This window comes from Melanostigma gelatinosum (genome assembly GCF_949748355.1).
Source record: "Melanostigma gelatinosum genome assembly, chromosome: 21".
In the NCBI taxonomy this organism is placed as follows: Eukaryota; Metazoa; Chordata; class Actinopteri; order Perciformes; family Zoarcidae; genus Melanostigma; species Melanostigma gelatinosum.
In genome coordinates, this window is record NC_136654.1 from 18790413 (window position 1) to 18934591 (window position 144179).

Sequence of the window (144179 nt, forward strand, 5' to 3'; positions counted from 1 at the left end):
TTGCATAACAACCATAAATCATTTCTCATACCACGTTTTAAAGATTTGTGCTTTGGGTCGAGACCTAATCTACGAAAGGGCTGAATCTTCAGCGCAGAAGCTTTGGAAAAAGCTTTTTTTATGTTCATAATCTTCTGTGAATTTGTCTCTTGAAGTCAGGTCAGAGGAATGTATTCGTCATTGCTTCGCTGTTGATCTCTTGTCAGAGCACTTTATGAGCGGGTGGCAGAGGTAGAGCAGGAACTGAGCTTTAAGAAAGATGACATCCTCTACGTTGAAGATACACTACCAAATGGCAATTTTGGCTACTGGATGGCCTGGCAACTCGACGAGAATGCACAGAGGTTGGAAAAGGGGCAGATTCCAAGTAAATACATGTAAGTCCAGTCTGAAGTTTCCTTTTACAAACTAGAGTTCATGTAATTACTGCTGTCAAGGATGTCCTTTTGACTTCTCGAGGCCTTTGCATTTGAATGATCACGTCCACATTCATCAAGGGTAGGTCACAGTTGACTGTGCTGATATGTCTCCATAAGGATGGACCAGGAGTTCTACAGAAGACACGGCACGGCCGATATGAAAGACGACAACGGCACCAGCAAGACTCTGTCGGCCGCTGCGCGGAGATCCTTCTTCCGCCGCCGGCTGAAGCACAAACGCAGCGGATCAAAGGACGGGAAGGATCTGCTGACTCTGGACGGCATAAGCATCGATTCTTTACCCATTACAGAAGGTGAGAAATCATCTGCTGAAGCAGCTTCATGAGAGAGGCACAAGTTTCCCAAATTTAAAGTACTCATTGTAGAGAAGCGACAAACTTGGTACATCTCCAGTTTATGGCGTTCAGAATAAGGTGAATAAGTTAGGACTGGAAACTATTTCTGCTACCGCAGATGCAGCTATTTTCATATTCGGTACACATTCCACCTGTGAAAGTTCTATGCCTCTGCTCCGGCGACCGACGTGGCCGCCTGTACATCGGTACGTCCGTCCCGAAAATCTCCAAAACTTGGCAACTCACACCAAAACAATCTAGATTGGTAAATAGCTCTAAATATGTATTTTTGATATATGCACGTTTTTCTAGAATCATGACCAGCTTGAAATATATGGATGGATAATTCAAATGTACTGTGTTATAGTGAGTTAATCTAAAATTATTGGTAGCTTCCAGGTGTTTACATTTGGACAAAACTCTCGCTGGTTCAACATAACCTTTCCCAGAGCACACAAGTTCATAACTGCCGTTATTGATTTTGTAATGAATAGTATTTCTGTATTGAACTGCTCAGACGGAGTCAGCCTGATGTACCAGAGGGTTCAGAGGGTGGAGTGCTCTTTCCCCAGGCCGGTGCTGATCTTGGGTCCATTGCTGGAGGCCAGTAAGGACATGTTGGTGAAGGAGGTTCCTGGCCAGTTCTGTCGCTGTCTGCCTGGTAAGTCTGTTATTGGAGTTTATTTATTCATGAAGAATTTAACATGTCTGTCATTGTCATACTGCAGAGAAAGGTGTGACTAATAGTTAGTTAAAAAATGTAAATAATACAACCAATTTAACAAGTAGAGGGAACTAAATCTGTTTGAATTATAACGTTTTTCAAAATTGATTTAACTTTCAGAGATAATGAAGGCGTCTCAGCAGGCAATAGAGCGCGGAGTGAAGGATTGTGTGTTCATCGACTACAAACGGAGGAGCGGCCATTTTGATGTGACGACTGTAGCTTCAATAAAAGAGATCACAGAGAAGGTAAACTCATCTCGCTGTGTATTAAACTTCACACGAGGACCATCACGGTGACATCCTTTAGTTTTATAGCCGCTAAGTTTGTGCACTACTGTCTTTATAACCTCGGGCTGCAAATATGAGATACGTCCATCTAAATGTATTTAACAACGTACGTGTGCATCACAGTATTCAAATGTAATATTTGTATATAATGCAATATGGCTACCATACTGCCAATAAATCTGAAACCTTTGCGAAGAGTAGTGTTTTTTTATTTTATTTATTTTTTGTTTTTGCAACATTGTGCTTTGAACCACACTCGCCACCTCCCATTTCTCACGCAGTCCTTTGCTGTCATTTTCTCTCGCAGGACTGTCACTGCTTACTTGACATTGCACCTCACGCCATCGAGCGTCTTCACAGCGTTCACATCTACCCGATCGTCATATTCATTCGCTACAAAAATGCCAAGCAGATAAAGTGAGTAATCCCGTGACTTGGAAGATGTTTGTTTCAGTTGCTTTCTTATCTGAAGACGTATCCAGTCTATGTCGAGCGTGCCGTTATGTTTTGGTGCCACTGCTGTTTACCCAGTTTCAAGTTCAGATCCTTCAGTGAGAGCCTGAGTCTTTCATCCAAGGCTTTTGTTTCTGGAGGCTGTTTATGCTGAGAAAATGTGATTTTACACAAATGCATCCCCAATATAATATGAACTATGAATGCACACAAGTCGTCAACAAACACTGTAGTTGCTGTAGCATCTGATTTAAGTAGATCAGATGATTGTGATATTTCATTGATTCATTTTTCATGGGGAGATTAATTCTGCTGAGGCGAACAGTTTGTGGTGACTTTGTAACAAACATCTTATCCGTCTTTCAAAGCAACACCAGTGACACTAATAATATTGCAACAAAAGGAACCAAATAGAATCATATTAACGCATTACCTTTCTGACGAACACTGGGCGTTATTGCTTTGCGCTATCTTGTTTCTCCACAGAAATCTATTTGTTTATAAAGTATAATCTGATGGGACAGTACCGTAAACCTTTAATCTACCTTAAAGTTAGCTTCTCTCATAGTTGTATTACAAATGTATCCCATCAACGCTAATGTGACGTACAGGAGGTAGCTTTACATATTGAACCTATTCTGATGTTTGAGAGGACTCCTTATCTTTGGAGTGAACAGGCGCACACGCATAACTACACAAATAAAGACACACTCGGGTCTGGTAGAAACGGGCTTTCTCGGCCACACACACACCCACAAAACTATGAAGTGGTGCAGCGGGCAAACATGGTGGAGAGACTGATTCCTGCTCAGCTTTTGCTGGCATCAGCTGAGTGCCAGCTGTCCAGGGAGAGCTCTCGGGGCCTGTGGCTCCGCTTTGTGGGGTGGGCGGCTAATACACTCGCTTCCCCCGTCCACAGCAGCACACACACACTCCTCCCACTGCCTGCCTGTGGCAGCGATTGATGGAAGCTCGAGCTTTTTCATGTGTGCTTTTTTTTTTTTTATCCTCTGGGAGGCGACAGCAGACCAATATGTTGACTGCATACTGAGTGCCACAGAGAGATGAGTGGGATTGTAAATTGGTTCAGGGGCTCCCAGTGGATGAAGACTGGGGACTGGGTAGTCACTGGAATTCGTATTAGGATATAAAGTGAACCAGTTGGTGAGACGAGTTTGCAGTAGAGAGATCTCATTTATATCATACTTGCCGTAGGTTAAGTATTTATTACTATTTAATGATCTAAAAGTGAATAACAAGACACATTTTCTTTAATTTATTCACTTACTAAAAATTATGATATACACTGGATCAGTATTTAGATGCATACACCTAAAATTGTATCCATATTACACACAACTAGCACCTCAGCATGCAGTCATGTCTTACAGATGCATTCTGCAGTTGTTGCAGTGCAAATTGTTTGTTTATATTCAACTTGCAAACACACGAGCACAATAAATGTCGATAAATGGAGATTGCATGAGTGATTAGAGCAAACCGCTTCAAAGCGATATATCAAGAACCTATTTAAAGAAATGTATTTCCTGCTTTTGACAAACTGCGACTCCTTCCACAGCTTGGTATTGCGGCGTGTTTCAAGAATGTTGACGGGTGCTGATGTTTGTCTCTTCAGAGAGCAGAAGGACCCTTTGTACCTGCGGGATAAACTCTCTCAGAAACATTCCAAGGAGCAGTATGAGGCGGCACAGAAAATAGAGCAGGAGTACAGCCGCTTCTTCACAGGTTGGTGGAAATCATATCTCTGATGTACTGCAGAGAGCATAGCTGCAGGAAATACAGTAATAACATCAACGTTTTGAGCTTGTAGAGACTAAACGAGGTACTAAATGTGTATATGATGAGTCATTTGATTGTAATTGCAGGGCTGAACACCAGTGTGTAGATGCAAGCTTATCTTTTTTTTAACCCGCATGTCACGGCAGACTGATCTTTAATTTTAATTTCAGCACTTTCAATAAAAATAGAATACATCTCCATCATATAGAAATTAAATCTCAGCAGCTGATCTCTCAAAACCAAACTACAAATAATAACCATATCTAAGAGCAGTTCAGGTAAGTGGTATTTGGGTGAACTGGCCCTTTAAGGCAGAGTCTGCTACATAGCAAGGGTGTATTTTACAGGCTAGCTCAGAATAAACAAATCCAGTTACAACAAGCTTTGGTAAAAAGTTTGATGTTTTAATACAGTTTAGTTTAACCAACCACTCTACAACAGCACTGGAGGTCATCTGAGCTTTTTGGAGCACAACATCTCTAGTCTTTTGCAGATCAGACACAAAGTTTTGGTATCTAGAGCAGCAGCCAGTCTGACACGCCCGACTGTCCAGCTGATTAATGACTCTATAAAAGAAGTAGATTTATGGGGAAGAGCTTTGGGAAGGAACACATCCCCTCTAACAAGGCGAGGTGGCTGGCCAACTTCTGCACACAAGAGAACTTGTAATTATCAGCAGTTATAAATCCAAACCGATAGATGCCATGAAGTGTTACTGATCACGTCCCTGTAGTCCAAAAGTCCTGAAATAATTTGGCTCTATAGTCCTGTTTGTCAAAGTACTGAAAAATATGTTTTTTCTTAAAATGTCCTTTTTTTTTTTTTTTTAAAGAAAATTTAAATGTGTATTTGAAAAACAGGTTTCATAAAGCTGGAGGGGGAGAGCTGAGCTTACAGCTTACCAGACCTTTGTAGCTGCTGGAGACTAGCAGCTCCAGGCTACATTATCTGCTTCAAGCATTACACATGCAAAAGAACTGTTGTGGGTTGAGTTGCATTGTGGGTAATGTAGGCACCAGGTTTCGCAAGGAAGAAGACTGCATGAAATATAAAAGTTGATATCCATTTTCTTTATATTAACTGTCCATGATGTGCTGTGCAATGCTAAATCTGTGGAGTACTTTTTAAATCCAGAAAAAAAAATTTGAAGACTGATGAATTGATAATGGAAAGAATCTCTAGTTTCAGCCAAATGCTTTAACACTTGTGTAAATATTTCTCCCCACCCTCACTGTGTTGCAGGCGTTGTCCAAGGAGGCAGCGTCGCCTTCATTTGCACTCAGATCATGACCATCGTGGAGCAGGAACAGAGTAAAGTCCTGTGGATTCCAGACGGAGCGCCGTAGAAATGTCACCTCACATGACTCCAGAAACATTAGAGAAGATGTGATTTTTATTATTACGGGATACACAGTGAATCGGTACAGCTAAAAGACATTATGGTGAACTCCAATGCTTTTTCACATGCAGCATTATCCGCACTGATGACGATGATGATCATGTAATATTCCCACTACAATAGTTTTGTACTGTACTACAGATAGATTTGTTTACACGAGTATTTAATACTTGAATATTTTATTTTCTCTTACATCTAGTAGCACTCCTTTTAGTCCCACTTTGTTCCATGAATATGTCGGACCACAGGAAGTCTGCATCGACGCAAACTGAAGACTTTATTCTTGAAGTGAAGATAAGAGTGGACCACTGTGTTCCCGTCTATATTTATACGTATTGTCCTGCAATGTAATTTATCTAATCAGATGTTGGTTATGAACCTTTTGTTCTACAGATGTAGTTAATAGGAAGGATGATATTTTCCAATTAATGTCCTACTTTCACACTATGCTGCAGTCGTCTGTTCTATTTTTCTCACTGTCTTTTCATTCATCATTTCAGCCCTAAAAATATTATTGTGCCAAGCTCAAAATATTTGCTCATCACCACCCATTGTTGGTTTTATTAACACTACAACGTCCAGTATAAATCACACAGCAGGTATTTTCTTTACACCGGTTTGTCCCAGTTTGTGTGTTCTACGGGTGTTGCCAATAGTGTTCATCTTTGTCAAGTGGATTTTTTAAGAAGGGATGTTTTATTTGTGGTTCATGGTTCGCTGTCAACTAAACACATTTACAAGCACGTCTTGGATTTTCAAGACATAAAGTTGTCAATATTTCATGTTCAAGTTGGATGAAACACTCTAGGTCCTCTCCTAATGAAGGTTAATGTTGCTATAAAAGATTAAAAACGGAGTTGTGGGACGCACGTTGTCTGTGGTTTCCATTGAAATACAGTTTGTTTACACCTCTGGTAATTTGAATCTTCAGCTTTAACAGATATTGTTACCCTTTTGTGCACGATGATTCACAAAGCAGTCAAGAAAAAAAATGCCACAAGTTGGACCTCAACAATCTTCACTTGTTGTCCACCACTTGCTGTAAACCACCACTGTAGGTGAGAGCTGGTAAGATGTCCTGTCATCACTTGTCATTCCCCACGTTATCATGGCCGTCTACTCTAGAGAAATACTCCAATTCACTGAGTTTAATAACTATTCGGTCGATATGGTTACACTGTTTTAAAAAGATTCTATGGTTTTTTTTTATTTTACTGTGAAATCAGAAATGTGTTGGAGATGCTGCTGTCATCAAGCAGCGTAATAAATGACTACTTTGAGGAAGATTCTTTTATTTCATAAAGCTACAGAGATGCGTAATGAAAGCTCAACATCCTCTACGACATTTTCCAATATAAATGTTAACCGTTTCCCACCAATGAAAATCCTATAATTTAGAATAAATAGACCAGTTAAGGTATTGACTGTTTAAAAAAAAAAAAGTAGTTTAAAAATGAGATATCGCCGTAACTACAAAGTTAGTCATCAAATTGATGTCGCGGTCACTATAAATGACCAGATAAGCATCAAAGTCTGCTGCTGATGGCTCCTCCTCCGCTACCTGTAAACCTGCGATGCCATCTCCCGACAAATGGATGTGACAGGCGATGACTATATCCTCTCTTTAGCGCAAGAAACACTCATATTTTATTTTATTCAAACGATATTTCCGTGAGGGGATATCCACATACTGCGACCTTTTAAACGCGCGGAGCGCATTCAGCGGTGCGCGGCTCAAGTAGCGGACCTGCTGAAAGCTGCGCTGTTAAAAAGGTGGAGTGAGTGAATCCATCGACTGACGGGTCTCTTCAACACACTGACACTTACAGTGTCAGCCATCGGGACTGTCGGGAACATCGTGAGTTGTTGAGCAGGTTGCACAAAAATGTGATTTAAAAGAAGAAAAAAAACCGGATGACGCGCAATTCCAGCCACGAACGCGCATCGTGAGGCGCACGATTGAGATCTTGATTTCAAAGGAAGTTTTTTTTTTTTTTTTTTTTTTTTTTTTTTTTTTTCTTCTTCCCCTTTTCCTCTCTCCTCTTCTTTCTTCCTATTACTGCGTGACTGCTGTTGACTCAACTTTTACGTCGTTGCTTAGTGAAGCCAGATGAGAAGGCAGAGGAGCGGAAGGTGGTTGACTGGTGGCGCTGGCCGGAGATCCCCGAAGCGGCTGAATCCCAGTTGAGTTGATTGTTTGAGGGGGCTGGCAGGTGACCAGAGCCCGAGAATGTCGAAGCGGGAGCAATTCAACCCGGATCCGTCCATCCACATATCCAAGATGAATGTCATCATCCCGTTTTCCCCAGATGTGCCCTGTGACAGCAACGGCCAGCGGATGTGGTGGGCCTTCCTCGCGTCCTCCATGGTCACTTTCTTTGGGGGTCTCTTCATAATCCTCCTGTGGAGAACTCTCAAATATCTGTGGACTGTGTGCTGCCACTGTAACGCCAAAAAGAAGGTACGCACGAGCATTTCACAAACCACCACACCCCGATGAAATGACCGATTTACTCCAAGGTTTTTGTGCAACAGCCAGCGCGCTACAGCAATGTGTCCGGTTTGATTTCTGAAACCGGCTCGTAATTAAATCCGTGTTGAATAAGACCTCGTCGACAGAGAGCATAGTGGGCTGTACGTGACTTTGAATCATTTAGTCTGCTGCGCTTGGCTGAATGGCGCATACAATAACAGACACCATGATGCTGAAATAATTCCATTCTCCTGGTGAACGACAGTGTGGCTGGCCAGGTTTGTAGTTGCAGCTGACACTTGTTGGTGGACAACCGTATATCTGTTCCATTAGTTTGATTGGAAAGTGTTCAAACACACAAGCAGGTAGTATATTATATATATAAGGATTTTAAACTACTTCTCTTGCTTGTTGCTATTTGAATATACCGTATTCGTAGTTTTTTGGTTGAATCTGAAAGTACCCTCTTTGCACAAAATGCACCATATCAGATTCAATTGATAGTCTGTTTTTTATGACGTTTGTATAATCCTTTCTATTTAAGATATCCTTGTATGGTGAGAACAATGGAATATTTAAAGGGTTGCCTCACCCAAACTGACAAAAATCACACTCCCCTAATGTCCTCTTTTAATTCGTCACTTCATTTGTGTTTTATTGTCCAGATTTTGAGATATGTCCCGCCACCCCAGAACAATGAATGTGAAATCAATTGAATTAGAAAACGAATTAAAAAAGATAATAGTGGCGACTTGTCTTTTCTAGAAACAATGTTCTTGCTATTCTGCATAATCCACAGACCTTCATGTGAACATTTTCACTGGAACTATTGAATAATTAGTCTGTGAAAGCAGTTGAGATGTTGCTGTTGACTCTATTAAATGTAATTGTCCAATACTGTGATAATCACAAACCACATTCCATTCACCCCCCTTTTATTGGGGTTGGAGACACAATTGAATCATTTGGAAGAACTCACAAGATTTTAAGGCATTGACAGAAGCACAAACTCTCAAAAACTTTAGGATTCTTGGGAAATGAGACTAATGTTAAATATATATATTTTTAAATGGTTGTACTCCATAGCCTAGTTTCCCACAATGCATTCTCTCATCAACATATTCTGAGGTCATTATTATTATTTGCAGCTCGAAACCCTCCAGTGAACCGTTTGTTTGACTCGTCTCCAAAAGTCAGGAATAGTTTTACCCGTTCAGGACACACCGAGCGCGTCAGCTGTCTCACATTGTTGGATGTCCAACAGACATTCTCTTTCCAATGGTGTGCATCTGTAGTGCCTCTGGAGGCCAACACTCCTGCCACAGTGTAATCCCCAGAAATCATTTTCATAACATTTAAGGCAGACTGCCACGAGATTTTCTGTTTCACAAGTGTTACGAAACCATCTGCCCGAGGCCGGCCGCAATCCTGCGTTCGGATAAAAAAAAAAAGAAGAAATCTTGCAGTTTCTGTGTTGTATGGCGTGTTCGTCTGGCTCTTAAAGTTTCTATCCTTTTGTATATTTGAGGACAACCATGTAATGGCTGATACAGGTGCCAGAGATCGAGCAGCTCATGTGTTTACCTCAAGCATTCCTCTCTCAGACGGGCAGGGTGGATGAGGAGAAATGGCAAATGCTGCATGAAGGGTGGTGCTGACCGTTTGAAGGGTGACGTCTGTTTCATTTCTATTCTCTGGTTGCAATTAGGACGGCAACTATCGCCCACTTTTATCAGTGATTACTCTGCTGATACGGTTTTGGTTATTTAGCTAATCCCTTACTCTTTAAATTGTCTGAAAATACATAAAAATGCCCGATTGCAAGTTCCCGGAGACCGAGGTGATGTCCTCGGATTGCCTTTTTAAAATCTGACAAACGATTCAAAACCCAAAGGTACACCAGATGTCCTGGTAAAAGGAAGCATTTCTTTGCTTGATAAATGACTTAAAGGAAAGCTCGATCTGCTCAGAGTTGCAGCTCCGGTTTAAAATATTCAACAGAATCCACCAGCTCGCATCACCAGTTTTATTTATACACAAACAGAAATGCATCTCAGGATGAGGGTGTTGCTTTCAGAGTCCACAGTCGAACACTGTTCATGTGTGAATAAAAGAGAGGAGTCAGATTGTGTGTTTTTGTTCAGATTGTGCCAAGAGAAGCTGGTGAGCTCCACCAACCTGTTGTGCTCCTCTGTGGGAGTCAGCCAGAGATGGGTCATCTCTTCACTTCCAATCCTTCCCTCTCTGCCTTTTGCTCTCCGACATTCATTTCGTCTTCTCCTCCTCGCCCTCTTTTTTTTCTTTCTCATCCAAGAATCAACCTTCCTCCGAAGTGTCAGAAATGCAGTGTCAGGCACATGCGGTGTGTGCCATATGAATCGGTGTTTTTGTTGCTAAGCAACTAGCAAGCAAAGGATTTCGTTATAAGAGTAAATCTCTCTCTCTCTCTCTGTTATGCAGTTGTCTCGGCTGTGAGATGCGGCAGGTTGTGTTGGAGGAACACCTCCCCACCCCCTTCCAGTCTGTGCATGTCATTAACAGCCCAAACATGGAGCTCTCAGTGCACATTGTTATCGTTCGTAGATGTGAGTTGATAATCAGTTTGTCCCCCCCCCCCCCCTGTGAGGCGTTCGCTATCCCCTGTCTCTGAGCCCGAACCTCCATCTCTGAGGCTCTGCCGTCCCAGTCGGATGGAAATCGATGAAACTCGTCGTCTGTGAGCTTCTGATGAATGACGGCTATTATCTGTCTGTGAGGAAGAAAGAAACGGTTCATTGCAAGTGGCACTGTATACTCATGATGGGAGGATGACACGCTTCTCACTCATTCTTCTATCAGGCTCACGGTGAGAGTTTCTCTGTGGTGACGTGTTTTAGTGTCCATTCAGTCTGTGCTGGAGGTTTGAGACACCATATATCAGTGGCGCAAGGTAGTTATGACGAGCCCCAGTACACACACACACACACACACACACACACACTCGGCACACCATGTGCTTAGCTTGACAGAATTTGCGCCTAAAGTAGCATATCGTCTCATCCCATAATCACATAGTTCATATTGGACACCATTATCATACATATTACCCAGCAATCATCATTGTATAGTTTGCTGCTGACAGTTTTACCCCCCAAAAACTCACGTCCAACACATTATAAGAGGGCCTGCTCTCGCTACGCTCTCTACTGAACGGACTATATTTACGCACCTGCCTTATAGCCAACAGTGGACAAAGGTAGACGTGGCATTGTTCGATGTGTTGTGTGTTCAAGTTATTGAAAGAGGCCCATCACCACCACATATTTGTAGAACACGAAGCTCGTGTTCTGGCAATGTCGGCCGGCCATGACATGCTGTACAAACATTCACGTTACCCTCAGGATGAATTTCAATAACTTCAGAGATCCCCTGACTTTTCCTTGAGCACCATAAGGACGTTGACATTTCTGGTTTTCAGTCAAAAATAAAATGTCCCGACATCTATTGGAGTGATTACAGTGACATCTGCTACAGATATTCAAGATCCCCTAACTTTTCACAAAAGGTCATCATCGGGTCAACGTTTTAATTTGTCCGTTACTTCGGTTTAGGACTAAATACCCGCAAAACCAATGACATTCCCATCACCCTCAGCTGTACTTCGTGTTTGGTGCTAATTAGCAAATGTTAGCAGGTTGAACTAATATGGTGAACATTGTAAACATCATAAGCATTCTGATGTTAGCATTCAGCTCAAAGCACCGCTGTGACTGTTGTATGGAGAGTCACTAGCGTGGCTGTAGAGTCTGGTATTTATCTTGTCATTTTTTAAAGCGTGTATTTTGTTGTACAGTTACACTGTTAATGTGGAAGATGAAATACTCTTTTTCAATAATTAAAATCTACTGCGTGATGTTTTTACGTTGTGTACATTTCTTAATAATGTTTGATTTGTATCTGAAAAGGCAGTGCCATGTGACTCAGTGTCCTTAGATGTGTCGGGTGCATGCGGCGGGTGGGTGGAGGTCGGTGGGTGGGGGGGTGATTTGAGGTTTCATATGGAGAGTCGCTCTCATGCTGCTTTAAAGTGCCTTCTGAAATATTGTAATTATGAGACGAGTGCTCATGATCGAACAGCTGTAATTAAGAGTCAGAAAGTTAGAATAGCTGAGTGGCACTTTGCTGTCAACAACGTTGACTATCAGCGATCACAGGTTATTTTTAAAACAAACAATTTTTGTTCATTTCTGAAACACAAACTTTATCAAAAATGCAAGAGCCTGATTTTGTTGGTGTGCATTTCATTTTATCTGTAGCTAGGAGAGCTTCAACATGTTGTACTTCAAGTATGAATGCTTGAAGGTAGCATCGTTTATCCTTCAACAAAACGCTCTGCAGTTTAGCCCTGTCAATTTTCAAAAGAAGAAATATTCCTTGTAATGGCTTTTTTGATTGGCTGTGTAATTAGTTGGGCATGTATTAGCTACTCACATTGCATAATATAAGCATCATGCTGCAGCTTGGCTGTCGTTGCACCATCTGGGATCCAACAGGTCTCAGAGTAACACAAACTTTAAACATCTGGATGGTGCCAGAGCCTGCTCTGCTGCTGCTTTCTGTCAGTAAGACGAGAGATGCATTGATTATGTTGCAAGACAAGTTTATTAGAAAATGTTTATGTATGTTTACATATTATGCGGGTGTGGCCTTTTATATATTTGTGATGAATATCACACTTAATTACTGTAGCAAAAGGAAAAGTCACTTTACTGGCTTGTGCAGTCAGTCCTTCATTTCTTTCACTGATTTTCGTGGCCACATTTCCCAGTTTAGCTGTTGCATACACTTTCAACTGTTTGAAATAGTTTGTGATGATGTTCATCAACAGTTGAGTCATTCAATAATAACAACACGTTTCTACTCTTGTCCAATTTTAGCTTCTGCTTCCACATAACGAGCTGAGTTAAGCTGCTGACCGGAGGCTGAGTTTCTCGGCTCGTTGCTATTTGTATCCATGTAGATCTTCACCAAATAATTGGGTGCATTCAGTCAGCGATGCATTGATTGGGAGAACGTTGGGGTCAAGTGCCATATGTAACGTCTTTCTTCACACGGCAGAGGGGCCGTAGATCAGTTATGAGACTCGGATTTCCTCCTCTGAGAATGTCTTCATTTATCAATAATTGATTCATATGAATGTATATTTAAATAATGAATTCACTTTCGCCGAAAATTGTGTCACGAGCCGCATGTTAGACTCTCTTTTAATGGGCTTGTCATTTGAGAACAGATCTTGGTGGATCCTGAGAATAGGCGAGCGATGATGATCAACGACCTCTGGCGTCATGGGGACTAGATTTAGGCGAGATAGTGAAACCTATATTTGGAGGCTCTGACTATTGATCAAAGTGACGCAGAGGAGATGAACTGCCTGAGTGGGTGTAATGACTACATCTTCTCTGGTGTCTGCAGCTCCATTAATAATGTATCCTTTCATTTTCATTTCATTCAAATAAAGTCCAGTGGAAGATTGTTCCCTCTCGACGTGCGCTGAAACTACAACTTTTACAAAAGTAAACATCACATCCACAACACGCTTTATGATCAAAACTAAATCAATGTTTGTCCTGCAGGAAGGAATTAGAGATTTCAATGTCAATCAACCCGCAGTTCTCTCAATCTTCACATTGAAGGTTCCTTCCTGCACGATGACCCTGACACTTTTTAAAGAATAATTGGACAGAAGCATGTCATGAATCATTCATCTTTGATCTCTTCCTTTACTGGCATTTAGAAATACCATAGCCAGTGTGTTTTCAGTGTACAATTTTAGATTTGGTCATTAAAGTGCTGGGGGATAACAGCGTGATGCCAATTAATCCGACTTACCTGGTTCCCTCAACACAGCCTGTGTCACTTTATTCATTGAAGCAGGGAAGTGCACCGTCGGATAAATACATCCGGTCAAGTTTTATGAGAAGACTTCACAGGAATTCTGACGTTATTGCAAAGGCTTTCAAAAGGAAAACAAAGAGTCCTGCACACAGATCATCACTTGTACGCACTTTGTTTACGACAACAATACACTTTTCAGACATAAAAACAACCATGATACTGAGGTCTTTCAATTGTTAATATATGTAGTTAATTTACCAATATTCTAAGGCGCTCTAGGGATTATAAATGACAACTTTTAAATGAATAAATTCCATAAAACACTGTTCGTTACTAGATTGACTAACACTAGCTAACATCTCTCTCTCTCTTCAGATGTCTCCTGTATTCTTACTTTTTTTAAGAAAGTATTTCTTAAAAAAAGACTCAAAGTTTGTGTGGGACTTGCAGAAATTACACAAATAAAAACAAAAGTCACAATTGAAGCAGCAGAGGCTGAGATAACGTTTTGATATTTTCTTTCTCTATTTGCCTTTATTTTATATTGATAGAAGAAAGAGGAAGAGAGGCGGAGATTACTTGACTTTCAGTCCTTTAATGTCTCAAGTGCCAAAAAACATCCTACACTTCCCATAATGCAACTGGATAGTGTCTTTCACTCGTGCCCCTCTGCTCTATATGCTGCAATTCATGGTGCAGATTTTCTGTCCAATATTTGATTTCTTTCCAGCTTAAATCACAACAACCCTGATGACATCTCGATGACATCATCAGGGTTATTTTATCTGACTTAAGAGAGCTCCTACAAAACCACAGAAGAAGAAAGTAACATTTCAGTCACAAAGGTCTTCTTTACAGGCTCAGTAGTAGCCTACTCTCCGTGACCAGTAAACTGAACTTTGTACATGTAAAATCTGTGGAATGTCCATTTTAAATAAAGACAATCCCTATATTAAATGTTGCCTGAGTACTCATCAACACTTCCTACAAGATAAACAAATACTTCCAGCTCTTGACATACATCTGAGGAGAAAGACTTGCTCCATCATCTGAGAATAACGAAATGTGTCCGCTAAGTTTTATTTATCAGTAAGTGGCTTATGTAACCAATCTGACTTACATGGGCATAATGCTCAATTTGTAGCCAGCTATATTTCATGAAAACAGCAGACGATGCAATATATTACTCAGCAGGACCGCATATTACTATTTACTGCAACATTAAAACCTCTTAAACACCTCTTCTCGAAAATAGCATACCCATACTAAGGAGACCACAGTTCTGTAACTACAAGGTCTATTTTAATAATGTTTGAGGCTATAATCAGATCACAACACTGGGGAAATTGTTCAGTGGGTAATATTGTGTATATGTTGCTGGTTAATATAGTAAATGAAGACATTACACAGCTCAAATTGAAAATATTCAGGTTCGCCTGGAGAAAAAAAAAATCACTTTTTGATATTGTGTTTTTGAAATAATGCAGCAGCTCCCTGAAAACTCTCCCAAATCATAGCACAACTGATCAGTAGTTGCTGAATAAAGGTTAAAGTGGGATAAAGTGAAGAACAAGAGGCTTTAGTACAGAGAGGTCACGCGATGTCATCATTTTCGAACCAGCTGTTGCAGCTCTTACATTGTACTTTTATATACTATATAGCTATATATTTCACTTTTTTTATCACTCATATTATGCAATACATCCAAATACAGCTGTTAGGAATCATTTTGACAGCAAGCATGTTTCTGGCTGTCATCCATAGGATTTTCTCAGTTCATGTGTGTCTATGGGGCTCCAGCTCCTCCTAGTCAGTCTCAGGAAGCCGGGTATAGAAGCGGGTGTTGATTGACAGAAGTTTTAGCGAGTAACGTTGCAAGAAGTGCCGAGTGTAAAATTCTATTGGCCGAAAGTCTGACCCCTGGTCCGAGGTGGGTTGACCCCCCTTCCACAGGAAACAGCTCGGAAGTAAACAGGAAGCACTTGGCGTCCATGACGGTACCGCTAAAACGGATAATTTTCGATGTTATTGGACTAATATTTCATAAAACGTCACAAAAAACAAAGGATTTTTTCGGCTGAAGACCAGCGCCATGGCACCCTTGTCCACTCACAGCTTTATACCGGTTCAACGGGGAGAAAAAAACGAAGGTAGTTTCTGTGTTGCATGCTAATGCTAATCGATGTACGGATTAGCCAGCTAGCTGCGAGCTAAGTGGTGCAAATATGGATTTAAAGCACACATAACGCAGGCATTCTGGCCAGGATTTCATCCTTTTATCACACATTTTCGAAATGCTTATATGAGTAGTATATAGTTGTGTTTGGAGTGTGTAAAAAGTGACTTCTATGATCGTGTTGCCCATACGTCCGGTAAATGAAATATACACATGTACAGTTCTGGCTATCAAAATGAGCAATTTCTGGACGCTACTTATGAGCCCCCCTCCCCCCGAGAGCCCCCAAATTCGGGGGCGTCGTGCTTACGAAATCCTTAGCACTAATACTTCATGATAGACCCTGTATAATATTCCCACTACATTAGACAACGTATATTTCGTGATTTTACGGTGAGCTTAACATGCTTGGGTATCAATATAATACTCCTAAATAATATTTCACCGTTATCAGTATTGTATTTTGTGACTTTATTCTACGTTTTATTCAATTTCATTGATTTAAAAATAGGTGCTGTGACATGCTCATCGTATGTGTCAGTATATTCTGGGGACTGTCGAGGGATTATAGCACTTTAACCGAACTGCTTGTTGGATGCCCGTAGCTTTATGTTCCTTAACAGTTTAACACTCATTCAACAGGCTGCTGACTGACAGGACACACAACATGTTCTTTTCCCTTTGAGTCTCTAACCCGGAGTCTGATCCACTCACCCTGATCTTCTTAAGGGATCTCCTCTCCTGGGAGAGGGATCCCTCCTCTATTGCTCTCCCACAGGTTTCTTCCTCTTTCCTCCCCGTTAAAGGGGTTTTTTGGGGAGTTTTTCCTGTTCTGATGTGAGGGTTCCGGGACAAGAGGATGTCAAATGTGTACATATTGTAAAGCCCTCTGAGGCAAATTTGTAATTTGTGATTTTGGGCTATACAAAAATGAATTGAATTGAAAACTGAGATTTAACTGAAATTCCCCCAGAGGCTCAGTTTCATGACTTGCCTAATGTGATTGTTTTTTTCTTTCTCAAAATAAATGATGTAGCTTTGGAAAGTCTTAGTGGTTTGGATCACCGTGTAAAATAACTACCGCAAAAGTGCCCGTTAACCCTTTTTATTAAAGCAAAATACGCTATACTCGAATGAAAACTATTCAGAGTTCAATTCTGAAATAGATAATGGAAACATTGCCTAGAAACAGCTGATACCTGTTGCCTCTCATTTCCAAATTGCAGTTTCACCGAGTTTTCCGTTCCTGTGTCTCATTGGCTGCATTAGCTACTAAGTGAGCTGGACATGTTATGATATTGTTATCAGGTTAGTGCTGCAGGGCTCTGGACAGGCAGTAGGAAGTGTAACATGGGCTGCTGGTGCTCCTGCTTGTCGCTGACTAATGGCTCTGAACATGATTGAATTACTTAGTGCAGCCAGCTATTTCGTAATAATGATGGAGCGGGTTAAAATGTGTGGCGTGTGGGTGGGCACCATTATGGAATACCCTGCTGAAACCAGTTTTTTTTTTAAATTAAAAAGTGTAAAATATCTATGTGATAATACTTCATTTTCTGAGATGTGGTCATTTTGTCTCCCACTGTAATACACTTTTCAAACAAAAAACGATCTCCGTCCAGACTAGCAAGCCTGAAAACTTCAGGCTTGAAAACTTGCTTTGTCATAGAAAATACGACTAAGAGTATTATAGTAGACTTTAATAATGAAAGGTAGTACTTGATTCTTAAGATCTTCCTCTAAAATCTTCCTCTATAAACTCAAACAGACACATTTTGTGGAAAGTTTTAGAGGCTTTATTCTTCAAACGTAGTTACAACGCTGCAGGTCTTGCTCTATCTCTCTCACGCACATGAAATTCACTTCAAAATGAACACTTGAGTTTTTACACTTATCCGTTTTCGGTGCTCTAAAACTCCGGCCTAGTGTGGACGCTCAGTGTGAAGGTAGCAAAAGATATGCATTTTAAAATGGAAACGTAGTAGTGTGGACATGGCCTAAAAATGGGGCTTAACAAGCTCTCAATTCATGTATTTGTAGCTTTGCACCTTTCTCTCAACAATGCTAATGTTCCTTACTTGCTGACAAGTTCTCAATTTTATTTTTGATAGGATTTTTAAACTTTATTGAAGTACAGTTTTAGATGAAGGAACTTCATTTTAAAGTTGAATCATCCCTTTCTTAATACTTTACCTTTTTAAAGGAGAAGTCTGCTGTTGTTTAGCAAACATTACTCAAAGTAAATTGTGTGTTTGTTGGGTATTATCGTACACCTTTGGTGCTTTTTAGAGTGTTGATAGCAGCAGGATGCTGTACGTGGGATTGACTCATCATAATGCAGCCGTGTGGCTCATTAATGTGTTTTTGGACGACAATGGAGGCTCTATGGCACAGAGGAATAAGTTATATCAGGTTTTAGCGTCATAGTCACCTGTCGTGCATTAAGTCAAACTCATGAGACAAATTTGCTAAAAACACATACAGGAGCCAAATCATTGCACTGTAGTTTATTTTAAGTGGAACCCGTGTCCTGCTAAAGATATAGAATAGTACCAGCCTTACTCTTAAACATAAGTAAAGGATTTTAGCCTTTTTCCCTCGCTTATTTCTAGACCATACTGCTGACAAGCAGATGCTCGTGTTGTCTCATCATAACCGTGGGTACCCCATTGTACCCCTTACGTTGCAGACCATAGTCATTCATTCATTGCCTTATTTCAGTGGTGCTGCGCCCCCTCCAACTTTACAAAGACTTACGGTGGCGTCGACACGCGACACATGTTGCACGCCAGGAGTTCTTTGTAGCTGGCTGTCCTATCCTGGAGAATGTGAGATATTAGACATTAACGGCACAACAAAAAAGACTGCTGCAATAGTATGCACACGCTACAATGGAAACCATATAAACTGTAACTTTTAACTGTGAACAGTTATTTTTCTTCCCCTTTAAGTAAAGTGCATCAACTAATCCCACATGACGAGCAGAGCTGCAGGAGGAAAAAGCCCAGAGGGATGTGTGACACCATTAAGGTAGAGGAGGAGTAGGACGTCACAGGGTAAAGAGTCTGAGTTGTGTTCGCCTTGAGGGTGTGGGGTGTTTCATCAGGGAGCATGGCTAACCTCTGCATCCTGTCTCGATTTCCTGCTCTGTGAATCATGCCAGTCCCGACAGACAGACAGACAGACAGACAGACAGACAGGTGGAGAGGCAGGCAGGCAGGCAGCCCACTCAGTGGAGCAGAAACACCAGGAGCTCAGTGGCTGCCATGGATACACTCCTGGAGTCTCTTTGCTGCTCTCACTCTGTATGTTTTCTGTATGCATGTGTGCATGCATGTGCGTGGGTTTATTTTGGAAACCTTGAGCCTGGTCACCCTAATTAGAATGGTTCATGAATGATTTTAAAGTGGTGTTTTCTAGAAGTTGAGCAGTCCATGTTGCGTTTTTGCATAGCTGTCAATCAAACAAAAAAAACGTAGGTGGTACTTTCTTTTAACAAAGTTTGGATTTCTGTAGGTGCCGATCTTATCAATGTCTTTTTAATACAATGAATGAAATGACGATTTTTAATGTTGAAGGTCATAATCACCCACAATCATCTTTCAGCTCCTTGTTTAGGTTTCATTAACCGCTTTTCTAGACTCGGACAGAAGATATTAACAAAAGGAGGCATTTTGGAGGTTAAAGCTGCACTAATCAGCACTCTTTTATAAGAAAATGATGATTATATTGCTAGAAATGATCAGAAGTACAAGTGTGAACAATTCTACAATAACTATTTTGTGTGCCAACATTGTGGCTATTTAAACTGTTAGGAAGCAGCTCTTATCTATATTTTTACGTTAAATGACTAATGTTAATATGAAAGTTATCACTTATAACGTCAAACTCGCAGGGAATTATTACCCAACTCTGCAGTCCCCCTCAGCTTTACGAGTGTTAAAGCTCCTTTGAGCTCGTAGTTTTGGTTTTGTGGCCCTGACCTTAACTTGAGCACTAATACCATCAAGTGGCTCTACCTATCCGCTCCCTCTGTCGTTCCCTCTCTCTGGCCTGGATGCTAGTTGGACAGCAGCTTGGTTTCCGCAAATATGTTGAGAATGAGTCGGAAAATATTTATCTTACAACAAAGTGATATTGCAGTGGATCACACATTTTCCTGTGCTAGAGGATTTTTCCTGGGATTGATCCACCATCACAGAAAAAGGGCTGTTGGGTAATACTGTAGGTTGATGCATAATGGCTAGGCTATCGTAGCAATCAGTGATCATTTCAAAACTGAAGAAAAAGTTATTGTGAAGTTTCCGATTTTTCATTGTTACCTTCTGCATCCTTTTCTTTGCAGGAGGTCCATCGGATCATCACAGTCGATGGCATCAAGCGCACCAGCAAGGACGACCCAGCGGCCAGTGAGGTGGGCTGGATGACCTCGGTCAAAGACTGGGCTGGAGTCATGATATCCGCTCAGACATTGACCGGAAGAGTCCTGGTGAGTTCACCGAATCTTTGATTGACATCTCGAGCTGCTTTAGCCTACGTGTAGCAGGCCGACGGTTAAGACGTCATGTGAGATGAAGCGTGACAGCCGATCATGATCGCCCCCCCCCCCCCCCCCCCCCAACTTCCTCATGACAGCTAGGCACTCGGGTTGAACTCCCTCATATTTTTGTCAATGAAAGGGCCTTGTGAAAAATATTTGTTCCAGAAACCTTGCTGAGGAGGAGCTGGCATCTAATAAGCCACAAATCGTGCACGCTTACATTTTCCTTTAGTTTATTTCTGCTCGTCTGACGCATAAATACAGCGTTTTGAAGTGCACGTCGTGGCAGCTTATCTCTCAGACCATCAAAACAAAGCCAGGGAAAAAAAGAGGGGCGATTTAAAGAGTGAATTAAGGTCATACACACATAATGCCCTCAGATAGCAGAGAGAAACAGATCCAGAGGGACAGAAGGAGGGAGGGACATGTACAGTTTACCAATTGCATTCGGTCAGCCGAAGTCGTTGCCATGGTGCCTAGCGTGTCTGTTGACAGTGTCATGTGGAGAACTCATGCCTCTTGGACAACATGTTATGAGATCCTTATCACGTCCTTTTTTTCCGCTGTAACCTATCCCACCCGGTGGGACGTCGTCTAGTCAAGGACACTTTCGGTATGATAGAGATTCTGCTGCATCTTTTCTTCTTCTTCTTTTTATTTGACGAGAGTGTTTGATGATTTGGATGTAAGTGCTTGGCAATGCAACAGTAGGATTGGGGAGTGATGAAATGGCATGAGTGGGAGCACCATGCCAAGGCTTGCCGCAGTGCTCGGGGCTGATCCCACTTTCACCCACCCCACTATATGTGCAGTTGGCTCGCTACATGCAGGTTGTTCATCATGAATGCTGGGTGGGCAGCCACACTCAAGCATAATGGTTTGATTTGGAATATTAACTACTTTGTTCATGTTTGTGGGACAAAAAGTGTGTGTGTGTGTGTGTCGGGGGTGGGCTGTAGTTGTAAACAAAAATGATTAATTTAAAAGGTCTCTCACTGTGACACTTAAAATGTGCATCGCGTTTGTTTGATAATGTTCCTGCTTTTGGTGCATGTTGTCATTTAAAACAGAGTGAAGTGCAACATATGTTGTTGTTTTGAGATGATGTGTGTAGCCGTGAGCTTCTGCAAGGAGGTGATTAATACCGAGAACGGAATAAAAGCCTTTTTCTTTGCTCTGTTTGGGCTAAAAACACATATTTCCTTCATCTTCCTCCAAATGTCACATGAAACTCTGATGACTCAGGCTGAACTCAGGTTGTCCCCACGGCATCGTCTCTTCGTCTGTCCTGAGCTCAGACGCTAGTGACGGTTAATGGTGATGGCAACATATTGCCAACAGAAGCGTGAACATTAGCTCGACTGCCATCCTGCGTTTCCTTGTTTTTCCACTTAGAACCACCAACGCCCCCCTCAATTTATGTGTGTGTGTGCGCGCGCAGCTCAAGTGCCCTGTCTCAATGATGGCGTGACACACAACTGTTCAGCGAGCTCTCGTCTGTAACCATAGCAACTGCAGCTTACCTAAACACGGCAGATGTGTGTTTTCTATGTCGGCCTGTTTAGGGGGCACATTAAAGCTTATTTCCAGGCCATCGGAGAGGGACCTTTACCAAGGAGTAAGAACATGGGCTGACCAAAGTGAAATGCAGAGTGTGTCTGTCTGTCTCTCTGTGTGTGTGTGTGTGTGTGTGTGTGTTTCTTATTTTATACATCTATCTGTGTAAATTGTTGAGCTGCTATTCCCACATCCTCACCCACGTTGTTGTTCTCTTTAAAAACATAGTTTTGGCAAACGGCCTGTTTTCTCTTGAAATGTCCCGAAACAGCTTTTTACTTCAGGGTTTTATTGTGCCTGTTTTAAACTTGCAGCCTTCGTTAGGAAAACACAGTAGAGGCTGAAGTGATCGCTTTTTTTATTCATACCCAGGTACTCGGGGAGTAGAAAACTCCAACGAATCGCAGTTCTTCTCCCTGATGTACTTGGTGCAGGTGAATCCAAGCGAAATGCATGTCCTTTAATTAATTTGACCAGTTAAACCTGCTTACATTCTTAAGAGTAGATGTGGATGCAGTCAAGGAGAGAAGAAATCTTAAGCCTTAAAACAATTCAGTCATGGATTATGCAAAAAAGGAAGCTCAACTCCAGGATGCCTGCAGTAATTTGCAATTTGGATGTAGGTTATGGATCAGTCAAGCAGACATTGGCTGATGTCTCTGCAGACTCGATTACTTATCTATCTCTTCTCAGTTCAGAATGGTATCTTAAGGCAGAAAAGGAAACGCTCATGAATGAGACAAACAAGCAACAAGAAAATTAGTTTTAAGATGCTTTTATATCAAAGGTGCGTTATCACCAGTTGAAAAAGAAAACTTGCATGTGATGACAAAACTCAAAGGAACAAACTCAAAATATAGTCATGAATCCTGAATTTCTGATTAATGTTTCTCTTCAATTAGCATCGACCCCAGGAAGAGAAGCTGTTACCCTGGTAACAACTAATGGGGATCCAAATAAACAACAAAGGTTGAGAAGCTGGTAAATGTTTAACGTGCCCGACACAGGCCTCAGATAGCTTCTTCGTAGGAGATTTATGTTTTTATCATATTACAGGAAATAAATGTATCTCTCTTCTTGTAATCTGAAATTTGAGGTGTTAGCTGCCCTCTGGCACTATTCAGTTTGCACTCTTTGCCCCCCCAACCCCAATCACAGTCACAGGTTGAACAGAGTCGGGGATGTTAACGTCAGACTGAGTTGTCACCGATTGTTTGGTATTGTTGGCTGACTTTAGTTTTTGCTTGGTTTAAACTCCCTTTATTTTAAGGATTCTGACGCAGTCTCTACATGTCTCAGTCAGGATGAGCAAACATGAAGTATACTGTTGACATTGAGTCAGCCAGTTAGCTGTAAGCTACACCTGAGTCATATGCCCCATGGACAGTTATGCTACATTAGCTACTAGCAGTTCCTGTTTGCATTGTAACCATGATTATGCAGAGAACTAAAACAAGCAAGATCCTTTTGATCCTGAAGGAAAAGGTCTAAACGTGATGTTTTATGAGGCTGAATCTGTTCGGCTATAAGAAAAGCACTTTACTAATATGATTTCCAAGCAGATTTGTGAGTGGTTATCCTCAACTGACAGAGGAGAAACTGCCATCACTTACAGTATAACGTCCACTGATAATGAGGACATTTGCATTTTGGGTTGACTGAGTTGCGACTTTGAGAAGAAGCAATTGGTGTGTGGTGTGAGTTCTTGGAGAAAGATTAGAGATGCAGCGAAAAACGAGGAGGAGGTTTTTTTTTGGGGGTTTTTTGCCCCATTTGAGGTGCCCCATTTGAGGTGTTAGCGTCAGCAAATGCAGCATGGCACGTTTCAACCACCATCCTCGCTCCACATTGAGCCGTTTACCTCTCACTGTGGATGTTGAGTGATAAACAGGTGCAGGCTGAAGGCCCAGAGGCCCGTTGTTCATTTGCCCGGCTGGCCTCGCATCTCAGCAGATTGTATAAGATCAAACCTCGCCTTCAGGGCTATTTGATTAGCGGGGAGGATACTTGCCGATGACCTTTACGTCTGTAAGGTTTATCTCCTGGACATCAGTGCTCCGCTCCTCCTGCACTCGCATAAAACAGGAAAAGCAACTCGTGTGCATCCTCTAATTTCAGATCAGCAGCATGCTGTACGTAGGGACATGGTTTTCCCCAGATTGGGGACACGCAGGGATCCCATCTGTCACTTTATGCATTATTGCATTTCCCCACCCCCAGCAGTTACTTTAGCATCATACAAGATCATCCGCCCTATTCATCAAGAACGTCATCATATCACTGTTTGCTCTCGTCAAAACAAAGAAAACTCTCTTTGGGGGCTGAACAGGTGGCTGCAGCTTGTGCCTATAAACTCAGCGGGTCTCCTGTAATGTCACGCATCTATTTCCTGTTCAGTCGCTCTTTTCCCTCGAGAATGTAATTGTCAATAAATGATAAGATGGGGAGTGTGTGATGGAGCGGGTCTGAGGTTGGAGTATTCTGGGCGAAAAGGTGATTTATCTTAAATGGTGGGATCCTGCTGAGTGACATTTAGCCCACGTGTGCTCGGTGCTGGAGGTCCACCGGGGGGCCTGGAATGTCGCAAAGCTATTATTCTGGCCAGAGAGAGGTTTTCTATTAATGGAAGCGCAGAGCTGCCCTCTGGCACTATTCAGTTTGCACTCTTTGCCCCCCCAACCCCAATCACAGTCACAGGTTGAACAGAGTCGGGGATGTTAACGTCAGACTGAGTTGTCACCGATTGTTTGGTATTGTTGGCTGACTTTAGTTTTTGCTTGGTTTAAACTCCCTTTATTTTAAGGATTCTGACGCAGTCTCTACATGTCTCAGTCAGGATGAGCAAACATGAAGTATACTGTTGACATTGAGTCAGCCAGTTAGCTGTAAGCTACACCTGAGTCATATGCCCCGTGGACAGTTATGCTACATTAGCTACTAGCAGTTCCTGTTTGCATTGTAACCATGATTATGCAGAGAACAAAAACAAGCAAGATCCTTTTGATCCTGAAGGAAAAGGTCTAAACGTGATGTTTTTTTATGAGGCTGAATCTGTTCGGCTATAAGAAAAGCACTTTACTAATATGATTTCCAAGCAGATTTGTGAGTGGTTATCCTCAACTGACAGAGGAGAAACTGCTATCACTTACAGTATAACGTCCACTGATAATGAGGACATTTGCATTTTGGGTTGACTGAGTTGCGACTTTGAGAAGAAGCAATTGGTGTGTGGTGTGAGTTCTTGGAGAAAGATTAGAGATGCAGCGAAAAACGAGGAGGAGGTTTTTTTTTTGGTTTTTTTTGCCCCATCCTGAGTCATTACAGGTTCAACAATGTTCAAAAGGTCTCATCGCGAAGTCACCTCTCGGTCATCATTACCAGCTGACAAACGAAAAGTGCGACAGATTCAGAGTCGTCTAGGATTACCGGGGTCAACATGTGGAGGAAGTCCTATTGTAACGACAGGGTGAAAGACTCAGCTTCTGTCTTGACCGCCGTCTGGGTTTGGTGTCATCCGGGAGCAGCATCAGGGGAGCAAGGAGCTCTGAACGTAATTATAGGTGGGCCAGAAGGGCACTTTTATCAGGCGGATAAACTCACCTCGTCCTCTGACTCTTCGAGCCGCGACAATTGTGCCACTACATGGAAAAGATTTTTGACTGATGAGATTGAAAAGAGAGAGAGAGGAAGATTAAACATGGGGACTTGCCATCTTCTCTGCGGCAGCATAAATGTCCAATGTGCCATTTGTAAGTGATGGAAGGACTAGTCCTTTACATGGCTAAGGATTCAGCTTAGTGCTGCTTTATTATCACATGTCACAGTGTTCAGCTCCGCACGAAAGGACTGAGCTGAACACAATAAGGAGCATTTACTCTGTGTGCGCCCTTTTCTTGACATTCCCAGTTGACACTTGGCTTCAGAGAGGAATGTCAGTGATGTTGTACGTAACAGATATTCAAATTCTACCGAAATGCCTGAAGACTTGTGACAAAGACAAAAGGCTGTTTGCCACCTGTGGACTCTGGTGCCAGCGGGATCGTGTGTTACTTTCACCGTGCCCAGTGCAACAGAGTGAACATGGGAGCGTCACTCGGCCCTCTGCCTGCCATCTAAGTATGTCGCTATTTTCGGGTGACAGCAGCTGCCAGGCCTGTTTTGTCAGGGCCTCGCACAAGGAAACGATGCCATGTGAGGCTAAAGTTATTTAGTTGCTTTTGTTGTCCCCGGTCAAAACAAAGAACATCTTATTAAGTCTTTTCTGTCCACAATTGAGTCTGATAAGCTTTTTTTTCTGAAACCAAGTGCAGTAAGAATATCTCAATGTCTGAAATGGCCAAATGACTTCAAGGATAACAACGTTGGGCACAGTCGTCCATGTCTCTCTCAGGATGAATCCTAAGGACTTTGGTGAGCCATTAACCGTTCATCTTGTCAAAATTAGATTTTCTTTTTAATACTTTGGACCATAGACCTGTAAAACTAGGGACATTGGTGCCAATTAGCAAATGCTAACACACCAAACTAAGATGGTGAGTATGGTTAACATTATAAAGCACCACTGTGCCTAAGTATAGCCTCCCAAAGCTGTCTTGTTTTTACTTTTTCAGACGGACCCTGGTGCCTAATCAGCAGCTCATTTGCATTTTCTTCCAATTTTTCAGGATCATTTTCTGAGCTGTAAATGTGCCAAGAGGTGCTTGTTAACTGTGGCGGTCAGTGTTTTCATGCTGGAGGAAACATGCCTTTTGCCTGCTGATAATTGGTTTAAACCAATCTGCCTTTTCCCAAGAAATCCTAACATTTGATGTTAGAAATCTTAAAGATCTGAATTCATACTGGTTGATTCTAATTAAGAACTTAGTGTTGGGGAGATGAGCCTTTACTAATTTGGTACTTCTCTGTGTGTGGTGGACATATTTTCAGCAGGATCTCATTTGGCACAAACAATAGTGAGCATAATTAGCTTTGTGGAGCAGCATCATATTCAGAGAGCAGGAAAAACTGCATCTTTCCCTGTCCCAAAAATCGAAATCATGAACAATATTATGTACTGTGCAGTCTTCAAACCTCGTCAAAAAAGTGCCTCTCCTGTCACAGGTAAAGGCAGACATGAAGGAGGCGTAACTCTTGATTTAGCAACCTGGCACTTTACATCTAACAGGCTTTTTTAGCAAGTTAAGTTTAATTAATTTACAAGACCACTTTGAGAAAATGTATATATGGAGGTTAATAGATGTTGCAAACTGGTCACATGGCAGTTTCTAACTTTAGAAGTTCACTTTAAGTTCAGCCCTCGTTCTGTGCGCCTAATTGAAACCATATTGTGTCTGATTGCAGAATACAAATCCAATCACATGCAATAACATCTCAGAGACATTCTCCACCTGCTGCTCAACTCACGCCTCATGCATTCCCTCCAGCCTTAAAAAGTACCTTCAGCTGCTACAGTTACAGTACCGGTATGTCCAGCTCCCCGCATGCAGAACATAATTTGCATTTTTTCCATTTTTGCCAGAGAGGTGAGTCATCGCTTGTGCTCTCATCAAACTCCTTCCCGCACACCGATAGACATCACAGACGTATTTGTTTTAGACAAAAACATCGACTTCTTTTTTACTTCAGTTTAACAGCGTCTTTCTCATGAACTCACACATGAATGAAGACATTATAAGAGGACTTGACTGCAGCGTCTGGCAGGTATCCTCAATCTCTGATGATGAGTGACTGTAAAACAAACTAAATAAAAACACAATGTTCTGAACTTCTGGAAAGTTCTATGACATCCAAGATGAACAAACTTATAAGAAGCTTTGGGTGTGCAACTGTGGGTTTGCATGTGCCTCACACAACATGCAGGTCTTTACAAAAAGCTAATTCAAGAATACCATACAGTTTAAATCAACAGACTATGTGATGAGCTGATCACGTTAGGTGAAGAAATTAAGCTAAGACAATGGACCACAATGGACAAATGTTCAGCACTAAAATTAGTTTGATCCGGTGTTAATGTTGCTCCTATGATAACGCGAGTTACCGTTTGCGTTACCTCAACTATTCATCGTCTTGAAGACACGTCGGTGATTTCTGGTCCGCTCTCCCTTTTGGTAATCGTCCCGTTTGCGGTCCTACAGTTGGTTCAATAAGAGCACAAGTAAACACTAGTTAGATTACTAACATTACATCTTACCACTGTAATTGGTGATTAACTTTATTGTTGGAATGCTGTTAAGCATTCCAACAATAAAGCTCCATAGAGACCAATGTTAAATTTTGCTTCAAAAACATCTTCCACAGAACACGGTACCCAATTTCTAGATCGCCAGTTAAGCCACATTTCTTACACTACAGACACAATTTTTACAGAATCTGTTCTTCAACTCATCCTTCCCCTCAATTATTAATATCGGAGCAATAGGAGCTACGGTTATGGGAGTTTTGATGATTTGTTTGAGAGGCGTTTCCCTGTTTTATCTCCATGAAATGGCTTCAGGCACACAGGTGTTTGCGATTGAGCCAATTAGTGATGTTGCTAAACACACAGACTCACAGACACATGCGCACATACACTCCTCTCCCTCTCTCTCTCTGTGTCTCTCATACAGTCATTCGGTCTTAGGGATCTTTAGAGGTCTTTCCCCCCTCCTCTACCCCCCCCCCCCCCCACACACACACACACATACACACACACGCCATTTTAAAATAAAAGCCCCACAGAATGAATCCTAACTGAAATGCTTGTGATGAGCCTGTCATTTAATAACCGGTTTGTGTTTATCTAACATTATGATTCTGTCTCCTCTCCCCTTCTCCCCCACACCCCACACCCCATTTCAAAATAAAAGCCCCAGAGAGTGAATTGTAACTGAACTGCTTGTGATGAAGCCTGCCATTTAATAACCTCTGTTTATGTGTCAAACATGATGATTATGTCTCCTCTCCCCCTCCCTCCCCCACCCAGTCCCACCCTTTCAAAATAAAAGCCTCATGGATTAACTGTATTTAAACGTTTCGCTCAAAATTAGGCTTTTTTGTTGAAATAATGAATGCTCTCACTAATAATGCGACAACTACTACTACTGCTAATATTTCTAGTATTACCACTACTACTACAACTTTTGCTGTTGCTACTATTACTACTACTGCTACTGCTATTACTGCTACCATAAATATTATTACTACCACTACCACGACTATTATTACTGATACAACTGCTAATACTGCTATTCCTGCTACTACCAGTACTAATAACCAGTACTAATACTACTACAGCTATTAGTACGACTGCTGATACTACTACTTCTATTACTTCTTCTAATTACAAATACTTCGACGACAACTTCTACTACTACTGCTGCTACAAATATCACTACTGCTACAACTAGTACTTATTCAAATGCTACTCATACTTATACTGCGAATAATACTTCTACTACTACTACAACAAATATCACTACTGCTGGAATTCTTTTAAGCTACAGAAACCGTGCGAATATCAAAATGTTCAGCTCTTTCAGGAGAGGGGTGACATAACTTCATATTTGTAATCTTTCAACTTTTTGAATTATTCAGCTTTTTGCAATTTTTTTTAAATTGGATATCTATTTTCAGCAATGTTTTTGAGATTCATTTCAGCTTTCAGCATTCCAACGCATTTTCAGCAGGAAATGCATTTTCTAGTTTATGTTAGCTAGCTAACAGCAAAGCAAGTTAACCTTTCTAAGGCTACTTGAGCTAGCTAACATCACAGAGCTAACGTTAGCTCCACCAATATTAGCAACCTAATGTAATGAAACAGACCAAGTGAAACATTATCTGAGATGTTAACAGTTCGCCTCATGGATTGAATTTGTGAATTTGTGCTTTGCGTGTAGGTCACGAGCTTTTATTAGGAAAGGTCTCTTACATGTCAGACAAGACATTTATTTCCAAATTTTGGTCGATTCTGCTGTCGATTCCACTTTAGAGGATGCAGCATTGGGAGTGAGAATGTTATTACTGAATGGCAGGTCTATCCCTTTGAAACTGCCGTAACGCTGGTAGTGATCCCTAATGACGAGGAAGCAGCTGCATGCTGCTCCACAGGAAGCCTGCTAGACAAAGAAATAATCTGCTTTTATTGACAAGATAAGAGAGAAATCCCTTAAACCCACCGGTTTTACTCTTTAGTGTGAAAGTCGCACGCAAAAAAGAAAAGCGTACTCATCCTGGGGAATATTCTGACTGATGCAGTACAAGCATCCAAGGGAGGGTTTCCATTCAGCAAAAAGAGGAATAGTGCAGTTGAGTTGACTGAAAGCAAGTTAAAGTTTTAAAATTTTTATTCATACTTTATGTTGTACTAATATCTCCTCATGTACAATGTACCCAGTGTACAATTCAGCAGATGCAGCTGTGACACAGCTCAGGGAGACTGATACGGTACTTAAAAAAAAAAAAAAAATTGCTCATTCTTGAAGTCGTAACTCTGTCAAACAGACGTGATATACATATTCTTAGAGTCAGTGCGACTTTCTGAGGGTATTATTATTTTCATCCTTTCATGCTTAATCGTGAATAGACATCCATCAATCCACTCAGAAAACCGAGAAAAAGACTCCAGAACTTGCCTGAGAATCAAGTTTTTTAAGTTTTCTTCAGAATCAGTCATCCAGTGATAACTATCTGTGCATACATGGGTACATTACAAACAGGAACTGTTGATGACGAATTCAGCTGTAAGCTACACCTGAGTCATATGCCCCATGGACAGTTATGCTACATTAGCTACTAGCAGTTCCTGTTTGCATTGTAACCATGATTATGCAGAGAACAAAAACAAGCAAGATCCTTTTGATCCTGAAGGAAAAGGTCTAAACGTGATGTTTTATGAGGCTGAATCTGTTCGGCTATAAGAAAAGCACTTTACTAATATGATTTCCAAGCAGATTTGTGAGTGGTTATCCTCAACTGACAGAGGAGAAACTGCTATCACTTACAGTATAACGTCCACTGATAATGAGGACATTTGCATTTTGGGTTGACTGAGTTGCGACTTTGATTAGCCTCATGGATTAACTGTATTTAAACGTTTCGCTCAAAATTAGGCTTTTTTGTTGAAATAATGAATGCTCTCACTAATAATGCGACAACTACTACTACTGCTAATATTTATAGTATTACCACTACTACTACAACTTTTGCTGTTGCTACTATTACTACTACTGCTATTACTGCTACCATAAATATTATTACTACCACTACCACGACTATTATTACTGATACCACAACTGCTAATACTGTTATTCCTGCTACTACCAGTACTAATAACCAGTACTAATACTACTACAGCTATTAGTACGACTGCTGATACTACTACTTCTACTACTTCTTCTAATTACAAATACTTCGACGACAACTTCTACTACTACTGCTACTACAAATATCACTACTGCTACAACTAGTACTTATTCAAATGCTACTCATACTTATACTGCAAATAATACTTCTACTACTACTACAACAAATATCACTACTGCTGGAATTCTTTTAAGCTACAGAAACCGTGCGAATATCAAAATGTTCAGCTCTTTCAGGAGAGGGGTGACATAACTTCATATTTGTAATCTTTCAACTTTTTGAATTATTCAGCTTTTTGCAATTTTTTATAAATTGGATATCTATTTTCAGCAATGTTTTTGAGATTCATTTCAGCTTTCAGCATTCCAACGCATTTTCAGCAGGAAATGCATTTTCTAGTTTATGTTAGCTAGCTAACAGCAAAGCAAGTTAACCTTTCTAAGGCTACTTGAGCTAGCTAACATCACAGAGCTAACGTTAGCTCCACCAATATTAGCAACCTAATGTAATGAAACAGACCAAGTGAAACATTATCTGAGATGTTAACAGTTCAATAATCATGAAGACAAAACAATAATGGAGACTTTGAATTTTCGGGTGATAAGCTTAGTAAATATACTCAGAAGGATGAACTGAAGCTGTTAATTTACGGCATTGGCTGTTAATTTACATGCGAGGGATGAACATTTAACTGTATGTTAGTTGTTATGAAATACAGTAAGATAACATTTTAAATCCAATGTAAATTTACAGCAATTCATTACAGTGTTCAGCTGAGACAGACAGCGAGAGGCTGGGAGACACGTCCATCCCCTCCCACCCTAAGCTCTTTACGCCTCACTGTAAAACTGGCTGGGCTGCTTCCAGGATGGCTTAAATCATGGCTTAGCCAGCATGGGATTTGAGGTTTTATCCTGCATGTTTTGATTGTGGGTATTTTAATAGCTGAGTAATTGTGCAAACTGTACATTTAAATCTATTCATAACAAAGGAGAAACATGCTGCTTTGGTATAATGAAAATAGATTTTTTTTTTTTTATCAATCCTGTCAAGTGTAAGATATTTAAAAAGGAAAACTGAATCCCAAACAGACTTTCAAATCGGGCATGAAAGAGAGAGAGCTGATCCTGCAGGCTTGACCCAAAAATGTTTCAAGGATAGCAGCGTTGTTGTCACAGCTCAGTGAGGATGTCGTCAGTGCTCATAGATCAGATCACTCACTATATACAGTAACCGATGTCAAACAAACAGAGTTTCAGATTTCAGGCCACGGATAGTTACAGTGCAACCTATACAACATGAAACACAAACTGAGTAATTCTGTATAGGAGCCAAGGGTTTAAAGGAGGATCCCCTTTCCAAGTCTTTTAACCTCCATTATTTTTTTTAAATATCTGTGCAATCTGGCTAATGGTTGGAAGCCAAATATAAAGCTACTGTCTTACAGCTTGTAACGTATATTCTGTGACATGTGATCGTTGTTTGACCTTTCATAAAAAAAATTATAATTTGATTTTGTATCAAATGCAGCGCCGCTGAATCATGCATGTTTGGTCTTATGTAGAATTTAAGTGTCCTGTTTGGAGGTGCAAAATATAGGAATAGGGGAATACATACTTATACCAAGACTGACCACTGCCAGGTGAGATTGTGTATGAGAAAAGCAGGGGTAAAACCTGCAGCACTGTTTTCTCACACTGAGGGAGAAAGCCTTGCCAGTTCCATGACAGTTAGCACTACAACATAAGACAACAGAAGAACAATTATTTTTCATACAGTTTTACATACAGTTTTTTTCCTTCACTTTGTGGTTATCAGTAGAAACCAGCAGAAGCCTGTTACTCCAGTTCACCGAGCAGCACTCATCAGAGATCGGTGTGTTGATGTTTGGTAAAGGAGTGACTTCAAGAAGTGTGAGTGGCTGTAGAGGCCCTGGAGGCGCTTCCATTCTCTGGAGTACACTGCTTATAGCTGACAACAACAGTCCTTTTCCTACGTGGCGTTCTGCACTAAAGGCTGACACTGTTTTTTCATATGTACAAAAAAGATATATATGATTTTATTTTCCTGGTTTCTCACCATGGTTGCCATGTTGGACACATGCAGAGAAAGTATTATTTATATTAAGTCATAAATCGATGTGCCGCATACTGTAATCTGGACAGCAGCTGTTGGGGAAAGTTCACCGGGTTATTTTTGACCCGCTGTTTTCACCACCAGAGAGTGTTTGCTATAAACGGTGTTAATAATTATGTCATCAACACACACTCTCTCTGACAATGTGTGTTAGAGAACATGAGAAGGCTCACAGCAACAAGTAACATATGATTATATATGAAAATAAACAACAAAATATTTCATCTTATCTTGTAGTTTTTACCTGGCTTAAATTCTGACTGGAGAGTTTTCAAGTGTTTACAAGGTCTCAATTTGACACCATTCACATAGTTTGGGATAATGTGCTTGGAAGAGAGAAAGAAATAGAAACGGATGTTGTGTCTCAAAGCCCTGGACATTTATACTTTCCATACTGGCTTTGTCCCTCGTGTGCAATGTTGGTCTCTCCTGCTGACGTCAGCGAAGGCGTCTTTTAGCTTCCTCGGTCCCTCTGCTGCTCAATGCAGTTGCGTTGCGATACTTCGCAGCAGCTCCAGGCAGGCTATGTGCCTCCCTGCAGGAATTAAGTCTTCTAATGAGCTATTAGAAACTGCTGTACCAGGGACCTTGTTCTAGTGCCTCATATGATTACCAAAAACCATGTGCACAGCGTCAAGTATTGTTTACCATTGTTTATCAACTGTATAAATCAGGGATTGTCTAATAGGTAAGGGCACATTCAAAATCTAATAAAAAAGCAAGGCTGAAGTTGTCTCGATTTTGTCTGAGCTGGGGCCCCCAGTGTCAACACAAACTTCCCAGCAACCATTTGTTGCACCATCATGGAGTCGAGTCAAATCCTCGCCTGAAATATGTCCGCATTGGCCGTTTGATAAATCACCTCGGTACAAAGCTTGTAGCATCCGTACAGGAGACAATCATATGCATCCAGTCTCCTACTGACTGTCAGCGTTAGTTGATGTTGACAATGAAAGTGAATTTGTGCTTTGCGTGTAGGTCACGAGCTTTTATTAGGAAAGGTCTCTTACATGTCAGACAAGACATTTATTTCCAAATTTTGGTCGATTCTGCTGTTGGTTCCACTTTAGAGGATGCAGCATTGGGAGTGAGAATGTTGTTACTGAATGGCAGGTCTATCCCTTTGAAACTGCCGTAACGCTGGTAGTGATCCCTAATGACGAGGAAGCAGCTGCATGCTGCTCCACAGGAAGCCTGCTAGACAAGGAAATAATCTGCTTTTATTGACAAGATAAGAGAGAAATCCCTTAAACCCACCGGTTTTACTCTTTAGTGTGAAATTTGCACGCACAAAATAAAAGCGTACTCATCCTGGGGAATAGTCTGACTGATGCAGTACAAGCATCCAAGGGAGGGTTTCCATTCAGCAAAAAGAGGAATAGTGCAGTTGAGTTGACTGAAATCAAGTTAAAGTTTAAAATTTTTTATTCATACTTTATGTTGTACTAATATCTCCTCATGTACAATGTACCCAGTGTACAATTCAGCTGATGCAGCTGTGACACAGCTCAGGGAGACTGATACGGTACTTAAAAAAAAAAGAAAATTGCTCATTCTTGAAGTCGTAACTCTGTCAAACAGACGTGATATACATATTCTTAGTCAGTGCGACTTTCTGAGGGTATTATTATTTTCATCCTTTCATGCTTAATCGTGAATAGACATCCATCAATCCACTCAGAAAACCGAGAAAAAGACTCCAGAACTCAGTCATCCAGTGATAACTATCTGTGCATACACGGGTACATTGCAAACAGGAACTGTTGATGACGAATTCAGCACACTTTTAATGGTACCAATTGGCCAAAATGTAAAGAAATACCCGCTAAACAAATTAAACAGGTACAAGATGTAGCCCACAGCTAGCTAACTGACCACATGGCAACAATCCTGGCTACATCCCCCAAAGCCTCACATTATGCAAACTGTAGTTTAGTTCCAAAGCTTATCACATGATTATCGTCCAAATTGAGGTGAGACAAAGAATACTGTTTGGAGGGACAAAATTTATCATTATGAACTTTTTTCATGTTGCACAATTAATATTTACTGAAGCTCAGAATGTTCCATCGAAATGGGCGTCACGATTTTATCTGTTTATCGGATAACAGAACACTGCCCAGAGGTTTATGATATTGTGAGGGAGAGTCTTAACAACTCGGGAAATTCATGACAGCGATAGTGATTTTATTATTTTACTCCTCCTAGCAGCAGTTGGCAGGTAAACAGTAGAAATACAGCCTTCACGCTACTTTAAGCCCACTGCTCCCTATATACAGGGATGGGTCAAATGCAGAGACAAATTTCCCCCTTAAAGGGATCAATATCGTACAATAAATAAAAAATTTAACTTCCAGAAATATGTTCTTGCATATAGTTGATGGCCAATACAATTAGATAACGTGTTCTCTTTTTCCTCTTCCTCTTTTCCCTTCTTATCCCTTTTAAATCTTTTCTTTGTCCTTTGACCCCACTCAGCATCTCTGATGGGTGTGGTCAGAGGTGACGTAGATCCTGGAGAACACTTCATTGCACATCAGGACAGAAATGTGAGAAGAAGCTTTTCAGAAGGTGTAAAAATAGTCTTTAAATAATGTTAGACTTGTTGTGTTTAATGCAACAGAGAATCATCCACTGGGGTTTGTAGTTTCTTTGTGTGTTGTTCCTTAAAGGAAAGCCGACCAACAGTACAATCTCCCGTGTCATTTGTTAATTTATATTTATTTTCCCCTGGCAGTATGTGGTTTTAATTGACATTAATGCCATACAGTAAAAGTGTTGTTGCTGAACATGGACTCCTTTTGATTTGTGGTTTGTGGACTCTGCCAAAAATAATAATTAGAAATGGCATAAAGCTTAGGACAAACAAAGACAGTTTTGGCACTAAAGATCTCTGGCAGGGTCACACACTTTGCCGACTGGCACATTGAAGTCGTCGAGCTCTGTGTCCTTCAGCTTCGCCTCAGTCGTGCATCACTAGATTGGTAAAACAGCTCGGGCATGATCAGAATGACACATGATGAGCCCCTTTCTTACCACACACGTCTGGGGATTATATAATATTTATCATCCTTCTGCTGCTGTCGTCAGTGACTGCGACCCATTATGAAATCTGATTGTTATCTTATCTGATGATGAGTAATGTGACACTTTCTGCCAAGAAGAGATTGAGTATTCCATTAAGCTCCGATGCATTTATTATATCTCAATGTATGAAGCTTCCTCCTCCTGATAAAGCCGATAAAGCCAGGCTTCGTTTTCCCCTCATTCGTTTCTCAAAGTTTAAATGTAATCCTCGGAAGTGGTATTAGCATGGATGAAAGTGGCATGTTACTCATGAAAAAGCAATAATCTTCGAAAGAAAAACATCATACATTTTCAGCACACAACACTTTATTGGCATTCGCACTGCAAACCTTAAACATGAGGAGCACGGTGACGCTTTACCCTCGAGTCTGATCCCAATAACTGTGAAAATGTTATGCTTAATATTGCAAGAGGTTCCTTTGCCATTGCTAGGAAACGGATGAAAGAAGATGAGAACAAATATCATACACTTTTATAAAATTCAGTTATTTTTAGTTAAAATCTGCGAGAAAAGAAAATGATGAGTCTTTTGTATGGGTGAATATTGCACAGCGCAGTGAACACGATGATGGTGACGATGACTAAAGTGATTGTCAAAATGAACTCCTGTCTGTTAACTATTGACGCTGTTTTTGAAATATTTGTGGTTTTGACCTTTAAACTGTGAATGTCTGTTTGTCTTTCCTGCCTGTGGCTTTGACACAGAGCAGCTGTGATTTGGACCATTTCATCATAATATCTTAATTTAATCATAATATCTTAATTTAATCATAATATCTTAATTTAATCATAATATCTTAATTTAATCATAATATCTTGTCCAGGAAGATGAGGCTGTAGCCTGTTACGAAACACATGCTGGGTAGGCTATGCTCAGATCATGCTTTAGGAGGGTGCCAGGCTTCAGGAGAACCATCCAAGACCCCATTAGTATGCATGTTGTGTTTTTGCCTGTCGCCACAAGCATGGGGCACATGCACACTCAGCCAGTGAGCGCATGTCTGAGCTGAACAGGGACGCAGCTGTCTCTTAAAGGCCCAATCCGTCATTTTGCTAACCATCTTATTTTCAGGTAGAGCTTATATTTTCATGTATAATTAAAACAGATTGATGGAAATGTTTGTTTATGTTGGCAGATAATAGATGAAATTGTCAGCATGTTTTGACTTCAAGAGCATCAGAAATTATTTTTAACTTTTAACACGACATATTAGCTTGTTAGACATTGACGAGCTTTAAGATTGTGCAGTTCAAAATAGCCACAAGTTTGATGCACAAAAAGTTCCTTTAGATAATTGTTTACCCTATCAGCAAAGACTAATAATTCTGATTCATCGACTGAAATCTCGCAATATCATCAGAACTATTATTTGAGCCACGATTGTTGAGCCATATTTCAGCCCTGGCTAACGCTCTGCGTGTACTTCAAGTGCTCTAAATAAACACTTGAGAACCTCAAAGCATCAAAAGGTCACACTGATATGAGTGGTCATCATCCATCATGGTGCTTTCAGCAGCAACTTGCAGAGCAGAAGTTGCATCATACGTCGCAGATTTCCCGTCGGCTGCAAAGGAGCAGGAGTTCAACAGCAAAGACAAACAGTAAATGTTTCAAGTGTTCATTCACAGTCCGTATTTATCGGGGTTGCAGTGGTCCAGTGAGGGTGACACCACCGTGGACTTTGAGCTTGCTCCCCACAGCAAAAGAGATTTTTTTTCTTTTCTGCTCAAGCAAAGTTCCCGTTTCTTTGGCAGGTTATTCACGCTGGTTGATGGTGAGTCACTCTCCAGGAAGAGTGGAGGAGCATGAGTGGGTTCTCTGATGTTTGTAGGTTGACTTCTGGATGCTTGAGACCTGCTGGTGCGCTCTGCAGGGCCGTGACATACTGTGCATCATAGACTGGGACCATTGCTGGCATTATAATCTGTTGGGAAAGTGGACTGAAAAGAATTTGTCACACACGCGTACAATTAATATGTTTTTGTTATGTTATAGCGAAACATTTCAAACAGTTCATAGTTGAATAAATAATGTATTCAATTTTGTTTCAAGTTTTTCAACCAGCCTAATTTTCCCAGATTTTGTGATTTTTGTGCCGATTGTGTTCTGTACTAGTTTTTCACTCCTAGACCTGAGACTTGTGTAAAAAAGATAAGAGGACTTGAACGCTGTAAAGGACTTACTTGACCCATTTTGAGACTTAAAAGCAAAAACACTCAAGTCAATTTCATTTCTGCACAGCGTCCAAAATCACAAGTTTGCCTCAAAGGATTTAACAATATGTAGTACATTCGACATCCGTGATGCTTCTACCCAGTCTAAATATTTTACCTCAAAAAATGTAATTTTCATATGGAAACTTGGCTTTTTCTTGTCCTAAAGGACTTAAGATTTGACTTGAGATTTCCAATTTTTTTTATTTTTTATTTATGGCTGTTAAATTTTTATTTTTCACTCCGTACTTTCTGAAAAGTGGTTTCCTTCATGACAGCGAATGATAATTATGATAATTTAAAAAAAAGTGTAATTTTCTTGTATCACTGTGATTTCCTTCTTCCATCTTGGTCTTGGTAACAACGTTAAATAAATAGTACAAAATGTTTGCTACAAAAATAAATTTAGATTGGACTGAGTATGTCTTGGCAGCTCTCTTGGTCATCATGCGGTGGTCGGTCCTCTCTGTGAGTCTGAGCTCTCTCAGCCTCCTTGTAGCTGGAACCATCTTTAGATTAACGATGTGATGCATCATTATCCGCTGAGATGAACGATGTGATGCATCATTATCCGCTGAGATGAATGATGAATGCTGGCACCGTCTGCGCTCACCTCATTGACAAACCCAGTCATGATTGCCCCCTCTTTGTTGCAGGCTGTGTGTGTCACTTTACTGCCATCACTGAATCTTCCTCAGCCGGTGGCATTAGCATTTCTGGGGTTGCACCAACATTGTTCCCAGTTTCTAAACTGGGATGGTCAGAGGCATAGAGAGATTTCCTGGCTTTCAAAGAGGAAAGGGTCAATTAAAAATGCATGCGGGTGCTTTTTGTCATTACGAAGCCATCACTGGTTGCAGGTTGACAATACAATTTTACATTATGGAAATTAATTAGTCTGAGCTCATTCATTATGGATGCCCATTGGTTTCTTGTTCAGGATGGCCATTGTGTCATTTCTAAATAGATGAAAGCCAGGTAGGGTCGCCGATAGCCTGCCAATGTATTTCAGGAACATTTGTTCTGCTGTCCTGCAGAAACCGTTCCGGTCATATTTGTGTCTCTCTGTGTCGAGCATTAGCACAGACTTTTACAAGATACAATTAGGATACCCATTTTGCAACAGTACTAATGAGCTGCTGTGCTTTTTGACTTCTAAAGTAGGGCTGGGAGATATGGCCAAAATCATCTATTCAGACATCAATATCATATCTTCATAACAATATATTGATTCTGAGTGACAATACTGAGGTAAGACGGTTGAGAACGCAGGTTGTTTTTCTACAGTTAACACCGATGGTCACCTTGAATATACTGATTCATTCTGTATTTATTTCCCATTTAACGATTTGTATTTACAGTTTAATCAGATTTCTTGTGGTATTCGCTTAAGTTTCACCTAAGCCTTATCAGTGTCAGAGCTGTTACCTGACAGCTCTTGCTTTGTTTGCCAACACCTCCGGATCTCATGTTTATTACCTTGCAACCTGCCTCCCAGTCCGCTCTGAACATCTATCCACTCACTCAGGCGTCCGTTTATTCAGCAGCCCCCCCCCCCCCCCCCTCCCCCTGCAGAAAGTCGGAGTGACAGAGTGAAAGCGATGCCCTGGTTGTTATTATCATGCTGCTCCACTGTGGCTACCGAAAGCTTGGGGCTCATCTGCATCCTCCCTTGTTTGTTTCTGTGAAAACTGAAGCCATTTCTGTCACCTCGCCCACTCTTCCACTGCCTGTTTACATGATAAGCTGAGCTCTTGTGTGTTTATGTACACTATCGGATATACAGTAACTGATGGGTCTTTTTGTGACACTGCTGTTCCACTTAGCACCTTGAAACACATTGAAACACCTTTCTGTAATTACAATGTGTGTAGCAAATGTCTAATTAATGCATTTGCTCCTCTTTAAGTTAACTTTAAGTTTGGTTGTCTAATAGTTTATGCTTAAAAATAAGTTGTAGAACAAAAGACCTAGAGCTTCTCTGCAGCTAACAATCATCCTCATCACGGATTCATCAGCTGGTTATTTTGTCAATTAATTGATGAATCATTTAGTCTCTAAAATGTAAAAACACAACACAAAATAGTGAAAAATGTCCATCATAATCTCCCAAAGCCTGACATGACGTGTTCACATGGTTTGTTTTGGTCGACCAATTTACAATGATATCATGAGAAACAACTACTCAAATAACAAGAAGTTGCAGATTCATTTTCTATTTTTCGACTAATTGTTGCAGCTCTTAAAAGATGAAATAATTATGTTTTTTATTTTTTATTTTATTGGTTTATTTGAACGGGACAGTGCACATTAATAAAAACATTTCTGCAAATGTGCCAGAGTTAGCCAAAAGGCTATTTTTCATCTGTAGTCTGTAGTTTTGACTTTTTTTCTTTTGCTTCTCTGTTATTCTTACTTTTAATTTAATTTGCTAATTTGTACCTAATTTCTCCCTGATCCATTTATTGTCGTGGTTTCATGAATTGTGCACTTTAACAGAAGTATTTTCATCGTCAAAAGTAAACCCCTCCACACATCAAACATATGTACATGTATTATATACCGTTTTAGTTCTGAACTGTTTTTTTTGTTAAAGTAAGTTTTGGATAATTACAACTTAAGTAAAATGCTCCTTTTGTCTTTTCCCCCAGGTGGTGCTTGTATTTGCCCTCAGCATTGGAGCCCTTGTTATATACTTCATAGATTCTTCTGAGTAAGTATTTTTCTTTTTAACGTACTTCACTATTAATGCTACTCTGGCTTATGGGTCCCTGCTTTACTTGTTCCACTGCACAATATTTGAGAGATTTAGAAACTGAAAAGTGGCCTTGAGTTTGTCTCAAGGTGTTCGGTCCTGATGTCCCTCAAAGCTTACCGTAGCTTTCTTGCAAAAAGTTACAAATCGTCAGTTTTGTCTCAGAGGAATGTAGAAATTCAGCAACTATGCTCTACGGTCTTTGGTTATGTGTTATGAAAAGATGTACTGGGTGTATTTCAGATATTTATGATTTTGATTACCCTCTAAAAAATTTCGTACTTGCTGCCTGTTATGATCCAATCCCCTTCCAGGTAAACTGCTATGAGCTTGCCGGCGATCTCTGCTGACAAACAGCCAGTGCTCACAGATGCTTAATTTCTATTGAAAGGATCAGACTCTCAAACAGGCAGGAAAGACCCAAGTTCCTGTTCAAAACCAATCACTGTCACTCATCAAACTGGAGGAAGTGGGAGAGCCTTTTTGCTCCATGTGCGACAGTGTACTGTTGCTGCATCCCGGTGGTGTTGGGACAGGATGTGCCATTAAGAAGTGGAGCAAAATAAACCAGGAGAAAAGCTTTTATCAAGCCCAGAGGGAGTCTCCACTGGGAGTAATGTTAAGGCACAGGAGAGAAAATGGGCTTTAGAACTTTGTAATCTGGCTCATGCTGCTGGAGGCAGGCGTTCAGGTTATTTGTTATTTCATAAGACTATACACAGCTGAGGCCTTGGCTGGCGGTTTGCGAGCATGATCTCATTTCATTAACTGGACAGGCTCAGGTAGAGTTACATCCTCACCAATGCCATCTGTGGCCTCCTGTTCTCAGAACTTACTTGTAGCGGCGCCTGATACCCTTTTCACCTGATGAAAGATGATTTTTATGATGCTTCAGCAACTGTTCAATTACTTATTTTCATATTCATACAAGGCTCTTTGTCCCAGTTTTCATTCAATCATGTCCAGGTCTTTCTATTATTCAGTATTTTTTCACTACCTGTCAAGCCAACAAGCCTGGTACTTAAAGAAAGAGCAGCCAGTCAACTACTCTCTTGCATGCTCAAGGGGCAGCCAACAGTAACAGATACAACCCTTCCTGTAATTAGTCCTGTGGGGCTGCTGAGGCTGTCCTATGAAGGGCAGGCTGACCTGGCTGGAAGCAACACAGAGAGAAACAGACGTCAACACAGCAAGACCCACTTAGAATCATAGAGAACAACTCCAGCTACGAGCTGCACAGAGAGGAAGAAGACGGTTAGGTCCCACCGGGAGTTTTACTTCATGAAGCTGTAGTCGTGTCTTACTTTGCACCCATATGCTTCCATGTCGTCCTGTGTTTCATCAATGCTAAAGTAGAGCCGGGTGTCAAACCTCAACACTGAGTACTGAACAAAGCTGGTGTTGAATACTTGGTCATACTCTTTTTATTACACTCTTATTCTTTTGCCACTGGGGAGCAGAAAGACTTCACAACAAGCCGACAAACCCGCAGCCATAATTGTCCTAAAGTTTTATCTTAGAGTTTACGTATTCAATTAATTTCAATTTTTTATTTTGTACAGCTCAAAATCACAAAGCACACATTTGCCTCAGAGGGCTTTAAAATCTGTACAACATACGACATCCTCTGTCGGAGAACCCTCGCACCGGAACAGGAACCCCCCCCCCCCCCCCCCCCAAAAAAAACTTTTAACAGGGAGAAAAAAAAAGGAAGATTTATGTCAGATTGAGCGTGTTTCAGTTTAGTTGATTATTAATCTGTGAAGTATCCCATTCATCCCATATTTTGTGGCACTTGGAGGCAGCGCAGCAACCTTTAAACATTGACATGTTATCCGCTGAAGCTGTGAAGTTGACAGCGAGGAACATCAGCATTCTTTTATTCATTTATTTTGCCGAATAAAAATGATAGTTTTGTAGAAATAACGTACTTATATTGCTCAAAGTAAGGTATAAAAAAAACATGTACAGTATTGAAGATTTTCAAACAATACCTGGTTGAAGTGATCTGTGACCTTTCACTCTCAGTGGATTAAGCCTTTCTGCAGTGCCATCACATAACATCAAGCTCTCCTACTCTTTGATCTGAGTCTGAATTGAATGAGGGAGAGAGAGACCAGAGCGACTTTGGGCAGGAAGGGTTTGTGATCCATAACGGGCTTAGTCCTCTTCCACACCAGGTCTACTGAAACTCAATTATTTAGCACCGCAGGTCTGCCTCCGCTGTATGGTCTGTCACCCTGCTATGATGGGGATTTGCCAGGAAATATCAGCTTTTCTTTATCTTCATTGTTACTTTTGAGAAATTGTCCAGATGCAAGACAATTGAATGTAACAGTGACGGTTGCGTGAGGCCGATGAAGATGGATTGAGTCTTCATCACCGACCTGATCATCAACCGAGTGTCACTACTGTGCATCAGATCGGGTCAAAATGAATCCCCGAGGTATTTTAATATTACCTAATTCCAACTCCACGAGGACAGCGTTTTATCAAACAGACGTTATTCAATTTTTTTAAAATTTCTTTTTACATAACAAAAGCAATTTGCTTTAATCCGACTGGTATTAAACAGCACAGGGGAGATTGTTGCTGTTGATTGTGAGTGTCGAAGACTAAAGAGACACAACAACAAACTAAATGTACGAGAGGGACCTGGTTGGCACTGACATGCTGCAGAGAAGAAAGACATGATTCACGATAGCCTGCGCTTTGGGGAAGTGTTTTAATCCATCAATCATTGATTGTATCATTTTTGAGGACTGATGAGGTCGAATGATCCCGTAATTTACATGAAAAAGCAAAGATTACAGAAAAGTGTATTCATGTATTCCTGACATTCTTTTCTCAAAATTATAATTTCAATTTTGATAAATGAAAATGTGTGTAGTCGAAATAGACTGTATATGTTTTGCTTTTATTATCCTGTTAATCATCTAATTTACCGACCCGAACAGTAGATTGTTCTATTTGATCAATCGATCATTTTTACAAGTTCCCAGAGTCCAAGTTGGTTTTTGTTTGACCAACAGTCCAAAACCAAATTATGTAAAACCCAGAAAAACAATCAATCCTCACATACTAGAAGACGGAACCAGCTAATTAATCAAACAACTAAATCGTTGGATATCAATGTTCTGGCAAACGACGAATTGATTTATGGACTAATTGTTTCAGCACTAACACGATTAATTAACCAGTCACTGTTTCTATCATGACAATCTTCCGTTTTTTATCAATGTCACTCAACTTCATTCAAATGGTATATTAATCAAACGGCATTGTTTGATTTTGAATGTACAGTCAACCTGTGTTTTCATTTTAGGTGTGAAAAATATTTTGAGAAGGATATCGTTCAACTGCCAGTTCATATTTTTTACGACACAACCCTACTAACCTATTACAGTCACATTCACCTGGTTAATTATTTCTCTTTATTTGAATTCTTAGTGCCAGATACAAGCTTTTTGAGGGTGAGACTTCACTGCATTGCTAGCATTTGCTATGGCTGCCTGATTTCATAAAAGAAGACTTGAGCTCTGCATGCATTTAACCCTTAAGCTACTGCCTTGGCTCTGCCTTTCCATCATGTTTGAATTAATTTGTCCCTGAAATGTTAATGAGATCGGAAATGTGGGCCTGAGAGGAAAACGGCTGCATTTTCTATCATGTGATATGGCACCTGGAATATGACAGATTGTTTTGCAGTTATTAAAGGGTTAATCAGGCATCTCGACAACTTATTTCTTGTGTGACAATGAATGCATGTCCTTTCTCAACAGAAAAAACATTGGAAAATACCAACTATTGCACTTTTTTTCAACACTTAAGTTCCCTCTTCTTTTGGAAATCTTAAAAGTGGAAAAAGGAAAAGAAGAATGCATCTTTCATGCTTTTTTTATACCATTGATATATATGCATTTTACCAACCCTTTCCTCACTTGACCACTAGTCTTTCAAAGACATTAACATACTTTGTCTCTCTCTGTCTAACAGTCCTATCGAGTCCTGTCAGAACTTCTACCAAGACTTCACGTTGCAGATCGACATGGCGTTCAACGTGTTCTTCTTGCTGTACTTCGGCCTCCGTGTAAGTAAAACGAGCAGATGTCCTTTATTTACACTCTTATCCGTGTACCTGAAAACTGTGAATCTCACCTTTAACCCTTAATTTCCATCAGTTCATTGCCGCCAATGACAAGCTGTGGTTCTGGTTGGAGGTGAACTCGGTGGTGGACTTCTTCACGGTTCCTCCGGTGTTTGTGTCTGTGTACCTGAATAGGAGCTGGCTCGGTAAGGATGCTCCCATCTCTCCCACAGGCTGATTAAACAGGCGCTGCATTGTAGAGTGGATTTTTGGGTTTTTATTTCCCAGAAGCTTGGGCTGCCACCCAGTGGATTTAACGGGTCTAACAGTCAATGAAAGCACCAGATAATCTCAGCACGTCCCTAGACTCTCATTACATGGGCACACCTTTAATATTTGCCACATATGTTTGATCATTTTGTCATGAAATTAACTCTGTGGGACGTTGCATGAAAAGCTTAAATGATTTTCGCCATTACTGTGGAAATGGTGCATCAAATTAAAAACTCTGCCAGAGCACAGCATGAAAACTGTGAATTATGGCGACTCCATGGCTCAGTAAACATTACTCGTCAAACTAATGCTTGTTTGCATGACAACACCATCAAATATTGTATGGCTGTCATCTGGTGTGCAATTTAAACTTGCATTTATGCAACCTGATTTTAAATGGAAATGTTATCGGCTCCATGTCTTTGGCCATGTGCTGTGGGCAGTGAGCATTGTGCTGCAGGTGTCATTCACACGCCGTTCACCTCTCCAGCACACCTGCAATAACACTCGAATGAAACCACGCTGTGATTGTGAAATACACGAATGGATTAACAAGACAGGTAATAGGCTTTGTTGGGGCCTTGATCGCTAGAATAGAAGTCAATCTGCTAAATGTGCGACGCTCATCACTTGGAGAGGTCTGTGAGGAATTACAGGATTAAGGGGGATCTCTGCGTTGCAGGCTTTATAGCTGCTTTTCAGCTGAGGAACAAACCGTCAATGTAGCCGACACCGGCATTGAACACCCTCGACTTTAGAGTCAGTATGACAGCTTGATAGGTTCAGTTGCATAACGTGCCTGTGTATTTTCCCTAGGCTGATGTACCGTCGTGAGTGACTTTCGGTGTGAAATCAACAAAACGTAGGACTAGCTAGTGCTGGTTGCCGGTGCCATCTAGTGGACATGAGAGAGTATGACAGTATTGCCATGATTTTGATGTTTTGATGAGTGTCCGTAGCATTATACTGATTTTTATTGGCCATTTTATTGGCATAGTTGTTGCAAACCGTGACTATATTCAAGCTTGTTTTCTTGTGGATATTTTATGCGCACCATTTCAAAGTGTGTACTTTTTTTGGTCGTGTTTTAAACTTTCTTTTATGGCATGCACATTGGCTTTTGCTCTACTTTTGTGCTATTCAGTGCTTGTATTTATTTTCTGATCATGCCGCCACTTTTTTTCTACATACGTAGATATAATGCTGTTTGAAAGAAGAAGGGAAAAAAAAATCACAAATGAATCCCTCAGACCCATCCATCCCTGCAGAGCATCTGTGAGGTCTGTGTGGATGGAATGATGTGTTACTAACAAGCCACACACTGAAAAATATACATCAGGATAGAATTGAGAATAGATTGACCAAGACACCAACATCACAACAATATACTTCAACTACATTTAGTTTGGTACGCCACTGTTGTTTTGGGTTTACAGACGGTAATGGCTGTGAGGAGAACGCAGCTGCTCAGTGTGATGCTGCCAGTCTTGTTTTTGTTTGCTGAAGTTGTCAGAGATGTGATGGAGGATGGACCTACCCTCCTCACCCAAAGATTTCCATGACATATTTTGCACATGCAATATTTTCTCTACATGATCGTTTTGGCTGCATTACCCAGAATTCCTGAGTCAGACAGTGTGACCATTACTGCGGTTCTGTTGTTGCCGTTACTCTCCTCTTCTGTTACCGTCTGTGTAGGTGTTGCTGTTTTTGTTATCTGCTCTGCCATGCGTGCGTGCTGTACAGCTCTTCTATTTTCTGTGTTTCACACAAACCGAAAATGCAGCACTTTATTCCAGATTCCCAACAACAAATATACAAAGCCTTCATGCACAGAGTTGACCCAATACAGATTTGAATAATTTAGTGTTGTATCTCAATCTGTATCCAGATGTAGTGATTCAAAAACATCTTTATTATTCAAATGAACATGAAGCGTAAAAAAGTATACTGATATTTCCTGTGGTGTTTAGAATGAGTTCCAGTGGAAGTACTTGTGTCGGGCGTAATCTTAGTCAATATGGTCAGTGAGCAGTTGGTCGTGGAGGATTAGTCACTGATGTACTGTTTGGTTAAACTGAGGTCAAACCGGTGCAGCGGTCATAACCAGCTCAGCAGCATCTGTTCGCAGCTGTCCAACTCCCTCTTCTGATCAAAAACTCAATCCTCCCGTCTGAACATTTTGACACAAATACACACACGGAATGTGCTAATATTCTCTCATACTAACGTTGATGCACGACAGGCTTGCAGATGTGGGCGCGTGACACACATTTTTAGATGTTGCGTCGAAAATACCTTCATGTAGAAACAATATTCAGCAGCTAATAAGCACAATGATATGTTTTTACTGCAAAGTCTGAACTCAGGAGCTCTGACCTGCTGCAGGTGTGAAATACTAGCAGCACTTTTATCTCCGACAGTGAAAATAGTCCAGTGCAACTCTTCCACATTTAATGAGGTGAATACGACACAACTCATCCAGATAAGATATTCTTGTCTTGGTGGCCACATGTTGCAGTTTGTTTTGTCTGGAGCTGATAGTAAAACACAGAGAGAGGCTTTTGCATTAAACTGTCCACTGGAACTAAATGTCCTCTAATGCAGTGGTTTGTAACTTTAGGGGCGCAAACCTCCTCTTAGAGGTTTTCTAAAGATTTTACTGGCAATTTGATGAAGGGAAAAAAAGTGAGACGCTGTTCTAGTTTGTTGTGCAATTCTCCATATTAGTTCATATTTAAACATAATATGTTTTCATTAGACAATAGACTTCTCTTGTTTTCTTGCGACCCTAAATGCCTACTGTGGGGCACCAGTTGTGACCAGTGCGACCACTTCTAAAGGGATTTAAAAAAATATTATTCCAATAATAAGTAGAGTCCTGAAGAAGCAAAATAATGCATTAAACAGGAAAAAGCTGAGATTAAAGTAAAGACGAGTAAAGAAGAGTAGCATAACCTTTTTGGAGCAGATCTGTTAATCAGATTAATGTTGTGACCCTTTTGGGGGTCCCGACATCCAGGTTGGGAACCTCGGTTTCAATGTTATCTATAATTTGTCCAAAATTACACATTTCCACAAACCTTTATACGAGTTAACATTTATAATTTAAGGCAAGGCAAGTTTATTTGTATAGCACATTTCAACAACAAGGTAATTCAAAGTGCTTCACATAAAACCATCAAAAGCATCAAAACATAAGGCAAAAGAAAAGGAGATTTAAAAACAATTAAGAACATTCATTAAAACATTAAATAATTTAGTTGATTTAGTTATTTTCTAGGACATTATAGGAAACTATAGAACCTAAGGCAAATAAGGCATTTTCCTTTTCTTTGCTTTTTTCTTTAGAAATATTACATATAAATCCATTGTTTGTACTGAAATAATTTAGGGCACATTTGGTATTTTGCTGAAGTGACACATATTTCAAATTGTTCAGATTAAGTGAACTTTGCGGCTTCGTTTTTTCATGCTGCGCATTTAGATTTAACGTCAACTACAATAGTTATTACATCAGCTGTGATTAATTTAGGCATTATTGCAGAATCACTAAATCCATAGAAAAACACAATGATTGCCAACGTTTGTCATTTTTTTTCCATACACAGCTTTACTGGTTGTTCACATGACTTGTTTCCTGCTATAAAGGCCAGACATGCTGTTGTTGTCCAAGATTAGGGAATGAAATTTGGTTTGTCCAGAGCAGTTGCTGGGTTATATGAGCTGACGGACAGACTCGCTGCCTGGCCTCTTGCTTTCCCTGGATGAATCCTAAAGGAGCTTACGCTCTAATATCCTGATGGGAAAAGGGTTTGCTTTAAGCTCGACGGGTGCGCCCGATCACAGGGAGAGGATGCTCTGAAGGTCTGAGGTGAAATCCGAAAAGGCTTCTTCAAAAGGAGTCCTTTTTTGACGCCAAACTGTTTGGTGGTAATATCATGAAAGCACCTGATTCTTTTTGTGTTTTTTTTCTCTTTTTGGAGAAGGATCATATTTTTTCTACACGATAGCTGGCACGGATGCAGAATAGTGAAGATGTGGATGTGAAGAAAATTTTGGACTTGACGTTTGCCTACCAAAAGTAACTTTCAGACATGATTCCCGCTAAGCTGTTAGTGTACAGGGGGCCCGATGGAGGCACACACTCTCAGACGGTTTCTAACACGAGAAGGCGCAAGAAATCAACCGGGGAGCTCTTCCAGAACGGCTACAGGGTCAGGATGAGCCACGGGCAGGTCAGCGAGAAAGAGGACCAGGACAGCGTCTGCTACAGCCTGGGTTCATGCTTCCATGTAATCGCCTACTGGGGTAAGACCTGCGGAACGAGGGGAATCTCCGCTAAAGCTGAAGGCTGGCGTGTCCAGAGGTCTTTGGACTCCAGCTGGAGCAGGTTCAGGATTTGCTCTGTATTATGTTCCCCATCTGGCAAACGCTCACTTGAAATGAGAAATTGGCTTTTGGCAAGCCACACCACGGTTCACGTCATTTTATAAAAAAACATATATTTTTCTGTCTGGCTGAATGATTGCCCGTAACGTCTTTGATTTGTGTCATTTGGCATTCACACAAATCTATTCCAGCAGAGAAGTTTAAAGCATGCATAAATGGATTTTACTTGAATGCTTACTTTTGGCTGAGGTGGCTTTTAATTGTTTATGCAGCATTGACACTGCGGTGGATTGTCCTTTTTTTTTTTTTTTAACTGAGTCGGAGCTGTGAATCATTTGGCTTTTAAACTCAGGTGGGGAGTTCCTTTTCAGCAGGTAGTTTACTGCAATGTACCTTAAAGATGAGACGCACACAATAAAATGTGTTATCTTGCTTTATCAGTCCTGTTGTTGATGGAGATTGTGATTTCTGTGTGGAGGCGGCAGTAAAATAGTTATGAGGTTTGGATTTAACGTATATGTAGCTTAAATGATGATGATGATGCAGTCGATCAGTAATCATGTAGAGGAGCTCAGGCCGGTGTTGTCACAGCTGATTGTGTTGTTGTTTTGCTGTCCTTGAACTCTCGGCAAAGCAATTTATTTTTTCTTCTTCCTTGAAATTTAGGATTTGGCGTCACGTCTGTTTAATCATTGAGGTTGATGCGACAGTGTCCACCTGTCTCTAATCCAGGTTTTCATAACGTCCACATTTAGAGTTTAACTCCGCAGGAATGAAACGTGTGTCAGGTAGACGCCGGTGATTAAAACAGACTGAGTTGGTGAAGAGAGAGTTTTCTCCACATATTCCACAAAGATTATTTTATGATACAGTGAGGCTCAGTGTCGCTTGATCAGTTGGAGTTCATCAATATGAATCCAATGAAGTTGATAAACATGGATGAAAGGTACAGTGTTCTTGCACAGTCGAAATGCTTCTGATGTTCTAATTGTTCTTCATCTCTGATAACTTCTTTATGGTCTTTTTCTCACAGGCTTGAGGTTTTTGAGGGCCTTGAGGTTGATACAGTTCTCAGAGATTTTACAGTTTTTGAATATACTAAAGACAAGGTAAGTGTGTTAATATCTTATTTGAATCTCTGCCAATGAATCAAACTGTTTGTAATGTTTTAACCAGTCAATGTGTGGGCGGTGCGATCTTTTCTTTGTAGCTGCAATGTCTTTAGCATTTAGCAAATCAGCGTGAGCGCTTGCTTTCATTTGATCTGGTAAACATTGACATTAAGTTCACTCCTCAGCCCTGCAGTCAGTAGCATGAACAGTATGATGGAGTCTTGAGTGAAACAACACTCTGTTTGTCTCCGCGACGCTTGGTGTTAAAGCTTTTTGCACAGATGTCAGGAAGAGCTTATAGCGCAACAAAGTCTTTCAGAATAATCTCCTCTCTCGTTCACTGAGATGAGGGTAAAGACAAAAACGCACACAGTAGCAGAGGATAGAGGGCACGCGAGGACTATTTCTACTTTTTCTCTCATTTAAAGAAAGTCACCCAAATAAATGTTCCATACACAGTGAGCAGAGCACCACGTTTACATTTGTCATATCGTTTCATGCCATGGTATAAAGTATCACTTTTTTTGTGGAAATATATTTGTAAATGTGTCATCTGCCAAATATAAAGGATACAATGTGATTCAATACATGTTAATTGAAAAAATAATAATTTAATTAAATGCAATAGCTGTAAAGATTTTTATGTTATATTATGTTTCTTGGACCACATGTTTTCTATTTTTAAGAATTAAATCTTATATTATACTTAAATCTGTTCATAATATTTAGCAGTTTCTCACTGTGGCTCCTCTCTTATGTTATTACTGGAATATGAACACTATATAATACATTTTAGAGCGTTTATCTTTCAATCTAGCCACTTGTTTTGACATCTTCGACTATTTTCACGATACCAATGTAATAACTAATCATTAACAACTGGTATGTTGCTGTTTGTATGTTGTTTTTTAGCAACTCAATAAAGCTGGTGAACCTGTGTTCGATCTTCATAAGCACATGGCTAACTGCGGCAGGATTCATTCATTTGGTGAGTTAGTGGGAGCCAGTCTGTGAAAGTCTGCTGGTAGTGCAAATAGGTGCACATTATTACATGCTTTGTTTTTATTGCATCGTCAACATTCTTTCCTTCTACGTGTTTACCCGGTTGATGAACAAATCTCAACCTCTGTTCCAGGTGGAAAACTCAGGGGATCCTTGGGAAAACTTCCAAAATTCCCAGGCACTTTCCTACTGGGAATGTGTCTACTTACTCATGGTTACAATGTCCACTGTTGGCTATGGAGACGTTTATGCAAAAACCACCCTGGGCCGCCTGTTCATGGTCTTCTTCATCCTTGGCGGTTTGGTAAAAATCTCTCGTTATTTACTGCTTAATTATCCTCCATGCAACCAATCGTCACAGCCCGCCAGGTGTTAACAAGCGTCGGCACGCTCTGAACTCAGGACGCCCTTCGCCTGTTGTTTACACTCAGCTGTTTTTGTGGCTCACCACAGTATGTTGCATGTCATGCATTGTATGAGTTGTCTATTGCAGCATTTATTCAGGTTTAATGCTAAAAGTGTTCTGTTATTTATGAATTCCTATATGACGTAGAACATTGGATATTGTTGTGCATCTGTTATTAACTGTAAAAGTCCTGCGGTTTCAGGTGTCTCCACCCTCCCCTCCCGCTTTCCAACAAACACAATGACACAGGCAGGATTTGTTATAGCCTAGCTTGATGGATGAAGTGACGTTATGTCAGTTTCTGCACAAATATTTAAAGACGTATAAAATGCATGGAGCTGAGATTTTACAGAGAAATTACAAGATGAAGAAATTCTTCAATCTTAAAGAAAACATCCTTTGTGGGATTTGCTACAGACCCGAGTGAAGTTACCTGATAAAGATTATGTAGAGGAAACCATTATCGACATAACGTATTATTCAGGAGTGGATTAAACAGCATGGTGACACACTGTAATATAGGTGGAGTTGAGTCTTAAAGGGATTTAAGTGACATTTTATATATGAAAGACTAAATTAAGTTTCAGTCAATACATTTCAAACTCAAAGTAATCTCATATTATCTTTCGGACAAGAACAGTTTGAACTCTTTGATTCTGACAGTCGGTTCAAAGTGATGATGTGAAGCCAGACATTGTTCAAACCCACAGAGTTATATTTAATACTCTAGTGGAGATCCAAGTTTCAAGAGATACCAGATGTGTCAGGCAGAATTTGAGAGAATTATGTTAAACATTATGCAAAATACATCAATATTCCCATCTGATGGAACAATGCAGTCATACAATATTTGGAGGTTTTTTCCAAACTTAAAGAAGCTCAAAGAGGAAATTAAAGGACGTTTTTGTCCGTGTCTCATATTTTATTTTCACGATCGGTATTGCAAATTAACTGAAAGAGGATATTCTTTACTCATAAACACAGGCAACAGAAAACCGAAAAACAGATATGTATCTATACTGTCACTCTTGACATTGCATTTAAATGTGTATATTATCTATAAAAACATGTTCATGTGAACTGTAATGAAAAATATGTATTCAAAGTTATTATTTTGCTCTCGTAAAATCTGTGAAATTGTACTTGTGCCTGTTTTTGCACTCATTTTTTAGTTTGTAAAATAATAATAACAGACACGTGTGAATTCTTCAGGCCGTAGTGCAGCAGTGTAGCGCCTCAGAGTTACGGTAATGTCTGCCATCCATTTGGCAGCGCTATCCAAATCAACCTGACGTGTGTTTGTTGGACGAAACATGGCACATAAGGCTTTTTCTTAATGATTTCTATTTTTCTATCACAGATTGACAAACCGCTCATCAGCTGTCATTTTTCTCCTTTACTCTTCCAATATCCGTAAATATTGGCCTTGTATTTTCATTTTCATAGTTTTGTTAATATTTGGAATGTACCTGTGATATAACTTCAGGCTACGTTCTTTTTAAAATTTTCTTTCTTATTTTAATGTCAACAAATATACACTAATACTTTATACACACACAGTAGAGTTCCTCTTTTCGTCGAGTTTCTTTCAAAATAAAAGTAGAGGACCTGCTCTTCTTTGCCTATCTTTTTTTTAGTCTCTTCTTGTGTCTCTTATCTTCTCCTTAGGCCATGTTTGCGAGCTACGTCCCTGAAATCATTGAGTTAATAGGAAACCGCAAGAAATATGGTGGTTCCTATAGTGCGGTTAATGGGAGAAAGTAAGTATCGTCCGCCGCAGTCGAACCTTCTCTGCATGCCCTTTTCTTTTTCTTTTTCATGCATGTAGGCCATGTTTGCTCGCTACGTGCCAGAAATTGCTGCTCTCATCCTTAATCGGAAGAAATATGGAGGGAGTTATAACTCGACCAGAGGCAGAAAGTAAGTCAATCAAATGAAAAAACAATATTATATATATAATATATTAATGGTAAGAATAATTTCAATTAATGCGAAAAATATATATATTTTAATGACAGAGCCAAATTAAATTAAAAAGTTGACAAACCCACGCTTACCGGAGTTCAGTATTTGTTTATCATTTATTTAAATGATCAAACTCATACATCCAATCCTGTATGCCATTGCTTGCTTGCTTCATGCTAACTTTTTGGAATTTTGTTTTCTTGTTCATGAAAAACTTGTGTTGCTGTGCTTGTCTATTCGTCACGCTTTGCTTCTGAATATTCCTGGCCTTTATCTGCAGTCTGACCTACACCTTCAGGACTAAAGATAATCTATATTGAGTTTACGGGAATAGTTAGAGCGTTAGATGATGAGAACGATACCACTCTCATGTCCTTTATGATAAATATTATCATAAAGGGGGCGATTAGCTTAGCTTGCATGTTAGCATGCAGCTCCCAATAATACGTGTCGTGTTTACATACATTTGTGTGCCTGGATTTAAAGAAAAGCATTCATTAGTTATCGTTAGAGGCAGTGGTTTGTGTTTTTCTGTCTTTGGATAGCACCAGGCTAGCTGTTTCAGCGAATCAACTCCATATTTAAAGCAAAGACATGAGAGTGGCATCAATCTTCTCGTCTGACTCTTGGCATACAAAAATAAATGCACTTCTGAAAATGTCAAACTATTCCTTTAACATATACACTTTTGTGTCCCAAGCTTTGCAGCTGTTTCTAAAGATAGTGAGATTCTGCTGCATGCCTCCAGACTAAATATGGCTTTTGATAGCATGCTTTACTCGTGCTCGTTCACTTAGTTTTAAAGAAGCCAGACTTGGTTTGGGAAACTCTCTTACCAAATCTTTACTTCTTTTGTTTTGAAGAAAACTCACAATTAGAGCTTTGTAAGTTCACTTTTGTGTATCTTGTACACTTTTTGTATTCATTATTTTGTCTAATTTGTTAATTATTGGTAAATTGAACATTTATAATCAAACTTGAGACGTACTAGGAGCTGAAGCAAACAATCAGCATGTTTGTGTTTTTGTATTTTGTTGTAATTACTCACACAAACATCTTTACAGTTTTAACAACTTACCGGTCGCTATATTTCACCAACAGAAAGTTAGAAAGATCAGGTCATGTAGTTTTTATACCCGTTTTTATTTTGACCTCTGACATTTAAATATGAATGCATTATTATTTTTCTATTTCCTTCTGTTTTCTTCTACTTGTTGTCATTAGCAACATCATTACTGTCAGATATAACATCCTCTTGACAACAATGATTTGAATACATTTGTTGAACATTAAAACCTCAAAGAGTCACTGCAGTACAGTGAGTGAACATCTGCAATTATTTTCGAAATAATTCATGAATAAAAATATAATACAGACATATAGGAATAAATCCAAACTTCCTTACATAAAGGATCTGTGGTGTGTGGGAATCAAGATAAACTGTGTGCTGATTTCATAATCTCCATCGAAGTAAACTCTGATCCTCTATAATCTGATTCTGAAATCCACAGTGCTCTCTGACCTGCATATTCACTTCTCACTCGTCACGACAGGGACATCAAACAGCGCTCCTGTAACACAGTTTCTTTTCACACTTCCTTTTCCAGGCACATCGTGGTCTGTGGTCATATAACCCTTGAGAGTGTGTCCAACTTTCTAAAGGACTTCCTACACAAGGACAGGGATGATGTCAATGTAGAAATTGTTTTTCTTCATAAGTAAGTACGAAATATCAAGTACAAAACTACAGAGCCCCGCAAGGGACATGGAGGTGGGGAAAAATAAAATGGTTATGAAAAATTTAAAAACCCCTTTTTCACATTGCTACAACCGCTGACTGAAGGTTCATCTCTGGGGCTGATTTTTTTTTATTGACCTTAATGAAAAACTTTTGCAATATCTAGCAAAATTAGATATTTTCTTTTCTCAACCTTTTGACATTTTTATTTTTCCCTCCATGTCCTGTTCTGAGTCTCTGCACAAAACAGCAAATATCTTACTCAAGAAAGAAACCAATCATCTCTTCAGGAGATTAGAAATGATGTTCCTCCTCACATGTAAGAGTTTCTCTTTTATTCTCTCAGTATTTCCCCTAATCTTGAGCTGGAAGCCTTGTTCAAGCGCCACTTCACTCAGGTGGAATTTTACCAAGGATCTGTTCTGAACCCACACGACCTGGCCAGAGTTAAGGTAACTGACAGATGATGCTTCATCCTCTGTGGCTGAGAGGGAAACTGTGATGTCCATGAAGTCTGTTCTTAAGGTTACTGACAAGTTGGATAACATTATCTGTTTGTTTCCAGATCGAATCAGCTGATGCTTGTTTGATCTTAGCCAACAAATACTGTGCTGACCCTGATGCTGAGGATGCTTCCAACATCATGAGGTAAACCAAAGCAGCTTCTCCAAGATTTACACTTTTTCTTTACCCTGTGACCAATCCATGTAGTTTTGGTGTGGAATAAGTAAAAATCTGTAAAAGTTCAAATTAGGATGAGAAAAATTTGTTTCAGGGATTGTCAAGTTACCACTTGAATACAAAGGAAATGATCACGAAGAAGAACAACTTTAGTTCCTGGAAAGGAAAGATGCACGTTATTTAGATACAACACAATAAGATAATAATAGAATAATAGAGAATTGCATTAAGGGTTGATATATTCTGCTCGTAGAAGTCAGAAATTCATAAAGATATCATATAGGTGCTTTATAAAGTTCATGTAGACTCCTTAGTTATTTGGAAATGCAGATACAATAGACTGGGATATATGAACTGTTACCAAATGGTCATACTTCTGAAAGTGAATGCCAGATGTGTTGCCACTTCTTCCTGTAGGTTAATTGTGAGTGTAAGTGAGCGTGTCAGTGCTGGCTCTCACTGCAAGCACACAGACTCTCTGCATGAACACACTTCTGGTGCTCACTTTCCCTTTTGGAAACTTATCAAGAACTCGGAGAGAAAACATGAATCTGTTACAAAAAGCACAATTTTCTTCCATAAGAAGAGATGACAAACTTTTTTTTGTCTTTAGCTTCACATCTCTGGGCATAAATAACTTCCGTCTATAAATTGTGTTGATATTTAGCTGAAAGGAATTTAAAAAAAAGTTTTATGAATGATACAAACCTAGACATTTACACGTTAACGTTTTATGCAAGTGGTCTGATTTAGTTTTGTTCATTCTGTCATGCTTCAGAGTCATTTCTATCAAGAACTACCATCCGAAGATCAGAATTATCACTCAAATGCTGCAGTACCACAATAAGGTTGGTGTAATCTTTCACTTTTACTTGAGTCATTAATTACTGAAGATTGTTTTTGTCACATTGTAGCATTTTGATACACATATTTATGTTTGGGTCACTACTTTGGTCTGCACTGATGTCATTTGGAAATATTTGTATTGTTTAATCCTTTGTCTGTCTCAGTTTTAAACAACTTGGAGACATGTTTGAAACAAATGTTTGACTACAGTTTGTGGTTCTGTAAAGCTACCATGTTAATTAGTTATTTCTGCCTTCAGGCCCACCTTTTAAACATCCCGAGCTGGAACTGGAAAGAGGGAGATGACGCTATTTGCCTTGCGGAGCTAAAGCTGGGCTTCATCGCTCAGAGCTGCCTGGCTCAGGGCCTCTCCACCATGCTGGCCAACCTTTTCTCCATGAGGTCCTTCATCAAGGTAGCCACAGCTAAGATTCACCCATCTGTACTCACTGGATTAAATTCAGAAGTAATGTTGGCAAGAAACATAGTCTGAATAGATCATAATGATTATCCCAGATGTGGCCCATGTGCAGCATCTGGTGAATGGGGATGAACTTGCAAAAACAATAAAGAATAATCTTGGTTAATGAACTTAGCTACTTTTGTAATGGAACAAGCTCTCCTGTATTGTGTGACACGTCTTTGCTGTAGATTGAGGAGGACACGTGGCAGAAGTATTACCTAGAAGGAGTAGCCAATGAGATGTACACCGAGTACCTATCCAGTGCCTTTGTGGGCATGTCCTTCCCTGTAATTTGCGAGTAAGTACACTGAAACAAAGGCTTTTTTTCAAACTATGTTATGCTTTGTGGCATCTTTTGTTTACTTCTTTGCTACTTTTTAATTAAAAAATGGGTGCTCAGCCTCATATAAAAATCAGACCTCGAGTTGAAAAAGGTGACACAAAGGTGGCTCAGAGGATTTTCAGAAAACTATAAATATAAGCATGCATGACATCTTATTATATTGTTGTTCTCTTCTGCAGACTCTGCTACGTGAAGCTAAAGCTGCTACTGATAGCTATAGAGTATAAGTCTGATCAAAGGGAATGCAGGTAAGTGGATGTGCTCTCAGTGGATTATTACAATTCATAGATGCAAAAACTTAAACACGCAGTTGTGTTTGCTGTCAGTATTTGCTTTCAGTGATCAAGCTGCTCTGAAGCAGCTTTTTCTGTTTGACTGCAAACACAAGCTGCTTTACAAAATGTCCTTAAGTGGTGTCTAAATTGGTTTGTTAGCAGGCACCAGAGGAGTTTCTGAAGTTATTTTCGTTAAAACACAGCTGAAGCTTTGTTTTAGTGGTTCCTCTAATGCACTGCTCAGTTCCCATTTAAAGTGTCACTGCTATCTGCTTTCATCAGTTTAATGTAATAAACAGGCCATCGTGCCAAAAGAGTTACGAAAAACAAATCCTGCCAGTGATTAGTGCAAAAACCTTTCACATTTTGTGATATAACTTTCCACTGTGACATCTTTGGTCTGTAAATCCTCTCAGCACCCTGATCAACCCTGGAAACCACGTGAAAATGCAGGAGGGGACATTGGGCTTCTTCATTGCAAGTGATGCCAAGGAAGTGAAGAGGTACGTCCATGAATGGGACATGAGGTTGTTTGATGTTCCCTCGTGCATCAAGTCATACAGTAACGTTGAACATATACATTATTTCAATTGATTTATGACATGTAAAAAGGGCAAATATCACTTTCCCAATCGCTATAAGCTAGTAGATCATTCTGAGCTGAGGAGGCTTTTGGTTAGGTTAGTGGGTAAGGCCACATGTTGCTAGTGCTTACAATATGTTAGGTAGCATGTCATATGTCATGTTTTACTTTTGACACATTTTGCCTCATGTAATGACAAATGCCTGACACGCTTGCCTGACCTGTTTTTATGCAAATCAGGGATTAAATGTGTTCAATCGACCTGATTCTTCCTGATGAAATGCATCTCTGTGCCTCCAATTTAACAGTTTATTTTCTAAGCATCAAATACCACTAAAGGTTTCTCCTCCAGAGTGATTACATGCAATCTGAAGCTCCTTGTTCCAGACATAGTGACGATGAAATGTCTGTAAACACTGAATTTCAGCATGTTGGACATTGACTTCGGTGGGATTGTTGTTTTTCTTCCATAGAGCGCTGTTTTACTGTAAAGCCTGCCACGACGACATTACTGATCCCAAAAGGATTAAGAAATGTGGCTGCAAGAAATGTAAGTGACTACATATATATAAACATTGTATAAGTTTATTTGTCTTCAGTAAAATGTCTTCACAGTTGAGTTGGCATCAATCGAGCAGTGTGCTGGTGGATTTACATGACCTACATAGCCATGTGTCCAAACAAATTAGTTCCTGCATTAATTATTCACTTTCTCGTAACTTGTGCATGAAGAAAGGTCATCGGGTTTCTTTCCGCAGCCAAAACAAACGGGTGCACTCCACATTTCCCTTGTAAACCTACACGTTTGGGGCTCTGTATAACATAAATACCGGCCCTCATGAATGAGTCAGTTCACCCAAGTCACAAAACGCAGCTTTCCACCGGTATTTATTCATGCAGAGAGTTTTGTTTTGTGTGATGAGGTTATTCTTATCGGCTGCTTTTTTCTTTTGTGATTTGGTTGAACTGATTCTTTAAGTATTCTTCATTTTCATTCCTTATTTTTGGGGTGCAGAGAGAATTATTTCTAACATATTCTCTTTTCCATGGAATTCCCACGTATTGTAAAATACACAGCAAAGTGAGAAATCTAACTAGTGAACTCCTCTCAAACCACCTATGAATACATCTAAATGTGCATTGTGTCTGTTTCCCTGTGTTGCTCTCTTCTCTTTTGTATAATAGCCGTCTGCGCTGTTCCAGTTCATTGATAACTTTGTGATGTTAACAGGCATTCAGAGAGACTGTTAACACCACAGGTACCTGGATGGATTCTTTGTTTCTAGACTTTAAAAACACATCATGTGCCACTTTGTTGCTCCGTCTCTTGGATTTAACCCAGTTTGTCTAGTCTTAACCACTACAGCTAACCCCTAATCTTAACATGTGTGATGTATTCTCTTCCTGCTGCTCGGGAACTTGACACACTTTCCTTAAAAATGCACTTTATAGTGATATATTGTGAGTAATGTGGATTTGTTTCTCCTCCGAAAAACACAGCCTGCTACCCCCCCGATTGAAGCAACTTGTTTGAATGTACTATAAATGTTGCATGTACAATGGTTTATGCTGCCTGGATCCGCCCGTTGTTATGTGCACGTCGCTTTCAAATAGAGAAAAAACAAAAAATAAAGCAAATTTTTTTTAAAGACCCAGAGAGACGAGGATAAACAGTTCAGCATGCAGCACCCAAGACTACAGGATGTTATTCTGACAATGATAAAAAAAAATAAACGCATACGAAAAACCAAGTTATTGCAGCATCCCCAAAGCATTATTAACAGCATCAACAATTCAGTCATGCCTGTTTGAGGTAGTAGTAATACTCCATATCACCACCAGATGTCCCCACAGTCCTTTTACAAACACAACATCCCAGCAGTAAGAGCAAGAAAGCCACCAGGATGAGAGATGAGCAACATCTCTCATTTGAACTGTTTTGATAAAAGGAATAAATCGTTTGACACGCAGCCCAAAAACAGTGTTGATTACTGAGGGGAGTGCACAGTTTCTCCCAGCACATCTGATATCGGGGATGTTTTGGGACAAACGGCAAAGTTCCCGGGGGGGGGGGGGGGGGGGGGTGGTATGTGTTAGTTTGACAATGTAAAATGAATTTATGGTCTTGTACAGTTTCTTGTACAAGTGTTGGAGCATTGTCACATTTACTTTGACCTTTTGTCGGAGAGATTTCTGTCCGTTTCAATTCTCAGCTAGAATTAGAAACCAGTATGATTATTTAAGAGTTGTAAACTCACAACACATGCTCCAGTCATGTCCCTTAGCGTAGGGGTCATGTTGAGGGGTCATGTTGAGGTAATGGGTGAAGTCAAGAGGGAACCTTTTGTCTCTTCTGCTGCTGAAACAAAAAAAGAATGACTTGCCCTTCTCTCCCCCTCAACTCATGTCACACTTATACCCAAAAACCACATGACTTAAGGACATCGTCATATGTCCCAGAAATGACCCAAACCGAATAAACCAAGAGTGGAACAAATTCCAAATTTCAAATGTGACATTTGCGAGCTGTCGAGACAAAGTTGATCTTGTGCATCCCAGCAGCAGCCATCCTCTGTCTGTGCCCTGTCTTGTCTTCTGTCCACTCTTCCTCCAGAACGACCCTCTACATTAACCTGCTCTTCCTCTCCTCTCGTCTGAACCCGTGACTGTAGCCAAGAAGCTCGCCTACAAGAAAATAAAACTGGCATGTTGTTTTGATTGCGGCCGCTCAGAGCGGGACTGCTCTTGCATGCCAGTTAATGTGCGTTGTAACATGGACTCCCCTCGACGCGACATCCCTCTCTCTGCTGTCTCTGTTAATGATTGCTCTGCCACTTTACGTGCCTGTAAGTTGTCGCCATGACATGTGATCTTCTGTGTTTGCAACATGCACTGTGTTAACCGTCTTTTAGCTTGTGTGCCGTCTACAGTAGCTCGAGCAGCTGTGTCGTCACGGTCATGGATATAGATGTGGCTTTAGTGTTTTATCTTTATGATTTTCAGTCCGCTCGTGTTCTTCTCCATGTGTTGCTATACTTTTGGAGGTGCCTTGTAGCTGTTGTGAAGCATGCCAGTGTACTGTTTTGCTCGTGTTTTGTCAAAATTCTAAATTGACCCGTAGTTTATATTAAACTAAACGGAGCTTGAACGTTAATTGTCCCCCGCAAAATAACATGCTTCCTCCACCAGTGACCTCGCCAACATATTTACAAGACATTAAAGCCAAAGCCTGGAAAAATGTACAGCTGTGCAGCCCCGCCACACATCCCTTGACGCACACTCAAACTGGGAAACCCCTGGTGGAGAATTTGCATGCATTTTGTAAAATGATGTGTGTTTGTAGGAAAGCACAAGTGCTATAATGATGTCACTGGAGAGGGTAATTTCATCTTTTTAAGAATAACCCAAATATTTCACTACTGTGCCCTCCAGAAATGGGTGAGTAGAATAGAGTTTGAGGGGATTCCCTGAGGGTAGCAGTACATATTGAGGTTAATGGATTAAGATCAAAAACTTGAACAACCACTGAGGGTAAAATCTCTCAAACATATTCAGTACACCAACCAGTGCCTTGCTGATCGCCAACGGAGAAGCTCTGGGTTGTATTTTCTAACTTTGAGAGAGTTTTTAGTCCGATCCCAATTTAATCACGCGATATTGAAAGAATTGTACAAAAGACTAGAGTAGAATTGAATATAACTGGATGGTACTTGATTGAAAGAGGAATAAAAGACAGCAGAATAGTGCTGGATTGTATTGTATTTCGGTGAATCAACCTAAACTGGATTGAGCTGCATCTAAATTCTTAACTCGTGTGTGATTCCCCTTTAAAGCCAGAAGGCATGTTAAATTACACTGATGTATCGCAGAAGGCATGAAGAATGTGTCTGTTTGCAGAGTGTTGATACAATTTTGCTGGAAAACATCGCAGACTGTCATACAGTCTTAGTGAATGTCTCGTGATCAAAGACCATTCTGTGTGTAGTTGAACGTCTCTGGGCGTTTCCACCCCTCAACATGTCTTCCAGGGTTGTGTGCTGTGAGCATCGCCTGGCTAGCTGAGCGCGAGCCGAGCTCCCGAGCTCCCGAGTCGCTGTCGACATTGTGCGCGGGACGCGCGGAGCGAGGCCATATGCGGCCTGACGTGGAAATTATGTTTGCATTTTCATTTTTGGAGTGCTACCGGTTGTCATGAAACTCAGCCTGACAGTTCCTAACCACCAGGCAGCTGAGTGCCCCCCCCTCTCCTCCTCTCTTGTTGTGGGACAGATGCTAGCCTGTTAGTCCTGTGACTCTGCTCGCGCCCTCCCGATTGCAGGCGACAGATGCCAGGACCAGCAAGGTCCCTGTTTGAACATTGCTGTCACTGTCCTGCCTTAAGCTCAATGCATGACCTTTATTGTAAGAAAGGGGTTGAAATAAGGTACTAATGAGCATGTGTGTGACCCATGGCTCCAAAAAAAGTGACTCACAGAAAGTTCCAATGCGTTTGTGCAGGTTGTGTCGGGCAGTGCAGAGGAATGGGAAACAGCTTTTAAACACAATACTACAGGGCTAAGAACACGCACGGTATTGTCACATATTTAAGTCTTATTCCATAAGTATCTCCTGACTAAATGTTAATGCAGGCCTGCATTAATTATTATTGATCAATTGAGAAAATAATCACCAGATTTAACCTCAACATCTACTGCAGACGTCTTTTGACTTGCAAATCACCAAACCAGTGCTTACTGTACTCCCGCAAAACACCACCGTTCATATTCAGCTGGTGACCGCCAACAAACACTGACAATGTTCTACTGTTCAAGCTCGCTGACCACATTCACTGGAAAGTCATATTCCTAATTGATCCGTGTTTAATTCCTCATTGCTCTCTCCATGTTGTCTTCAAGGCACCGCTCTGTCAATGTGCCTTAAAGAGAAATCTGTCCGCCTTAGTTGTCATTTATGATTTGCTTTCATTGCAACCTGTTCTTCCCTGTAACCTCTCATCGGTCTCTGCATTTTTCTCAGCTAAAAATAGCTATAATGGATATATCAAATCAAGTAAGTTTTGATTTCCATTCTCTCTCTTTGTTTCGAACCCTTCCACTTGTACATTTTCATCTGTCACCTCTTGAACTGTCTCTAACCGGCTGTATCTTACCGTTTGCTGCTCATCGCTCTGTCCAGTCCATCATCATCCATCATTATATTTTATCTGCAAAGCATTAGGAAATTGTCTGGTTGAGTTGTTTGTGTTGGGTATCAGCAACAGCTCGGCAGTAGATGGTGCTACTGCTTCACTGTGGGTGGAGATGAATTAATCTGGTGTGGAGCTGAAAATACGACAAAAAAATACATTTAAAGTCAATGTGTGCATGAATTTATCATGCAGATTCATTTTTAGAGAACAGACATGAATTTTAAAAAAACAGCTAAGAGTTAGTCTGATGTTTTCTCAGGTTTCATCCGGTCATTAAGGAGTGTGAACCATGTGGGTCGTCCACTTCAACAGGATCTGTGATAGGCAGCAAATGTGCCACAATGAGTTGTCGTGGAGAAGTGCTGTGCATGTTTGACATGGGGCAGATGAATAGTGGAAGTCTGGAGCTGAGAGGATAATCTGCTAGACAGCTGACTGTTGAAATAATCATCTCTATTCTCCAGTTTTAGCTCCTACCCATTTTTTTTGGAGTGAGGGGAACACTTTTCCTCTGCCTCCTTTTCTCCCCCCTTATTTTATCATATTATCTTTCCCAGTTATGGTTCTATTATTGCACCGGTAGAGATGTAAACTTCCACATTTCAAATAGCCGAGTGGATACTGAATTCATTCCTCCCTCATCGGGCGTAAACTGCAAACAAGCAGCTCGTGGTTGTTAACTCGCATTGTCACCTCCTTGTTCTTATGGCATAACAATCGCTGGAACACCTGAGAGAATATTTAGTAATTCATGTTTATTATAAATATCAAATCCAACATTTCATTGGTGGCTATGCCAAGTGGTTAAGTGGTGTTTAATAAAAATTAGCTTTTTTAATTATTCAGCTATTAGCGTTCTTGTGGCAGAAAGAATTACCCCCAAAAACCAGTGATTGTTCTTTAATTATGATAAGAGTCACAAGATGTTTTCTTACCATACACACTGCAGGTCTTACTGAAGTCAGTTTGAATTCAATCCCATCTTGTGGTTAATGCGAGGAATCCACGGGTTGCTTCACCCAAATCCCAAAGCAGGAATCTTATGACGTCCTCGTTGTGTAGTGATGCAGATTGTTTTGAAATCTCTGTCCCTGAGATGTTTGCTTCCACTAGCACAATGGAGGAGAATAGATTAGTGTTTGTGGTGCTCACAAACACAAACACAATGTTCTCTGGATGATTTACAGAATATACAGTTTCAGCAGTTTTCATTGTGACTATTTCTTCAGTAGAAAATAGTTCTAATGAAGACTGTTGACCGTGAGGCCCGAGGATAATTAAAATATATTGTTTTAATGGTTTGTGTACCACAAACAAAATCGTTTTCACCTCAGTTGCATTGGGATGAAATGTCTCAAAACCTCTGTTCATAAAATCAAAGCTATCGACATGGCTGGAAAAGTCTTTTGGGATTTGGGTGAAATGACCCTTTAAAATAAAAGCAAAGACTCCAGTAGCTTTGCATCGTACAGATCCTGATTGTGACTCCTCTTCATTTAGCAATAAACAACGGCCCCCTAATCCAGTCGGGAGCTTATCGACACAAGTCAGCTAAACTGAACCACAACTCGGCCAGCGAGGTCTGTAAGAGGCCCCGTAGCGGAGTGGCCGTTGTCTCCGTCCCGCTGGTAAACAACCGCAAGGGAAGCCTGCTGCCCCCCACCGAGCCCTCTGCTCCGAGACTGAGCTTCATGGGCTCCGGGGACCTGGTCCAGGTGGGCCGGCTACCAGGGCCGGCAGAAGAGGCCAGCCGTCTCCAGCGGGCACGTAGCCTTCCCGTGAGATACAGATACCACCCCGGCCACTCCAATAAGGCCACGCTCGGTCACAGACACTGTAAGGCCCCCCCCCTCTCTCCCCTCGGCGTGTTTGGCAGGCCTGTACGCCACAACAGCAGAAAACCAAGGCATGTGCTTGCCAGGCTGGAGTGGTCGCATGTGTAGCATTCCTTACTAATGACCCAGTGTGTGCAGCTGTCAGCTGTGAGACATTAAATATTGAACAGGCCAAGCAAGATGTGAAGGGCCAGTGTGTTGGAGCATCTCTCTCCACTGGAAGCCCCCCCCCCCCCCCCCCCTGCAATTCAACGTTTTACATTACAGTGTCACTCTTGCTAGCAGCGCTTGAAATCATGTGTTCATCTGCAGAGTAGCATGATCTTTAAGGCTTTATTCGTTTTGATGAAAGCTCCTCTAGTCTCTTTGACAGCTTGAGCTGTCCTTAAAAGATACTCGAGCGTATTTTCCGTGACGTGGAACGAACCATTCCCCCACTATTAACGGGTGCTTTTCAAAATGCGATCAGCAAATACACTTTTTCTGCTGCTGGTGTTTATTTTACCGGCGACAGAGTAGAGGCGTCTTCTTCAGCTGCGGTATTGGCTCGTGAGCCTGATTACTTTACTCAAGGGTAAAAGTTGTAATTCGTTCCCTATGAAGAGCTCAGTGCAGTTTCCTGTAGTGATGAAGACAATGTCCAAGGGGCATCTCAGCTGTACATAAATCACTCTGGCGCAAGGACTAACACAATAATATGAGCCAATGGCGTCACTCCCAAGATGAAGAAAGACCAGCAATCCAGACTGGATTCAGTATTGGCACTTAAACAGCCTTATTTAAAAATGCTGTCGCATGATGTTTACAGGTTATTACCTTAATTAGATGAGATGTGAATGATTAGTATGGCCAAAAGAGGAGCTGTCTAGGTCTGAGGAGATTTGTACTAACAAGGGATTGAAAAAGTATCTTAATACCCTTGAGGTATTGTGGTACTACATTATCTGGATTACAGCAATTCTCTGGATTAGTGTGTGTGGTGAATACGTGCTCACAGATTGGACTTCAGCAATTGGCATGATGGTTGATGATGATGGCACTATTGCATGTTTGCATCTTCATACACAATCACGCAAATCATGTGCTAATGTATGCACATCATGCAAACACTGGACTGTTTTCCGTTGCACACTCCATCTTGTTCACCCACCCTCTCCGTGTCTCTGTAACGTATTATCTCTTTGAATTCACTGACCTCAAATTGTGCCGTGTTGTCCTTTTGCTGTCACTGATTTCCGTGTGTCTCCTGAAACTTCCCTCCCTCACGCCGTTGCCTTTTGTTGCAGTTGAAGAGGACCAACAGTTGGTGTTGTCGCCCAAAAAAAAGCAACGCAACGAAGGCATGAGAAATTCTCCAAACTCCTCGCCCAAGATCACGAGGTAGGACAACAATGGTGACGTCTTTCTGCGTTCCCAAGTTTATTTTATAACAGGAAAATTTACCAAATTTACACAACACCGGTTCATATCACCTTATAAAGTTGTTGTTGTGAATGTGTTGCTTATGTACATTCACCACACGGAGCGACAGACATATGGAGTCGTGTTTAAGTTTCAACAAACGTCCAATTTTCTTTTTCCTTTTCGCTCAGTTTTTGATCTCCACCAAGTCCTAAGAATAGTCTCTGGCTCTTTAGCGCTCTGCTATGCTCACCAGCAAGTCGCTGATGTTGTCAGTCTGCCGCTTGTTTTTGTGCAGGTAGCGTACAGTCGGTTTATCAGACTATCTATTGCTGATAACAGCTGCCTGCTATGGCTGGAAACGAGGTTGAGAGTGGTGAGTGTGAACAAAAACAGGGAAGTTGCGGCGCGTGAAACCAAAACGATAAACTGAAAAACGCTAAAAAGCTGCGTCTATCTGAGAGAAGCTGCACAGTGAGGCGACAATAAGGCTTCATCATGACGAGCGACCCCTTAATACACAAATGGACTACTGTAGCTTTAAGGGTCCTGAGCAAAAAAATAGTTTTTGTTTTTTTAATGTCATTATACATTATGGAAAACATCGTAAATAAATAGTTTGTGTGCTCGTGTTTTCATGGCGAACATCAGACAGACTTGCAGAAGGGTTCTATGCCACGAGGTTTTTCCAGTGACACCAGACTCCAGCTCCTAAACAGACCTGGCACTAATGACAGTCAGAGAGGCTCTGAAGGATGGATAGCCCAAGGCCATTCATCTGTTGTTGGATCCCTCTGAGCTCTTTTCAGCACGTAAGGCCACAGATGATATGTATCGTCACAATGAAAGGAGAATTCAAATGCTACCTTGCTTTTATCTTGTCCCGTAAAATTAAATTGCCGCTTATTGATTTTGACTGGAGATAACGCGGTTATTCAACAAGAAGCCATTACACTGATGATAATAGTAATAGTCACTGTCATTAAGTGCCATGTTACAAGGAAGCAAGGCAGCAGGGAACTCCTGCAACCTGACGTATACAAAGTGGAATTGTACGGATGAAATTTAATTAAAACTGACGGATGACTTTATGTTCCCATTGCTTATATAGCTGCTATTCATTTGACATTCAGAAACGAAATGCACAAATGTTTGATTCTGTGAGGTACAATAGATGGATAGAAATATAGTACAGCAAATATGACTTGGTATGTATATCAAAGAAGTGTTTATGCATGTTTTTTCTTTCTACTTTTGATCTATGGCCTGTTTTTTCAGGTGGGCGTTTGAGTTGGTTCAAAGTTGTGTCAAAGTTGAATTGCTCCAGGTGATTTCAAGACAACACCAGGCTTTTCTAAGGCGTTAGCCCTCAGCTAAACAGTCTACTTGCCATGCTAATTCACCGCACGGTACAGGTGGATGTGTTTCTCCAGCCAGCGTGTGTGCTGCCTACACGCTGGAGAGGGATTCACCGCGGTAGCCTTAGGGATACTTCATTGCAACAAGCCGAGAAAAAAACACATCTGGGTGTATTCCATATCGAATGTGTTTTTACAGGACCTGCGGTCTCAAGGCCTTTGTAAATAAGTAATGACCAACAGATTGGCTGTGGGTTTTGAAGAGCAAGTCTTTGTCAGTTTGCATGATGGGGAGGATTTCAAAGTCTTTGCCTTTGCCCTCGCTACTTGTGCAGCGTTTCCAGTCAGCTAGTGCAGTGATGCTGAAATAGAACATTTACATAATATGCAGGTTTAGCTCCTACTTTGTGTCTCTCTCAGCTGTCATTACGCTCCTCTAGCAGACACCTGGCTTTATGTTTCGCGGTCGTGACGTGTGAAGTCTTGTCAAACGTGTCATCTTACCACTAAAGTAGTGAATTATGCCGCTGATCATTTTGAATGTTCAGAAGTGCGCTTACAGAAAGAGACGCTCGCAGACGCCTCGGCTCTGTGTACTGAAAAGAAGTGCACAAAAGGAGAGAGCGATCAGCTGTGGAAGCAGAACCGTCTCCCTGTTTCCAGATGTGTCGGCAAACTAACACGTCCTGTCTGGAACTTAGCAATGACGTCCTCGCTGAAATTAACACCATTTCCACAGGCCCCTCGATGGGTCATAAGACGCATCTAATTGTGGGATGTCACAACGCGTCGGGTCACATCGACTGTGTCTGCTACAGACTGATGTCTGCTACAGGACTGCTGAGGCAATTGTCAGTGCAGGATAGTGACAGGCCGTCATGGCTGACAGTGAGCGATAGCTATCCTGGCAGAGCTCTGCCTCACCAGTCGTCTTCCACAAGGGCAAACTGAAGTGACAGTGGCTCCACTGAGTGAGTGGTGAAACATTCGACTTCTGATGCAATATTTAGCCGGGGTGTAAAACCACCAAATGCTTTCACTCTTATTAGAATTTGCATTTCAGACTCGAGCAGAAGCCGATGATTTACGAGTTATGGAAGATGATCGTCTCGGATAAATAGAGCTGAATTTATTGATTTTGGTGATGTGCTGGAGATTTACTGACATCGGCATCATTCATCAAGCAGCTTTATTCAGTTTTTGAATTGAATATGTTTGTGGTTTGGACAGCAATTTGAAGACACCATCTGGAGCTCTGATGCATTTTAATGGATTCTTTTTTACAACTTTCTGACATTTTATAGACTGTTAAACATAAGAAACTGATTAGTTGTAAAAAAAAAAGAAGAAAAAAAAGAGTTTAATCTGCTCCCGCATTTACACTTTCAAATGTTGTACTTTTAAAATAATATTTGACATCGTTTCACCCACAGAATTTGATATTCACACGTTTTGTCCTTTCAAATTAGAATTGCTTTAACAGAAGTGAGTCTGAGAGGTTGAAAGTGGTAGAAAAGACATTTTCTTCTCCAGCTACTTCCATTCTTGAAAGGACATCCAGGTCTTGCCTCAGGGTATAGAAGCCCAAGGCAGGCTTTTTTTTTGACTTCAGTCTGTTGGAGCCTGAGGGATGATAGTTGGAGCTGACACTTTGATGCATACTTAACATGTTACTTAAAGTAGCATTCTTCTAAAGTACTCGCATGGATTAAAGAGACGGGGAGAAGGCTCTTTTATATTTAAAAGGCTTTAGACAGAGACAGAAGGCGTCTGTCTGAGTCTCAGAAGATAACATCTTCAACTCTGATCTGAATCTGACAAAGTCAATTTCGTGCAAAGTGTGTTGTGTTGTTGCACACGGCCTCCGTGGTTAGCGTTGTTAGCTGCTATGGCAGCTGATGGTGTTCAGCCACTTCGGCTGGTTCGCACTTTTCTTTATCACATTTCTATGTTCTCCTTCAGTCTGTGGGTTTTCTCCAACAGTCCAAAGACATGCAGGGTACAGTAAATGATTCAATAGGATCTTATATTTACTTTTGTACTTTGTATTGTTATAATTTTACAAAAGGATGTTGTCCAAATGAATCAGTTTGTTTTATGCATTGAATGTCACATCATTTTTTGTGTGTTTTTGATTTATATATGTATTTTATTTTTATTTGTTTTATATATATATATATAATGTCAAATATCAAAAGAAAGTACAGGAGTAAATATATTCTATATATTTGTATTTATATATTCTATTTAAATTAATAAAATCAAACTATTCTATTTGTCTGTGGGTTGGAGGATGGGGGGGGGCTTGAGAGGGAAGTGAGGTGAACATGGAAGTTTCTTACATTTTAATATATCTCTAGGAACTCTGTCAAAAGCTCACATCACTCTGAACAAGCGTGGTACTCGGGTACTCATGTTAGGAGGCCACTTTAGTGGTCAGTGTTAGGGTAGGATGAAGCTCACCACTGCGCTCAGTGAAACTCGTTTATGTGGTTCTGATGCTCTGTTTAAACATTAATACCCTTCACTTCCAACAGCAAATATGATTGGGCAAATTCCTGAAATATTTAAAGTCTGGTCTGTTCAAGCTTTTACCACACAGCAGAGTACGTCAAAAGCTGTATGCAGTAAGGGGGCGTAATTGCATCGCCGTGCTCATGCCAGTCAACGCAGTGTGTTGCTGCCATCTCCTTCCGCCTGGCTGCCGCCGCTGATGTCACTCTGCTTGATGACATGGCAGTTTTGTTGGCATTTCTGCAGATGGCCACTGACAGGAATGAGCAATGAAGGGAATACAAGGAAGAAAGCTACTTTTTGGATTTGTTTGAAGATTCCTAAATATTTTGGTGCATTGGTGAATGTTTTTGAAAATGAAACGTTCATTTTATTTTTTACTACAACCAAAATGTAATTGCTTTATCTCAATTTAGTGCATTTCATTTTTGCACTTTTACTCGTTCCTTATTGTTTGTCTGCCTGTGAATTATATTCCTCGTTTAGTTTAGTTTCATTAGCTCATTTCCATGAACTAGTAAATTGAATCCACATGTACAGTGTCTGACGGGATTCCTTCCTTCTCGCCCTCCCATCTCTTTGTTTGATTAGACATGACCCGCTCCTCATCCCGGGGAACGAGCAGATTGAGAGCATGGACGAGAACGTGAAGAAATACGACTCCACGGGGATGTTTCACTGGTGCCCGTCCAAAGACATCGAGAAGGTCATCTTGGTGGGTTCTGCTCTTTTACTCGACACACGTCATTTGTCCCTGACACTCTTCTACCCGGTGACAGATGTGTCGTGTCACAAAGCACCATCAGAGGTTGACAGGGCACTTAAACACTCTGTAATGAGGTGTTTGACATGTCATTTGCTATATGGAGTCCCTGTACATAGAACATTTCTTGTACTAATACATACGCCATCTTTCAAATTACGTTCATAGTCTATTGCAGTCTTGAACTGCGTGATATATTTTACTGGGTGAGTAGGCAACTGAAGGAAGAAAAGGGACTAACATCTACAAGAAAAGCCAGTTCATGTCACATTTTCATAAACATATATATTTTTTCATCCGTTCTTTCTTTCCCGCTCAGACCCGGAGCGAGGCAGCCATGACGGTTCTGAGCGGTCACGTGGTCGTGTGCATATTTGGAGACGTCAAATCTGCGTTGATCGGTCTCCGGAACTTTGTCATGCCTCTGAGAGCGAGCAACTTCCACTACCATGAGCTGAAGCACATCGTGTTTGTCGGCTCACTTGAGTATCTGAAACGGGAGTGGGAGACGCTTCACAATTTTCCAAAGGTCTCCATTTTACCTGTGAGTACAACATCATCACCCACTTCAAATATGATGGAGATATTGGACACGACTCTGCCAATGAATTAATCCAGGCAGCGATTAAGTTTCCTCCAAAACATATTTGGCAAAGTGATTTAGTCGTGTGTAAAAGTAGCAGGAGACAGGGTTGAGAAAAGGCTCAAGGATGAAAACTAAAATTTAAAAGTTGCTACATTTTCATTTACCTCTTGGTGTCATAGGTGAGATTACAAATTCTCTCCTTCACTTCCTCTCAAAGGGCACACCGTTGAGTCGGGCAGATCTGAGGGCCGTCAACATCAACCTCTGCGACATGTGTGTCATTCTGTCAGCCAATCAGAACAATATTGACGACGCATCACTGCAGGACAAAGAATGCATCTTGGCGTCACTCAACATCAAATCCATGCTGTTTGACGACAGCATCGGGGTCTTGCAGGCTAATTCCCAAGGTAAGGAGCGCCCTATCATAGTTCACTGCACCGCCTGGAAGGGACAGGGCCCTGGCACACAGAATATCCCTCACTGGGTGTGCTGCCTGGCTGACCTGGTGTCACTGCGTTTGACAGTAAACCCGACTGACTGTTCCTCAGGTTACTGTAACAGCTGGTTTCTTTACTAACCTAACTGGTGGCAACAAGCACAGTGTTGGCACAACAACCTCACCTGGCTTACTCAAAAAGACAAATGTGTTTAATTTGTGAATAGTGGGCGTTAGCTTTTAAAACAGCAACGGAAGCACTCGGTTAGCTTGAGATTGCCCTCAATAATGGTCATTCTCTGGCATTGAGAGAAATGCTTTTAGAAACCTTTTGACCTGAGGAGAGGTGGGGGGGGGGATCCAAGCCAATTTCATTATTTCTCTAATACATGTATGACCTTACATTTGCCTTAGTCAGCAGTAAGTGATGGATGTCAAAACACGGCCTATGTATAATACATACAGCATCACTGATTTAATGTGCTTACTTGTCAGTCTGAGGAAAGCAAGAAATGTCAAGTCAATTTGAATTCAATCTTGCGTCACTTATTTTCTATTTCATGGCTCCGTACTGTACATGTTTTTGTGTGTAAGAGGTTTCCGTCTCCACGCACACGCAGTCTAAAGGAAACAAAATGAGCAGTATGTGACAGCTATTATATATAGACTGATATTGGACCTTGTCAAGAATACGGCACTCAGCAACTGTATGCTTCAGCGGTGGCCGGGATTGGATGAAATAGCCGCGGCGATTATTTCTGCTGATATGCCCGTTTGTAGCCTCTGATGAAGTATTGAATATTGCATTAACGTATGTGCTTTATGTCACGTGCATGTCCATTCAGGCTTCACACCACCAGGAATGGATAGATCATCTCCTGAAAACAGCCCAGTCCACGGGTTAGCGAGGCAGACTTCTGTCACAACTGGAGCAAATATTCCCATCATAACGGAACTAGGTATGCTTTCTGTGTCCGCTGATTGATATGATACTCTACTGTTGCATGCTTTCTTTGTCAGTTATGTAGTTATAAACAGATCTGAAAACACAATGTCTTCAATGAGAGGCTGTCGACACTTGATAAACCGTACTTAAAGTGGAGGTTTTTTTTCCGTCCCTTGTTGACATGCTCCAGTAACTGTTTTTCCTCAACACTTGTCTAACAGCATTAGCAAAGCCAGGCAAAAAACTGCCTGTGATTTCATTCAGTCAGGATAAAAGCAGTGGGACCAGCATACAAATCATAACTGAGCTGGGTAAGAAGTGCCTCTGTCCTGTTCTGCAGTGTTGTAACTGCTGCTGCCTCCATATCAGCTTCCTTTTGATTTCTCTCGCTGCACAAGAGGCTCAGTCCATTCCCATGGCATCACTTTGAGCACATTTTACCCGTGGTTCTGGTTGAAATTGCCTGTCTTGTTTTGGCCCCTTATCTCAAAGCACAATTTTTTTCCCTTTTCTTTTTCAAAGAGTTACAAGGCCTTTGATCCCTCAGAGGTCCTTGTGGCTGTTTTCATAGCATCTTCTGTCGGATCACATTCTCTGGCCCGTGCCCTTCTTTCATCTCCATGTGACTGACATTTATTTCTGTCCTCACAGAAGTACCGGTAGTATTTCTCCAACTCGATCTTACATCATTACTCTTTTCCAGCTACTGCATGTGTTTTTGTGCTCAAAGACATCTTCAAAGAAGGTTCTGGGGCAATGAGATACTTTCATTTGTTTAGACATGCAAGTACAAGCAATTTGGACGTTCTGTCTTGGATTTACAAGACAAACAATGGCATATTGGTGTTTCTAATACTGACTTTTGAATCAGAGCCTGAAGCTTTGACAATACGCATGGTGTCATGTGTGTGTGTGCATGGCCTAGATATGGAATGTAAGGAATGAGGAAAGTTGGCCAAGAAGCCCAACACAAATTTCAGACACGGTTTCATTTCAGTCGCTTAAGAGAAACTACAATTGTGTCCAAATTTGGATTTCAAGAAATGTTTTCGAACCATTCACATATTTCTAATAGTCCATATCTGCAGCTTCTGTGTCCTCCTCACGTGAATGTATTCACATTTTATTCAAGTATTTGCTTGATGAACGCTTAAGCACATGCTTTTTCAAATCACAAATGATTCCATAAGTTCTGGTTTCTAATGCAGAAAGTGAACACGAAGAATTCAAAATAAGTAATGAAATTGACATGTTTTTCTCCGCAGTAAATGACTCCAATGTTCAGTTCCTGGACCAGGATGATGACGACGACCCTGACACGGAGTTATACCTCACTCAGCCTTTCGCCTGTGGAACAGCTTTTGCCGTCAGTGTGCTGGATTCCTTAATGAGTGCTGTAAGTCAGAATTCATTTCGTTTACAGAATATATAAGCTGGTGATAAAATAACAGTCAAATATGCAAAGAAATCTTGTGTTTTGATAGCAGCATAAAAAAAATGTAGGACCTCTATGTTCGCGTTACAACAATAGCTGACAAGACTGGAACTTGTACTAGATATGAAGGCTTCACTTGTCTGCCTTTCAGTTTGAGTGAGGTTAGAACAAAGCTGCCTTCAAGTGCGCTCCAGTGAAGACAAAGGTAATGCTACCTAATGGACAGCCCTCATCCATCATCCTAGTCAATAGTGCTGTCAGCAGCCAAGGGAGATGTCACTGTACTGTACAAGCAAAAGGAGACAAGGGGCCGCGGTGCAGACATTTGCCCTCGTTGAAATCAACAAAGCAGTTACTGGTTGCAATTTAAAAGAAGAGGAAGATAGCAACTTCAGGCTTAATAGCATGTAAAACTGACTTCTCCACATGTCTGCTATTTAGCTTTAGAAATGCCTGGACGGCAATAATGCGTACCAGGACTTCCTGTGTGTCTCTCTGATGGGAATGAGAGTAACCTGCAGTAATTGGATTCTCCTGTGTTTTCACTCAGTGTGCAGAGCTAGATAGCACCATTCGGCCGGGCTGGCACTTTGACAAGGTCCAGTTGTGACTTTGGTGGCGTTCGCTGATGGATTTACCCCCTCTCTACCTTCATTCCTTTAGACATACTTCAATGACAATATCCTCACCTTGATCCGGACGTTGGTAACAGGCGGGGCGACACCGGAGCTGGAGGGCCTGCTGGCAGAGGAGAATGCGTTACGCGGCGGCTACAGCACGCCACAGACACTGGCGAACAGGGACAGGTGTCGTGTGGCACAGCTGGCTTTGTACGACGGGCCCTTCGCCGACCTCGGGGTAAGTGACTCGTCTGTGTCACACAAGGGCTGAGCACATCTGTGTCTGCTTGTTGTGGGAGCCGACTTTAGTGAAAGGATTTCGACTAACGGGGACGGTTGTGATTCAGAGCTGAGATAAGTAACGGGGATTGTACGTCCAAAAATAGGTGAGTTCTGTGACAATGACAGTCTGTCCTCAAGTAAGTTTATTGGCACTTGGAGAAAGATATGCATTAAGTCCATGCAAATAATTATGATACATTTGCATGTAATATTTTTTATATTTATTTTTAGTGTTGCTTTTGTACTACAGTTTGTGTCACTGTCTTGCAGGATGGCGGTTGTTATGGGGACCTGTTCTGTAAAGCCCTGAAAACATACAACATGTTGTGCTTTGGCATCTATCGGTTACGAGACGCACATCTAAACTCCCAAAGCCAATGTACCAAACGGTGAGTACGGACCTAATGCGTCTTACGCTCAAAAGCTCAAAACTGCCACAAAAAGACTTTGTTTAGAACTGGCCTTCCACCTGTCACCTTTCCTCTCTAGGTATGTCATAACCAATCCACCGTATTTGTTCGAGCTGGTGCCCTCAGACCTGATATTCTGCCTGATGCAGTTTGACCACAACGCTGGCCAGTCTCGAACCAGTCTCTCCCACTCTTCCCATTCGTCCCATTCCTCCAGCAAAAAGAGCTCCTCCGTCCACTCCATCCCAACCACCAACCGCACCAACCGCGCAAGAAGCAGGGACTCAAAACAAAAGTACGTGCCCCTCTAAAGCTCTCCGTCTTATGCCCGTGAACAGTGCCAGTAACTGTCCCGTGTGTCCTCTTGCAAACAGACTGCAACCTGTCGATGTGTGTGCGTTTGTTTGAATGTGTATACGTTAGTTGTATGTCTTAGTTTGCAATACAGAACAGTGTGATAGGGCCATCATCCCGTGGCATGGGGCAAAGTAGGCAACCACAAAGCGCTGCTGGCTTTCCCTGGAGTTTCTTTCCATCATGGGTGATACAGGGCTCTGGGTTTCTCCATCTTATAACATTTCAAGTTTTGCTTAGTTGAAACTTTAGTTTGATTAACAGCAGATTTTCCTTGAACTGCACTTTAAATGATTTCTTAAAAGTTCATAGTATGTCACGTGTATGAAATACTGAACCTCGTGTCCTATTAATGCCTTTGATTTCCATTAACATTTAAATGCTATACGTAAATATAATTTTCCACCATGAAGCATCAATTATGTCAATATGAAAGTAGGAAATGTCAAAGTTAATAATAAAGTTACACCACCATTATAATTATGTCTTCAAACGTGAATGTCACATTACATTGAATTCAACAACATGGTTATTCTTACTTGGTGGATCACCAATCATTTGTACATTCTGCTACACCTGCCCGTGTCTTCTGATGGTCATTGTTCAAAGCAGCGAACAGAACCGCATCACAAGCAAAAAGGAAAAAGTATTGCCCTGAAGTCACTGTACCAGACAATCTCCACTCCTCGACTGCGCCTACAGATTCTTTCCATAAAAACTAAATCTATAGAGTGCCATGTCCTTGGCTGAGCCCGGTGCAGAACACGCTTCACTCATTGTAAAAAATACAGACGCAGCTGTTGCTCCAGTTCTGGACCGAATGCCTCATAATGAGCACATCCACAAGACACCAAGAGGGTGAAATTAAACCTTCTTGTAATTGTATTCTGCAAAACCTTCTGTTGTTTTATCGCCATTTTTCCCCGTTACTGATCTTCTGATTTTATCTCGAATTGTGAAGCAATTTGTAAAGTCAGTTTCATTGTAAGCGCTATAAATGAATTACCTGTCTGACATTTAGTTGTGATTGAAATATCACAGCAAAGATGGTTTACAGCATAGTTTCTGAAATGCATGCATTATAATTTAGTCATCTGTGGTCCAAAACATATCGTATAGTATGCCATTCCAAAATTCACCATATAGTTTTTCATAAAAAAGTCAAAGTAAATGGTTTAGTATGCAATTAAGAATGTCAAAAGTAATGTCACAGTATAGCATGCCCCAAAAAAATATCATTATTCCTTTAAAAAGTAATAACAAATTTTCTGTCACTGACACATTTAGAGGGTGTCGCTGAATGCGTTCTATTGTTTCTATGGGAAAATATTCATTCAAAAATGAGCACATTGCATTTTCACAGCTGCTGAATGAACACGACACGCTTTCCATGGTTAGTAATCTGTTCCCATTGGAAATAAAAAATAAATTTCAGCTGCACCAATTCATTGGCATTGCACAGAAATTAATTTCTACATGAAGTTCTTTTGTTTTGTGCTAATCAAAGTACGTCAGTGCAGTACTTTGTTCGCTGCATGTTGCTCATTGGGTTTCTTGAATCATGGACAAAATCATGCTTCTAATTGCTTTGGCAACAGGCATGGACACAATATGGCTGCTGGATGGATGATACAGTGGCTAAATGCATAGTGATGGCACTTGAGTTGTTGGTCGCCCCCTACTGATTAACCTACTCCACATCCGTACGTAATGAGAGCATCTGCTGTTTGTATACCTCTGATCATTATGCCGTGCAGTATCTGTTATTAAGTCACATTAGTATTTCTCATTTTGCTTACATTTAGTGTCCTACTTTCTTTTCCCAAAGTGCAACAAGGATGAATAGAGAGGGCCAAGGTATGGAAGTGAATGATTATGCATGATGTTAAATGCATTTAATATGGTCATGTCCTTGCTGACATTCTGCCCTCTGAATGAAAGCCAAGTAGTTAAGTCTTTCCAAATGACTGCATGGTTATGACCTGTGCAGTACATCTCACTGCAGGTTTGATGCTACTTCACTTTATTCTGTATCAAGTGATATTTCATGTTTTATCGTTGGCAACATGTATATGCAGCACCACCGCCTTAAGTCGTGCTGATGAAAATGCATGACCATGAGCATTGCCAAGTGGATGAATCACCAGCCATATATTATGCCAGACTATAAAGTTGCATCAATCTAAAAGCCTGAAGCCCCTCAAAAAGATAAAGCCCCTGGGAGTACCAACTGTGAAGTTAAACGTATTAACTTCTAATTACTATGAAAAACAGATTTTGTTTAACTGCTGACCCAACAAAGCAGCATGTTTCCATGGCACTATGGTCTATATAATGAACTTTAACCACAACATGAGTGACTGAGGATGAAAACTTGGACAATGAGTGAAACTTGCGTGCCATTAAATAAGAAATCATCTGGGAACATTTTGTTACGCCAGAATTTATTTTTACTGTGTCAATTAAAACCAGTATTACAATGTTCTCCTTATGTGTGTGTGTGCACTTGAAAACAAACACTGAAATGGTATTTGACGTCCTTTTTCTCAATATGATTCGTCTCTTTCTCAGAAAAGAAGTTTACAGATGAGCCAGAGAATACCCACCTGAGGACCATGCAGATCAAGCCTGTGAATACGCTCACCATCAACCAAGTCAGCCAGCATCAATCCACAAGCAGCTTGATTCCACCCATCAGAGAAGTAGAAGACGAGTGCTGAGCTCCGGACGCTCGGACCTCCACAGGCGACTCATCGCGTAGGTCTCGGACTGGGATCATCTGCAAACACGAATCATCGATTGACATTTGATGAGACGAACACATACTGTTTTCCTCATTCACCTTCTGCAAGCAAGCAGATTCAGAATCATACATGAAATATAGATGAAGACAATCATAATCAAATGTCGCTACCCCTCAACTTTTAGTTTGCACAGCTAATATTGTGGTGGCCGGACTCCATGACTTTTCTGTTCCATTTCGGGGAATGAGGGTCACTTGAAGGGGAACAGCAATGTAAAAAATAAAATGACTACTGCAACAAAAAGAGGTGATTATATAATAACTGGATCAAGTTTTGCAATTGTAAAAGTTGCCTTTTAAGCTGTTGATGAACAACTACTGCATTGACTTTACCCAGTGTTGCAGAGTTATTCTGTACAGTATGTTAAAATGTGTATTTTACATCCAGCTGCAATCCCACCACAATGGCATCGTTAGTGACTGAGGCCCAATCCCAAAGTCCCGACTCGCAAACTTGGAGACGCGTTCTTGCAAAGTCTGTAAGGGCTGCCCCGCTGTCAACATCGGTGAGCACTTGAGGGCTCGCTTACTGACATTTTAGCCCTTTATGCACATTTTGCCTGAGGGAATTACCCACAATCCATAGCGTTGTTACGTTAAACACTGGTGACCAGGAGAAAATAAAAAATAAGGTAAACAAAGAGGACGGCACATGGGTGTTCAGCCTGGCATATTATATATTTACACAGAAATATTAACATTAAAAATGTAAGATTGTACATTTGAAATCAGATTAATTCAAGCATATGCTATATTACACACCTAGTTGATTTAACATTTATTCAAATTTTGCTTCTTGAAGAGGTTTTGATAAAGGAGTAAATAGATTATCTGCCAATTACCTCATCTTATAAATCAAGAGCCTGGAAGATGTTCAAATCAGGCAGTAAAACACACAACTGTAGAGTCTCACGGTTATGCGATAGGTCAGCTCAAAGTGTATTTACACCACGTTGCAGCCTCTTACACGTTGGGATTGGGCCTGACTCAGTGAATCCTTTGCCATTTGGAGCTAATTCACAACATTTGTGACAGTTAAGACGGCCAGCGTCCATGTGTAAATGGCATTTGGCTCCAGCCTTATTATCTCTATCCATTTATTTTTGTCTTATCTTTGCCTTTTTGAGTCGTTTGTTATAACTGTTTTCATTTTTGCTGTTTGGTTGCAATGTCGAAAAACCCCAGAAATTATATTCAGTAAAGCTTTTAAGTATCTGCAAAGTTTCTCCAGGGTTAAAACGTTAGCAATATGCTTTATTCTTCTCTTCTTTTATGACAATAGCCAAATATGATAGCGCTGTTTTGTTGTTGACAAAAGAATATAACCAAAAATCTCACACAGTTTATGATACAGTGACGGAGATATTCATTTACTTAAGACACCATAGAGAGCAAAGCATCATGTGTGAAACGTGAAAGCCTCATATCGCATGAAGTGGGCATCTTTGAGTCCTCCTTTGGCTGTACGCACTGCCTGGCACAGGATTGTCTTGGAGGCCATTCGGCGCTCGTCTGTACTCCATGACCAATCTCAATGCCATAATCACACATGTTCATGCTTTTTGTAGATACATGAAAAACAGCTCGATCATAAAAAGTTATTTGGGCTATTTATATGTTCTAAAAGGGTATTCTATTGGTAAACCATTACGTATCGGATATATTCATAAAATGAACACGGATCATTTGATTCATTTTGCACATGCATGAGTAAAGAATGCAGAGCTGAGTGGTTATTAATCTTGTCTTTTATTTTGAATTATGAAACGTAGTTGTATTGGCACTGTTTTCACTTTACTTCAGAATAAATGAAGGTACCGTAAGCTTTATCCACATGAGGAGCAACACAGTCTAGGACTCATGTTGGATGTGGAAAAAAAAGAGGTTGTGAGATCTTTTTTTGTGGCACCGAGAGCATCCAAGCCGCCCAACCCTCAGTGCCAGTAATGTGCCAGGCAGTGCTAAAGTCAACGGAGGACTCCAGAAGACCCACTACTGCGAAAAGAGGCTTCTAGTTCAGCTGCATTTAAGCAAAATGTATTTTTGCTGTGATACTGAGACATGTACCTGCCTCTCTTAATAAGCGGCTGTAATTCCCTGGAGATAACTAGAACTGGAGTAAATAATTTAAAGTCTTAAAACTATTTTTTAAATGATCCATTGTCAATAGCAGCGCGTAATGCAAATAATTGTGTGTACTCTTCAAATCAATCTGTAAATGTTAATGTAAAATGTTTTTCTAGTATGTTCTTGATTAACAGTACCTGTGGGGTTGAGAGGCATTCAGCATTGCAGTCTAGTTTGTACTATTTAGTGAATTTCTTTTTAGCACATTGACTTGTAGATGCAATGACTGTGCTAAGCTGATATTTCTGACTGTCATAATACCCAATAATCAATACAGTTTATTGTCTTGTACATACAATTGTACATGATTTCATTTTGTATTTTCACAAATTAAAAGCTGATGTATTGTGTCCTACATTGTGTCGTGTGATATGTTTCTGGAGGTTTATAAAGTCATAGTATAATGTGTCAAAACAAATCATAGCACAGTATGTCAAACTCAGTATAATCACATAATCATACTATGACTTTCTTAGACATACTGTACTATGATTTTTTCAAAAAATTATTTCGACATTCTAAACTGATTTTTTTCGACAAACACTATACTATGACTGTTATGTTTGACATACTATACTGATTTTTTTAAAATAATTTCGACATTCTAAACTGACGTAGTTTTAAAAAAAATAAATCACAAAACATAACTTATAATAGATATAACAAAAGGCATAAGAAAGCAACAGTATAGTGTGGAAAAACGTAATAGTATAGTTTATAAGTCAGTCTGTCTAAAAATGTTTTAAAAAGTCATAGTATAGAAAGTTGAATAAAGTCAGAATAGTACACATCGTATAGAATGTCCAAAAAGTCACAGTATAGTATTTTGAAGAAAGTCATAAAAAGCCATAGTTGTACATATCAAAAAAGTAATTGTATATAGAATTTCAGAAAAACAATCACACCGCACCGATTCCTGGATATTGGAACACTTCACTCGACATTAAGACTTTACATTGAACACAAATTGCTCACAAGCTGTTATTCTTTGATTGTTCATTCTAAACGTAAATGAACACCTTCCTGTTTCACAGCCGTGGAATAAACTCTAAAACCAAGCTTTTCATTGTTTGTAGTCCATTTCCATTTAAAATCATGTTTAGCCACACAATTGTATTTGAATTTGCACATTTTATAGAAATACATTAATTTCTACAGGAAGTTGCTTGTTTAGTGCTGATCAAAGCTGCTCATTTGGGTTTCTGAATTACTTCATCCTTCCAATTAGCGACGAACATGGATACAATATGGCTGCTTGACACGTGCTACAGAGGCGAAATGCATTGTGATGGCAATAAAAGATTTTCTGGCATGATACATGGTCTGTTTTCCTTTATTTTTTGTTATTATTCAACCTACTTCACATTATTGTATGACAGCATCTGCTGTTTTTATACCTCCGATCAATACGCTGTGCAGTTTCTGTTATTAATGGTCATATTTCTTTCTCATTTTGCTGACATTTCGTGTAGCCTACTGCCCAACAAGGATGAACAGAGAGGGCCATGGTATGGAAGTGAATGATTATGCATTTTGTTAAATGCATTTAATATGGTCATGTCCTTTGCCCTCTGAATGAAAGCCAAGAAATGAAGTCTTTCCTCAGGACTGCATGGTTATGACCTGTGCAGTACATCTCACTGTAGGTTTGACTGCAGAATGTTTTATTGCAAACTGAATGGTTTTGCTGCTACTTCACTTTATTCTGTAACAAGTGATATTTCATGTTTTATCATTGGCAACATGTATTCATAATGTGTGTGAATGTACTGGACATTGGCATAACATATCGCTGGTGAGTCATCCATTTGGCAGACTATCCATTTCCTTCTGTAAGGAGTGGCTTGTATATAAAATTGTACATGATGTCATTTTGTATTTTCATAAATTAAAAGATGATGTATTGTGTTCTCCAGTATTTCATGTAATTTATTATTGGAAGTTACTTGCATTGCTAATGTTTTGACGCGAGACTCGGCACAGAAAGTATTACTAGGCCACATGTATCCATCACAGAGGGAGTACATACATAAAGCCCTCTCCTTTGATGACCACATACTTTCTAATTGCCAGACTGATCACGTGACACAGCACACCCCGGTGCACCCTCTGGATAATGGCTGATAAAAACACTCCACATTCTCACCTTGTACATGAAGAGGGCCCATCATGTTGCCCGTTAATGATTTTACACACCATGGCACTGTGGGAGACTGCCAGCATGCCAATAATATTTACTGTGCAACACCTCGCTGAGAGGCTGATGTCCCTGATCCTCCTGCCAGCGCCAGTGTCCCCTTCTAAGGAAACACACGCATGTAGCCATCACACCCGATTACTGTACAACGGTATTGATATACATATATACAAGTATTAATCTCATTGATTATAATAAAGTATCAACCAAGATCCCATAAAAGGAACTGAAAGAGAAGCCGAGGTTGTAGTCAAACTAATCCAATTTGGAAAAAATAAAAATAAAATTGTGATTAAATAAAAAACAAACATATCCATATATCTGTGTTTTAGAGGAAATGATCTCATTAATAGGATTAAAAAGTGGTGTGATAATCTTCAGTATAAACGTATGACACAAGCCTTAACCTTAAACACTGCACCAGAATGCTCCACGATTCCCTTTAATCGGGAATCCCCAAGAGTTAAAGGAAAAGAGTCAAATGCATAGTTAACCCAACTGTACATTAAGAGACCTCTGTTTTAACTACAGATACTACATGTAGACACCAGTCACACTGGGCTGTGCACGTATAGTACACACACACACACACACACCGCTCTGAACACAACTCTTGTCCAGCTGCACAGGCTTGGCTGGTGATAATAGTTTCCATGACAATGCAGCACTCCGAGTGCATCAATGCCAGCCTGGATAAACAGTGATCCTTTACCAAAACAAGGGGGTCATTACGACAGCTTGTCAAATCAATGTTGAGAGTGTCCTGGCTGATTAAGGCGTCCCCTCTCAGTCCTGACACAGTGTCAATACTAGCTGGCCTGTGGCGGCACACTCCCATGATTGGACCGAAATGCCTATCAGTCAGGCAGCTGAGCTGGACTAATGATTCCCTGTGCTGCCTATTAGAGTGACATGACAATTTAATCCTGTGGGCCAGGCAAGGAAAAAGTGACCTTGGTGCTTTATATTGAGGCTGAGGTAAATTGACAAGAGCAGATAAATCTTTACCTTGGGCTATTAACAGAATTAAAGAACAACAAAGGCAGGCGGTCCTCTCGCTCTCTCTCTCTTGTTTTGTTTGTCTCTACCTTGACAAACACTGTGCCACAGAAAACAGACCTTTAAATTTGAATATATAGCAAAAAACAACCATCATAAGATATCACTGCATCATTAAAACTTCGTTATTCTCATCATTTCCACTGTGCACTGGTCGATCCAACGCTTAGATCAACAAAGAGTCAAATATAAGCCATAGGTTGAATTCTTCCATGCTTTGCTGTGAAGCTGGAATATTGAAAGTGGATATTGCTTGAAGCTCAAGGTTTTTCAGATGTTCAAAGTCATTCGCGCATGGCCCATGGCAAGGTATATTGCCTTGGACATCTATCTTAAGGCTATGAGAACATTGACTACATGGTTGGAAAAAAGCCATGTGTTTACACAGATGTTTCAAGCTTTAAGCACACAGATCTTCCTGTACTGAGCCGCACCAGCATCTTTTGTGCCAAGGGCCATATACATTTTGCATTAGGTTACCCTTTGATACAGAAATGAAGGCGGGCAGGAGAGCTTGCAGACTTGCACGCGCCGTCGGAAACAAAGTGGAGATTCTCAGCGCTGCCACTTGAATTTTTCCTCTGAATCTGATTTAAATAGAGTAAAACTTTGCCGTTAACATTTCTTCCAGTTTGTATTCTATGTACATTTTTGGTGAGACTCATTGTGCCTCTCCACATTTCTACTGTTAAAACAGAAAACAAATGGCAAAAAAATAAAGATACGAATTTCATCCCGGTTGCAAGGACAAATTGCCGGCACTAGGAGGCAATTTGCCTGTAAGGCACAGTTGCCGCACTGACCCTTTATGTTCCCTGTAAAGGTCAACATTTCCTTTTCTTTTGTTTTACTCCATGCATGCATAAATCAAAGCTCTTGGCTATTTTCCTCTTTGAAGTGGGAAATACCACCCATCAAAAGCAAAATACAACCTGTACAATGATAGAATATTGCTACATTGAAACAACATCAAATATCAAATAATTTAGATGTAGTGTGTGTGGGTCGGTTTAGGAATTAAATGACTGCGGTAAATGTAATTTGGTTCAGCATCAGCAATCAGGGCTTTCCCATATTTGTTATGCCAAATTGTAATTTTGCACATTAAATACACCCTCTCTTCTGCTACTGTGCAAATAAATTAGCAGTAACAAACAGCAAACATATGGCACGATCCAATAATATCACTTCTCAGCACAAGTTGTAAACATGATTTACAATTTGCAAGATATTATTTATTGTGATTCATGTTTGTGTCAGCTCAACACCGGAGGTTAATAGAAATGCCAGCATGCTCGCTGATTTACTTAGTGAAATTTTCATCCCAAGGTTCAGGTTGAGAATATTGGAGTCGGAGAGAGTTACAGGATTCATGCATTATGCAGAAGAAGCTGACACGCCTTCAGCCATCACAGTCTTATCTATATATCACACTGGGCTTGACCCTCCCAAGGCCAGAGGGAGCATTTGATATATTTAACCACTACTGCCATTCAATTACTCACATTCTTTAAGAGCTGAAAACATGTTATACAGCCAGCAACATGGAAGCAATATCATTTTGATTAAAAGTGGTTTTACGCCTTGTGTTTGCCATTAAACACCGGCGATGCTCCAGCAATAAGGGAGACATTCACAAGTCAACAGCAAACTTAATCAACTAATAAATCTCCTGCATGGCCCTTCTGATTTTTATGCCTCACATTATGACTTCGCCATATGTCGGCCATATGTAGAAATAAAAAAAAAAAATGATTTGCTCCGGCTGTTTGATACAGATCACATCATAAAGTGATAGAAAATAAAGTGCTATTTTAGAGGGTAAGGTCCATTTAAATATAATTGGCTTGAGAATTATTTATGACATTAATTGCCACATTATCGACTGGCTGTCAGCTCCTTGGGCATGCAGTTCGTTTTTCTTCACAAAGAGCGCCAGCTCAGCCTAAAGTAGACTGACAAGCTAATTATACCATCTTCCCTCTCAATGATAAATGCCACTAATGTGAATCTGGCCCAGAAATAAGACTCCTTAGTCACCTCAACCGCAAAAGTCTCTCACTCCAGCCAGGATCTTTAGATAGGGAAGCTTCACTCTGCTTCATTTCCTCCTGACTCAAGTTATCTTAAAGAATTCATGCCCCAAATTGTGAAATTGCTCGTTAGGTCATGTGTATTATATATTAAGCATACAGACGTACTTGAGTCTACATCTGCTTCATCAGAACTGCTTAAAGGATGATTGGGAGGTCTGTAACTTTCAGAATCCAACAATCTGACATTCACACTCCCTTAACTGGGCGATTACCTGAGCAGAGGTGGGAAAGGAATCTCTTTTTCTTTGTCTCTTTTCTTGTGGGTGCAACTCTTTTTTATAGTTCTAAGAACATTGATCTAGCACCCCTCCTTTTTTATTGTGTCCGCACCGCAAGAACTAGGAACGATCAATGTTCAACAACTGCCATTTATAACAACCAGATATCGCAAAAGGTACTTTCATGACAGCTACTGTGCTTGTGTTTAGATGACTGTGGCATAGTTGTGTACTAGTTCTTACATTACTGAAGAAACAGCTAAGAGAGCATGTGGAATGTAGCGATCTCGCCGCTCTCCCAGCAGGAGATATGTGTGGGTGGCGCTGGCCTGCTGAGGGCACTTCAGGGTTCCTATTGGCGGTGCAAATGCAAACAGAGAAATAGCGCTTCAAGATCCTCTCAGGCAGTCCCCTGAACCGTTTGGTCCAAAAATGCTTAATGTGTGTCATTATTCTCAATAAAATAGTCTATAATCTAAATGGCGTGTATCAGGGTTATTTCAGCCACCTAAGTGTTCTGAGGAGAGTGAAGGCAAACATCAAGAACATCTTCCCATCACTCCACCCAAACATGTTTCATATGAATTCCCTTTTTAATGAGGCTGTTTACATATTCAGACTTCACTTAGGATGCATCCTGACAGCGATGAGAGCTGACACATACCAAACTTGGTATGTCCCAGAGCCATCGTCAATGGCTGGGCCGCTGTCAGCTCCACCCACATCAGTGGCAGTGTCTCAATGGTAGTGTGACACATGTCAGAAACTTTTAAACGTCTGCTCTCTTCCGCAGAGCGCTTCTGCAGCCCAAATGGCAAGTTATGTGTAATGTGCGTATGTACTGGTCATAGAGTAATAAGTATTTGCTTCTATATTGGCATTGTGTCAAGTATGACACTTGTACTTGATTACGATTCTAAGGCTCAGTTGAACCCTCTTGGATCGATAAACTCAAATATTCTTGACACATGAGCTTTTTAATCCTTTTCTTTCTTTCTTATATCTGATAAAATCCATCGAAGTGACTCTGCAGCTCAATCAGGCAGCTATCAGCAAAATAAAAACTCAGCCTTACGCACGGATGTTTGATGAAAAACCATCTCTGGTGATTGCACATGCCTGGCGCAGCCAGACACACATCTGAACTTTGACCTTCTTTGATCAGCAGTTTTGGCAAGGCAATCCATCATGGTGCTCTTACTGTCAGAGGAGGTGCCTGGCTGCAGCTGTGTGTCACTGGCTAAGAGGGGCTGCTTAAAGGCAATCATGTCAACCTCCACGCGACTGCTCAGACTCCCAGATTGAAGGAGGACTTGACAGGGCCAGAAGAGTCAGCTGAAGACACTGGAGGGCTGTGTCTGATTGCTCTGTGTGGCCATAAAGTGATGTCTGATTTCATCCTCTGTGAACCACCAAATGAATGAACTCAAAAACGGTGGAAATTGAATAAATGAATACCGGACCTTTTTGCTTAACCACCACTTTGTCTGTTGAAATAGATGCACATTGTGTGATGCAGAAGCAAGGATGGTGCTCTATCTCTACAAGATGTTTTTAATTGAACATCCCTTTTTACATAACTTCTATTAGAAGTCTGAAGGAAATCCATTACCAGTGATCTAAAGCTGCTCTGTTTAACATTACAAAAAGACAGGATATGAACATTTCTTTTTCAGTCTGACCTTCAAAATGTTTCTGCCTCGGGACAATGTCTAGACAGACAGATAACTCTTTAAAGGGATCGCTGGTTTAACAAACTATGTTGCTGAGCCATGACTTTAACATAGAGCTTACCATTAGAAGACATGTAAAATGTTTTTTTCTATTTTTAGGCTTCTTTCCAGCAAGGTTTCAGGGTGAGCTGACCTGACACAAACACACCAAAATCAACAAACCCAGGGGAATAAAATATATTTACATGCTCAGGACAAACTGGTGGATGGGTGCGTTTTTGCCCAGGGCGCATTGGTGTAAGAGTGCATTGATGTACACATTATAGATTTCGGGGGGGGGGGGGGGGCATAAAGAGACCTCCAGAGCAGCAGGTTAGGCCGTTGATTTAACACTCCGAGCACAAAATGCCACTTGTCAGATCCTGGAGAACAAGAGTGCATTAACGGCGAAAAAGGGGCCTGACTTTCAGACAAAGAAGCTGAGTGACGGCTTGCTGACTGCAGCTCCGAGTGTGCAATCACGTGATGTGAAAGGACATTGTGTCAGGAGCAGAGGAGACGAGCCAAGATTGTACATAGTGACATAAAACAGAGATGAGGACAGAGATACTGGTGCCATATTAGTGGCCAGCATATTCAAACACCATCCCCGAGTCTAAGCAAACTTGACATCACCTCCAATGACTTCAAAGTGTTCGCTCCCTTCCACCCCCTCCCCTCTTCTGTCTGCAGCCAGCTTTCCCCTCTGATGTGTCTCCAGACTCCACTCTCTCTCTCTCATGTAGAGAGTTACCAGCAGGCCTGTTCTGTCAGGACAGGAGGATAGGGGTGCCGCGGCCTGCGGATACCCTCAGTCAATCTACATTTGGTCACCGCGGTGGGAAGTGTGCTCATTTTTTCCAATATCTGAGCTACTTGAGGTGATCCAAACACTGAAGTGTGAGGAGCTGTCACCTTGCATAAAGCTCTGCACCAGCGGAAGATGTACGGCTCCTGATAGGGGGGAGGCGGTGGAGATCTCTCCATCCTGATAGGTTGAGAGGACACTGGGGACCCTATAAGAGAGAGAGGGGGGGATGCATTCCACTAGAGGTCGGCAGGGAGGGATGCAGCTCATCACAAGGCCCCCTGCAGTCTCAGGACAGATTTATGCAGGTACTGGGCCAAACATGGAGGGGGGGGGGGTATTTAATGCTGTATAAAATATCAACAAGAGGCCAGAGGCCAGCAAGAGGCCAGCAGAGAGAAGCACCACAAATCGATTCATCATTGTGGAAAGTTGGGACACAAAAAGAGCACTGCATGAAAAGATTCTTTGGTAAAACTGTGTTTGTTATAGTTTTATGTGGGTGTGCTTTAAGCCTGCCCAGTGGCAGTTTAAACTCTACAGGCCATGAACAGTTCACCCCACCATCTCCAGCAGGGCAGCATCTGGGAGCATGCAGCAGCGATGCAGGATCTCACCAGCACAAAAAAACATGGCCAGAGGCAGGGGGGCTGAAGAACGCCCCGAGTAAAGTTGGCAGCTGTGCAGCTGTGTGTGATAAAGTGCAGCTCACCGTAAATACACTCTGGGGCTCCCTGCACAGCTGGCGACCGTAGGTTACAGTTCTGAAAGATGGAGTGCAGGAAGGGGACGGTGGGAAGAAGAGATGGATGAGGGAGGAGGCAGATCTTGCATCTACACATCATCTGTCTGAGGTGGAGAAGAGGATCAGGCCCAAATTTATGAGGAAAAGGGAAGACGAGTAGGAGCGTGAGCGAATGTTATTGCGTCAGTAAGAGAACAAAGAGAGCACTTATCTGACATTCATAGGTGCCTGCAGACAATTAAATAGGCATTAGCATGAAAGCAATTTGGGCACTATATACATATACTATATATACTGAATGTTGGTACATGAGCATGAAAACAAACTCATCTTTTGTGCATGTTGTTATTTGAAATATGAGTTATGGACTATCTCACTACATGGAGGAAACAACAAAGATATTCATTATTGTGTCAAAGGGTGACACAGCCAAAGGATGGTTTTACTTCATGTTAGTGCACGTGAGCGTGCCCCAATGGCTAGCTCTTCACTGCTCTCATACGGCGGTTACAGCGGATAACACCGTCCCGACCGACATTGTCGCCCCCTCAGGTAAACACTGTGAGCTACGGGCCACCAACTCGCCATCGACACGTTCAGAGCAGTTGAGAGGCAATCAAAATGCTCCTAATCTCGGAGAGCTCACCGCACCATACAGTACCAAAGAATTATGAGTTAATTTAACTAAAATGATGATGTCGATTTTAGCTTTTTTTTTTACTTTGTTTAAACAATTTTTCTACTGTAAAATGCAACGCTAAAGTGACATTACTAGGGCATAACACTTGATGAAATGGTACTTTGGCCTGCTCAATATTTGTATACAGCATATAATATTTATATCCCAAAACTACCATTATGCATGCACTGAAGTATCGGTTTATACTATAAATCGTTCATTTCCACTGTTGCTGCTGATATTATCCTGCTCCCGAAGGAAACACCGAGACACAGCTGATAAAGTTATGCGGACATTTATTTTTCACTTCCAGTGATTTAGCGCGACTGTGCTTGTCACCGTGATTTAGAGGAGTCTGCACTCTGCGTTCTGTTTATTGGGACCAAACAAGTGTGGTGCCTGCATGCTTTCAACTTCAGTTATTGATTAAAGTTTTAAATGGTTGCCATATTACCAAGGGACTTCTGGGAGATTAATTTGCGTCGATGTTCATCTGTAATTCATTAGCCATTTAGACAGCTCAGCCACAAGGATTGTGTCTTGAGAGTAAAGGCCATATTTCACACAGTGGAAGTATTTAGGCAAACTGGATACTACAAACATTGATACACCCAATAGACTTCTTGTTGTAAACAGGATTCAGAGACTGAAGATAATTGTTTGAGGTTTGGAATTAAGGATTTGTAACAACGTTTGATGAGATAAATAATCTCCCACATGAAGAAAATCTGATCCAACTACAATTCCTACATTATAGTATATATATAAAATAATAAACATGCACAAATTGAAACCTCCACTAACGATATTTTGTATATTAATGAATCAAATGATAGTCAAATGACGATGTGTAATGTGAAAGGGGTCACTCGCAGAGACAGAACTACAAAGAATGATCATCTAACTCCAGCGCATGGTTTTAGTTTTATAGCACATTAAGTGCATGGAACAGACTCACCGCTCTCATTATCTTTGTTTCCAGCAAGCAGGCAGCTGCCTTCAGCAAACAAACTCTGATAAACCCACTGCTTCTTTTTGTTTGAATTGTTTTGCCCCAAATGGCCAAATAAATCAATTAATGCAACTTCAAACCAATCATGCAACTCGTGAATCGAATGTAGTAATTCATTCAAGCTATTCCCAACTCATGAATATCTTTTTTTTCCCACAGCAATAGAAGAAGCACAATGCAAAGTTACAGCCTCAGAGAGATGTTGCATGACTTGATTTCTTGAAAAATAATAAATTGCCATCTAGTTTTGATGCGAGACGAAATAAAAAATATGAGTCAACATGAAAACCGAGCTGGCTGTGTATGAAGGCAAGTTGTGTCCTGAGGCTTTGGGTCAGCAGTCAATTAAATTATCACACTAAACTGACTTTTAAAATCCCCTTACTGAATAATGGTTGTCAGACACTCAGTATCCTCCATGACGCTCTGTAAAAAAGGTTGCAGCAATGGGATTAGGGCTCGATCCTCAGCTACTGCTGTGCCCAGTCTAAAATGACTATCCTCTTATCTCAAGGCAACAGAGCGACATTATGTTATGTACCGACTTCATCAAGATAGAATGGATGTCACTGAAATTAATTTAATCTTCCTTAAATTAGCTTCTGACTACGAACTCTCGCAGTCAGAATTTATGCCCTCCAGGATTCAATTTCCTCTGCGGTGTGATATGCTTTTATCAGTTGGTAACTATTCGCTGGCCTCCAATAATGAGACTTGTCACAGAGACCAGAAGCGGATAGTGTTTGACGGCGACCGTCTTGTGACCACTGGAACTGTCGTCCAGATTCAGACTTAACACCGTAACTCTCGCTAAGGCAACAGTAATTTCAGAATCAGATGCGGATCAATCTGGAATCACTTTAATCCAACTACTAATCATTGGACCATTAAAGTGCATCAGTGTTTGATTCATGGATGCTGAAATGAAAGAAAGGCGATCCGATGTCGGAAATGTTTTGAAGCAAGATAACGGCCTGAAAAGATGCCTTTACACTCATTTCCTCACCATTTCTTGCATGTCATTATATATTAAATCAATTAACTGATAAAGCTCTTGTGGATGTTCATGTTAATTGGATGTTAAGCTCTTGAAGTAATAGAGACCATTATAAAGATTGTCATCAAAATGTGACTATAGTGGATTACGCTCACATGAAATTGATAACAGCTGTCAGTTTACGGAAATGCTGAAATAATTACTTTCATCCAAGTACACTAAATACTTTCCTTAATAAAAATGTGACAATTTTTCTGACAATTTGACAACACAGACAGTTATGTATTTCAAAGCCATATAAGCTCTGCCATGGGTCCCTTTCAAAAGAAAAATCCAAAATGTCACTTCTTACCTGGGATGTTAGGTGCCCACCCAGCTATCTGGTCCCCATTATTACTTTCATCGCGTCTCAGCTCCTGATGCTTAATAAGCTAGTACCTGAGGGTTCTACCTCCATCTCTAAACGCTGATTTGATGTGGCAAGGAGACAGAAAACAGGGAAGAGGGGGGACAGAAATAAAAGAACAAGGGATCAAAATAACTGTGCCTGGCTGGCTGAGTCGAGTGGGGCCCATCAACACCAATAACCGTTAGCTGCGAACACATGTGTCACAGCGAGACAAGTGTCATATTACTCAGCCCACTGCTTCATTTGACTGGAACACATCAATCACTCAGGGAAATCCACACAGACGTGCTGAGATAGGCCTCACCTCTGGCTCCCTCATTACATTGCGTCAGTGTTAGTGAGACCCCGGCCTGTCAGGAATTCACTGTCGTCTTTCTCGAAAAGAGCCTCTCTTGTCCAGTTGTTTCTATCAACCACGGGGTGAGAACAGCGCTGCAACAGTGCACGTGAATATTACAGCTATTACTTATATGTCAATGTGTTTGGTGTTTTAGCCGACCTCTGCTGCTACCCGAAACACAAAACATCTGCATGGCTGCACACGTCTGTGCCCATGAGCTGGAGGCAGAACCTCAGTGCAAATTACTCATGACAAAGATGTGCTCACCAGCATTAAAGCTTTATGGCTCAAACAAATGGTTGATGTCATTATTGAGTACTCTATCAACTATTTTTTGGATTCATTTTAGAAAATTGAAAATGACAAACAAAAATGCCCATCACATGTTAAAGGTGATGTCTTCAAATTGCTTGTTCTTCTTAACAGTCCAAACCCCAAATATATACAATTTAAATCGTATAAAATTCAGAGATGAGAAGCTGGAACCACAGCTTGGACCTTTTCTTTATAAATAATTGAAAATCTAAATCGTTACCCTAGAAAACAATGCCCACTAATGTTGTGTAAACATGATAAACAGTATAAAAAAAAGTTGTCACACACTGACATCCAAAATAACCACTGGGACTGGTGTGAATAATATCACATCTATGACACTGCAGCCCTTTCATAATACAACTTGTTATTTCAACTCAAAATCTCTATGTACAGAGTTGAAATGAGAAAGCCTCCCTCTGCGTTGGGCTTTAACAAAGGATTAAAGGCTTATTAACAAAGGCCTCCCTTGAAAGCCCGGCTCTCTCCCTAGCCACCGCCATACTGCGCCCAGCTGCGTATACAACTCCGACAGGTAGAATAATAACGGTTATACATCACTGCACCTGAGAGCACAATCATCTAAATCTTCCCCTGCCACCGCCTCCCAGACTCCATTACTTTATTGACACGCAATCTTAAGAAGGAGAGAAATATTGCACATGTAAGGTCACTTGGTTATGAAGACATATTATCATATTATCTGCATGAGGGTTGTAGGGCTCAGGCCTGACAAAGCTAATTATAATTGGACATGATACAGAGCTCAGAGCACATTACGTGCTTGGCTGCATGACAAAGTCGCAGCTGAGATATGAGGGGAGAGAGGAGTATAGAGCATGAGCTGAAACTCAATGCGAAGAGGGCGAAGCTGTGCAATAACGGCAGCGAGCTCTCTGATGATAATTTATGGATACATCCACTATGAGCACCAGGCAAAACCTGTTCCAGCTTGTTCAGGAGGCACGAGCAGAGAGCCAATTCTTCAAATACAAATTTCTTATGCACGCTGACTTCAAACTGCTCTAATGCCCAAATGTCACATTTCGTTAGTGGCAACAAAAGTGGCCCTGTGGCTTCTTATCTCCACTCACAAGGTTGTTTCAGTGTAGCCACACACAAACAACTGTTTCTGTTTTTCTTCTTTGATGACCTTAAACCCTTGTGCTGCCTCCTTCAAAGCAGCCATTTACCCCCCAACAGCGATGAGATTTTTAAAAGCTGGCTCACTCACACTTGAAAAATCTAATCAACCTCACAGAACAACGGGCAAAAAGAAAAGTATTTCAAGTGATAGTGTACATCTGCTGTCTTCTAGTTTCCGCGCTGCAGCTTTATAACCTCATCACAGGGGTTGTGATCAGTGCTACATCGAGTGGCTGCAATTCGTGAGAAGACCCAGAGGTCAGATGTTGACTTTAGTTGAATAGTGTCAGTCACAAAGATGGTTTTCCCTCCACTCACTTACAGAGATTCATCGCTTCAGAGGTCTATTAACATAATACACATTCACTTATTCCCATGAATATGACTATTTTTACAAGTTATCTCAACTCTATTACTGTAGTGCAGCACTATTTAACTTCCCGCTTCTTAAAGAGCTGTCATCTGCACTAATGGAAAAGTACTGAAATCGAAATCATTGCAGAGAGTTGACTTTAAAGGTTAATTTGAGGAGATAAATGTATAATGTAGCAGGCGGTGGGCTGAAACCCCAATGACTAAAAGGAGTGTCCTCTCAGTGACATGTCAAAGAACATAGAGAGAAATTCATACTTGTTTGGGTTAAAATTACTACTTTGTTAAGGTTAGGGGAGCGTAGTTGTCATGAGAGCAGAAGCCGAAGCAGCTGAGATCTCAAAACCTGGGAAAACAAAAGCTTAGCTCTCAGCGTGGCTAAAGACCCCGATAGTCTTAACCATTGTTTTTAAAAAATGTGTTTTGGTATTGTGGGTTAACTGATCCTTTAAAGCAACAAAGAAGCATTTTCATTTTGTCTCCGTTGTAAAGAAAGCAGCTCTATTATCTTAACAGAAAGCAAGGAGACTAAGTCCTTACTGTGGCAAGACACTGTGAAGCGTCAACTGAAGTTTTTGGATTATAGGTTAATTAGGACAAAGTATCTTGATAACATACTCAAATCCAATCCTGTGCATGTGTTTCTTCTTGAAATATGAAAATGTCGACAGCACTGTTGTGGTCTAACTTTTAAAACATACTTTCTCTCTTGCTGCAAAAGATATTCAAAACATCTGGAAGTCCATCTGCCAATAAATCTCCCTGATAAACGACGGTGCTTCAGAAATCCAAGGAAAATAATGAGTGGTGCAACATCTTGGCACAACTAAAAACATATTTGAAATACAAGACTACATCTCAGATGCTCAGCTCTGAGACCACAAATCACAAAGGCTCAGTGTATGAGGAACAAAGCACATCATGTCACACACACATTTGCAATTGTATATCTTTCCAGATACTGGCGAGTGATGCTGGGAGTCTGGTAATGCTCAAAGGTGGACGAGACTACACTGCAACATCGCATCTTGAATTTGCATGCCAGTATATTGTTATTAAATGGCACATGTGCAAGTTGTTTCTCCCTCATCGAGCACACTCGCAGTGAAAGAAATTAAGCCGTACGTAATTTTACCGACTGGAGATTGCTCAATGTGTCTGAAATGAATCAAGAATATGCAGGTAAGAGCAATCTGCCTTTAAATTACTGAACGTTTTAGCCGTGCTATTTCAGCACCACAATTTTGCTTTGAACACTTAAATTTAATTAACAACTATTAAGCCTCGTGTTTCTGTTAGGAAACTCCCCCGCCAGCCGTCCAGCTTTGTCATCTGGTTTCAGAAACTTGCCATGACAGGCCATTTTTCATGATTTCTCTTACTTTGGAAAAACACAAGTACTTTAATTAAGAGGCCTGCATGTCCAGATGCTTACCTATTTTTCTTTAAGTGATTACCGATGGGAAAGCCACAAGCAAAGCAGCCAAACATCGATGAAAGCAAGCAGGTTGCAAAGTGGGAATTCTCTTGTGTGAGGTGGAAATTGACGTTTAAGGCTCTTTGAAGCTCTAACTGCGCTGTTAGTGCCATTACGGGCTTTGTGCTTCTCCAACAGCCTACAGTTATCTCCATACTGGTAAAATACTTGAGTCCCTGTAAGATACGATTCTCTCTTTAGATGGTCGTGCATGAAATAAATCATGTGTTTTGAGCTACAGGTCAGAAAGCAGATGAGTACCTGTGTGAGTTTGAGCTGCTATGTGAGGACACTCCAACAGGTGGCATGAGACCCCCGCCCTGCTCCTTCATTTCCTTCTTCAACAGAAGAGGAGACACAGCTGCAGGGCACTGAAGCCACCTTTGTTGTGTTGTTATTTTTCCTAATTGGCTACATGAGACAGGAACGTGGCCTAATTTCCGCATGTTGGTGTTGATAATGTGAGAGGAGCCACATTATGTTTTCTAATCTAATACAATAAGTGACTCAGCGAGTGACTTCTTCAGTAAGTCCTTCAGTTAAAATATAACAGAAAATATTTTCCCTTCACAATGTTTTCTTGTTCTTTGTGCGTTCACATTAGCACAATAATTATTAACAATATTGGCCTCTCAAGAACGTCAACATTTTTCTGCCTACTTATTTCAATATCCTCTTTGCACAAGGCTTTCATTTCCTCAGGTACGCTGTTAAAAGGCAGCTCCAGCCTGCCCTGACTAATTTCCTCTCAGCCTCACAGATCACAGGCCTTTCCCACCCAGTGCTCCCTTTGCTCCCACAAAGACCCTCGTAATCCTGCTGCTTGTCCACAATTAATCTTCCCAGTTGCCGTATTATTAACACAACCACCCACGGGCAGAGGATGCAAATGTGAAGCCAGGAACAGGCCTCTCTGTGTGCATCCCCCCCCCACCCCACTCAGCCCACAGCGGAGTGGCAGAAGTGTCAATCACTCCGGGGGTTTAAACCGCTGCCCACTGTCAGCATCAAGGGCTTTTCAACCCCTCCCTGCCGTCTGCTGATCAAACAACGTGACCCCTCCCACCTCAAACCCCACAGTTGAGTACCCTCTCGACTTTCTTCTTCATCTACCTTACCCCGTCCGTCTTTTTAACTGTCTGTCTGTTTCTCTCTCTAATCATTCCTCCGTCCTCCTTCATCTTTATCACAACCTTAGTGGTTGAGACACTAAATCAAAATGAAATATCTTTGAGTTTTGGATGGTCATGTTCTGCTATTGTTGGACATTTTATAGACTATTATCTACTATCGACTATTTATTAATGGATCAATGGAAAAAAAAGTTAAACAGATAATGAATAATAATCAGTTGCAGCCTCACAGTTTATTTTTTATGTTTGGTGAATGATTTGGCTGTTTTAATCGCGGGTGTAAAATCAGAAACTGGTGGGAAACCAAACAACTACGCCTTAAAACTGGGCAGCAAGATTGAATAAATACCCTCCTGTAGCAGAAAGATGAGAAATCTACGACAGGGCGTTATATCAAAGTGATAAAGCCAACAGGCTTCAGCTGGTGTGTCAAAACAAACTGCTTTTCATAAGGCATGCTGTGATGTTGTGAAGGTGTCTTCGAATAAAAAGCCAGTGGCTGCTTTTTGGTCATGAAGGGGAATGTAAACACTGAAATATTCCACTCGCGTTTGTCTTGTTGTGTTAAAACACATGTGATTGCTGTAGCCGTCTAGTAGTGAGCTCCACCAGTCAAGTCCCAGCCGTTCGCATGTACTCTACAAATCATAATCTTGATCAAAGCCACTGCTGTGAGAATAGCTTGGCACCACTTTAAAAGAATATGAAATCATGTCCCAATCCAGCCAGTCTGAAAGACCAGGCGAGAGAAAGGCAAGAGCCGAGGCTTTTTGAGAAGTTAGTCACTCTATTCGCCTTCACTGTCACTTGACATGAAAGTAATGCCAGTTCTATGGAGATCCAAGCTGTTCCCCTGTGGTTGAAATGCTATTGTGTGTCAGACAAAGGGCATGGTTTCATAGCACCCCCATGTTTGCATGCATGACCAGCACTTTCAAATAAGGCCTTTAGATCTAAATCTCAAGCTCCACTCAGCACAGAAGGCAGCAGGCAGCTTTGTTAGTGGTGAGAAATTACTGGGGATGTCCAAACTGAGAACTGGGCGCTCACATCTCCACACAAGCGCTTTGATTATGCCGAGGTCTACAACGAAGCCCCGCTGTGAAGACAGCCCTGCTGAGCTGAGGCATGTTGTTTACCAAAGTATCCTACTGAATGATGCAAGATTGTCTTGTGCTGCTGTCGTCCCGTTGGAGAGTCAGCGGTGAATCATCACCGACTCAAGTTTTAGTTAAACAAACATTTCTCAGAGGCAGAGCAGCACTTTCTGTTGAGTTAACCCCGTTTCCTTTGGCACCTCAGTGGATCCAAAGGAAACAGTTTTTTAGAAAGAAGATATACGAACTGGCAAACCTGACAGAATGCAAATGAATCAAATACAAATGAATTACAAAAAAAGCTATTCAATAATAACAGGATATTTCAAGGTTGTTAGCCTCTCTAAAAAATCGGGTACATGCACAGATTTGCAGGCCATGTTTTGCTTACATATTCGCCATGTTTTAGAGAATCACTTCAGTGGTACGTTGTGTTTTTTCACAGGAAAACCTTGAAGCCTTGAAATAAGAATAAGAAACAATGAAAATGTCTCCAAATTCTTGTCAGTTGTGTGAGTTACCGACACCTCCAGCCGCTGAAACAGCACCTTCTCGTGTAACTGTTACTTCAATGTCATCCTATCTTGTCTTTATGCTACTTCTTCCATGTCATACTGAAATGTTGCATTTCTCCAAACTTCTCATTCACAGAGCACGTCCTCACATTTCACAGAAGTTCAGGAGGTCAGGCTCAACTCACTGTCAGCGATCAACGTTATTATCGGAGAAAACGAAGAAACCATTTTTCTGCTGAAAGAGAAATTCTCACAGTGATATATCAAGGCCTTGGATTTTTGGCCAAAAAAGATTGTCTGTCAGTAAAATATGTGATAGTGTTTCAAGCTTGAAGGGGCTCCTGGGAGCAGGAGAATACGATGTGAATGACAAACTTTGATTCTGAGGTCTACACAATGAAGACGAGTGAAACCCTATACGGAGGCTTTGTTTAAACATGTAACGCAGTAGATCATTTTTCAGTAGCCATCTGTATAGATGCTAAGATAAGATACAAACCTGTAAGAAGGGCCTTGCTAGAACAGCTCAATAACAACTCTGACTCAGTAAATATGTAGGTTCGGCATGTCCCGGGGCCCCTGTCCAGCTGTGAACACTGTGAATCATTCCCTCCAGTATTTCCAACAAAATAGCTCTGTACGCAACCAAACAACAAACAAACAAAGAAGAGAGTCGAGCAGCTGAAGATATATTTGTTAGAGGGTGGATCAAACCAGAGCTAAAAAGGAGAGTGAATTATTCACCAGGTGGACAGAAATGTGGCTCTATATGAAGGACAGGGTTGCTCTGTCAGCTGGATCCATAAATAAGCAATTTCTTGTTTGTAATAATAATAAGCTCGCTTTATGTTTCTGTTTTTCTGCCCCAAGTGGCCCAAGTGGATTAATAAGAAATTGTGCCACCAGGCCAAGAAGTCGCCAACACGACGACACCGGTTGAATTCTACGTAATCCCTTCAGGGAAACTCTTGGTGCCTTGCCACCCTTGGACATCTCTTCCACAGACATGTGGCTGAGGACAGAGTGGGCCCCATGCGAGAGCGATGAGAGCGCACGGCGGGTTAGTCAGAGCTCGACAGAGACGAGCAACACTGGAGATAAGCCAAGCAGACGTCAAGTGTTGCTTTACAAGAAGCGCTGATGCACGCCAAGGGCCTTTAGTAGAATTGAATTAGAGCACCTGTAAATAAATATGTCGGCTAGGAGGTAGCAAGTGAGTAATCTGAAACGGAGAACACAGGGACAATGGCAAACACAAAGCTGAGGTGAAGTGATGTGCACAGATATTAGTTACTTTGAGGACTTTGGGGATTTCAATGTCAGGTCTGTACAATGCTGAACCAGCAACATCTGAAAGGGAATTAAATATTTTCTTTTCAGTGGGAGAACTCTTCTTGCTCCCGAAGCAAAAAGAGATATACAAGAAAAATACGTAAACATTACATATATCTCAATTTCCATGGTCACCATAAACAATAGATATTAGGTTAGCATTCAAAGAGCCAGACATCAGTCTTCAAATGTCAGCTGGTAAAATCAAATGAAGCTGCTTTGTCAGACCTCCCCTTATGATCCGCCAACATATACGTCTCACATCACCTGAAAAATCATGAGCAACACAATTTAATTACAAAAAAAAAAAAAACTGTAAACATCACTCTTTCATCCCTTTATGTATGTGGACAAGAAGACAATGTGTTAAGTGGAAATAAATCTGCCTTGACAGCCACATCAAAGGGTGCAGTGAGGGGCTTACTGCTACTTAAGGCACAGGAATGCTGTTGCTAAGCATCAGTCGGAAAACCTATCAACCCTTTAAGGACTTTACTATTTTTGAGAAAGGGGGCTGAGCAGGTTACTAGAGGCCAGAAACTCCACTGTGTCCCTGAATTCATAAATCCTTAAAGACAACAAATTTATCGGACAGAAGATAGATTTTGACGGAACGTAGATTCAAACCAGTCCAATTTTTTGGGCTAGCTTGTTACCACCAAACAAGAGTTTTCGATCTCGGAATCTTTACTCATAAATAAGTTTAAACTTGCTGACTATGAACTCCTTCTGCCCTTTTAGGGAGGACATGCTTGTTGGTACATTAGGGCGTGCTCCACTGCATAAAGGCTATGAGTCAACGCCAGCCGCCACCTTCCTGTGAATAAATTCAATTCCTCATCTTGCCCGGGTGAGGTGCTAAATCACAAGCAAGTGGTGGTCACTGGCTGGCTGGGTAGCCAACCTGTTATAATTCCGTCCATCAGCCTAATTCATTGTTTCAGCAGGAGCAGATTTCGACTCTGAACTACAGAGAGTGACAAGTTTGAGTTCAGTTCAAAGGCGAACGCTTTCAAGTCAACTTTGGCATTTCATTTAGCATGTCGGCTACGCCATGTCATTCACCACTTTGACGAGTCGTACATTTCCGGGTCGGGGCAAGGGAACGAACTGAAGCGCCACAAGTCTCACTTGTAGGAAGTAGAAGCGATATGTGACCTCTCACTAACTTGTAATCCACAGAGCATAAGTCATAACAACAGTGGATAAATCCCTTTGAGAGAGTTGAGCCGTCTAAGCATGGCATGGGGCTGCCTGGCCAACAAATCTCCTTTTTTTTCAGCTCATCGTTGAGATGAAAGAGAAATGGTGCAGCGGATTACAGAGAACAATCACGCATTATCAGCAATAAAAAAAAGAAAATTCAGAATCGGCTTTGTGAGAGGCCATTCATTACCAATTACCCTCTATATCTGACAGCCTGAGACAGATTCCATCAGAGTTCACAAACAGCTACAACACTAACTGTTCTTGTTGGAAGCACCTCTTGTTCACAAAACGCAATACATTGAGAGAAAGTTGTCTTGTTGACTTTGATTCTACAACTTCTCAACAACATGGTTACTGACCTTCTTTTTTATGTTGAGTTCAGCTTTTTGGTGTGACTGCTACCCAATAGTAACAAGCAGGGAATTGATCATAAACCAAAGTATTGTACGAATTAAAATTGTAAATGGGTTGTGGCCATAGATAACAAGTCAGCGGATTGTAGTGACCACAATTCATCCTGGGGGGAACGTGAATGTCTGCAACAAATTCTGTGGCAATCCGTCCAATGGTTGTAGAGACATTTCACCCAAAACCACAGATGTAAAGCGCATGGTGGCGCTGGAGGAAAAGTCAGGGGAAATGTCTGTGCAAAAGGTAATACATCAAATAGATGTTTTTAGTCTGGACCAACGGACTGACAGGCTGACAGAGTGCAATGCGTGACTAAAAATAATAAACATTCTGATATTTGCTTCTCAAATGTGAGGATGTGATGGTGTTCTTAGTTTAAATCATTGTACGTAAGTTATGCGAAGACATCACTGTGTGCACTGGGAACTTCAACAGATAAAAGCATTTCAATTAAGAAGCCATTACATTTTCAGTACTTCTGTTCTTTGCTTATTTACTGACTCTCTCACATTGTGGCAGTCAGTGGGTGGAAGCTTCTCCCTTTATTGTAATCAGCTTTCATTCCAGCCCTTTTGATCCCTTGCTTTCTTTTGTGCAACACACATCATCACCTTTATTTTCTGCCATAATTACATGGGAAAGATCTCCCCTTTGATACTGTCTGCATGCCAAATCACGATCAGGGGAAAGGGTGTCGAAAAGTGCCATGTGCGCTGTCTGCCGGGAGAAAAAAAAAAGAGCTCCTACACCTGTGGAAGACAAACAGGGTTTTCAGAGATATGACATATCTATCATCCCGGCACAGGATATGAACTGTTCTGTCATCTTAACGGTGAAGGGGGCTTTGCATAGTGGAACAGTAGGGGCTGAGAGACATGTGTTGCACATGGTGAACTGTCTGGCAGCTGGCATTCCCAGGTCTCACCCCCCTCCCTCAACCCCTTCCAGGCTCCTGTCTCATCTCCTGGATCTAATCTGCAGACACAGTCCTCTCCTGCAGGCTCATCACTGGGCTGCTGAGTGGAACTGAACAGGATCCTCTGCTCCCCCTCAGGCCTCCTCCTCGTCGCCTTTACCACCACTACAACGTCAACACCCACCCTCCAACCCGTCACAAGTGTCAGGTGAGGTTGTCTGCCGTCTCCTGCCAACACAGCTGCAAACTATTTTACAGGGGAATTAGGAAGTCTGAGACTTCAATCAAGGAAATGCACGTACAAAAAAACGTTCACAACAGGGAGATAGATACATATGCAACGGAACTATGTACAACAAACACGCAGTATGTCATAGTGGGGGAAATTACGTTTTGTCATTTGTAGTTTTGGGCTCTAGAACACAAGTGTTATGACACTGATTGTTTGCTAATAGCGGGTAAAAATACAAGTAAATTAGGTTTTGAAAGCAGGTAATTTCAGTGTCCGTCAAAGAAATGACTGAATAATTGGTTTAGAACAGTAACCTGCAGAGTTTTTTTGCTTTGGGACATTTTATTTATGTGTTTTGCACACTTCATTTTGTGTCCATCTCACTTTGAAAACCGCTTTTTGACATTTTCTGTGTCAAACTTGTACTTGCTGAAATATGCGAAAAAGGCCTCAATTAATTCTACTTAGACTTGTTGCTTATCAAGTTATCAAGAAGACATTCTGTAAACATTGATCTTGCATTATGAACTGAACAAACTATCCAAAAAAAAAGAAAAAAGGCTGCACTGCATCTCCCCACACAGAAAAGCAGCCGCTGCCTAACAACACAGCAGCGAGATAAGCAGGGTGGATTCCACTGAGAGAATCTGTTATCGGGGATGGTGCTATGCACTGACATTAAGGATAATCATATCTATCAGCATGCTGCCAAACATTCCCAAGTGAGCCTGGCAGAGAACAAAGCCTGCATCGTCTCTGGAAGCTAAGGTTACAGGCGGATGATGATGTACTTGTCACTGGGGTGCAAATGATCCACTGCCCGGCCAGCTCCGAACGCAACGAATAGAATCCACATGAAGATATGGATTTCAACTGAACAGTTTAGATATCTGCTCACTCCTCTGCCTGATAGCTACAGCTGGCTTGCTTGTAACACTTCTGAACCAGAGAACTGGACGGACACTCCAGAAGCATACAATGAGCTGTCTTAGATAAAGTACAAAAAGAAGTGTTGGAGGGGAAAGAGGAAGCTGGATAATGCGGTCCATCGCCTCGCTCTCTTATTACATGAGTGATGTCTTTGTTATTCACACAAACCTCAGAGAGAGAGAGAGAGAGAGAGAGAGAGAGAGAGAGAGAGAGAGAGAGAGAGAGAGAGAGAGAGTCCATGGTGAAACTACACACAATGCTGTGGATTATCTGTTTTTTAGACCTATTATGCCAATAAAAGAATGAACCAGCTATTACAGTTGTACCCCGAGTATCCCATTACTGGCGAGGCACAGAACATAAAGCCAAACAAAAGCAGGATGAGTAGCGTGCTTTGGCAGCTGTGTCAATTGCTGCAAGTAAGTGCATATCCCACGTTCTGTTCAAGGCCATGAAAAAAACTAAACAAAAGAGTTGGCAGGACAATGTGAATGTGACGAAGTAGTTGTGGATGAGTTGGTGAATGAATCACTCTCAATAGCACAGACCAAAGCACAGCATTTGGAGAGAAATCCACCCTGAGCAGGGAAGTGCTCCATTGGCAGTGATAAATTGCCTTTCTCTGCAGGGTCTTCCACATGGTTCACATCAATATCCAATTCATTATGATGTATTGACTCCCATCACAGGTATCGTAATGTATATTTTACGACATTTCTAGCTGATTTAAGTAGTTTCCAACACATAATATCCAAAGGATGTACAGCATAAACATTCTGTAAACATTTGTGTCTTCATCTTACTTTGTGCTTGGAAATATAGATTTTAACTGGAAAAATGAACTGGACAATCTGGTTTTTCAGGTTTTGAATGATATTAAAGCTGCATTGATGATTAGTGTTAACAAACAGAAACACAACCCTGAGATACTATCGGCTTATAAAAGTATAGCTAGAGCTAACAAACTGGGAATGGTTAGCTTAGCATAACAACTGGAGGCATGGAAAAAAAATATGGGTTAAACAAGCGATATATACAGTATATATATATAATGTAAAAAAGTGAGCTTTTAAAGTAGTTTGTGGTATTTTTTTTACTTTTTAACTTGTTTCTTCTGCTTCTTTTGGACTAATAGAGTGACCCTCACCAGTCTCTATAATAAGACAGGTGGCGACATCCGGCAGTGAAAAATGAAGCCAATGCAGAAGACCCTTTAACTTTAATTTCCAATGCCGATAAAGCAGTGTGATGCTTTAAGGCGTGACTACCTTGTGATTGGCAGGTCTCTACCATCGTGTGGTCAGTTCTGAGAGTTGTCCGTGTTTTTGTCTTACAGCTTTAAACCTTTCACACTGTGTTTTCAGTTCAGGAATGTTAATTGTAACCTTTTTGGTAAAAATACCTTATTCAACATTCGGTTGTAGACTACTTACCTCCACCGTCTTGTGTCCCTTCTGGTTGCAAAAAAACAAGATGGCGACCGCCAAAAGTCCTAACTCGAGGCTTCAGAACGGCAGTCCACAACCACGTGTTTGAGGTCACGGTGACTACGTCCACTTCTTATATACGGGATCTTCCTACCTAAGCTGCGTACAGGAGCTGGTTGTTAATTCTCAGTGGGTTTAGTATTGAGTCATTTGAATAAATGTCTGTCAAAGGTTTTGCTTCGTGGACATCTGATTTAATGCTATCTTTCAAAATAAACAACTGATATGACCGTGTATAAACAAACCTGTGTTTCATGTCTTTGTCACCTCACCTGCCACCTAGAGCCAGACACACAACCAGAACAACCTCAAACAGCCTCTAAGGGTCACCACACACACACACACACACACACACACACACACACACACACCTACACACACACAGTCTGGTGTGGGCCGACAGAATGGATGTTGAGCGCGCAGAGCCAGACGACGCAGCTCGTCTTGCTTGCAGAGAGAAACAACTATCAGTAGGATCACTTCACATGCTGGAGTCTAAACAAGTCTCTGCTTTCATTTCCATGAAGCCGCGCTCTGTCTTTTGTTCTGACGGAGATAAGATGTATAAATTATGAGCAGCTGACAAAGTATACTGCGACGCCTCGGGCAGCTCATCAGTCATGCTCGGCCTGTCAGCAGGTAACTGATGGGGGCCCTACAGGCACAAAGCCCGCTTTTAAGCCAAGGAGGGGGAGGCAGAGGAATTAAAGCTGTTGTTGGAGTCCCGAGGACAACAGCTGACTCATATTTAACAGTCTCTTTAAAGGAGTGAGGCAGACGCCAAAAGCGTCAAGCTTCAGAGTATATTTTGTGCTCCCTCCTCAGGAGTGTGTGTCTTGCTGTTGTGCTCTGTTCGCATTGTACAATAGCCGTCAAGCGGGAGGTAGGACTAGGCACACAGTTGCCTTGAGAGACCACCCAAGAGGAGCCGGAGAGGGGTCTCTAAGAAAGCTGTATGACTGTGATAATCTTCAGCTTAATCACAACTACCAAACACTGTACTTATAATCCTCTCTGTGCATCTGTGGAGAATTCAACTGAACTCCTTGAGCTCCGTTTCCACAATGGATCATTCAGTTTCATTACAGTACTGAAGCCCAGCCTGTAAAAGAAGAGGATCTGATTTATTGGAGCTTTTATGCATGTGTGTATTTGAGAGATACTCGTAATGAGACAGTGTACTGGGGCAAATATATGACAGGTAAGAATTGATCGCTTTCTGTTTTGTGGACTGTAATCTAACTAAGTGAATGTGCCGAACTCAGCATGAGAGAGTAAGTCAACTCTCCATCCAGCACTGCCTGGTAGTGTACCAATAAAGGTGCTGGTCTCTAACCAGTGAGAGAACTGGTACCAGCTGCTGCTGCACCATTTCTTCCATTTTTTTGTAATCATGTTCCAAAAGAATGAATCGTAAAAAGGGTAGCGTGGCCATAACATTTTAGTTCGTTCGAGAATAAATAATAGTACCATATAAAAGTTGATTTATGTTCCACAAAAGTTCTTATGCAAAAAAAGAGGTTTATATCTCTTCTTCATATTTCTGCATGTTAATCTCCACAGCTGTCTGGCGTCTGGAAGGACATGAAGTGGCATACCTTCATTTGGGTCAGAGAGGGACTTTACTGTATCAAATGATTGGGAGTATGAAATTCTCTGAATAGTCTTGATACCAGTAAAGGAAAGACACCCCTGCGGCGCAAGAAATGTAACATAATCCAACTTATCTCTGATGCCCAGGAGGAAGAGATGTGTCCACCGTTGCCAAATGATGGCATATTACCATGCGAGTCATTCAGTGTGTGTTAAAGCTTGAAAACATCTTTGGTTCAGCTCAGAGCTAATATAGAAACAACCAAATATTTATGAGAAGTCAATGTTTCAATGAAAAAGCAATCCAGGTATACGATTTCACCAATCTCCTCAGTTGACATATAAAATGAATCCAATTTGGAATCAATGTTACATGCCAAAGTAAATAAATAAAAAACCAAGCCTTGATCTTATAGACTGTATAAAATAAGGAGGTAGTCTCCATGACGTCACCCATAGGTTTCTGAAGAGCCGTTGTGAAACTCGAGGTGGGTGACTCGGGCCGCTGCTATCTTGGCGACGCAGCCTAACTCTAAAAATGGATTTTCGGTGGAGCTGAGGTGGACCAGAGTGCTACAATAATCAATATAATCAGTAAGAACCAATATCTAAGCTTTATGTGTGATTTTTAAATGCACACAGCTGCTACAGTGTAACTACAGTAACCCGACCTCTCCACCCCACTGACCACAATATGACCCCGGGAAGAGTGTCATCTAGAGGCCACACCGTATCTGTGTTTATCCTTTGAGAGTTTGTGTGTACACATCTATATGATCAAGGTAGACAGGCCAGATAAGGGATACAAGTGAGAGACAGATGGTGGACGGGAAGCCTCCAATAACAAAGAACTTCAATACCAAACGCTCAATACATCAATCTGGAGGGGCTAATTATAACTCAAGGGCTGATTGTGATTGATCGCTCCAGAGAACAATTACCAACCTGTCCACATTAAACTGATGTACGAGTGTTTTAGGTATTACAGCTCCTGCAAGTTTAATACATTTCTCATTAAAACAGTGTTAGCACTGTATGGTGACTGTCCTTTGCAGGGCTGATGTAGAGGTGACACTGAGAGGCAGAAAAACACTTGAAAGTGGAAGTGGTCTGGGACAAGAACAGGCCCACTTCAGTATGTGGCCTTGCTTTGAAGGCTGCGGAGAAAGACTGGAGGTCACTTGTGTCATTTCACTACAAAGGTTGAAAAACATTCAACACGTCATCCTCAGAACAACCTTGTTGAAGGATATGAAATCTTCAGTTGCTTTACTATAATTAATCAATCCTGTAGACAGCTCATGACATACGGACACATGCTTTTGTGTTAATATACTGTTCAAGTTCTGGTTTCTTATCTGGGTTTTCTTATATATGCATTAAGTAAAATGGGATTGAGAAGAATATTGGTAAAAACAAAACATACCGGTCCCTTCTGAAACCAATGATTGGGTACATTGAAGTCTAGGGTTGGACTATAAGCGACAATACACAAAAAGGTATCTTGCATTCTGGCGAAGAATGCCACAATGCAAAGTCAAACGCAAGTACATTTGTTTGTAGATTACATGGCCACTGACCAAATAAAAACAAGGTAACCAGCAGTAAAATACAGCGTGTGCACTCATGCTCAAAGCTGCAGGAATGAATCCTCAACCCAGAAATGAGTTAGCATTGTTGCCCATCCATTTCCCTCGTCTCGAAGTCAAAGGTTTTTTTTTATCGTTTTTTTTAAGCCTTAAATAAGGTCCGTGAATGACACAAGTTTAAGAGATTTTAGCATTTCGTTGTATGATATAACCTAAAATACATCAGTAGATACCCCTCTCGTGAATTTTGAAGCTTTTTCATGTCTTAAAAGCAGTTGCTAACATAATGAATCATTTTTGTAAAGGTGTAACTGTTTTCAAGGGCTCTGAAAAACCAAATGTCCTGCAGTTTGAGGTGTCAGATGAGAAAACATATTTTTTTTAAATTCAGTTACATACACGTTTGTCAGTTAGTTTGGTGAACTTGTTGTCCCTTCAGACTATTTATAAAATGTTTCTCAGTTGATCTTTCCCAAAAATCGTATTGCTATCACGATGTGAAAGTACCTATAGGGGCGATAGATTTTATGTACATTGCCTGTATCTCTGAAGTGTTTTTATAAAGGAAGAGGGAGTGAGAAAAAACCTGCTATGGAAACAAAAAGGGAAAGCCAACGAGTGGGTGCTTGTGCAAGTCTACCAAAGCACCCACTCTATTCAGAGCCAGCCCAAAAGAGTTGTCTCAGTAACAACAATAGTGAGCAACATGATCTTTCATTACACATTGTGTAAACAGTGTAACCTATCAGTGCTGCCAATCAAGATGATTGATTGTGGCCTGTCACAGGAGAAGAGTGACACGTCAGGAGAAAAAAAAAAGGTTTGTTTTTTTCAAACAAAGCGCAGTGCATTCAGGCTGCCACAGAAAGTGGTGATTAATGTGTTCTCACTGGGTAATCCCACACCCCTGGCTAATGAAGGAGGAATCTATCATCCGCACTGCGGTGGCAGATGGACAGCAATCCAAGTGCCTGGGAACAATTTACTTTCTTTTCTCTAATTGTTCCTGAAAAGTGTGACAGGTTTGGAGAAAAGCACTTGAGTCGACAGCTCCTTGGGGCAGACACAACAGCGTACAACGACCGCCACTTGATACATACAAACAGGCCATTCTACCCCCTAAAAGTATCACTTACCGCGTACTGGAAACACTCAGAGATAAGAGAAGCCATCAGACCATTTTCTACAGCTACAGTATGCATTATTATTCTTGCTCCATGCTGCCTGAAACGCTCCGAAAGGCTGTACAAGAAGAAAGCTACTAAAATAAACAGGGCGTGTGTTTCATTGTATAAACTAACCTTGTGATCCTCCATGCTGTACACGAGAAAGTGCACAGAGTTCATAAACAACTCATCTGTGCTTCATTAAGCTGGCTACACATTAGAATCACAAGCAAAGCAAGAAATTAAACAGCAATTAGAGAAAAAGGGTTGAAGCTAAGGGATCATCGTTCATGTCCCTAAAGACTATCATGTCTGACAAAACAGCCAGTGGTGCAACATCAGGCAGAGGAAAAACAGCTCTGGATTTACTGTTGTTTGTGAAGCTGCTGTTTGCATTGGTTATTGTACTTTCATGATTTATTCCAAGCAACTGAGAAAAGTCTCAAAAAGCTCCAACCGACATGTTTTCGCACATTCATTAAAAAGAGTGTTGGGTAAACCAGGACGTCTTTCATATTTGGAAACATAAGCTGCTATTGGCACAAAAGGGGGAAAGCAGGAAAGTCCAAATGTGTCACAGCTGTCCATCCTCACATCATTTCATTTAATCTGGTTGTATGCCTGTTTGCATTACAGGCCTGATAAAACAGCAACACTTTCAAACATCTGCTTGCTCGGGGAGCCTGTTGATTATTCATTCAGCTGGAGGTCAGATGGCACTCGGCTCACACAGCCTCACACCCGCGCTAATAAATCAATTTTGTGGGGCAATTATGAGTAATCGCATGTGCTTTAAAGTTTAACAGGCTGCTTTATGAGGTGTAGTTTTGTGTGAGTTATGCGAACATGCTGAGTCATTGCACTAATTGCGCTTGTTTTTGTGAATGATGACCTACTTGTGACCGCCACACATACAGTGCACCCCTCCCTCTGGCACTTTATGTGGAGCTGGAGAGATTGAAGGCCCAAGCTGCAGTGTGGACCTAAACCTAACACATCCACTGAAGAGGAAACACTCCATCAGATTTCTGCTGACTTGATTAAAAAGATTTAATGACGTTCAGTACATGCGTACTGTAGGGGTGTAACGGTTCACAAAATTCACGGTTTGGTTCGGTACGATACAGTGGAGCCACGGTTCGGTACAGTAGAAAACTATAAATGCCAGAGAAATGTACTTGATTTTAAAATATATTTATTCATTACAACTAACATCATAAAGTTATTCTTTGACTTTGAACAATGATGGAACTATACCTGAGTGACCCATCTTCTGGGGTGTCTTCTTAGCAACACATAAGCATAGAAAAACAAAAACTGCTCCTTAATGTTATGTAGTATTGTTACTTACATCTTGCAAAAGAGATTTTTTATCTCAATGGGACTACCTGGTTAAATAAAGGTTTTTAAATTTTTATTTTTTATTTTTTTATTCAAACATATTTGGTTCGTCATGCGTACCGAACCGTGAGCTTCGTACCGAACGGTTCAATACGAATACGCGTATCGTTACACCCCTAGCGTACTGGGTGTTATCCTGACTAACAAAGGAGCTCAGTGGGGGACGATCAGTATGGTCAGTGTATATATATATACACTGACCATACTGATATATGTTGTGTATATATATATATTGTGTAATGGCCTGAAATTCTGTCAAGGCCTACAAACACTTTTATTACCTGTTTTTTCAAGTCTATCTATTCAATGCACTATAGCTTAATGGCAGCTTCCTCATTTTGGAGTCTACTTTGTGACTGTGGATATTTTTGAGAGAGTTTGCTTGTAGTCAGTGGCACAAGTTTGTGTGTGAAAGTTCAGCAATTTTATTTTAATACCCACTTATCCTGTCCCAGCATGCCTTGGGTGAGACGCAGGCAGGACAGGTCGCCAACAGACGCAGACAAGCACATTCACATCTACTGTACAGGCAAAGTGGAGTTAACAACCTGACCACCACGTCTTTGGACTGTGGGGGATAAAATGAACGGACGGTAGATAGGTACATCCAATTTAATAACGATACAAGAACTTGAATTAAAACTGCCTTCAAAGAGTTAAGATATTAAGCAATTGGTTGAACCCAAGTACTGTTTCTCCATCTACTGACAGCAACACCAATGTGTGCCACGAGCAACTGTATCATCTGATAGTAATGGCTCTAAAAGATGACTGCCTTACACAGAGGGACAGTGAGTGACAGCTGCCTGCACCTTGTTTGCTAGTTCTGCTCAGTCTCCTGTTGATATCCAACCAACGGTTTACGATTGATTTCAATAGTTTTAATACGCTTTTATATCATTTTATAGATTTCCCTGTCTAAAGGATAGAAAACAACAATGGCTGCAGAGAAAACTCTTTTTAAACTTTTGTAAAAGTTAGTTTGCGAGCACAGTTTTACGGAAATTAAAGGAAAAATAGCAGTTAAACTGCAGCGAGGGAGTGACAGAGGAAGGGAAATCTTTCAGTCCCATTAACGACGAAGATAAACCGTACAGTTAGAGTCAGATACACTATGTGCTGCTGAGACAGTAAAGAGAGAATAAAGATGTTGATGTAGTGAGCTTTTGGCTGTGGACATGGCTAACACCCAGCTGTTATCATAACCAAAACAACTGACCATGCTGTCCTGATGATCTCATCTAGGTCCAGTCAGATAAACACCGGTGCTTAGATAAAGCATCAAAGACCTGCCACAAAGACTGAGTACCTGGCAGAGGTGCTGAACTGTGGGCTAGTTGTTTGAACAAGGAGAGCAAAGTGAGGTCAACAACTAACTTCAAAGAGCTGAAAAATGTGCCAGAGCTGGCAGGTGGTGCTCACAGCATCATCGGTCAGATTGAGCCCGAAATGCAGCCAATCCAAAACGTGTTCTGATGCGACTCTCTATGTCTAAACTAGACTAGATCTAAACTTTGTCTCACATTGAAGATATTTACAAATAGTAATCCGACTGATGATCTCTCACTACATCTGGTCACAGAACAGTGTATTACTGCTTTTGGTCAGTGTTAATCTTGTCCAACCTCTTAGTACATAGAACAAAAAAGTAAACAGTACAATGCACTGCGCCGAGTGTTTCTAGATACGTAGCCAAAAGAGTTATGAGTTATGAGTTATGGTAGTATGTTGCAGTTTTGATCCATTTTCTAGTTGCCTGTATTTATTCAGCACCATTATCAGGTCAAAATTGAAATGGTCCCATTCTTCGCTTTTTGACAAAACACCTGCAAAACCATGACATTCCCATCAGCCTCAGCTACACTCAGTGTACTGCTTATTAGAAATTGTCAGCATGCTAACACGCTAAACTACGATGTTGAAGATTATGCCCTCTAAATATGAGCATGTTGGCATGCTGTTTATTGGCATTAGGCTCAAAGCACCACGGCGCCTCAGTACAACCTCACAGATTTCATAACTTGTTGTTGGCAACAATAAGAGCAGTCATTTCTCTTTGCAGTGCAGATTTCAAAAAAGCTCTTTAGATTGACAAACCAATGAACGAACAAAGACAGATCTCACTTCTGTCAGAGGTGCCCTTTAGAGTCGAATAATGCCCGATGAAGGAGAAAATGGTAATGTAAATCAATCAAATCACACGTTTCTTTGAGGGGAGCGGTGGTCCTCCTCATACAAGGTCGACCCAAGGTAAAAATGCCTGACCTGAAACTAATTAAGCAATTACAAGCTCTGTGTATGTGCTTTGTCGTTCCAATGTGAAAGACTGTCAAGTGCAAGTACGCTACGCAGACTGGGCGGATGCTGTCTACTTTGATGTAGGCTTATGCATATGAAATGAGGTCAGATCCTGGTCATTAAAAATAACTCCTTTACACGGGATATCACGCTACGAAGGGCAATTTCTTCAAACAGCTTTTACTTGGGAGATTTGTGAGGAATTATGACAGGAAGGCATGTATAAACAAAGCAATGTGAGAAGAAAAGGAAAATGGGTCAGATAATGCCCTCTGTCACAGTTGTTACACATCTCAATTACTCAGGCCGAGGAGAACGCTAGAAGTTACAGGGATCATTTGCCTGAGCAAGAACGCAAAACCAGTCCCACAGCCCGTTTGCTCTCGTGTCATTTTGCATTTCATCGAAGACGTTTGAGCTGAGTTGACACGGTTTCACTTTGCCTGTGAGGATCAACACACTGTGGCCATATAAAGTGCATGCAAGGCAGGGAAAATACAGTGAGGGAAACCAGTTGGAAAAAGCAAGTGAGATTATGCAAATTAGCTGTCCTGACCGCTGAAAACTACACTGTTAATACCGACTAAGACCACAATAATCAAGAATATGTGTTCAGCCAGCTCCACTGTGTCAATACTTTTGTTTGGCTCAGTGGAGGATCTGCACAAGTACTGTACTTATATACAGTTATTAATGGACTTGTGCGTGCGAGTACTTCCATTTTATGCTACTTGAAAGAGCAATATATGACAGTCAGAGCAATAATATAGCAGCAAACAACTATTTGCTATGTAAAGATACAGTGAACTAATGTCTACCTGAACAGAGGATGAAGTAAATCTCCTTCCTGTGTGTTGTTATTCGAGCTTTGTTTCCATATCCAGGACGGCCACGAATGCTATCCGTATTTCTCTATGAATCCATCATAATAATAGTAATTTAAAACGTCAGAGAACAGTAAAAAAATGACCATCACAAGTTAAGGTGAGGTCTCTGCATGTATTGTGTTGTTATCTTGTATTTCTTTTCAAATGCATAACCACACCTTATTGCAAGCATTGTGCAGGGACTATGGGTTTATATTTGCTTTCCCTGACCTGCTTCTCCTCAACCATTGTCAGCCCCTTGTCCCTAACACAGAAACAATGGCTCATTTTTGGCCTAATGCGGCTATGTGATATATAATAGAATATGTCAGTCAGGAGATAATGCCTTTCGTCAGCATCAAACCAACCACAAACGTCTCCAAAGCAAATGATTCCTTTAAGGTATTCCTGTATGGTAAATGATTCATAGTGCCTGCATTGTTAAAAACAGCACTTAAGGGGGGGACTGGTTAAAGTAAATATAAGTCATGGTGAAAAAGCTTGTAGCATTATCCAGCGCTGTCTGAAAGCATATTAATGCCCAGGGTTGTTAATGGATACAAAGGGCTCAGGAGTGTTTTAGTTTGAATAGATCCGTCTTGGCACCCTTCAAAAACTTTGAACAGTCAATTAACATGACACAGTAAGTCATTCTATATATCTTTGTAATGTAATTATTCTTTTTTAAGCATTTGCTTTCAAAAACAAATTCAGCATCGCAGCCAAGTGTTGATACAGTCTAGTAATTGCTTGAAGGGTGTGACACGCATTTTAGTTTGAAATACAATCAATACTTAAATGTAACAGTTAATTCAACTTTCACATCACTATTTCAGACAGGAAATCAATACTCTTTGAAGAAACAGGAAGGACATTTCAGAAGCACAATATGCCTTAACTGCTGATTATGCAGTTTCATGAAGTCAATAGCATTCAACTTCCATTAATGTTGTAAGTGTATCAAACTATATGACATAATGCCGATTTAATATAACTGTCATGTTGCATGTAGTCATCTGTCACTGGAACAAAAAAGGTAAATATTCATCTGAACAACAGCCTTTGCTGTGGTGTTAGTTATTGCAACAGTGACTTGAATAACACGGTGAACTCCAGACACACATTGTTCAGGCCATAACACATTTCCTGCCATTCAAAATTCACAAATCCTCTCAAAATGTTGGTCACGGACAAAAGGAGGGCGGTACAAGATAAGTTGAAAATTTGGCATGTTGTGAAAGCAGCCAACTGCTTTGTCTGTGTTACTTTCCTCTCTGTGCCGAGGTTGTATAGGTCCAAAACATTAGGGTGTTGACAAAATGATGGATGAAGCATGGTAAAGTGGTTAGCGATTGTAAAGGCTCTGAAAACTTCTTCCAAAGCACAAACAAATGACCGCTTCACATTGTATCCATCACTGATACATTGTCCTAATTGGAAAACGAGACCCTTGGTATCAAAACACAAAACCACAGACACAATGTGCTGGAATACAAATTTTCCTCAGCTAGATTGGTACGAACACAATAAACCCATTTGCCGTGAAGCCCGGAAGTGTTCAACATTAAAGAGATAAATAAGATGAAAAAACTAATCGCGTGAAGAAATGGTTTAATGAATCAATACATTGTGAAACATTTAAAAAAAATTATCAAAATGTATTATCATTGTAAAATGTTATTTCATCAGTCTTAATATTGTAATACCTTGACAGTCACTTCTCTTACACTCGCAAGTTCAACAACTGGTACCAAATGTAGCCATTTAGCTCCTGTTAGCTACAGCAACAACAATACCAAGTAATTCTGAATCAACGAACTAAAAGCAACTACTGTAAATGAATGCAGTAACGTTACACAGATACACAGTTAGCTAGCTTGACTAAAAATCCAGGCTCACAACCCAGCTTCCCTATTCATCCAGATAGGGCGGTAGCATACGATGCCTTGTTAAGCTAATTACAAGAGTCTGTGTGCTGCTGTCATTAGCTCATTGTGCGTTTCAATAATTTCTTAAATTATTTCACAATAGAATACAATGGTTAAGTTGTATTGTATGGTTGGTACATATTTATTTCATAATGTATTTTTTATTGATTTATTTAACATTAGCTCCTGATTTAGCACGTGCACGTTAACCCCAAACGTCAGTCATTGGCAAGTGTGCTCAACAAAATGAAAGTTATTGTGAAAACACCAGCAATAATGCACTCACAATTAAGCTGCAATTAATTTGCTAATTAATTAGTAATTATGTTGACAGTTCAAAACATTTAAAAACAGACTGAGAAGAGACACATTTACTGTCTATCATTGAGCCAATTCATCATACTTCACAATATAATGAAACAAAACATCAACTCTATGCCCTTATAGAAAATGATTACTTACTACGACACTGTTTCGCTGTGTATTGCGCACAACAGGGATTTTACAACATACAGTATATTAAATCATTTAAATACATTGTTGTTTTCAGTTTAGTTGCTACAAATATGTAATTAATGTTAGCTTAAGGATTGGTTGCTCACAAACAAACTGAGGTCACTATACAAGATGTACAAGAGCACAACAGATTCCTTGTCAACCTTCATATTGCTTCTTCAATCTCCACTAGAGGTCTCCGTCGCTCACTATAGTACATCTCCATACAGACATGTAAACACAGACCTCTATCTAAGTAAACACTGCTGAGGATGACGCCGGATAATATTTAACTTGATTAAAAAGGAGAAAAAAATACATATTAATAGCCTATACACGGTGTAACTTCAAAGAAGAGCACATCAGACCAAGAAGCTTAACAGAAAGAAACTTTGTCATTTAAAGTGTTTCTGAAGCTCTGTAACTTTGAGGAATCAAATTAACCCAGTGACCCAGAATCTAACAGTTCTCGAATACCCCAAACAAACATGGTTCAGATTCAGGCCTCACAGAAGAATAAACTACAAGCATCAGCAGAGGTAGGATGCCCGGCATAGCAGGGCATTCTTCACACATTGGCAGCATGAGCGATGTGGGTCACTTAGCGAGTGGCAAGGATTCAAAACAAAGAAAAGGCCCAAGCAATGGGGTCCACTGGATAAATTTGTCAATGTCTTGTGCCTTAAGGCACCCAGCCTCGCCTGACCCCAACCTCCATTCTCAAGATAAATACCTCTGTCACCATTCACCTTCAGTCCCTGGACACAAATTAAACTTGTCATCCATCATCCTTGTGCAGACGTATAATTTACCCCCTCCCAGTAATGAGTTTAAGACCTCTGAACAGGCTAGGGATGGGACCTCGCTGAACATGACAAAGCATTTTGGAATCCTGATTTTTGTGGTTATTATTTGTATGAAATGACTTGATCTCACACTCCCCACCGGTAAGCTTGCCAACAGGATAAATGATTGACTGTGACATTCATTGCAACTGTGGGTCCATACAAAGTTCAAGCCGTGGAAGGTGTAAAGCTCTGGGTATTTGTTTCCCTCAAATGGCCGTGGCTGACAACCTTGTATGATAATGTGCCCACTGTACATCAACTTAATTGACACTTAAATCTGTCAGTAGCCTTACAAATGCCGACCTTCTTTGGGGAACAAATCCTTTTTAATGTGCTTTCTTTGTGAGTGATTGTGCATGTGTGTGCATGTGCGTGAGGAGGGATGGTTTTTCAGGGGGGAGGGATTGAAGGAGTGAGAATACAAATGAGATATAGAGAGAAAGCTGTCAAGATAAACAGTACAAACAGTAAAATTAACTCTTATCGCCACTATATATAGAGCAAGTAGCCTCTTTAGCGCAAGTTATAACACAATATCAAGCTAAATATATAAATATTCTTCGTAATATAGCAGCTGGTTTAACACACTGAGGAAGAAAATTGCAGCCAAATCCCTTTTCACCTGTCTGATTAGGATATTTTTGCAATGTAATGTTCTTAGCAGCCTGGTTAAAATGGAGCTGCTGTGCACTGGGGGTTGGCTTATTAATTGTTGTTTTCGTGTCACCGCTGCTGTGTGCACCCAGTGATTTAATCAGCTAAATTCACTGCCATGGGAGCTGCGGCCCGAGCCAGGTTTAACGCTATAGGTGTAATAATAATATATTGGCAATGAACCTGTCATTCCAATTCATTTCTGAGAATGATTTACATATTTGTGCACTGAATAACACTGATTAGCCAAATGGGATGAAGTTATTATCTGGCTCCTTCATTGTATTAATGCTGCAGTTTCATTAATTCAATTTCCCCTTACTCCTTGCAGCCCATGAATGTCCGCTCATCATGAAAGATTGCTTTGACTTGCTGACAGTTTCGGGCAAAATAGTAACCCTATTATCCCCTGGACATTGATAAGCTCTGAGATGTGTGTGTGCCTTCTGCTTCCTGCTCTAAGGGCGATAATGACCTGGGGGCAGCAGCTTCTATCTTCCTCACAGGTACAATCTTGTTTACCTCAATCCTCCGTAGACTCGCACCTTTCTCTCCCTAGAGACCTGATCTGGCTTCTTCATCCTCACCTCAGTCACCTACTTGGTCCCTTTCTCTAATCAGAGAGCATCTCGCTGCTCTAGAGCCCTGCGTTATCTGGAGGGGCAAGGCCTCCAGTACTCGCACAATTAACCTGGGGCCTTGTTACCAAAACAGTCAGTGCAGCGAGTCAGTCTCCATGGGCGAATAGTGCAAATGAGGCCCGGCTGATGATGTGAACAGTGATGACAAAGACTCGAGAAAACACAAATACACCTAACAGCACGTTTCCTACAAGGTGCTAAAAACATAAATCTGACTTTCTGTGTCCAAAAAAACAGCAAGGTCGGGTGAGATGTCAACATGCCACGAAATGACGGCGCCATTATTCTAAATCCCTTTTCCCAACGTGGAAGCATTGCAAATTGAGGCTCCTGCAGCTATCTCTGATCACAACCAATCCACTGAATGACAACAGACAGCTATAGTGATGCAGAGACGGGCGGACAGAGATGGATGGATCGATAGACCACTGCATATGCAGACGTGCCTATTGATAAACTCCTGCTGACAACGGGGGAACACTTTAGGCTCATCGGTGGAAATGTCAGTCATGCTGGCCATTAGTTTGCATGCATTTCAGGTCGGATGTCCTCAACCTGTGACCGTGGGGTACTAAGGCCAGCCTACAAGGCCCGTAACATGCCAAAACACTTTTCTATCACTTGTCACAATCGATTCCACTTGGTGTCAGTCCAGGCTTCTCCACTACTGCATGTGACAAGGAATAAGGCAGCCTTGATTTCTGACGGTGATGAGCAGATGATATACATGAGCAGCTGAAATGAGTCTGATGTTGCCATCTCTTTCATGAATTGTGGTACTTCAAAATAGAGCAGCAACAGTTATTTTCATTCCTGATTTTTGGTATTTCTATTCGTCAGATAATTGCTCTGAAAAAAAGTGAGAAATTACCACAATTTCCAAGAGCTTAGTGTCTTTAAATGATTTGTTTTGTCCAAGAAAATAGTCTAAAATCCAATGACAATTTTTACATTTGAGTAGTAAGCTAGTACATGGTTGGTATATTTGATTAATGTCTAAAATAATCTAATATATAATCTTTATTCTTTATAATATCACATGGATTAAATGACATGAATGTAAAAGGGGTTTGTCATACTAATGAATCCACAGAATTGTCACCAGACTCTACAGTTCTCAGCTCTACAGACCTTTTTAGTGTCTTTCAGTTCATTGTTTTGGTTTCCCAGCCCGCAACTTTACTTTACGCAGCGAGGACAGAAACACGACTACAAATGAACACTAATGTTACAATGTGTCTGCTAGATGTGAAAATAACCAGTTCACTATATTAACTTTGATGATCAGTGTTGGCTCCGCAGCTCGTTTCCACTATTGTGGCCAAAGAATCTGCAGGTTTAAACAATTAATGAAATGTCAAAATTGTACTATTTTGAATTGCACAACCCCTTGTGTATATTGGCTACACATATTGTACTTTCATTCATTTTCAATGTGTAATAAAATAGCTGTCTTGTCTTTCGATGCCTCCAGTAATGCTGGATGCAATTCTACTCAACGCTGTGTTCGACTCGACAAATCAGTGTAAAATCGAGGTTGTGCTCTAACCGCTGACAGGTAATGGCTCGTCACTGTAAGAGCTCCCAACTAGCTCCAGACTGGAGGAGTCATGTTTGTATTCCTACAACGCCGATCTGGGTTGGGAATGGCAGTCAAATCTAAATTCTGCTCAGGGAGCAGAGAGAAAAATGCCTGATGAATTTGTCAATACTGCAGGAGTGATGGGCCTCATATGTGTGTAATGGACTGGATGCTTCTCAGTACAGATTGCCTGTCGAGATAGGAAACTATAATGAATGGCATGGAGGAGCATGGTCGTAAATATAAAGGCATTTTACCTTCATTTAAAAGACATGAAATTGTTGGCTAAAGTTCCAATACTTTTACCATATGAATGTGAGCCAAATTCAGACACATAATGCAACATTTGTGTTCTAATGCTGGAGAATCATGATTTGTGCGTTGTGTCCCGAATTTTGGTTTTGGGGCAACCCTTTTGTTTAAGTGCAAAACTACTACAGCAGGTTATACGCTACATGTAGCATGAAATTAGCATCAGAATTCAGATGTATGATTAAAGAGTTTGTCCTTATGATGGAAAATTGCAATTCTCTGTTTGTCTACTGATCAATGTTTCACTGTGTTTGCAACATTAATGATGCAAACAAGCATCTAATAACATAAGAAAACACGGATTTAGTCCACGTCCATTAGAGGCTCCATCGTATTATTGTCTTGGGGCGACATTTACAGATTGTTAGACATCATTGTATATGTATGCCACAATTATTATGTGTTGAGAGTGCTAGCATTGAGGACTGACTACATTTATTTATTAAATTATAACATTAAAATGTAATATCCTATAATTGTTATGAAGAGAGGAAAAGCTAGTTTCAGAATTGAGCACTGGATGCCTACGTGGTTACAGTTTTTGTCGGAGGGTGCAACAGAGAGGCAGTCTTGTGAAAAAAGGGGTTTGAGTAAAACCTTGGATGAATAATAGACTGCTTCCCAAGCAGCAGCACTCTTGGTGGTAGGAGGTTAATATTCTCACATGTCATTAGGTCTGCTGGCTCGACTGATGGCTCATTGAATCAGGCAGCAAATGATTTCCTCATGCTGCAGAGGACAGAGCACTTCAAAGGGAAGGGGCTGAGGTCAGGACAGCACTCCGCTTTGATTAATGACCGGGGCTCAGCAGAGGTTGCCTGTAGGTAAGAATGTGACGGTGAATTGGATGTGAAGGGGACCGACTTTTAAGCTAGATTTTACCCACCTCCAGAGAAACTTGCAGATACCATCACACGGGTTGGGTTGATGGGTTGTGACTGAAAAGCTTGCTGACCCTCTGGCTTATACAATCATAAAAATGAAACTTGCTGGCTGACAGGCTTACCTGACATCATGGTAGTATTTAATCATTTTATACTTGAATAATGCATCCAAAACATGGCCACCATCACCTCTAAATGTACATCTTAATGTGAATTTTATTTCCCGACTTGATGATTTGTATTTTCCCCACATGAGTTCAATTTGACTAAAGATATTCCATTCAAGTAAAAGTTGGTTCTTAAAGAAAATAGCTGAAAATTGAACCATCCGATGGTTTAACAGGAGTTAGGCTTGAGTTGGGATTAAAAACACCACCACCTGGGTAGTCACTCTCTTGGGCCCCATTATCACCCTCCTTATTAGTTTTTGACTCAGCAGAACAAAACGTGACCGCCTCAATCTTTGATCTCTCATGCGCTGACACAAATCCTTTCAAGCCTCCCGACGTTCCTCTGCTAAGGTAATTAGCACTAATTAAAAGGTTTCCAGCTGCCTCGTGTGCATTTTTTTGTTCCCCCACAACACATTGTCCTCACAGGTGCATTTCCTATGTTTACTGCGGGCACGTCACTCACATTCCTCCCCACTTCTTCACAGAGCATGATCAAGGAGATTAGGACCATTGTTTGGGGATGAAAAAGAAGTGAAATGCCCAACTTGTTGCCAATAGGAAGCCATTATAGGAGGTCAACGCATCTGGAAAAAAGGTTGGGTCGTTCTATGACTCGGCCAAAATCAAAGTAGGCAAGACAGAAAAGAACTTAACTTCTTAACTTTATCATTTACAGATTTTTCCATCATTACCTATTTAAAGAAACGCTATAGATGCTCTTGTTTAGATTGCAAATGTTTTCATTTTTCCAGACCCTGGGAGCATGTTGGGTAATTTTCTAGCATGTTAGTATTTTGTGTTTGCCCGACTACTTTCTTTCAATGATAACTGTAGCACTGATTATGGCTTTGTGGTTTCAGAAGAAAATCTATTTCCTGAGATGTTTCCTTTTGCCTCACCTCGCTATTACTTAAAAGGAAAAAGGCAGCTAGTAGCCACATGGCGGCCAATCTTGCAAATTCACTTGCAAGTCAAGGAGCCCATAAACATCATTAACCATCATTTCCCAGCCCACTTCGGTTACATGTGAAGCGTTCCTCATTGTGTAATGAGCCAAGAATCTCAAAAGATTGCCACTTCAAAGACTCTCTTGAAAGCTGTCGCCCATGCAGCCTGCCGACATGTCAAGCTGGGATTAAACGTCCCCCCCATAATCATTTCTTTGTTTTCAAATGAGCCCATTGTTTATCTGCACCTTGGGTGACAGCCATCAAGGACGCACAGTGCTGCGGAGGCTCGAGAAGTGGCGATACAGATACTTCATGTTCGCTTCAGCGCATGTTCAAAGTTAGCAGTTTTTGTTTAGGGATGTTTGTACATCCTAGCACTTGGAAATTCTGATTTGTACAGTTCCTTTTACAAAGATCTCCTGCCAAAGAAAAGGCCATTTAGAAGATTTAGGAGAAGAACATGTTGATTTGCTTATTATTTGGGACTGTGGATGTGGCACGTGTTCTGAACAACCCCCTCAATTTATCCTTCTTTTACATGGACTCAAAGACAGAGAGGGGAAAAAAGCTCACGTTTTTGTCTCTCTTTTCTTTTACGAACCATTTAGGCTTGATTTAGAGCACACAAGAGTGACTGGAAGTCTCATTCAAGTCTTGCCCCAATTGTCATGCAGGGAGATGCTCCCTCCATCTTGTCTTAGAAAAAACAGGCCTTTGTCCAAGACCAGCAGTGTGTCATCAGCTCTGGGCCCCCAGCGAGGCATGGACATTGAGCCTCGGCAGCAGGAGGACACGTCTCAGGGGCTTTAAGAACTACAGTAAATCTTCAAACAATTTAACCAAACAATGGCCGCTGTGTAAGGAGGGAGAAGAGACACAGGAAACAGATGAATAAGCAACATCAATTACCAGGCCCTGACCTTGAGAGCCCTGGACCACGGTGCACATTTCTAACAAAATGACTGCAGATTGGGGCCGACAAGCACGGAGCGGAGAGGCGAGCCCTCACAAGGTTACCCATCATGCATTTCTTGGGGACGAGGGCAAGTAGGGGAAGAGAGGGAGGATGATACAGAGGGAGGTGGGGGTGAGAGGTAAAAGAGCTCTGGATGAGAGCTCAACATAATAGATGTTGGTTTATTTTAGAGTTAGACAAAACTGTGCTCAATTTGAACACTTAGGCGGACAAAATGGCCACTCGTGAGCCACAATAGACACATGGAAGTGGACAACGAAATAAGTCTCCTGTAGGGATCTGTGAAGACAAATGTCCAAAAGGCAAAACCACTGGTTCCATTCAGATTTGGAGGAGCATGTGTCTTTAAGAACAGCTACCTTTATTCCTCATATCACAAAGACTGTAAATACAAACAGCCAAGTGAAAAATACATGTGCTGAAGCCACCTAGTTGTAATTATGAGAAGAACACATGGAGAATGTCCTAAGTCTACAATGTCTCCCATTTGGGAAGTGCAGATGTGTAAACAAACAAGAGCCAAAATGGCTGCCAAGCTATCATCATGGGTAGCTCAATGAAATAGAACTACCATAAATACATTACTGTTGCTATTTACAAAGGAGCGATACAGCCTTACAGTTTATCTCAGAACAAACATGTAGCACGGACGAAAAAAACTAATTCAGGCTTTGTGTTCTTGCTAGCAGTGGGGGTAACGTTCTAATAACGAGTAAACCCTTCCATGTCTCCTGACACACCATCTCCTGAATGAATGGTCAGCATAAAGAATGCACTAAGAGGCATTTAATAAAAGTGTTTTCCCCCAAATCAGTAACATATCTATTCCACTTTTAGATCAATGACACATGATCATCAGACTCTTGGAAAAAGGCCAGCGTCAAGCTGTGTTGAACTCCTGAAAGGTGATGACCTCCTGACCTCATGACGCCCTCCGTGAACACTGTACTAATGAATTGCCTAACAACACACCCCACATGATGACATCCAGTAGACAATAGATTCATGCTTTTTGAACACCAAACGCAGCGCACAGCATTAATTCAATCCGAGTCGCCTCCAATTAGCCAGACACGCAAGAGGTGCAAAGCCCAGTCTGACGACTGCTGAGAGTAAAACAAAGTGACAGAATAAGTCTCAATCATAAATGAGAGCTTTGCAATGTCAATATTACCACTAACTGACTACTTGCACTGAAATAATTAGTCGATTAAGTAATTTATCAAGCAAGAATGCCAAACATTCACTCGATTTCTCAAACGTGAAGAATTGCAGCTTCTCCAATTAATATTGTACAATGAATAAACAAAAACAAAACAAACAATCGACACCGCCTTGGACGGTCATTTTTCACATTTTGCAACACTTTATATACTAATAGATTCAATGAAAGAATAGTGAAGGATTAATCGATAAAGTAAATAATTGTTACCTCCAGCTCTTCTGACTACTTAGCAGCCTTATGAGCATTTTAATGAAGTAAAACAAAGATTAATGAATAGATTAACGCTCCGTCTTGTGGTATGCATCGCTGACCAGTCTCTGTATTGATTGTTTTTTGCGCCATAAGGCTCAATGAACATGTGAACTGCTAATAAAGCACCTGAGCACTGCAGCTAAACTTAGAGCTATTCAAGTATTTTCTCCCCAGGAGTGTTACCTGAAGCCCTGACTGAATTAGTGCACCCTTTAATTACGACCCCCTTAAATCAGAAGCCTGAATCTGACTGTTTTGTGCTCTGCATGCCCTCGCTCAACACTTTGTGGAGAAAAAAACGAGTTGACAACCTGCCTGTTTCTGCATTTATTGTCACAACATTAGCCGAGTCCCCAGATTTTCTACTGCTGGAGGGGACCGAATTGTAAGGCATTACTCACCATAATGCATATGCTATAATCACAGAGAACTTACTTAAAATTCAATCCACTTTGGCATCATTATCATGAATCAACATAATGAATGACTCCTTCAGAGTATGGTAATTATAATTTGATAAATCATCAGCAGAAAATTAACTAGATGTCAAAACATTCATTGGGAAGGGTGATGAATCGAGGATGATTGTGGTGATGAATTGTGTTAATCTGCGCGGTATGTATCCAGTGAAATGGCTAAACAGCTCAAGATGGATGGGGCACGGAAGCTGCAAGGTCAGACCACAAAGCTGCAGGATGGGGGAGAATAAAGTTTAAAAAAAAAGCAGCTTCTGAAAAAGCTGCGCATGTTTTACTCCGGCCATTTCCTTAAGTCGGTTTGCTTCATAAATACTCATCTGTTGACAGCACTGCTGAAACAATTAGTCGATTCATCCATTTGTTGATCAACAGAAAATGAAGACAAATATATATATATATATATATATATATATATATATATATATGTGTATATATATACACACACACACTGTATATAAAAACATTTCCTCGTTCTAACTAAAACATGGCGATTTGCTGCTTTTTTTAATCTAATACGTTTGGATTGAAGTTCTTTGGTTGGGAAAAAATAAGCAATTTGAAAACGCCACCTGGGGCTCTTGGAACTTGCAACGGCCATTTTTAGCAATTTTGGGATATTTTATAGACGAACAGATTAATTCATTAATCAGTTAACAATATTATGGCTGTAGAGGAGAGGACACCGCATTGTGTTGCGCTCATGTATTTGCTGCTCTAGTACCTCAAGATATTGAAAAAAATATATACAGGCCCTGCACCCTCCCTTCCACACACACCCAGCATCGTGATTCCCTCTTGGATGTTTCCGATGTGAAAGATGTGTCTGCTAAGTGAGAGAGGTCAAACATGAGTCCAGATATTTATTCCATGTGCTGAAACCAGATGGAGGCAACACATTCATCACAGCACCGTGTCACTGAGGTAACACCCGTTCCCCATAAAAAGTGGCCCCCTCTTCCCAGCACGGGCTCTGGCCTCGGCCGGTGTTTACAGCGACCAACCCTGGGTTGGGTCCGGCAGCCAGTCGCCTTAATCATCCCCACCTCGCTCCACCGACCGTGGTTATTTTCAAAACTTTTGCTTTTATCAATACTCTTTGCGCTGTCGCTGGGGGAGATATTAAAGCCACAGCAGGGCAAAGAAGGGCGTTTCTGACACTTGCTCCCTCATTCATCAGTACCCTTCATCGGCCCCGTCAGTGACAATGAAAAGATTTCACAATACCGCTTGGCAGAAACTCATTCCACCAGTCATCCATCATGTTCAGCCCAGCGGCCGTTCCACTGACCTAATCGGTAATGCCTGGCTGCATGCTGGAGTCTTCTTAAAGCCCCCACCGTCATTAGGCCTAGTTAGAATGAGGGTGTCAGAGGGCTAAAACCCTGTTAATGGGTGGGACCTACATGTCATGCAACCCCTTCCCATTTGGACCCCATCAACCAAATCATTATTTTAAAAGCCCAGAAGAGAATGAAGTATTTCCATCCAGGCATCAAGACAATCTTGGACAGGCAATAATAATTTCATATTGGGTATGGTTAAAAGATGTATCCTTTGATGTATCCTTGGGGAAAAAAAGAAAGAAAAAAGACTACAACAAACGGGCGGAAAATACACACCATTAACTATCCAATACACAAATGGCACATAAAACCTCACCAACTGAAAAAACAGCAGTAAATATTTTACGGTGTTCCCAACAGAGATAATTTGTGTTTCATTTCAAAGTTATATTTTTCTGGGTGGGAGAGAGGGGGGGGGTAGATCTGCCGAAATCAGTCTCTCGCTGGCTCAGAGGACTTCTTCAGCAGTTTCCCCCCTCCCACTGAGGGGCGGTAGGTAGAGGTTGAGCCAGGTCGCAGAGCTGCTGAGAGTTTGGATCCCACTCTGTGGCTCTGCCAGCCCCAAGTTCAGGCAGCACTCTGGTGAGCGTTAGTTAACACACAGGAAGCCAGCGGGAGGGGGGTTCGGGAGTGCTCTCTGACCCAACACTGGAGAGAGATTATTCCCGAACCCCCACAGCTGAGTTTTCTGGCACATTTCCCTCATCTGCACCACTTCTGCTGCTCCATCTATCACGGCTGTCTGCTGTGACCTGTCTCTTTCGTAAGTCACTCAAGGAACACTGTGTGTTCATCTTGCCAACATTTGGGTCAAATTAAGTTTCAACAAAGATCGTCATTGTCTTATATTTAAAGAGAATGTAAAACAGACAACGCTATTCCTCCCAATGTGGCACCAACACCAAGAAAGTGAAATCATGACGCACTTGGGGCAACAGAACAACTTCACATGAACTTTGGCTTTTTTTATTCAAACTAATTGGGCTGAATGGTTTTTAAAGACGTCCAAATTAGCCTTAAGACAGACCATTAAGAGAGCCTCGATGAACTCTCAGGCCAGCTGCAAACTAAGAATGTGAGGATTTTGGAAATGCTGTCAATAAGAAACTAAGAACAGCCAAAAGTCCCAAAAAGAAAACAGCTTGCATTGTATCAACTGACTGCTGCACTTTGGAGGTTACAGTTGGTACAAGTAGACGATCAAGCAAGAAATAATGAGAGAAAAATAACCTTTAACTGAACAGGGGGGGGGGGGGGGGGGACTGCAATTCCTGGAGCGTTTAAAATGGTTCTGTATTGTGCCTTGCCTTGTTTGTAGCCACAGGCAGAGCTGTTGTTTGTGGATGCTGCTCTGCAGAGGTGTTAAGGCTGTGTGAGACCTGCTGATTGGCCAAAGGGTTCTTGCCTGACCCTGTGGATATTCAACATGACACACAGGCAGATAGAAGAAGGCGTGGCATTGTCAATGCATGACATACACGTTTTTACTTTTCCATACTGCATGTATGGACAACATTGCGATTTACCTAGGGGGGATTATTTTGAATGAATTCTGTTAACGTTTCAGTAATCGAATGAACAAATCTTGCATGTCGATCTTCTAAATACTTAGTTGACGTGTTGGTTGTTTCAGGCTGATTGGGTTAAATGATCTCTGTGTAAACAAAGTCAACACTGAAATGATGTGAGAAAATGTGTTCTGAAGTGTGAGTAACAAACATCCCCTAAACCCTGTGCGGCTAGTAATGCTCATATCCTATTATTCTGCTAACTATCAGCAATTATCTCCCTGTCAAAGCTCCAGGTGACAAATTCTCCCCATAACCCGCCTGGCAGCATCATCAACCGGACATGAGCTTCATGTGATGGAAACTAAATCACTGGCTCTGCTCACAGTCCTGACAGACAAATGGGGTGCCTTGGAACAGCTAGGCCCATCACTCTGGGCTGGGGAAGAAAGAAAAAAGTCTCTCCCTCCCAGCTGACCTTTTTTTTTTGTTTTTATTCGCTGAGAGGGGAGATTAAATACCACAGATTCTGTATGTATGGTCTGTTTCCAAAATATGAGAATTATTAATGGCTTTTGCAGAGGGCCCATTTAATCTTCTGCCAAGTTGCAGTCATCGTTTTTACCTTGGGCTGGTCTTTTCTTACAGATGGTCCCAGAATAACAGGAACTGTGCTTTATCCTTACAGCAAAGGCAAAGGAAGTGTGTCGGCCGCGGCTGGGCGGTAATAATATGACAGAATAATCATCCCTCTTGAGGCGACGGATAGCATTATGATGCTAACAGTATTGAGAATATTCACAACTCTGTGTGAATGGATGTGAACATTCTACAGACCCGCTACAGACGGCAAACGCATCTCAACAAATGAGCTGCTGTGGACGCGTAATTGTTTCACACCTCCACCGGGGCTTTTCTCTTCGCTGCATGACCATTTTCACCAGCTGAGGATTAATATCTCGTGTTGTTATTAGCAGTGTGCTAGTTTGGACCAGAGATGCGAGAAAGCACACCTCTCCTGAAGTGTGCATACCTACAGCCACATGCCACTTTTCACACAGAGGCCACAAATCAAGTCCCAAAGCCAGAATGACGACTCAATCACAGGAGCATGACACAACGAGTAAATTATTCCCCCGTCTTTTTGACCCCGTGGCCCATTGAACCTTGGCTGAACAAGAGACCTGCTCGGTCGATTTAAAAAAGATACAAGAAAAGTGCATTTGCAGTTGCATTACTGTATTTGCATCTCACTGAAATGAGCTCTGTTGGCTGCGTGGTTACTCCTCTTTCATTCTACTTTAACAGCAGACCACCGAGGACATTAGCATCATGCAACTTGCTAAGCCTGAATGAAAAGAAAGCTAATGATGCAACTGTGAATAGCCTCAACTATGAAACCAGTATTTTACTTCATTAAAGATAATAACTATACAATGCAGTCAGCAGGTTCACCTTGTGTATAATCCAAAGAACCTAACACGTTTTTTGCCAGGAATTTCATAAATTCAGAGATGACTCGATGCCGGTTAGAGGATGCGTCATTCATTGAGGCTGACTCAGACACCTGTGACTCACTGTGTGTTAGTGTACATAGCTAGTCAAACAACTGACTGACTCAAACTGCCCGCTAATGCATCATAGCTTGTGTTTTATCCTCCAATAGTATCAGATTAATCAGAAAATACTTATTCTCTAAATTCATTTCAATAAAACATGAGTTTGCATTTAAGACAGTGGCCGTGTTTGAGGAGCAAAGTCGTGAAAACATGTTAAATGCCGTCTGAACTTTGAACGTCTGAGATTTGGGGGCTTTGGAGTCCTTCTCTGTGGCTAACATCACTTGGTTGTTTGTTAACTTCTCAGTGACGAGGCAGCTGTGGTGGATGAATTTAAATATCTTCACTAAAAGAGTGCACCACCAATTTAGCATGGCACTTCTGTAGCACTGTCGCTCACAGTTTTTAAGAAATTATCTAAATTTAGATATCGTCTTTTCTATTCCACTTCTTCTTCCTCGTCAAAATCTGGTGGCCACATTACCCACAATGCAACGTGACTGCTAACAGTTCAGTCAGAGATGTGGGTGTGTTATACTAGAGGCAGCGTATCTAGCCTTGAGCTGCTAGCCTCGAGCAGAAATGAGGAGTGGGCTACAGAGGTCTGGAGAGCCCACTTCTGTAACTACACAACCCCAATTATTTTTTTATTTTCAAACTTTCAAACCGACCACACTTGAGGCAATTCATCGGATTTCACACAGCTCCCTCTGGAGCCACTGGAGGCTTTATACAACTTTGTTTTCACATATGCAGTAGAACTCCTCAAGAACAGTAAACAGACTTTGACGTTTGAAAGTGACAGAGCTCCCCTTTAACAAGGGTCAGTGTGAGCACTGGCACAGCCGTGGTGTGGAGAGTGTAGGGATTGGTGACACAATGATATCTGCACTGACCTGCAGCTGACCTGTGCACTGGAGTGGTTTGCACGAGTGTAACAGGGTCAGGATGAAGACCAACAAATCATGGGCTGAAGCCACAGTTGTCCCCTGAAAAAAGGAAAGAAAGGAGTTATTTCTGGTGTATTTGTCACAAAGAATATAGAGAAAGCAACTTTCTAGGGACATTTGTGGCAATAACCCAGACTTTGTTTAAGACAGGGGTGGCGACACAAGAACCGAGCTATAAATCAAAGCTCCATCAATTAATTGACCAAAAACAGCCACTAGCTTTGAGCGACTGAAAGACTGAGACACTAGTTTCACTTCACGAGATAAATGGAGGAGTTCAATGAGGACAATCTCTGCATCAAGCCATTGCTCGTTCATGATTAGAGGCGGTAGATGAGGACGACTGGGTGCTTAGTGAGGACACCTGATGTATGCTGAAAGTGCTCCATCTCCCAGCTGGTCTTAAGAGGGCTTGATGGTTCTGTGCTCCTAGCTGGAGAAAGATGTAATCATCCGATACTTTGCTCGCCGCCACGACCCCGACCAGGACAGGCGACTGAAGATTGTTTGGATGAATGAATAGGTAAATCCCACGTCAGCAGTGACCTGTCGTGAAACGCAATGCTACGAATGCCTCAGCCTTCTTCAGGTTTCCTTTGAAAGGGGATCGAGTTATTGATACAGCAAATCCATCCGCCAGCTCCCCTGTGAGGGATCAGAGCCACCAGAAACTGCCTGTTACATCATGGTCTCTTTGCCCTTGGCATTCAGTGGGCTCCGGCAAGGAATCTATACTGCGGGACATTCGTGTCCCTGTGGGATCCAAAATTTAATTAATAACTTCTCCTTCTCCCTCTATCTTGACCAATATATCACCTGGCAGCGTCCGCGCACAGAGAGAACTTCAGTAGCCTTTTCTCTCTGACCTTGGCATTTCTTCTCAGACGCCGATTATTGATAATCTTCTGGCTGTGGTGCTTCTCCTCATTTGTCATGATTATTGCTGAATTTTTAAGCTGTCATCCGCGAGCATGGATCAATGGTTGTCGACTTCCCCTTTGTCATATTGGCAGCACAAACAGCCCTTCCTCTCTAAATGAGGCTCCTCTTGCTTCTCTATCTATTAGCTGTCTGTCTTACTGGGCACTTGATCCTTTGTTAGGTCAGTCTATACATCATTCCTCCAATCAAAGCGCGACACCTTTATATCATGCATCGGCAATGACCGAGCAGAGGAATGAGCTGTGTATAGGATGTGGTTTTTTTCTGTATTTTCACTAATACTGAATATATTTAAGCATACAGCGGTAACACTCGCCTCCCGAGGTCAGAGCAGGACTCTTTAAAGATAATAGGCTTCTCTCAAATACAACAAGAGAGCCAGAATTCACTTTGAATTGCATTTATAATAGGACGCAGTTGACAATCCAATTGCTCAAGTGTCAAATATTCCATGTAATAAGGCCAGATGTGTCAAACTGATTAATGAATTGTCACAGCAAAAGGAACCAGTTGTAACTGGTCGCAGCCGCGAGCGGCTGACGATCCGTCTCACGCGACTGCACGATTTGTACCTGTAGCCAGGCCAGTGGCACGCCGGCTTCACCAGGCTCCACCCCCGTCTGCACCTATTCCACCATATTCCTTCTTCCTCCCTCGACTGGCTGAGCAGGTCTGACAGGCGGATTCCTTTTCATTTCAATGTATTAAAGGCACTTTCCTGCTCTGACAGCCTGCTCTGTTCTGCCACCTTCTAGCTGGGGCTTCACACTACTCTGGGCAGCCACTGCGTCTTGACAGACCACTGTCACTTCCCATCATCCTCTCTGTAGATCCTGCTCTCCCCCCTCTAAGCACGCAGACCCACTTTCCCACCAGTGCAATTATTTTTTTTGACAAGCCATCCATCAGCTTTAACTTTAAAGCACTTTCCACTGATACCCATTGTTACAGTTCTGTGCCTTTTTATGCGGGCGGCAGGAGAGAATATGATACCAGACATTCAGACTACCCGACCATGTAAATCTACTTTGTTCTGTTCTTCATTTCCAATTTTCTGTTCCATTTTTGCCTTGTTATGCATATTTGTTGTGCATAATATGCCCTTGTCAAATCCAATTAGCATGTCCTAGCTTGCACTGCGAGAAAAGGTTATAATTTGGCAGTTTCTTGAGAAGCGGGGGCTAAAGTCAGACCTAAATGAGCAGCTAAACTCTCACTGTAAGTCATGACACAGCAACGTCACACTGGGATATACTTTGTGCTGTGGCCTATGAACTGTGACATAGAACTAATAACAGTTAAACACAGTTGGTGTAAAGATGTTGGAGCATCACCACCTCGCCCACTGTTTTTTTGTACCGTCAGATGGACACAGTGGAGAGCCGTGTGACTTGGGGTCGAGTCACCATCATTCACTGACATCAACACTAACACCCGACCGAGCTGATCCATCCCGCCCTGGCCTATATGTAATTAGAATGACAGCTTAGAAAATTTGGTCTGATGCAGGATCTGTCTCATGCCGCGAGGAGCCCTAATTACTATCTCAGTGTAAGAGTTAATGATGAGAGGTGGGAGCAGCATCTGGGGGACTTAAGGGGACGCTCTCTCCCTCTGCATGTGACATTTGCTTTGTCCTAACAACTGGGCCACCTATGGCCCTCAGTGGTCCGCCCTGCTGACACGCACTGTGGGCGGAGAAACAGTGAAGTTTGGTGCCCATCCAGGTTGTTGTCCCCTGCTTATATCTGGATTGTCGACCACTTAGACCAGTATTTTTACTGAAGGGGTATTATGCAAATAGCATGAGTGGAATTATGATGAAAGATGACATTTTTGACATGGGCTATATCAAATTCAGCTGTGATGTCTGTTTGTTTATTAAGATCTTATGTGATCCCAAAAGGTTTGATTACAATCCCATATTACTGTAGGATTTAAGGTAGGGCTGAAACTATTGATTATTCTAACTTTAATTAGAATATTCATGATCTTAATATGAATTGATTAGGTGTTAAAGCTCCACAATGTTACAAATGTTCCCAGATCTCAAGGTGTCACTGACGCAGTGCCCGTCTTGTCCGACAAAACCAAAGAGTACAACGAGCAGTTGAACAAGTGTACCCAATATCGTGGCCAGTGAATGTATATATAATGATAAATATTTTTTTTTAATGTGTGTACAGCCCCAATGCAAGCTCTTTCACCCACCAGCTACTTGGGTCTGAAACGACAGAGCTCATCAGCTCTAGCGAGCAAAAAACTGTTTTCCTGAACCTGTGCAACAATAACAAAGTGTGAACATATGGCTCCGAATGACCCAGATGGTCCGATCACTCCTGCAGACTGTTAACTTATCTCCTCTATCATGAGATTTCTGAGATGTTCAACAAGTAAGCAGGTGTTGATAAGATTTAATGACAAAATCCTCGTTCAGCCTCGAGTCCTTGATTTGCAGTTTATTGGTTATTATAAGCATTAAGAGCAGTGTGTAATCTCGCCCTGCAGAAGCTGACATGTTCGGTCTGCGCGTCTGCATAATCAGCCAGGGAGCTAATAACACGCAGGTTGTCACAGCTGTTAAAGACAGAGAGACACGATGCCCTAAGTGACAATATGTCAGCGATTGTCTACCAGATGAAACCGTGGATATTAATAAATCACAGTGACCCCTACCTGAAGCCAAACAGATGCAACACCTGGACATGTAAATTCTTGAGTAATGGATGCCATAAATTTAAATCAGAAGACCTCCAATTTAATAACCGAGCAGACAGCTGCAAGTGGGAGCAACCATTTGGTTTTATGTAAAAGACAGTTTTGGAATACCAAGTATTTTCTGCACCCATCAATCAACTTTAAAGTGTACAGTGCCGGGCAAGCAACTGCAGTCCTGCACTGTCATTTCTCTCCTTTGATTATACACAGTGTATAAGCGCAGTACTGTAGTTAGGTACGTAAGGTGAGTGGTGTGTGTTTGTCAGTAACAGTAGCTGGCTGGCAGCAGGGGGTTAACCTCCTGGCTGCTGTCAGTGTATTAATCACCACTGATGTGTGTTGTAAAAGGATTGCTGCAGGAAATAAAGACACCATGGTGTCAGCTGCAGTGCCCTGATGTGACTCCATCAGACAAGAGGATGCTTATTGACAGGGTGAGAAGGGGAGATGGACAGAGAGCGAGAGAGTGAGAGAGAGAGAGAGAGTGAAAGAGGGAGCAATCAGTCCTCGAGTCAGTCACCTTGGCACTGACGCAATGTCATGAAAGTCCACACCATTATTTCTCCGGCCGCACATGAGCATTATTTAAACTCAAACATCTACCAGGGGATGAATGTCAGTAGAAGGGCACTCGCCCACACACACACACACACACACACACACACACACACACACAGGTTTCTGTAAAGATATGCACATATACTGTATGTCCACACTATATTCGCTGAATGATAGAATTAATGAGACACTATTATTATTATTGATTGTCATTTTTCAAGCAGATTATCAGTTGACGGCTCCAGTTTCTCAAACGTGACAGTTTGCTGCTTTACTGTCGTATTTGATAGTAAACTAAACATATTTGGGTTGTGGACTGATCACCTTAACTGCATCACCATGAGCTGTGGAAAATATAATGGCCACTTTGACTATTTTCTGACATTTCACAGACAAACCGATGAACTAATTAATTGACAATATAATTAGTTGTAGCCCAATTCTTTTTGTATTTGGAATTTGCCACCTGGCCTTGGATTCATGGGTATTAAGCTACTATGAGGAACTTTCATTTTGTGTTGTTTTTGGCAATTGTTGTGGACAAGAGCAGCCAGTGTTTCCAGAGTCCCTTTAGAAAACCTTTCATTTTACCACAGCAGGCGCTGACAATCTGCCCAGCGTAGTCCTGGTTCTGGTTCTCCCTCGCCTCCCTTTCCTTTAGCGGGCCCAGCAATACATGGTGGCAGCTCCCAGCAGGGACCGGCAGAGCAGCAAGGCAAAGCTCTACTCTTGGCAGGAAGAGGAGCTGCTGCTGCTGCTGGGCACAGAGCCGGATCTGGGTCTGGCACATGTAGAACTACGTCACACTCCTGCAGTATTTGACAGTGTCTAATAATGACGCAGATGGGTTAACATTGTAGTTGCTTAGAAGCCAAGTGTGACTCAGACAGACGCTAAAGGGTGCCCTGTGTGCAGGTTTAAGATGCCAAGAGGTGTGACAGGGCGTCGCTAAGTGACGCACTGCGAATGAGAACAGGCTGTTATTTCCTGACATTTTAAAGGCTAAATGGTAATAAGAAAAAACGAATCGATGACAACATTCTGTATTTTCCCTCCTACACATACACACACACACACACACACACACACACACACACACACACACACACACACACACACACACACACACACACACACACACACACACACACACACACACACACACACACACACACACACACACACACACACACACCAGTGGCGGCTGGTCAATAGAGGGCCATGGGGCATGGCCCCACCATGAGCCACACAAAAAAGGGGTAAAAAAAATAAAAAAAATTATAATAATCATAAATTATACAAATTGTCAATATTTGTGTTTTTGAACTATGGAATGTACCCAGTAATGTGTGTAAAATATGATATCTGCGCAAAATATATGCTTTTCCTGCTCGTCCTCTCCTCCTGTGTGCTCTCTGCTCGTGCTCTCTGTCTGTGTGCACGACACTCTGAGAACGTGCAGCTTGGGGGGCCTGATCGTTTTGGCCCAAAAGAGACGGGTCTATGAAGCAGTTTAGCCAATTGCTGATTCAAGATATAAATGAGTGACATATAATTTAGCCAATCAGCGCCCTCAAATAGATTCAGCTGTGGGCCAGAACGATCAGGCCCCCTCGCTGCACGTTCTCGTCAGGAGAAGTCTCTACAGGCGAGCACTCCTCCTCCAAGACCCGTTTGAGAGGAGAACTTTGGCGGAGATTCTGCAGCCAAAGAGCTGATATCAGATCAGCCTGACCTCACAATCAGACAGCAGACTCGCGGGAAAGGGAAGCAGTACATGCGAAGCTTCTGTACTAGCTGTACACCAGACAGGTTTGGCTAGCTGCATGACGTCATGCTAATCATTTATTTAGCTTTTTAAAACAACGGGGACGGATCCAGCACAGACAGTTACGGGAGTGAGGGATGAGGAGGTAAGGAAACATGAGAACACCAGGGTAGGGAGTGAGGGATGAGGAGGTAAGGAAACATGAGAACACCAGGGCACACATGAGAACTCTGTCAAGCTACATATTAGACAAAGTGAACATCTTTTCTTCTACATAGCTGTCCTCAGTCTCATCTTAACTTGGTCATGGAGGCATCAACATGTAATAGAGATGTTAAATGAACAGTGAAAACTCATCATAGCTTAATTTAACATCAGTATTCATAATTACACTTCATGTTTACTTCTCCTGATCTTTACCTCCTATAACAAGGTCCATAGGGACATCTCAATAAATGAACATGTTATATTATATTATATAAGTGTTATTTACTGATTGTTTTCGTGTTGGAATACATGTTAAATATTTAACTGCCAAGTAATAATGCGTGTTTGATACTTACATTTTTTTTGCATTAAATCATACTGGGATGTTTGCTGAAATTGATAGGATGGCCCGACCTAGAACATGTTCCACCAGCCGCCACTGACACACACACATACATATATCTTCTCTACAGAACTGTCAGTGGATCAAAGCACTCAAAGCACTGAAGCCCTTTATCACAAACACTTTCAGCAGACACGGGCACAAAGCCACACACTGACATTGCACGACCGCTGGCATTTTAGGCAGCACACGCAATTTAACTTGAACTGCCCATTCCTGCTAAACACTCAGAATCTCTACATTTCATGCCAGACGATGCCCACTGCTCAAACAAATACAAATTAAAGTTCCTGGGCCAGATTCACATTCATTTTTATAGCTGGTTGTACTTTAATGAGCAATGGCTCATGACTGCCTGAGTATTCCCATTAATTACATGCTCCTCAGAGGTCTGATCGTTATTACATGCCTCAAAAAATGAAGTAATTGAATTTAATCAATTTGATGTTGTATTTGGCCACCAAAAAAATGCTGTTGCACGGAAATATTACACAAGAGGGGCACAAATAAATGATGCGTCTCTGGAGAGGTAGACTTAAATAACAGCAGTTATGAAAGAGAGTTGGCATGCGTTTGTAAAGCAAAGATGAATAGGCAAAGAGGGAAATCATCAAAGTGAATGCGCAATTTATCAAATTAAGAACGCTGGCTATTGCCCATATTTGATACTGTTGTTGTAATTCTTAATGACTTCAATGATTCAAAATTATACAATCCAATTTTTTTTGAAGATCAATGTATTCGAATTAAGTCGACGTTAGTCAATGACTTCAGTAATGATTGAAAGTGACGGATTGGAGAGAAAAGGACAACATCTGCATCTGACATGAGCTCAAAAAGAAGATAATGAGGCACCTCTGAGTCCAATGTACTGTCTATCTAATAAAGTGTGTTTATGTATGCATAGTATGTATATAATATAAATATACATCCTGTATTTTCTGTACAATAGTTCATCCTGTAGCCGAGTGGCCAACACCAATGCACACATGGAGAAAAAGAGAAAGCGATGATTCTCTTTACGGTTATCTTAGAGAGGCAGCGGCTCTGACTTCCTTGACCCTTCTTGGTAGACTACCTTTCCAACCTGCCTCCAAAAGGAGGGTTATTTAAGAAACAATTAGGAGCATACACAAAGCAATTTGCAGGCAGTCTAACTCCTCAGACTCAGCCAGTGAAGGGCCTTTCAGCGCTGATTTATCACGCTGTCGCCTTCACAAGGCAACATAATTAATAGGAGCATGGACTTCTAATTCCACCCGCTTCCACGGCCAGTGGATTCCATTTGATTTATGATGGCCGAGGACTTTGCATTTTATCAGTTCATTCGCTCGTTATTTATGCTGATGACCAATTTCAATGGGTCGCCATCATCTAACTCACTACTAATCAAAGAGAATTAAGGTTCACTGCATTATTTAGACGCCGCTAATTTATCTTCGGAACAAGGGGAAGAAACGTTGGCTGCGAGGTTTAACTTGCAGAAACCACACAGCTCTCCTTTTAGCTGCAGCCTCAACGTACGCGTCTTCACAGTTTCTCTCACAGAATGTGAAGATTGTCTTGCTGAAATGATACAATTATGGCGGAATTCAGTTTAATGGATCCCAGATTGTTTGACTTACTTGCACCTCCAAGCTGTTGGTATTTAAAACCGCAATTATGTGTCCTGTGTGAGATCATTTAGCGGTGATTATTTAGACTGCCTGTGGTGATAGGTCAAAGATAACTCTTGTTTTCCACCAGAAGAGCCTCAAACACAAATCACCGAGATCAATCAAGCCTGGGAATTCACATTTAAACGAGGCTGAATAACAAGAGCCCATTTCCCTGCCCATAACATTTGCTGGTTCATGGAGTCTCGTGCAAAACAGCAACAAAAGGCAAACTCCCACGGATCCCACAGAACAGCTGCACGGTGGAAAACTAAAGCACAACTGGACTAGAAAGACTTTCTTCAGTAGCGAGGCTGAACAATAAGAGTGAATTATTGCCCTGCTGAAATAGCGGGTCATGAACGGCCCACAGATTAATACAATGCATTATAAAAAACAGAGATAAATAGGGTCACATTGCAGCTCTGTTTGTTTGAAAAATTACACCTGTTCCAAGTGTTATGAACCTGCAAATGCTATTCTGAAGGTTAAGTTGTGTATTACTGTAAAACAAATTGAGATGGAGAAAACGGTTGGCAGTGGGACATTATTTAACGTCCTTGCAGGCAGTGCTACAAAAGGCTGGGATTAAGATGCAATAAACCTTACAGAGTCAAAGAGAAATATCCCTTGTAAACAAAGCAGTAAAGAAACGAGTTGCTTCACAGCACATGCAGTAGGTTTAAGGCTTTACATAAGTCATTTTAATGCTACAGCAAACTTTCCAGACAGCAATATCAGAGTAAAAAAGCACTGTTAGATTAAGATTTGACCTTCCTACAGTAGCTGCAGCACGGGGATGATTTAAACGCTGTGTAGTCTTACGCCGCTTTGCAGAGGGACGATATCTCCTGTCACTCTTATAACGTTTAATTATTCAGTACAATGACTGATAAGGTGTTTTGTGACAAAATGAATCACGCTGTTCAGAAGTGACACCCCACCATTGTTGGAGATGCTCAGACACTGCCATCGACGAGCTGCATCCTCCCTGTTCACAAGGTGTATCATTTATCCGGGGGGTAATAAGATGCAGGATTTACACGGGTCTGTCAATAGGCATGTCGATAGAAGGACACTTAGCATCTATCATCCGGAAAATCAATGCCATTTTTCAGCGATGAGTCCCGGGAAATGATAGCTTTCAAATAAACGGTGGAAAGAGAAACACGACACTCCTTGGGGAGAGCTAGACGTAGAGCGGCTCGCTTTCCCTCGTACTCCTCACAGCTCTCTGCCCGGCTTTCCAGTTCAATGCAAAAGGTCAGAAGACATTACAAGGACCCGTCTCTAAAACAAGACAAAGAATCTCTGGAGGATCTCCAGAACAAGACCGCCAACTAACGTGTGAGGAGAGATAGATGTTTCTATCAATAGCAGAGATATAAAAAACAAAAAGTGTGAATTAAAAAGCCAGGGTGAAATAGAGGCACACTGTCGCCTAGCTACACCAGGCACTTTTGGGGTCTTTCATATGTTGATGCCGCTGTCACGTCAAGAGATGCATTTGCTTCCTGTTCCTTCAAAACACAAACCGAGTAAGCTCTGCTCAGCAGAACAGCTTGGAAAAGACATTCTTGTGGCAATACGTGGTGTCATTACTTCATGATGAAAGAATATAAGCAGCAGGCTAGGATTGAGGATTAAGTCAATTGAGTGTTTGGTAACTCCAATTTAGCTCCAGCTGCCTTTGCTTGAATCGTTGTCCACACATTTCGCTGTCCTTCCTGCTTTTTGTGCAAGTACATTTTGTTTGAGTTGGTGAAACAAGTATTCAAAAAATCATCTGAAATAGTGCTACAACAAAATGCTAATGAGTGCTGACCCAAAGACTAAAACTGCTATAAATCAATAATGATCATATTACATTTTCCTAGAATATTTTGCAGAAATGAGGCAATTCAGACCTCGAAATAACCAATGTCACAATCCCCTGAGGGTGATTGGCAACTTGCTAAATCAACATCAGAACTACAGGACATGATGACACAACTGATTTTTATCTTTTGTATCATCAGTCTAGACATGGTTTGAACCCTTGCTCCTCTTAGTGACAGTTGAGAATGCTGTGGCAGCTCATTAATCACCAGGACAGCCTGGAGGAGCTATACTTAATCCCATGATGGTATTCTCACCATCCTCCACCGCTACTGATGCTCGTAAAAGAGAGCGAGAGAGCAAAAAAGAAAATGATTTACACAAATCAATCATACAGAGCTAGCGCTCATCGGCTGTAACACTGGCAGCCTGTCTTTACGGCTCCATTTTAAAGGGCGCATGCTGACAGCCTCACTTGATTAAGGGCTGTGGCTCCCTAACCTTTCATGTTAAGAAAGATTGTCACTGACTGACACAAACTTTATTTTTCACCAGCTTTTCCAGGTCGGTTGAAGGCGACGGTATTGGCATTCAAATTTGTGGCCGCTACTGTGAGCAGATGTCACCGCTTGGCGAGTAAGGGTAATGGCACCGGCAGGCCCGCTCCGACTCCTGGGGCTAACCGACATACCGCCACAGGGCTTCAGAGGGGGCAGCAGGCGGGAGGGACGGCCTCAACAAGTGAGCGCTTTACGAGCCTGCCCTCCACGCTGCT

At 41.2% G+C, this 144179-nt stretch overlaps 2 protein-coding genes across 5 annotated transcripts in view; both read left to right on the forward strand.

Annotated features, from left to right (window-relative positions):
• LOC306795046 (disks large homolog 5-like) overlaps positions 1–6721 on the forward strand; it is a 27380-nt gene extending 20659 nt beyond the window's left edge. For both annotated transcript variants that reach the window (XM_079293376.1, XM_079293377.1), the window contains exons 27-33: positions 207–377; positions 537–733; positions 1293–1436; positions 1620–1747; positions 2097–2206; positions 3879–3988; positions 5285–6721. In XM_079293376.1, the coding sequence (XP_079149502.1) occupies positions 207–377; positions 537–733; positions 1293–1436; positions 1620–1747; positions 2097–2206; positions 3879–3988; positions 5285–5388 (964 nt within the window). In that variant the 3' untranslated portion in view covers positions 5389–6721. The remainder of the gene's footprint in view (positions 1–206; positions 378–536; positions 734–1292; positions 1437–1619; positions 1748–2096; positions 2207–3878; positions 3989–5284) is intronic.
• An 882-nt stretch (positions 6722–7603) lies between these two features.
• LOC306795047 (calcium-activated potassium channel subunit alpha-1a) lies at positions 7604–83121 on the forward strand. Of its 3 annotated transcripts, XM_079293378.1 has the most exons (31): positions 7604–7902; positions 20310–20453; positions 41489–41550; positions 45589–45682; positions 45774–45885; positions 51378–51453; positions 52369–52444; positions 52592–52762; positions 54533–54624; positions 56437–56547; positions 56914–57019; positions 57133–57215; positions 58027–58096; positions 58354–58509; positions 58746–58855; positions 59080–59148; positions 59592–59678; positions 60232–60308; positions 62431–62604; positions 64775–64807; positions 68068–68161; positions 72646–72769; positions 73137–73361; positions 73621–73813; positions 74688–74801; positions 76054–76184; positions 76887–77081; positions 77396–77514; positions 77615–77830; positions 79718–79746; positions 80461–83121. In XM_079293378.1, the coding sequence occupies exons 1-31, from the start codon at positions 7672–7674 to the stop codon at positions 80607–80609; spliced, it is 3723 nt and encodes a 1240-aa protein (XP_079149504.1). In that variant the 5' UTR covers positions 7604–7671; the 3' UTR covers positions 80610–83121. The 3 variants fall into 3 exon arrangements, with proteins under 3 accessions (XP_079149504.1, XP_079149505.1, XP_079149506.1); XM_079293379.1 differs by lacking the exons at positions 62431–62604; positions 64775–64807 and having other exon boundaries at positions 77615–77834; positions 79716–79746; XM_079293380.1 differs by lacking the exons at positions 62431–62604; positions 64775–64807.
• Positions 83122–144179: the final 61058 nt, after the last annotated feature.

Bases quoted from the DNA above. Each gene is read 5' to 3' on its own strand.
- LOC306795047 (XM_079293378.1), top strand. From the start codon at position 7,672: ATGTCGAAGCGGGAGCAATTCAACCCGGATCCGTCCATCCACATATCC. The intron at 20,454-41,488 runs GTGAGTTCACCG...CTTTTCCCCCAG, and splicing joins CATTGACCGGAAGAGTCCTG to GTGGTGCTTGTATTTGCCCT. The intron at 77,082-77,395 runs GTAAGTGACTCG...ACTGTCTTGCAG, and splicing joins GGCCCTTCGCCGACCTCGGG to GATGGCGGTTGTTATGGGGA.